Source organism: Rhipicephalus microplus, unplaced genomic scaffold, assembly GCF_043290135.1.
Source record: "Rhipicephalus microplus isolate Deutch F79 unplaced genomic scaffold, USDA_Rmic scaffold_198, whole genome shotgun sequence".
Taxonomy (NCBI): Eukaryota; Metazoa; Arthropoda; class Arachnida; order Ixodida; family Ixodidae; genus Rhipicephalus; species Rhipicephalus microplus.
Window position 1 is genome coordinate 1 of NW_027464769.1, and position 123200 is coordinate 123200.

Below are 123200 nucleotides of genomic sequence, written 5' to 3' on the forward strand. Positions count from 1 at the left end.
AATGTACATGGTCATCCAGTTAGAGCTGGCTGGTGTGCAACTGGTCAACCATTTGAAGTGAACTTCTAGCTTGGTCTAGCTTGAACCTAACATTCTTCCATTACAAATTGGTGTTTGGCTGAAATACATGGGCAAAGAGCACACCAAATTGTTAAAGCAAAAATGTTCATCCTGACCAAAATGATCCGGTATGCTTGGTCGTGAGTGATGTGTATTGCACATGCATAAAATAAAAACCATAAAATGAAGGTACTTGATTTACAATAATTTATTACTTGTACAAGTATTGCAAAAGTTGACTGGAAAATGACTAGACCAAATTTGCAGGCACGGCTTACTCTTGACCTTGGAATTTGCTGGCCTTATTCACAGCTTTCCTGTGGCTTAAGGTTGTCCTTCTCCCTGAAAGTGTTGAAAAATACACAAGTGCATGAAAGTTACAAGTTCACATCGCTAATGTTACATATACACATGATGCAACGACATTGTGGTGCTTGAACCACACTACGACTTCAAGGCATGAGAGCTGGCCCTTTGCAACATTTTCAATGGTAGCCTGCTGCAGAACTATCCTTAGAAATGGACCTGTCAGAATATTAGGGATAGGTAATGACATTGCTTATTGCTGTAGGCAGAGTGTGTATCATATTTACGCAAATCTAGGCCAATAGTCTTTCTCAAACTCAAATACTGTCGGGTTGGTTTATATTTGAGTACTTAAAAAATTGTTACAGTTGAGTGATAGCAGTAATTGTTTCCACCAGCATAATAACCATGGATTGATCATGCCATCAAGGCTCATAAGCTTGTTGATTCAAGGTGCACCCCGCAACTCTAGGTGTGGCCAGTAGCATGCTGTACTGTGCAAAATATTTCACATTTTCATTTGGACGCACCGGCTGGCCATCGATTAAGACTTAAGCACATGTGGCGATGGCTGCAAATGTGATAGCAGCCACTGACAAACATGAGAGTGCAACGGATTGCCGACAGCCCTATTGCACTAGGCATTTTCGACTACCTGTTTAGCAGCATGTAAGGCACAGCGCCATTTAAACTTACTGCATACTGCTAATATGCAACAACCCAAATGCGTTGGTGCCATGGTGGAATAGCTAAAACCGCCTTAACTGCACAAAAAAGCATAGCCGCCACATTGGCCCAAAATGATGCACGCAACACCCGCTTATTGTCAGAAGTGAACGCTTACGCACAAGAAAATGTTACTGCACAGACACTGACATAGTAAACAAGCACGGAAAGGGGTCCCAGTGCAGTAATATTGTGACCATACATAGCAGGCTACACATTGTAGCAGGCGCCGGGTTTCAAGAGAACAGCACTGTTCAGCAGAGAATCATTGTACACACAAACACACACAGGAGAAAGCTGGACGAGTTGTCTGCTTTGCTGCCATATCAAACTATTTTGCAATCTCCTTTATGGCTCTATATATATATCTGGGTTCTACTGTATGTGTTTTGAGTTTTTTGCATACTGTAAACGTTTTCCTGCTGGGTCTACATTTGAGGTAACATTTTCTTTTCTTTTTTCTGGCTTCAAACCTTAGGGGGTCAGCCTAGAATTTGGGCCTGCTCAGATGTGAGTAAAGTGCTAACTTGATGTGCTAGGAGCTCAAGACTAGTTTTTACCACATGATCTCACACATACTTCACAGGTGTGAGTAAATGCACTGGCATGGCATTTAATCAGTATGATGCTTTGAACACTTTTTTTTACAAGGCTGCATGTCATTTAAAACTACATACAAGAACCTTCCTGAAATTCATCAAAACACATTTACAACTGCATCTCACCGTTTTGCCATCCTCTCAAGGTCTGCCAGCTTCTCCACCACAAAATGGTTTAGCTGCTTGAGTGCAGCAGGCACAAGGTTTTCAGGAATACCTTGGCGCTGCAGTCGCCGTCTGTAACAATCTAAAACAAAAGGTTCACAGGGCATCACTAACTGGCAAGAAGAAACAGTTCTTAAACAAAAATGGAGTCTATAAGAATATGGTCTGAGGCAGAATGAACAAAGACAGTCTACACCAAAATATCTTAAAAAGCATGGACACTTACCCCGCATCACTTCCACTTTCCAAGGCGTCAGTGGAGTTTTTGCAGGCCGATCCGGAAATCGTGGACACCGCTTTCCTGCAAGACACAAATGAACAGTGGTTAACTATAATACTGCTACTTCTAGTTCACAGCGCTAAAAAAAATTATGGCAGCTTCGCATTAGTGGTGCCAAGCCTGAAGAAACAGCGGAGCGGGGCAGCCTTCCTTGTTGCTCCTTTTAATTTCTCGGTTTCTTTCTTGCTCTTTCTTCCCTTCCTTTCTCTCTCTACTGATTACTTCCTCTATCTATGTCTCTCACTCTCTTCCTGTTTCTCTTTGTCTTGCTCTCTGCTTTTCTATCTCTTTCTCCGAGTCTAGTCTTTCGATCATTTTATGCCTTTACTCCTCTTAGTTCTCTTTCTTCCTCTCCCATGTTTGACATGCTCCACTCCGTCAAGCAGTTTTCATTTAACACTTGCACCTGCTGAACTTGCATTGGGGATTGGCCAATTCCTGTGGCACATACCCACCTAGGAATTTCTTTGCCTTGAACAGAATAAGGCTAGCCTAAAGAGCTTTGTCGTTATAAAAAAAAAAATCTATAGAACAGCAACATACCTTGCAAAGAGCGGTTTTTCAGCTGCTCCTTTGGCCAAATTCCAAGAAGCAGGTCTTTCACAAAAAGAGAATCCTTTTGATGGCCCTGGATGTGACTCCACGCACAAGAATTTATTCGAAGGCCACTGCCAATGTCCACCTGCATCAGAGGAATGTATTGCAAAAAAAAAATCATAACAACCATCTGAAAAAGCAGCATTTACAGTTAAGCAAGCACAAAAAAAATTTCACCTACAACGACAACTGTATGCAAAACTAAAAATTCCTGAAGCTGCCCTTTAGATATGCACATTACCGTGGCATTCTCTTTTCTTGGGCAATCATCTGGTGGCGGTGTTGTCTCCCTTGGAATCACATCCATGTCAATATCTATGAGCTCCATCCTTGAGTGCTCCGGTTTGCTCTTAATTGAGCACGCAGCTCTACTGTTGCCTGCACCATCAACATGAAGCGAGGCTCACTACAAACAGCAGAACTCAAGTCACTTTAAGAAGACAGCATTGTCAGCAATCAACATTCAAAACATATGAGTTTCAATATCAAGGCTCTCACCCAAAATATAGCTACATCAAAGAAATTGTACCAAATGCAAGTATTGTATTAACTTGAGTTTTTTTCTTTTTTTTTTTTTTTTGTAACTAACAATTTGAGAATGCACCTCATATTAGATGTGAAACCAGGCTACACATAAAACAGCAATTTTATTATTTTGTTTCAAAGCACCTTCAAAGAGCATTCTAAGTGACAATGGACGTGTTGGATCTATGCAATGTTTTGCACATGCAACCACTGCCTGGTAAAACATGAAGAAAATGCAAAAGGATTTGCTTAACAATAAAACAATAAACTGTCCAAAGATATTCGAAAATCATAGGCAGTGGCATCAAGGCGTAAATGAGCATATAGTTGTTGGGTGATGAAGAAGTGCGACAAATTCTTTCATGCTCCGCTGACTTGAAAAGCCTTTTGTGGTCCTATGCAAGGTCGTCACCACTGGTCAGAAGAGAAGCTCTCCAACATAGGATGGCGAGCTCATGTTATAACTGCAATACCCTATATTTTTTTGTAATTTTCTTAAATAAGCAAACTCGCTCCTTATCGTAAGAATGTGTAAACATGGTAGTATGCACAAACATCACTTCGTTCGATTTTGTGGTTTGAAATTGTAAGGAATAGCTTTAAATTTAAGGAAGCCCATAATTCCCCCCCCCTGAAATTTCAGTTTGGCATGTGTATAAACGCGCATACAAATGCATGCATAAACATACATAAAGCATAGCTGAGTGCCCCCTCCCCCCCAAACCTGAAAAAAAAAAAAAAAAATGTGTGACCATGCTACTGGCATACAAATTACAAATAAGTCTACGTACATAGCAGCCACAGAAGCCACAAAACTACGAAAAGCCGAATTCCATACCTTTGCCTTCATCTAAGGCTGTCAGAATTTTTTCCTGCAGCCTCACATTAAGCCGCCTCAGCTCCATGGCCTCCTTTTCTAATGTGTTATTCTTGTTTTGGAGCTGCTCTATTTTTTTGCTCTTTCTATCCATCAGTTGTTCAAGCCTCTGTAGCTTGTTCTTGAGCTCACTGACTAGGCTGCCCCTATCGTCATAGGTCTCCCTCTTTTTTTGTTTCTTTGTAGCTGTTTCCTCCTTTCGGCAGATGTCATCCTTTTTTCTCTTCAGCATGTCCAAGAGCTCCTGTTTTGGGCCAGAGGGCTTTTTCACGGGACGCTGTACACAAACAAAAAAATGTCTTATGAGGCTGTTTAAGTTGTGCAATGCATAAAGAATGATATGGCACTGCATAAACAAGTACCTCTGGCTGGACATCATCTTCATCCTCACTTCCGCCGTCAGGTGAATAAGCCATTTTTTCAAACCTAGGCCTCTGCCGGCTTCCTCCCTCCCCCTCCAAGTCGTCTTCAGATTCTGGAAAATATTGAGGTCGTACACATTGAAAAATGTTACGAGGAAATAATTTCATTATAAGCCATGGATGTGCGACTAGGCTGCACTGCAAGTATAAAGAAAAACACAGAAGAGTGACAACAGATTAAGTGGGAAGGAATATTATGCTAAGTGTACACTTAAATAAGCCTTCTACTTATATGAAAGGATCCTTGAAATTTCCGGTAGTCTTTGTTTCAATATTAAAAAAGTTCATGCTCTATATGCATGTAAGCCTTAAACAGAAGCAGGGAGAATATATATGTGCGTAGTATCACAACCATAAAACATGTGCTCATTAACTGTCTTTGCATAAGACTACTGTATATACTGTATAACTGAGCTCTAGATGTTTGCGTATATGCATTTGTGTAAGGAGAGGTCAAATACGCAATATATACATATATATATACACGCAAATCCTGGTTCCTTTTTTTTTTTTATTTCGGGGAGGGGGGATCTGACTGCTATGGTGAAGATAATGAATTAATGATTATTGCATGAACACAGATGATCAAAAATAATTATTTTATTTGACCTACATAATAGTTGAATGCACTTATGGAAGGGCGCCGCTATGAAGACTACTACAAAGAACGCAGTTTTACAGACTGAGCGCAAGCATCAACTAGCCTTATTATTCACTACGCATGAAAATAAGACCACTTGACGGTTGCACTCGTTCTGTTAAACTCTGTCCTGTGTTCTTTGTAGTCTGTTCTTTGTAGTCTATGCTTGTTTCTGGTGTATCACTGACTGATCAATAAATTCTCTTGCTGTCACAGCCTGAATTTAATTTATGAAATTACCTGCCACAAACATGTAGTATCACCTAGTTTGCGGGAACGAGTCCAGAGGTGGCTTCTCTGGGTTCTCCACACAGTGTGGAACAATGTCTTCATTCTAGCGCCTGCGCAATTTTTCAACTCCACTTAATACGAACAATTTTATAGTCCCATTCGAGTTCGAATTAACGAGCTTTTACTGTATTCTGAAAACATAAAGGCAGCTGGGAAGGACTCAACAAGTTTGCCACGTGCCGTACGCTGGAAGCTTCGCAGACAATAGCGTCAAAAGTTGGAGGAGAGGGGTCTATGATCTGGATCAGTGCATACATTTTAAGGAATATTATCGAGTTGTGCTGTACCGCATGAAGAATAGAAAGAAAGGCGATCCCTTAGATATCCATCTCACTTAGCAACAAGTTTTAGGCATATTAATTGCATTTGCAAGAGCGCAAAAGACAGTTGAGTATATATAGTAATTTTTATACACTAGCTTCATTAGGCCTATTTATAAATAACGGAAGTTGCAAGACTATATTTGAACTACGCTCATTTCAAGACAAAATTATGTTTCATTAATCAAATTATACCTGCCGACCGACCGCACGCACCGGATAGCATCAACGATAGGCATATGCGCACCGCGGAACACAAAAATGCACTTAATGTTGAACTTGACAAGGCAAAATAAATGTGTGCCAGGGTCGCAAACGAAGAGCTTACCTCCCAAAGCTAGGATCCGAGCCCGGTAGTAATCAGAGGTCCCGTCCGGATCGGTCCACTTTACAGAATAGAAGAACTTGGACTTGAAGTCCTTCGCGTGCTCTGGTTTGAAGTTTTCGATGTCGCCAACATCCACAATCGCAAGTTTCCGATCGTCTTCGTAACGTACTTTAGCGTGCGTGATCATTCTGCAGTACACTGTGCCGTTAGTGCACGAAAAAAACACAAAGAGGATACGCAGCCGAATGATCACTTCGCAGGATCGCACGCAAATCTGCGGCCAGCGGTCAGACTGCCGTTGCACGTGCTGAATGTAAACGTACGCGCGAGCCGCGAGCTCGTACTTCAAGCCGACTGGCAGATACAGGTTTCCACGTAAACACATCGTGCTACATAGACGCATATGACTTCAATATTAATATGTCCATTTTATTTAGGTTTTATGAGTATATATTGGTTTACCAGATGTACAGATATTACAGTAATAAATGAAATATTGAAATACGAAACTGGACATCTTTTGTGACGCTGACCAGTCAGGATGTGCCATGGTTGCCGTTGTGCTGAAGTGGTGTTCGGTTGTGCGCTCAACAACAATCTGAGGAGCATCCACACGTGCACCAACAAATCGTCTAATGCGGTCATAATGTATCAACTTCCAAAGAGAAAGAAGAGAGGCCCATATAAACGATATATCAACCATGGATCGGACTTTGTGCTACCGAGAAGTACTGAGAGGGGTTGCCAACAGCGTGTAAGTTTACCTTTGTTTTTGTTCTAACGCCTTCAATTGGCGCTGGTGTTCAAGACTCACACGAGACTGCATGTCTTGGTTCGCATAACACGCCTAGCGTATTAACAACAGTTTGTGTGGGCGAACAACCTGCGTTTGTCCGCACATGTAGTTGCCGAGGGTGAACGTAAATATTGACGGCAGATATCGCTCGCTTGGCGGTACCGAACCACGCTGTAAATTACTGTTTAGTGAACAACTGGTAGTGAGCAAACTGGTATTGCTGCGACATTTGAGTACAAATAAAGCGGCTGTGAATGGCAGCCGCTATTTGAGCGGGTCATTGTAACCGATTTTAACATTGACTTAAAATTTTTTTTAACAAATCTCTAATAGGGCATTGAAAGCAGTTGTAGCAGTTCAGTACATTGCATCTGTTAGAACATTTAAAGCGGACTTTTCTGTCTGAATTCACGGCTTACGTAAAATGGTAACAATGTTCGCAGGAGTTTTGCGAATATCTTGCCTACAGGTTAGTTATATTTTACATTAATGCGTAATTAATCGATTTTGCGTGCCTTGGGTTTGTTATTAGCAAAATTGTGATGTCACTTGTCATTGCTGAGTCAGTCATTGAGTTAAGTTTTTGTCTAAGTAAACCCAATATTATTATTAGCATTGGGTTTAAATGCAACAAACCCAATGAGAACTGATGCTGTCATTCTCAAAAACAAACAAAAACCTTTCTCTATTACGATACATTAGATAGGAGCTTACACAGTAAAGCTTCGACTTAAGGCGTGCACATATGTCTAAGATACTTCTTCGCATTCAGGAGGTGCCTATGGACACATCCTCGTCTGATGATGAAGCAGCAGGACAAGCTTCAGTCTCGACAGATATAAATGGCATACTTCGAACTGATACGTTGAGTAGTGAGGATGAACAGGTGAGGTAGTATGTTCGAGACGTTAAGTGCATTTTTATTAATAAGCTGTTTTCTTGCAGGAAACTTCAAGCGATGCTTGTAGCACAGCAGCCTCCAGGGTGACATCTGCTCCGGTCAGTCCCACTACTCCAGAACTGCAAGCAACCAATGATAGGCCACAGCATGCCAACCCGATGGTTTCCCATGACACATTGCTAAATGATGAAGAGGTATGCACACATATCTATATTTATGTGGGTATTTTTTTGTATAACAGAAGTGGTTGTTCGGAGTATTTAGTAATATGCGGTGACATCGCAGAGGCATGACAGCACTTGTGCCTGTTGTGTCTCCATATGTGGTGTCATTGCAGATTTTGCACTAAAAATCGAACATGGCTTTGTCACACGTCGAGGTGGTGCCGATCTCTGACGAGTTCCCTTTTCTCTTGGTTTCATCGTTTTTGTGTTTTCTCTGCTCTATTTGTTTTGCAGCTGTCCATGTCTGATGAGGATGGTTCAGAGCAACATGATCCTGGAGAGCTGCCTTCAGAAGATGACATGGTAGGTCCATCGGAAGTTGCAAAAATTACACAAACATGGCTGATGTCATTAACTGCTGGGGGATCACTTAGCTTGTTTAGGCATTGGAAATGCAGAATTTATGAACGGTAAGAGCTCACTGAAAACGAAGACACAATGAAGGCTCACACACACACAGCGCTATGTTTGTGAAAGCAGTGCAGGGAGGGGGATGACAAGGGGGCAAGAACATGTGCCCCTTTATCATTGTGCATCATGACCTTGAGCACCTTCTTGTTTTTCTTCAAATGCGTGGCTTACTGTCAGTGTAATCACAAGTGCACGGAGGGAGGGGGGTACATGGCGGCATCCCGCGGCGGCCACGGTAACTATATGCAGCAAATCAGCCAACCGTCATGGACGTGGGTATGTGGCACAGAAATTGGGATATATGGCATCATTTGTCGAGAAAAGAGGGATCGATTTCTAGCTGACTTGGATAATTAATTGTGAAGTCTCAGTCGAGTGCTGCCATTTTGAACAATTATTTCTTTTCTCCTTTCAGCAGCAAATGCCTAACAGTCCCACGGGGCCGAGTCATGGTGGCAAGTCGCAGTTTGGAGAGTTATTTACTGATGTTATCACTGAAAGAGTGGTTTTGTCCAGAGGTGACATTCTCCTCATGGTGCTGAAGCACGCTGTGAAAAATAATTTGTCATTCACTGGGCTGACCAGCATGTTGGACCTTATTAACAGAATTTTCGAACATCCAATATTGCCTGATTCACGGTACCAGCTCTCCAAACTTTTGAGCAAAACTGGCACAACCATGACATATTATTGTTTTTGCCCCAAATGCTTCACACATATAGAAAATGCTGAAACAAATGCCTCTTTTCAGTGCATACAGTGTGGGCACAGAACGAGTGTTTCCAGTCTATCTGATATGCCTTTTTTTGTGACTCTTGATGTGGAATCACAGTTGCAAAGATTGTTGAAAGACTGTGCACTCCTTGACCTAACAAAGCCACTTCACCATGATGGCTCACTGGGTGATCTATGTGATGGTGAAATGTACCACAAATTCGCAGCTTCAACACAGCAGTGTGGGCCCAGAATCACCTTCACCCTAAATGCCGATGGCACACCGCTGTTCAAATCAAGTGGCACGTCCATTTGGCCTATTCAGTTAATTGTTAATGAGATCCCAGCTGAACAGAGAATGTCAAAACTCGTCCTTGCGGCATTGTGGTTTTGGAAGGAGAAACCAAATATGGAGCTTTTTCAGAACACATTTGTAAAGGAAATGAGCCACCTCAGTGAAAATGGCTTTGTGTTGGAGCGGAAGGGTCAACTGCAGACATACAAAGCTTATTGCATTTGTTGTGCAGTTGACTCTGTTGCCAGGGCACCTATGCAAGGTGTCACACAATTTAATGGTTATTTCGGATGTAACTGGTGTCTGCAGAAAGGTGAACGAGCTGGTGGTTCTACTAAGTACCCTGTTCAACCATTGAACCCCACTGAGCGCACTGAAAGCCAGATGGTCGAAGATATGATGACTGCAGTTAGGGAAGGTGTGACTGTTAATGGTGTTAAAACAGCATCTCCGTTGATCGGCCTGCCCTATTTTAATATCGTATCAGGCTTTGTCCCTGACTACATGCACTGTATTTTACTCGGTGTAGCACGGCAGTTTTTAGACTTGTGGTTTGAGTCATCAGGTTATGCCTACTCCCTCAGTCGCAAGCAAAACATGGTCGATGAGAGGCTTTTGGCTATCAGGCCACCGAGAGACGTGAAAAGATTGCCGCGAGCAACAAAAGAGCGGAGATGGTGGAAAGCTAAAGAGCTGGAGAATTGGATACTATATTACAGCATCCCAGTGCTCCATGGTATTCTGGAGAGAAGATACCTTGAGCATTGGGCATGCTTGGTGGAAGCTTTACATATTATGCTGCAGCGCAGTATCGAAACTGCTGAAGTTAACAGAGCAGAGAAACTCTTGTTAGAGTTTCATGTGCGCTCAGAAATGCTTTTTGGAAAAGCTTTCATGACATATAACATGCACCAGCTGACACATATTGTCAAGAGTATCCACGACTGGGGACCCCTGTGGGCACATTCCGCATTTCCATTTGAATCGGGAAATGGGAGCCTCAAAGAGGCCATCAAAGCTGCAAATGGAATTCCACACCAGCTGTGTAGAGTTCTGCAGATTGAAAACACTGTAATGGAGCTGCAGGATCTGACTGCCAGCCCTAGCGTGGTGCTGTATTGCAATTCTTTTGATGCCAAGGTCACTCACAAAAGCAAAAGCAGCAGTGATGGCACCCGTTTTTTTGGAAGTGGTTCTTGTATTCCACCAGCCTGTTCATCACCTGAGCAAGAAATTCTGCCACCCTCTGTAAAGTACAGAAGAATGATGGTAAACGGTTCAATCCTGACAGACTGCTTGTACGCGTCAAAGAAAAAGACTAATACTTCAGTTGTTCAACTCTTGGATGGATCATTTGCCATTATTGAAAAGATCATTTCAAGTGGTGATAACACATGCATATGTGTCTGGAAACTTCGGTGCCGACCAGTAAAGTATGACTTGGTGACCGTTAACCATGTGCACAAAGTGTTATTCAAACAGTCTCCTACAGTAATTATTCAGCCTCTAGAAATAAGAAGTGTTAGTGTATTAATCAATGTGGAAAATGTTTCATATGTATGTGCACCTCCCAGCACTCTTTCTCTGTAGTCTTCTTCGACAATTCTATGTTCCCTAATTCATCATCATCATCATCATCATTGATTGATATTTGGGGTTCAACGTCCCAAAACCACCATATGATTATGAGACGCCGTAGTGGAGGGCTCCGGAAATTTCGACCACCTGGGGTTCTTGAACGTGCACCCAAATCTGAGCACACGGGCCTACAGCATTTTCGCCTCCATCGAAAATGCAGCCGCCGCAGCCGGGATTTGATCCCGCGACCTGCGGGTCAGCAGCTGAGTACCTTAGTCACTAGACCACCGCGGCGGGGCATCATCATCATTCTCAGCCTGTGTTAGTCCACTGCAGGTTGAAGGCCTCTCCCAATGATCTCCAGTTTACCATATCCTGTGCGAGCTAATTCCATTTTATTCCTGGGAACCTCCGAATTATGTCGCTCTGTCTAACTCCCTGCCTTCCCCAACTGTGTTGACCATCGCTTGGTAACCATTCTGTTGCTCTTATTGTTCACCAGTTGTCTGGTGAACACTTTTCTCTTTAATGATAGTGGCAGATTTCCTGACATTATTTGAGAGTGCCTGACGAATGTGCTCCAGCCCATTACAAGACCAGCCCAGGTCCATTTTTTTCGCTTGATGTCAGCTAGGACATCTGCAACTCCTGTCTGTTCTCTTAGCCATGCTACCATCCTCCGGTCTCTCATTGTTATTCCTACCATTCTACGTTTCATTGCACGCTGCGTGGTCCTCAGCTTTCGCTCTAGCTGTTTCATTATTCTCCATGGTTTATCACCATACATCCGAATTGGCAGTATGCCATGGTTGTATACTTTTCTCTTTAATGATAGTGGCAGATTTCCTGACATTATTTGAGAGTGCCTGACGAATGTGCTCCAGCCCATTCTTATTCTTCAGTGAATTTCTTTTTTGTGGTTAGGTTCTCCCATGAGTAGTTGTCCTAGGTATACATATTCTTGTGTACTCTCGAATGTATCGTTTTCGATCGTAAATTCTTTCTGTTTTGCCAGGCCATTCAAAATTAAGCAAGCTATTTTAGGTGTTTTAGCCCTTTTTGAGTAAGCCATAGGTGTAATCACTAAGAGATTATGGGGCACTGCTTTCTCCATTTGCTCATTTTCCTTGGAAGAGTGCTAGTGATAGTGCAAAACAACTGGTGCATTTGTTTGCATAAGCAGGTACAGTGGCTGCTCATTGTACTCTTGATACATATATAATGAAAGCCATGCTTCTGTGGCATCATTATGTGAAATAATAGCACTACAAGCTGGGTTTGTGCACATGAGCAGCATTGCAGCTCTAGTGACACTGGTGTGAGTGACCGTACATTGAAACTTGGTGCGAACACGACATCTCGCAGGACGAGGACACAGTATGAGCGCCGCCTAACAATTGAACTTTATTGAAACTAAATTAAACGTAGGAAAAACTAAGATCATGCATGCTCAGAAACTGCAGGTCACGTAAAGGAAATTGCTAACCAGCAAATTTTACGGAAATCCATTGACCTCTTAAAATTGTCTGAGTTGCCTAAATGCAAGCACGTCATGGCCAGTGTGCAGTGGGTATTCGGCACTCAGTTTTGTCAGAGTGGCATATGTCATTCAAGTTGCTATACCTTGTGAAATTTTATGTGCACTGTTAATTTGTAATTTAATTTCAGATGCAACTATGTGCAAATTTTGTGCATTTGTGTATTATTTTTTACATATGTACATATATTTCATGCATATTATTATTTTTGTGTTTTGTTTGAGTGTTCTTATGCCTGGACTTGTTGTATTTTTGCCCATTTTAATAAACATATTGTGGTGGAATGCCACGAGCTTTTCTCGGAAATGCGTGGTTGTCTTCTGTTGTACAAACAGCACCAAGGTTATACTGCTGTGATTTCATTAATTTCAAAAGCACTACTGTGCAGAAAGAGGTTGCATAGTCTATCCATTAAGATATATCAAGACCTATAATTAGGCAAGAAATGCTGCCATTTTTGGGCATGAAGCACTTGGAACGATGAAGGACAACAGTATTATTATAGGACAATTTGTTGTCATTCGGCAGCATTCACTTACTGCGTTATGTGCTTGAGGATACAAGCTGACTTCATTAATTTGTTCTTCCTTTCAATTTTCAATAAAATGTTACGTATTCTATATTTTGGCCACTATTCGGCGTCATTAGAATCAAAGATGAAATTTCACTATTCACACACCACTAGCTGTGAGTGATTCACAGGCTATATCAGCCCAGACATTGGAAATCTTAACACAACAGTGTGAATGAGCTCATGTCGCGAAATATCCAGATGGCAGCAAAAAATAAAAATCGTGGGTGAAGCCAGAATCAAACCCTGGAATTCTGCATGGCAGCCTCCACTCAGTCACTGCTTCAAACTACTTTAGAAAGATACCTTGTACAATGAAAAATACCTTGTCAGGACAAAGTAGTTGCAGAGTTGGCTTTCCTGTTTTATATCAATGTGATAAGCTTTACATATGTGCACTTAGGACTGTGCGAGCAATATTCAAGGGTTGCACTTGTCTGTATATAAGCACATCATCACTCGATAGCATGCACTTCATGGTAATATAACTGAAGTGCAAGCTCCAATGGGAACACTGATGTTATGTTGTGCCATAAGCTACCTTTCACGCGTCAGTGTACTTGATGTGCCTGGAAAGTCTACAATATGCACAGAGCTAATCAATTGGGACAAAGATGTCTATCCACCTCGTAACGCTGAAGGCTCAAAATGAAATTTCCAGCATTGGCTGACGCATGCTGACTGCTTCGCATATGACTAATTCCCACAACATGTGTGCTGTGCTGGATTTTTACACTCCGTTTGCACTACAGCTTTCGTGCACCAACTTCAACCTTTAATTTTATACCCACATCAGTGACTATTACTTCGTCTACACAAAATATCCAAGAAAAAAAAATGACAAAAACAAGTGATGAAGCTTGCATGTAGCAATGGGCCTATTTTTGTCCAGGCAATCACCCAGCAGGAGACTGAAAGTACTGCTTCTATGAGCACAGCTATAGGTCACAAACCAGCAGAACTAGCTGCATTTTTAATTGTACCATATTCAAACTCATGTTAACTGTTAATGCTATAACTGTCCCACTGTTTTGAGTTAAAATGTACCTTATAGTAAACGCCACAGCTCTAGAAAAAAAAGTTGCTTATAAGGAACATAAATGACTGAAGAACATAACCTAATGCACACTACAATGAAGTTTTCAATTCAAAATATGTATACATGGCTCAATTGACTCCAATATATAAGAATCATGACAATTACTTGAGCCTGGAATTCTGCCCTGGCCTATAGCAAATTAAGTTGCCATGTAAATAACAAATATCAACTTTTATGTATATGAAACAAATTTTAATTGAAAGAACAATGTTCCAACACTCTCCCAAATTGTAGTTGTACAACCAATTGGACCAACAAGCACACCATTTGGGATGCCAATTGGGAGGCCAATTGGAATGCACTGTTCCAATGGTTTTCCAATTGGAATGTGGGCAGCCAATTGGACTAACAAGCATTCCAATTGGAGATCAAATGGTCAGCGGTGAACCAATTGGACTGGCCAATTGGAACTATAAGGTCCAATTGGTCTTTCCTATTGAAGTTCAGCATTCCAGTTGGCTTCCAATTAATGCCATTTGGGACCAATTCATGGGAACTGGTATGACCAGTTGGACCCATTCACTTTTTTTGACTGGGCGTGACAATACACATAAAGAAGTGATTAAAAAGTGAAATGTAAGTGCTTGGGTAAAAGGACATGGCTACTACACAGAAGAATATTGTTACACGACATCGGCAACGAAAGAGCATCATAGACGACGAAGACGATGAAAGCGACCGTGCTCGTGTTGTTGCTGCTGTTCTTCCATCTTGGCTGCAGCTGCCTCTGACTCTCCGTGTATATTTTGTAAATATATTTACTTCATTCATTCTCTCACCCCCGTGACAATATTAAAAATTTCTGGGAAAGGAGTGCAGTCAACCACCTGGTACTCCCCTCCAGACACTCATGTAAATAAATAAAATGCCAAACTAGCTGCCATGGAACCTTAGCAGTCAATATGTTGCACTGCAAAAGTTGATTCTCGGCCTTGGCGACCAAATCTTTTTAGAATGAAAAGCAAGAACACCTGTGCACTTAGCTTTAGGTGCATATTGCCGCCAGCACGTAGGTTGACAGCAAGAGCGGCTCTAAATCTGGAGGAAAAAAGAAGATCGCGTTCTTCTTTGCTCGAGAGCCAGCCACGACTGACGCATCGTCCTAGAGCTAGCTACCTGGTGCTCTATTAAATCCCCCCAGTACTTGTGACTCATCGTGACAACTGGTGGAAGTGCTGGGTAGTCTCACGGATGCTACAGACCCCCCCAGGAAGCCGCGATACGAGTCCAGTGCCAGTCAATACTCCCGTGCATCGGACCAGCCGCCGAATCAGGGGATTGCCTCCGGAAGCCGACGATACTGCTCCCACCACGTTGACAAACATGACCAGCGCTTCGGTGCAAACCTCGGCGACCGGCACGGGAAGCACGACGTCGAACCGCTACACGTTGGAAAGCCCACGCGCACCGGCGACGTTCCATGGCTCGGAGCACGAAGACGTTGAGGACTGGTTGGCGGATTTCGAGCGCGTAGCCGCCTTGAATCAGTGGGACGACGCGGCGAAACTGGGTCGTGTCTACTTCTATCTCGAAGACGGGGCACGTACGTGGTACGTATCAAAACCGAGAGGAACAGCTGACGACGTGGCCCGAATTCTCTCGTAGACTTCTGCAGACGTATGCCAGTGCTGATCGCCAAGAACGAGCTGAACGAGCTATTCTGGCCCGCGTCCAGCTGCCAAACGAAACTGTGACCACGTTCGTCGAAGACATGACGCGCCTCTTCCGACGGGCCGATTCAAGAATGACGGAGGACAAGAAGTTGCGTCACTTGATGCGCGGTGTCAAGGACCAGCTTTTTGCCGGCCTCGTGCGCAGCCCTCCGAAGACGGTCGCGGAGTTCTTGTCCGAGGCCGTGACAATGGAAAAAATGCTGCAGCAGCGATCCAACCAATACAACAGGCAAGTCAATGGCATGTCTACTGCCGACATTTTCACCGCCACTAGAACCAACAACGACTATCTACGTGAACTCATCCGTGGTATAATACGTGAAGAGTTACAAAAGGCTGGTGTAACACCTCATCCTACAGTAAACTCTATTACAACTGTGATCAAGGATGAGCTGCACCAGGCCCTCCGGGACACCTTGCCTCATGATACAGCTGTGCCAGCTCCTGCTGAATACCGCCCAGGCAGCACAGAAGCTTGGCCCAATATTGGGGATAGATCGGCATTGCCTGGCCCATGAACGGCCCAGTTTTCACAACGTACCACCAAGATTGGCTATGCCAGCCAAATAGAACGGCGACGTTGGACCAGCGTTGACAACGTACCCCCAATATTGGTTCTGCCAGCCGAATAGAACGGCTATGTTGGACCAGCATTAACAACATTCCGCCAATGATGGCTGTGCCAGTCTATTAGATTGGTTATATTGGGCCAGCTTTCAGAACTTTCCGCCCATATAGGCTGTGCCGGCCTATTAGAACGGACACATCGGGCCAGGTTGTACAAGTAGCAGCCAATATGGGCGGAGCCATCCAATAAGACCGGCATTATTGGCCCGCCGTTTGAACGTTATTGCCGGCGTCAGCTGAAAAGTCAACATCACGATGTCATAATATTAGAATATGAGCCAATTTCTGCGTGTGCTGCTTTTTGGCGCTGTTCTGGCCCCAATTCACGCGCCGATTTTTCAAGTTAGAGAGAGAGTAATATATGTGCCGGGCACAATATTAGAACTATCTTTTCGTCATTAAACCATGCCCCGCCGCGGCGGTCTAGTGGCTACGGTACTCGGCTGCTGACCTGCAGGTCGCGGGTTCGAATCCCGGCTGCGGCGGCTGCATTTCTTATGGAGGCGGAAATGTGTAGGCCCGTGTGCTCAGATTTGGGTGCACGTTAAAGAACCCCAGGTGGTCGAAATTTCCGGAGCCCTCCACTACGGCGTCTCTCATAATCATATGGTGGTTTTGGGACGTTAAACCCCACATATCAATCAATCAGTCATTAAACCATGCACAGCTCGTTGAAATGCATAATCGTTGGTTGAAGTTGTGCAAGGTAGACTTTTTAAGTGAGAAAAAATTACCGATCAAGTTGCTCTGTCAGACGTGACGTCCGATGCGGTGCTATCTGTACGTATGACGAAGCTGCTGCGGATACCGCTGTCTTACGCGTGCATGTAGACGTCGAATATCTGACGCAAATCTTATCGTATCATGTGTCGGGCTAGCTATCTACGCGACCTATTCGAATCTGTTTTGCGTTCACAGCACAGTACGGTTAACGGCGCTTGCTGCTGCTTGACGTGTGGGAAGAGCGGGGGTCGTCAGTTGCGTTATGGTGACTGAATCATACAACATATGCAGTTGCCGTGATCTAACACACAGACGCGCGTGCGCACGCACGCACGCGCTATATTCATGCAACGACCACACGAATTCCCAACAACATCGCAGCGAACGGTTGGTAAGGTGTTGCGGAGTGTGTGGGCGTCGTAGGGCACCCTGTCGGTGCCCAGCTCGTTGCGAACGCGAATTTCGGCGTGGAACGCATCTTTTTTATGTACTTTTTTTACGTGTGCCCAAAACGGTAGGCTGCGCGATACGAGAAGTACGACACACACAAAAAAAGAAGAAACGTGTCGTGAATGCATAGGGCAAATCGTTAATAACAAAAAAAGAAAACACGCACGCTCACGCCGCTGCAGTGGCGTGAGCGTGCGTGTTTTTTTGTTATTAACGAAGCACATGTGCTTCCATAAAACATGACAGCGAAGAATGATGAAGTATTCATTTACATACAAATTACTATGAGTTGCTGAAACTCACGCAAAAGAACATAATTTTCTTCCTTGGATATTGATCGAGTGCCTTGGAATTATGCTATGTGAATTTGACACATCAACAGTGCATTATGATTCCCACCTGAAGGGGCCACAATCTTGGCAAGTAATAGAAGTACTCTTCCCACCTGATGTGCACTTAACGTAAAGAGGCCTTGTTTCTCAAGTTAGCAATATATATTATATATATATATATATATAACCACTGGAAAAATATACCAGGTGTAACCAGAAAAAGGTGCACCTGCAGTTTTAAAGTTTAAAAGAAGCAATGACATGCCAACCATCCAAAATAGAACGCCCGAGAAAGGAGCATCAATCAGTATTACAGCAGCTAAAAGCCTGCTAACAGCTGAAGGTAGTCATGCTGCTCTTCCATTCAAGTATAGTGTACACTGAGAAAAGATACTGAAGATACACCATCAGCAAATGACAAAAGCAATACAGACAGAGCTTTCTCTTATAGTACAAAAAGTCTTTAGCTGAGGAGGCAAATAAGTCATTGGCACACAATAAGTGCACAAAAAAAAAAAGCTGTCCCACGAGGCTGTCAGCGCTTAGACAACACAGGCAAAAATACAGTAGACTGAAGAAGGGAAAACCCATAGCAAAAGTTACCATACTCCTGAGTTCTTGCTTTGCGTGCAAATGAAGCTAGCGTGAAGTTGAACACTAGATGAAAGCACCACAATCAAAATCTGGAAGTCAATGCTTTAGGAATAATACAAAGTACTGAAGAAGCATGCAAAGATCATTCCTGTGAAGGCAAATATAAAAAAAGACTGAAAGCTCTGTGGCCCTGAACAAGACAACACCACAACCAATCGAAGAGCCGTTCGGACACACCAGCAGTTCTGGCCAACACTAAAAAGTCACAAAAACATACCTTTAATGCCTCTCTTACAAGAGAACTTCAAAAGAAATGTGCATACACCAATGCCAAAAGTATCGATGGAAGCTATTACTCATATTCAGCTCTTCATTGAAACACTGACAGAAGATACTTGTACCTGGATGCTTAATTACTTTGGTACAACTCAAGAGCGTCGACGCCAAGTGGCAAAAAAATTATGATGGAAGACTACAATGTGATCAAATGCACACGTCAACCACCAACCAAGGTCCTATGCTAGAGTGAATATCGCAAAAAGTCTTGAACGCCTAATGTCACTGGCTCATACTCAGCGTTCTCAATCAAAATCTTGACCTCCCACACAGCATATTATTTCAACAACCTGCCACCTCTCACCATGTCATGAAACAAGCTCGAGTATACACAAACCCTCCTCACCGTTAGGTAGTTAGATAGCTCCACTAGTGCTTCACTCTCGGAACACATAGACCAGGGCCGTAACTAGACGGGTAGTGAGGAGGTTCTGAGCCCCTGAAGCATTTTCATGCTCTGACTTTTCGTCAACAATAGCTTAATCTGGGCAAGTTGGTTCATCGTGGTTGTGTTCTAGTAACAGTGAGAGAAGTTCAGGAATAGACAAAAAGGACAGGAAAGAGCGCTGACTGCCAACTAAATTTTATTGAAGGTACTACGCCCACTTTTTTACAGAGTACAAGAACAGTGCTCATGGACAACGACACATGTGAGACCATGATAATATAATCTTAACTGAGAAAAGAATACTCTCTCTCCAAATGGATGAGTGAAGGTATACTGATGCACTGATCCATGGCCTTCCTGACAAGAAAATGCTTTCACAGTCTCTCTTTCATTTCTTGTTATTGCTTTTTTCAAAAACAATGTTTTATGAAACATAGAACTGCACTTACATTCTTTACAGTGTATGGCCATGCGACTACCATAGCCATTCTTAACATTTTAAGCATGCTGTCTTGCTCGAACATTGGGACATTGCCCAGTTTCTCTTATGTTTACGTTTCCACATGTCAATAGTATCTCATACACAACATTATATTGGCATTCAGTATACCTATTCTCGTGACGAATGGTGAAATAATGGCTATTCCTGTTGCTTTTTAGTACACACACTTTTGAAAACTTGCAAGGGATGGCAAATAACGAGATAAAATCATGTCGGCTCGCTATTTTTTTTATATTGTGAAATACCTTATGTACGTACGGTATAGCATGCAAAGATCTTTGGTCATTCTGTTTTTATTTTGGTCCTGTTTTGTTTAACTTGACTTTCTGCAGGAGGGTTTAGCACACGGGTGTGATGGTGCTGTTGGGATATCCAGCATCCTTTAGTCTTTTAGTCTGGTTTTCAAGGCTTACCTCATCCTTGTGCTCACACGACTTCTGAAGGGTGGCCTCAATGCACGTGGTGGCAATTCCTCTGTGTAAATTGTGTAAATGTGTAATTATGTGTTATGATGTACTAAAAAAGATGTCCCAAGAATCAGAATAAGTGACAGTAGTCAAAGTTTTTGTCACTGCCTTTATACAAATACCAGTTTATTTGTTGCCTCCTGCAGTATTTTAGGGCCTCTTATATAGATAGGATGTTTTCTCACTTTTATTACATTTTTGTATTGATGATGCCATATGCTCAGGAGGTAGAATGTCGTTATGTTCTTTCTGATAACTTCTAGCTTCTGAGCAAAGATAATGTTTCAGAAAAATGAAAAAAGGCTAGCATAATATTAAGACATGGGAAGAAAGCAGAGTTTATCAAAAATGAATGCATTAGTTGGGAATGAGAAAAAAAGATGGATGACAGGTCAGTAATGTCAATTAATGTATATTAGGACACATGAAATGTAGCAGAGGGTGGCAGGTGATTAGTTCCAATGAGATCGAGAAATTATCAGCCATAATATGAAATTGGCTCATACAGGCCAGGGAACATTGATTGGGCTTCCACCCTGCAGTGGACATAATATAGGCTTAACGCTAACAATGAGCAAAGCCTGTGAAATTAATGCTCCATGAAATGAGCAGTACTGCACAGATTGCTGTGCTAGACTTCCCATTTTGCATGTTTTTACCAGCTTATCCGGCTCGCTGTTCAGACACAAAGCTTCACCAGAAAAACAATGTTATACTTGGTGAGGATAATGCCAGTGAATCCAGTGTTTTATCTACACCTTTCCTTGCTTAAGTCCTCCTCCAAACTATACGATTTTTCTTGGAAATGTTCTGCTTACAGCACACCAACCGATCAAGTGAAACAACTTTATTGGGGTCCTGCAGGATGCGCCCTAGTATGCAATCACCATTTCACTTCACGTTACAACATACTGGTGATAAAAATATTCTCTGGCAGGGTACAGAAGTGCATGCACTGAGCTAGCTTGTGCAGCGCGGTCTATTCCAGAAAGCTGAACCTATGTTTGGTACAGAATTTTGTAAGCACACGATGCTTGCACAGATTAAATGTGGCCACACATAGCAACTTCTGAGCTTTTTTATGAAATGATCTCGCAGTATCTGAAAACATTTGTTTTTTTGTTTACTTCATAGTTCCCAGTGAAATATTTTTCTTGTTCCTCTCATTGAATAATGGCATTTGGTGTGACTAAGGTGTTCCTAATGCCTCACTATGAGATCAGAAAAACGATTCTCCTTTAAATTGCTTCACAAGCATTTCCTAAGATATTGAATGACACTGCTTGCACATGTACAAACATTTGCTAGTTTTATTGAGGGTTGATGATAAAGGGAATCAGTTAGTGCATCCAAGCCGGACAGAAATTGACTGGCCCTGAAAAGGGCCGTTTAGTTATATATCTTGCAGCTTGTTCCAGGTAGACAGGGCTTCATTCTGTAGAAATGGTAACTCATCACACTGGTTCCCCAGCATGAAGAACATAACTTGATGCTAACACTGACTCAGATGTTCTGAAATGTCATAGAGGGTACATGAAGGCTGGGTACATGAAGGTTGCAGTTATACTAACTGTACAGTCAGCATGCTTGTGTGATATGTGCATAGCTGCATCAAAGCCACGTGTGAGAATTGCGTGAACAGCTGAAAATCTCAATGGCAGCATAGCTTAAGAAGTCTGTCATCCCTTTTTTGCCAGTTTCCAATATCATCCTTCCCTTTTCATGCATCTTCTTTCAATATATTTGGGGTTTTAATTCCCAAAACCACGATATATTAATGAGAAGCAAATTTTGAACATCTGGTGTTCTTTAACATCTTCACTTGTTTGCAGCGCAACACCAGAAACACAGGACAGGGAAGGAGCAAAAGAGAAAGAAAAGACGGCGCCGACTCTGAAAAAGACGGCACTGACATCATGACACGCACATGTCGTGATGTAAGCTGCCCAAAGAGTGGCCTCCCGTGAGAATAGTGAAGAATTGGGAATAGGATCTACCAGTAAGGGCTTTGTGTGCAATTCACAAACAGTGAAAAAGATCCACCAGGGGTGAACCACAGGTACATGGTGCACTCTGGTTGAGAGAGAGCAGAGTGAAACAGATGTGCCAGACAGGAGATTATAAATGGTTTTGTCTGGAGCTGGTGCCAGACCGAGCTCTGATTAAGCGTAAGGGAGTATTGAGCGCCAGGCCAATCTGATCCCATTCCTGTGATGGGGTGCAATGTGATGACAGGTGCGAATTTCATTTTCTTTTTTTTCAATGGGTTTAGGGAAATAATTTTTCAGGGATCAGATGAAAATACCTCTGACATACATAATAACATGCTTATTCTTGGGCGTAGTCATGCCTAGCCACCAGATTGGGAGAAAAAGGAATGTTTCCCGAAATGTGCGATAAAGTGTTTGGTGCTACGCCTTGACGGAAGTATTGATAGGTGTTTTGGAAATCAGTACGCCATTTCTGTAATCGTTAAATATGCAACTGCATGTGCCACTGCTAGGGATAGCGTGACACTCCCAGCCATTTCGGGGTAAGCCGTTTTAATCTACATGAAGATGTTGATGAGCCCGTTCTCCATCACAGCAGTAGCTGTGGCCATTCCTTCAAATAGGCCTACTGCAGCGCCAACTAAACGTCTGCATGAATTTAGTGCTAGTACCGTACATAATAATCAGCACGTGCCTTGGGTTCACTTCGATGTTGTTGTGAATTCATCTTGCGTGACAATGGTTTAAGTTGCATGCGTGCCTTAATCATTATTGCAATAGGAGACCATGATTTATCGTCACGCATGGTGTTGCTTAGCTCGGTCCTCAGTGTTCGAAGCAGGTTCCGCCCTGTGAGTGCATGAGAGAGGCACAAGAGTTGATTTCTGCTCTGTGTTTCTATAATTCCCTAGCCTGTATTATACAGGAAGCGGATAGTGCTGGTGTGCGTCGGCTGCCTCGGTGCGCTCTCAACCGCCTGCCTGGTAAGACTGATAGCTCATTCTATCAGCGCCTTGACGTACTCCCTCCTCACACTGCGACATGTCCTCCACTTGGAGGACCGGGTGACGGAACAAGATGATACGAAGCCTAAAACCGCAATGTTTGCAAGCCACAACATGAGCAAACAATTCAACGGTGAGGCCAGAAAATCTACCTGACTAGGCCTGGAGCAACAAGCCAGAGAGCATATTCTTGGCTGGATAGATGGATGGATGTGGCCGTACCCTTTAGATCGGGCGGCGGCTAACGTCACCTAGCCGTAATGCTTAGTGAACCAACCACTAGATTTTTTTTTTCCCCTTTAAATAGTAAAGTTGGACGGGTACTTTGAAGTGAAGGGTTTAATTTTCAATCGTGCGTTGACTTTAGCCACCAATCAGATAACCTCCTTCTAGTTAAGTCTACCCGCTTAAAGTCTATTTTGCCCTCCCTGTCCCTAAACACCAGTGCTTTGAAAAACTCTGCGCCATCATCTTGAACTATAAGGTGAAGCCCTTTACAGAGCATTGTCAAGTGTTCGGCAGTTTTTTCTTTCTCTTCGCACGCACTGCATATTGTGTCTACCTCTTCATATTTGGCCCGATATGTCTTGGTTCGCAATACTCCCGTCCTGGCCTCAAACAGTAGAGAACTACCCCGAGTATTATCATAGATCCTTTCCTTGGCAATTTCCTGCTTAAAAGTTCGATAGATCTCTAGTGCGGACTTCTTAATCATGCCAATTCTCCGCATGTCAGTCTCCATTTCCTGCAGTTCCTTTTTAACCGATAGTTCTTTCTGGTTAGGCCACCTGCTGTTTTCTAAGTATTTACCAGTCAATTTCCTGGTTCGCTTCCTCCATTTTGTATTGACATTCTTCATGTACAAGTAGCTGAAAACCTTCATAGCCCAACGCTCTTCCCCCATTTCTCTCAATCGCTTCTCAAATTTTATCTTGCTGCTAGCTTCCCTGCCATCAAATGATGTCCATCCCATATCACCTTGTACTCCCTGGTTTGGTGTATTCCCGTGAGCTCCTAAAGCAAGCCTACATATTTCACGTTGCCTAATTTCTAATCTTGCTTGAACTTCTGACCTCATGCACAAGACCGCGTTGCCGAACGTCAGCCCAGGAACCACGATCCCTTTCCATATTCCTCTCACAACATTATACCTATTGTAATTCCACAGTGCCCTATTTTTCATCACTGCTGCATTCCTGTTATCTTTAGTCGTCACGCATATTTCGTGTTCCCTCAGGTACTCGGTCCCATTGCTTATCCATACGCCCAGTTATTTGTATTTATCTGTTATCTCTAGCGTGACCTCCTGTATTCTAGGCTCACTACCTTTGTTATCATTAAAAATCATGACTACTGATTTTTCCTAACTGAATCTAAAATCTAACTTATCATTACCGCAGATGTCCATCAACCTCTGCAAATCTTCGTTGTTGTCGGCCATTAGCACTATATGATCTGCATAGATTAATGCTGGTAGTGCCTCATCAATGAGTTTTCCTTGTTTGACTAAAGAGAGGTTGAAGCCAAGTCCCCTTGCCTCTAATTTGGCCTCTAATCCTTGTAGGTACATCATGAATAAGAAGGGTGACAGTGGGCACGCCTGCCTAAGTCCACGTTTCACCACTGTGTGCTTGGATACCTGTTTTTCCCACTTTTTAACTACCTTCTTAGTTTTATAGATTTCCTTTAAACGATTAGTGACTCCATCTTTTACACCCAGTGTGTCTAGTATTCCCCACAAGTCCTCTTGAACCACGCTATTGTACGCTCCCTTAAACTTCTGCAGGCCGGTAGGAAGCTTCACAGCGCAGCGCCTGATCTTGTGAAACGGTGCAGCCATTGCAGGCAGGGCATTCAGTTCCCTCCCTATTTTTTGTATACTACTGTCCTTGTGTACATCGTAGAACACATAACAGTAATGATAGCAAACAGATCATTGATTCGGGTAGGCTTGGTGTTTTTATTTAAAATGGAACAACGAGGAAGCTGCTGAAGCTCGTGCCTGTATACAGCTGCTTTATATGGAGATGAAACTTTAAAGAAAAAAAAATGTAATGATAAACAGTAGGCTCATAACAAACAACATTTCTCTCAAGGTGCATGGAATAAATGTCCCATGCAAGGCTATGCATTGCAGTCCTTACTGCATTAATTATGTACACGTACTGCAGGGCATGCAAGTGTATGCAGACACACGCTGACGAAATGACATTTTTGCTACATACAAACGTGCACCGCACCAAATAAGACGCACGTGTTTGTATAGTCAGGGAACACTCGTGAATATTGATGAAATCACACAGCTCGCTTACAGTATAAAACAAACACAATTGCGAACAATAAAATGCGACGCTGTTTAAAGAGGCGGACCCAGGTTACGAGGAGAATTATCAGTATGGCATACACACCACGTGTCAAGCTTTTGCAACATCTAAAGAGACTAAATATGGAAAGTTGCCTTTGTAAGTTAACATGACAGTACCAAATGGAGAAGCCACACGAGAGAACAATTCATCGTGGGCTAAAGAATGTGTTTTAAATATTATACACAGCTTTGCAAGATAATATCGACGAGTTTTACTCGTCTAGGTGTGGGAGGTGTAGGCCTGATAAAATGCGATGTTGCTTCAGAGCCTTTCTTTCGTAATATCGCAATTTTATTCAACTCTTTCAAACGCGGCACCGTAAATTTCTACTGGGTGCTCGAACACGGCAAGCAGGTCGCGGGGCAAAATCTTTGTAACATTTTATTACCGAAACAGCGATACTAGCAATGCTTGAGCTGCACTTGCTGTTTTCTAAATTGTAACCTCCTCAATCTCATCACTGTGATCAGGAAACAGAGAGGAAAAGTACAGCAGTAGTACGTAGAGAAATATTCAATTTCGAGCCCTTTAGCAATATCATCTAAACAAATTGCCAGTTCACTGTTGAATTCTCGGTGGAAACAAACAGCTGATCAGGGACGCAAGCTTGGCTTGGCACTGGCTTGGCCGTTCATACAGAGCCAAAAGCCGCTGCAGGAAACTGAATTGCGGATCGTATTGAGACAAAATATTTTATACATTTTTTGTTTTCTTTGTTTCATTTATCTAATTGCTCTTGTGATAGCGTGGACCGCGCTTCGTGATCTCATGTACCGGTGCACTGTTTTTAAGTTTAGTATGGCGCACGATAATACATGATTGCGTGCTTTAATTTAAAAAGGTTAGCGAGTATGGCAGCAACACTGCAATGTCGGGAAGAGGCACGGGGAAGAGGATAGTAGTAGAACCAGTAGCAGCTGCATGCCCGGGTGGAGCGACGGATGCCCAGATGGAGGAATGTCAACCCGATGCCTTTTGTGTTGGCCGTTCTGGCAGTTCCGCCGACTTTATAGAAAGAGACGACCCCGTCGCTTGTCCTCTCCTCTTTTCCTCCGGGCATCAGCGACAACATTGACGGACGACGTGTTCGACTTCACCGTGCACGTGAGTATAGGTTGGTTTTTCATTCGAGTGAATTCTTGTTCAGATTTGCAACTTGTCGACTTCATCCTGATCACCTGTCACCGGCAATAAGTCACATACGTGTGATATTTAGGTGAAATAAATGATAATGCACATTTTCTGCTCCATTTGCGTGACTTAGCTACACCAGGACGTGAGGTAAAGCCTTTGTCGCCTAGCCACTAGCAGGCAAGATCGATCACTCGCATCCTTCAGTTCACGAATCAACGTGCCTGCCTTAAAATTAGTAAGCTGCTCGCAAAGAAATCTCACCGAGGCAATTTTGTTTTCTATGAACAATGCACCGTAGATTTGCCTTGAATAACAAAAAAAAACTTGAAAAATAAATGTCGCGACCTTTTAGAAAACGCCGTGTCTAAGAGCTAGACGCGGCATTTTGTAAAAGGCCATTAAATTCAGTATGTTTTCGTAGTTTCTGCTTGAAATTATTATTGTCTATGAATTTAATGGCCCAATCTTTTGCTTTGGCTGAAAATCTCGGCGGCAAAAACTTTGTTCAGTGTCCCTTTAAGGGCAGGTGTAGATGCCATCATTTCAGTCGCAAATCTTTTTGCTAGTCGGTCGGCTGGTTAACAATAAGGGTACTAACTAGAGTTCCAGATTTCATCAGCAACACATCGTCATGGCTTCATCAGATTCTGCATTATATACATTCTATCCTCGTTTTTAAATAGGTGTACCGTATGGTCCACTGTTACAGGAAACAAGCGAGCTCATGGACAGTGAGCCATGTGGTGCTAACTGGCAGCGAGGCTTGTGAATGGGACGCATGCGCATAGAATCGGGGTGCGCCTAGTTTTGTCTGCCATTTCTCCGCCTGTACGCATGACAGCATTGGAAAGCGCATCCGTATTTTAGCTGCGCAATTTATCTAGCACAGTACCTCCTGCTTCAGGGATTTCCTGTGAGCACAAAAAATGCATGATTTTAATCGTTGCTGCAGTGTTTTGCAAGTTGTCACCGTAAAGCACATCATATTTTTCGCATAATGCTCGCTGCAACTAGCAAGTTTCGATGACTCAAAATGCTGTTCAGGTCTGATGTAGCAAACATTTTAAGCTCGTCCTCGTGACCGTGAAATATTGGTTTATTAAATAATGGAAGGCAGAGTTGGTATCAGTTGATTTACAGTGTGAAAATGAAAAGTGCGAAGGACCGTGCCTCGCAAGTAAGCCCCGAGAGCATGAGCAGAGAAGTAGCAGATGAGGATGCTCATGCGCTGCATTTCCAAATCTCACCAGCACTAATGCTTGACTGACTGCTGGCCACGCACTAGCGTGTTCTTTCTGAAACAGGACTTTGGCCCTGTAAGCAAGTTCTTGAAGGGCATAAGTAAAACGTAGAATGGGCCCCCTAAATGCACCCATCCTTGAACCATTGGGCTTATGAATTAGTGCCCTTTTCAAAATACAACTATTCTGAGCTATAAATTGTGACAGAACAGTGCACGAAGTTTATAAATGGGAAAAAAGTCTTTAAATGTCCCCTTTATACATAGTGTTCTTATGATGTCACTTCTGCCGTTGTTGCCCTCTCCCGCCATGCCCGGGTAACTCCCTGGGTATTTACGGCAGTTCACGTGCTGCAGTGCGGTTTGTTGGGGGCTCGTCATCTGTTGCTGTGAACGGTGTGGAAGCATTGTGGTTTTTTGTTGTCTTACTTTAACGAGCTCATTGGATTAGGAAGGCCTCGCTCGTTCACTCGATACAAGACCAGATAATCAAGATGTGCGACACATATACCAGCCACGGCGTACACCGGTTGCCCGCCACAACCTATGAGGGCCTATTATCTTGCTTTCACTACAAATTGCCTGACCCAAAAACAAGTGAAAGCTCAAAATCTCTCGAGCCGCAATTTTAAGAGTGGATGTGCGAAGCGCAGCTGCTCCCATCGAAAACTAGTCGTGCAGAGCTAGGCAAGTTTACAAGAGATATAATATTATGAATATATTGTCACGGCCTACGCCACCAAAGTAGCAAAAAGTAGCAATGCCCCCCCCCCCCCCCCCAAGTGTTTTAAACAGTGCTGATGTTGAGCTTGAGCCTCTTTGATTGCAATTTGTGGAAATAGTCGAGGAAAATATTATACAAGGCAGATAGCGACTTTGCATGGTGTGTGCCGCGGTAATGCCAGTCATCACTTTATTTTTCGCGTATGCTTTAACACACTTTTCACTTTGTATTTTGCTTTTGTTGTACGCTAATGTACAGTGGAGTCACTGAACATGATAGAGACCGTGTATAGAATTAATTGACTAATTAAAAAAAATCCTGACGCCCAACTTGAACCGATCGGCTATACTTCAAAGTGAACTAATATTGTTTCCCATTCTTAATAGTTTGTTTCAATGCAATACCAAATCTCCGCGATCGCCATCACGATTTTAACCGCCTTCCTCGCCATCATGATTTTAACTGTGAACTAGTTTGTATGTACAGTATCTTGGTAAGCTATATCTGTTTGCAGGTAAATACTTGGCTATGGCACTTACCCGTAATGAAGTTGCACCTGAAGATGCAAATATTGCAAAGTTTCTTCAAGTAGCTTTTGTTAATCTGCACCAGCCAAATACGCTGGTACCTTTAGGAAAATCGGAATGTGCGTTCTCAATTTCAGGTTATAACTTTCAGCCAAGAAACACCCTAAGCTCTGCTCCCTCTGCGTGGACTACTAAATCAACTTGCCTCACTAGCAGCTCATAATTTCTCAAACTTGCATCGTGAGGCAAAACTAAACGGGTGCAAGCACGAGGAGACAACATGGCAGTTGTAGGCGATAGATTCGGTTGGTGCCCGGGCATGTTGGTGGCGCATTTCGGAAGTGACGAAAAGGCGCTGCGAGATGCACGTACACACTTTGTATAGTTGCTGTATTGGACAGCAAACTTTTTTTCTTATTTGAGCAGTTTTACCAAAGGAAGCTTCATCATATGGCGTGATAAATGAAGCGAATCCACAGGTTGAACCACATCATAGCCTCGCTGTGCTATTGTACTTTTTTTAGCTCGCAAAATTTATTTGTACATATAAGTGACAACTTGCCAGTAATAAGTCAGCACTTGTTTCTTTACCATATGATCATATCCGGTGTGCTGCTGCCTCAATATTTCAAATTCTAAGCATTTACACCATTGTATGCTAACTTTTCCTTCAAAGTGAGACAAGCCACATGTGTATCGTAGATCAAGAAGCATGCCAGTTTTACGTACTTGCAAGGTAAACATCAGAAATGCACAGTTGATCAAAAATACTAGTTTAATGGTGCATCTACATAGCAAAGCACCTGTGGCACCTTGGGAACAAGATAATGCCACATATGTTACAAGAGATAATTAAAAAAGACAGGGGACATTCCGTGAACAAATAGAAACAAAAATAAAATGGCACGTGGCAGCGAGCGAAGGCGGCAAGGGGGGGGGAGCCCGTGGGACTTCAGCGGATGAACGTAAGGTGTGTGTTTAATATGTGGAAGAAAAAAAAATTCAAAATTTTGCCGACTGAAATGAGGGTGACTTAGTGAGTGCGCTCATGACGAGAGTAAACACGGTTATTATTATTTTTTTTTTTTCAAATCTCTTTTGAAAGCCACAAAAAATATGTATGTGGTGCAGCCTAACAGAAGGTCCGTGAAGGCAAATTATGAATTCGTCGTTGTACAAAGGCCTTTTTTTTTTTTTTTTTTTTCATGTGCACCATCCCCGCCGCGGTGGTCTAGTGGCTAAGGTACTCGGCTGCTGACCCGCAGGGCGCGAGTTCGAATCCCGGCTGCGGCGGCTGCATTTCCGATGGAGGCGGGAATGTTGTAGGCCTGTGTGCTCAGATTTAGGTGCACGTTAAAGAACCCCAGGTGGTCTAAATTTCCGGAGCCCTCCACTACGGCGTCTATCATAATCATATAGTGGTTTTGGGACGTTAAACCCCACATATCAATCAATCAATCATGCGCACCATAAATAGTGCTCAAAATTTAATTGCATATGTTGTTTTCATCCTCGCTGTATTCCGTGCTGTTTATGATGGAAAAAAAAAAAGTAGCACGCTGAAGTGGTGCTGCTTTTGGGCAACAGTTGAAAATGGCGGGGTGCATGAATGCGGAATACTGCCGCTTACACTCAAATCACTCTTGTGGTCACCTCCCACTGTTTGCAGCATGTGTTGTGTATACACAGCTGCATATTTCCTAGCTAGAAAAATTTGATTTTAGGTGTTTCACGCCATTTTTCATGTAACTATTCCACAATTGCACACACTGATCAGCAGGCTTTCAATTGCGCTGAAGGACACAGGTGCCATAAAATTCATAGTCGATTCTTTCAAGAAACCGTATGTAAAGGCTGAAGCTTCATGCGTACATACACACACACATACCATATTGTTTTTTGTACTTTATGAAAGCTGCGAAGGTCTCATGTGCCTCCAAGCGTAACCTGTCTTATTTATTCTCCATCACCGCAAAAGTTTTGTGAGTTTCAAATAAAACTACTTTGCGCATGGCCACTTTTGGGTAATTTTTTTGTGTAGGTGTTATTTGAGCAGCCTACAGTGTTTACTTTATAAGCCTGTATGTATATGTTGCATTATAAGGATGCAGAATGTGTGTAGCTGTACAATATAGATGAAGTGTAAAAATTAAGTGTGTCTATTGTAGTGTTCTTGCAACCAATCTTACCCCCGTATTCTAGAACGTCCCTCCACTCAACGCTTCACCTTCACTTGAGATGGCTGATGGGAGCGCCGTCTCTCAGCAGAGAAAATTGCTGCATGTCAGCAATAATCTGCTGTGATTCTCGAGTAGCGCAGCGTCGCTTTCAAACGAGCAGCAACACAGTGCTCAACTCTGTCAAGTGAAGGGTGAAAGTCGAGTCGGGGAGCGTTTATGAATATGGGGGTTAGTTTTGTTGTCTTGTTAACCTGCCATTAACACTGGATTGATGCTACTTTGCTCTAGCTGTACAGTGCTCTCCAAGGCTCAAGGAGGCACCGCACGGGGAAGGCTCGGAGCAAACCATGCGTGAGTTTCCTTTCATTGTTACACTATGCACGTATTAAGTGATAGACTTTAATGTATGCTATTTGTATTGTGCAAGTTTTTGGGGACATACAACTTCCACCACTTATATGTTCTGACGAAAATCACGCAAGAATGAGAGAAGCTTGTGCAAAAATTATGCAAGAGTGTAAGAAGCTTTTGCAGAAGTCTGTGAAATGAAGTTTTGAAATTTTGTGGCAATGTGTCATTGTACAGTGGTCAACAGTCTTGCTCAGCATGCTTGACTGCAGGGCTCCCGGCTGCACAGGCGCATCTACGGAGTGCCTGATGCATGATGGGCCAAATGTCAGCCTGCACACTGGTGCCTCTTATCCCCATTTGTCTGTTACATCAGTGTCTCTTGTAAAGGGGATCAACTGTGCTACCTTTTTTTTTTTCGAATGTAATGAGTTCTTTTTCCAGATTATTGTTGTTTTAAGGTAGAGCCTCACATTTCTATCAAATACTGAAGATTCTATTTTTCCTTCTAGATGCTATGAAGTCACTCCTTGTGTTACAATAGAGTGAACACTGTTATGAGAAAAGCTACTTTATGGAGTTAACTCACTCCATATTGACTTAACACACAGAATTGGTGAAAACTACACTCCATTCCAGCTGAATTAGGAATAATATTCATTTGCATACTTCTGTTTCTTTTGTTTGTTTGTTGGCTGGAAGTTTGGAGTATAGGGTGGCCAGAGGGCACTGTGTAGTCTTTCTTCATCTTCCCAATTTTGTGAACATCAATTGATAGCCGTATGGGAAGCAGCCAGCATGCTGAAACAGCGGTGCAAGCATGCAAGATGTTCACCATTACATGCAGTCAGTTGCTGTGAGCAACCTACTTCATACAATTAACTGCGAGTGGTGAACTAACGCTGCACTATGTGTGCCTCCTGGAAAGCTGCAATGGTAAAGTGCCACAATCGTATAGTAACATGGATAACATCGCAATTTGTTTGTTGAATAATTTTGCAACAGAATCAATGGAGTTTTGGATAAATTTGTGTATCTGCCTGGTTCATCAAAGCTACAGAGTCAAATGCGGTATATACTCGCGTATTATGTGTACTTTTTTTGTCAATCCGGTCATGTGCGAAGCTAGTAGGAATTGCTGGCCTAAAAGCTCAACTGGGAATATATGTTGCAGGCGCTGTCACAGCTGTCTCAAAGCGGATTGTCATTTGTTTGCTAAGCCTGTTCAAATGCCCCCATTTTCTTGAAGTTCTTCCGAACAGTGCTCACAAAAACCAGTTCCCACGACAGGGTTATACCAGAGAACATAAGTACTCTCCAATAATTGTCGGGAACCCAACGTAAAGTAAGATGCAGACAAGGAAGCGCGATGCCAACACAGTGCTGTGTGTGTCGCCCTTCATGTGCGTGTGTGTCCATTCCTTGTCCCAGTCTTCTATTGCGTTGTGTTCCCTCCGATATCTAACCAACACACCCAAGCTTCTATGCTAAGTCTTATTCAACGCACTCTTCTGCTGGCTCCCATACTGAATATTGCATGTCGAAGAACTCCACGCTGTGCTTAGCACATGTGCTTAGCGGTAGCACGGTTTCAGTTTTCTTCGGTAAGCTTTATAACAGCAATCTGCCTCATATATAATTATTGTAGCCTATCACAAGGAACGGTAAAAACGCAATGGCCAGATGGCGAAACCGAAAAAAAAAATGAGTGCGAAAACCTGCCTGATCTAGTTGATGTGACAGGTCCTTGCACGCGTTCAACATCTGTGCTGTGTCTCGGGAATACATTTTTGCCGTGGAAGAGGTGGGAAGATAGGAGGCAAACCTTTAGGCATTTCGGACTACACATAAACAGGTTTCCGTTTTCAAGTTCGATATTCTAGGGAAAGCATAAAAGTTCATGGAAGAAGAGACCTTGCACTCAGTCCATTTTGTGTAAGACTGCACTCGCCTGCTCGACAAGAGATGTGCCTGACCAGAGCATCATGAAGTCAAATGTGTCTGTGTGTGTGCTGGCAAGGTGGCTCGGGCTGGTTGGGGAGGGCAAAGTATGCGAGCAAAAAGTTTCTTGTAGTAAAGCAGGCTGGCTAATTATACTGGTGAGCAAATTATGTGAGGATGCAAATTGTGCGAGTAAATATGGTATGTACTCTTGTATGTTTCAGCTCTATTGCTACGGATCCTGCGGATCCAACTTGGCATCCGGCAGCAACAAAGACAGGTTCTGCAGGAGGTGCGACAGCTGAAGCACAAGGTACGGCTCTTGTCCGTGCCTCAGCACGCCCAGCCAGCACAGCGCCCCTCTGACCTTCCCCGGCTGCCTGCTGGTACAATTGGAGAAGTGGAGGCAGCAGAGGCAGCTGTGCAGAGTAAAGCTGTGGCTGCGGCTTTGGTGTATATTTCTTGATTTTTAATATGCCTATGTAACATGCAGAAATTTAGTACTGCTTTAAGATACTGTGTTTTGGGAAACAAACTAGTCAGGTTATCTCATGAGCCACTGTACTACAGTCGAATATGAAAATATTCGTACTCAAAGAGGCCAGAAAATTTGTTCAAATTAAAAGAAGTTCAAAATAATGAGAGTTACCGTAATTACTTGAATCTAACACGCACCTTTTTTACGGTTAAGAGAGTTCATAAATCGCATGTGCGTTAGAATCGAGTACGAAAAAAAATATGAATATGGTCATTCTATTGCCATCGCCACTTACAAAATGGCCGCCCCCTACGTGCGTCGGCATGGCGCGTCGGTCATTTCTGCCTATGTGTTTCCCATGCGCGGCACTTCATACGTGGGCTGAGGAGTTCGTCATCTTGTAGTACATTAGCATCGACGGCATGGTAGGGCCGACTCCAAAAACTCGACGAGTGCACCACAATGCTGCTTCTAAAAGAAAAGTCGTCGCGTGTGCCGGAACGGGCAGAAATCGGGCCGCATCGCGGTCATTCGGAGTTCCCGAAATGTGCGTGCGGGACTGGCGGAAACAAAAGCAGAATATTGTCGACAGCAAAGATTCACGCAAAGGCTTCAGTGGACCACAGCAGGGTCGGTTTCCACAAATTGAAGAGCTGCTCGGCGAGTATGTGATTAAGCAGTGAGCGGCACAGCGGCCCGTGACGACAGAACTGCTCCAAGTGCAGGCTATGCAGTTAGCCTTAGAAAAAGGGCTAATGCAGAGCCATTTTAAAGCGAGCAGGTGCTGGCTAACGAACTTTATGAAGAGAAAAGGCTTTTCCCTCCGAAGGCGAACGGGCATATGCCGGAAGTTGCCGGAGGAGTACGAAGAAAAGTTTCAGAGTCTTCAGAGGTTCCTCCTAAACTTGCGGCACAACAACGGCTACCTGCTTGGGCAAATCGGGAATGCCGATCACACGCCTCTTTACTTCGACATGCCTGGCACCACAACCGTCTAGGAGAAGGGGGCGAAGCAAGTTTGTGTACTGACATCGGGCCACGGTAAAACTAGAGTGACAGCAATGCTCTGTTGCACGTCAGATAGGCATAAGCTTCCCCCGTACTTCATATTTAAACGGAAGACGCTCTCAAAAAGAGTCGTTTTCGCGAGTGGTGTGATCAAGCGGGCCAATGAGAAAAAAGGGGGCGCGTTGCAACCGATGTCTTGGTGTTTTTTTTTTTTTTTTTTTTGTCGTGGAAACCGGGCGCGCGTTACAATCGAGGGCGCGGTAGAATAGAGTAAATACGGTAAACGAGCGGAGGGCTCACCATGCAGTGATGCATGTGCATGGAGAAGTTTTATTCACAAGAGTGTTGAAGATTGGGCGAGTTGGTTCATCGTACTTGAACTGTCCTCTTGTGTCGGTCTGCTCGGCCGTTTCTTCTTCCCCGTAATGCGCTATACCAGTTCAAATTTTATTCACAAATTACCGGACATCCGTCATTAATTAAAGTAGTCAATCCATGTCTGTACACGTTGGCCTTGCAACGAGTCAACAAGTTTTGCGTGCAGTTTGCAAAGCATTTGTACTTCGGCTTCAGTATTCTCCTGGAAAAAGAAGTTGCGCGCGTCAATGTCCAGTGCTGACACTCTTCGAAGACAACTGTGTTTCCACTGTTACCATCTGCGCTGCAGCCGGAGCGTGGCCAGCACATGATGAGAATGGAGGAGCGTCTCCACCTGGAGAAAAGCAGATCGGCATTCGAGAGAGAAACACTCCGCGGCAGCTTTTTTTTTTTTCTCTCTCTTCATGCGCGGTGTTGAAAGGAGAAGAGTCTCTACATAGCAGGAACGAAAAACAGGGAAGCGTGACACCGGCGCGTTGCAGATCGGCATGAGAGAGCCCAACTCTCTGCGACAGCTTTTTTTCCCCTCTTTCTCTTCATGCGCAGTGTTAAGAGGAGAAGGGTCTCTACGTGGCAGGGACAGAAAAAGCCGAAGCGGGGCACAGGAATGTCGCAGATTGGCATTTGGCAAACATTCCACCGCAGTCTTTTCTTTCCTTTTCTTCATTTTCTTCTTCAAGCACAGCGATGAGGTGTCTGAAGTGCCACCGCAGGATTGGGCGGGGTGCTGAGAGCATTTTCGGAGCGCGGTATAGCTTTGATAGGACCACAGCGTCAGTTTCAATTAAGTGTGTTGGAATTAATGAGATTCGACTGTATTTACTATAGTCTGTGAAGTCCGAGTGAACTGTCCTAAGCTAGCAGACGATGTAGGCGGCATCGTGTGTTTGATGGGCAGTGACTAGCAATAGCCTGCTTAAAACAGACATTCACTAATTTTGTTCATTTATCACCCTATTTCGTGTCCCCTGCGGCTCTCTCTGCTTTGAGCTACAGTTCACCCTGCCTTGTGTTAGCCGATTTCTTACTTTTTTAAAAATCTAACATGCACCCAATTTCGCAGTGTGAAGAAAAATGCACCTTTGTTTATTGTGATGAGATTTCTATAGCGACATGCCTCTTTGTTGGCTATCACAGAAAAATATAAACAGCAAATGGTGCGACCATCTAGTGCGACCTTTATTTTTCTACCAGTTTCATCTATGACCAAGATTTGGTCGCTCTAAGGTTGCCTCTTAGTACGCCTTGATCATGTTCATTTATCTCGTTGTGCTCTGCTTACAATGCATTGATTAAAAACATGTCCAAGCTTCTTTTTGAATTCTACATATTTTATCGTTTTTCACCTGTAGAAGCTACTCCTGGTCAGCATTCAGGCAAAGACATTGTAACCTCGAAGAAACGTGTATTGGAATTTGAGCACTGTACAAAGTAATTATACTATTTCATAGCTAGAATCAACATTTATTAAGGGGTATAACAGTGTTGTATTTGATTTCATAACAGCGAAACTGCATTCAGAGAAGGACTCTGAAAGGTTCTCACACTGAGTGTGAGAGGGCTGATGTGGAAACCATTTTAGGTCAAGTGAGTTGAAGTTAGCGTAAAAAAACAATGAAATGTTGTGATGCCCAAAAATTCAAGTTGTTGTTTTCAGTGTCCTCTTCTTGCAGATTTTTATCATGAAAACATTTCGATGTGCTGTTGCGTTCACCCCATCTATGCTTTTTGCATTTTTTTACAGTGCAAGCACCTCCTGCAGATTGGGGGACGTGGCCTCCGAGAAATTGGTGTGAATGCCATGAAGGCTGTATTGGCACATGACGTGGAAGTGCTGTACAGCCTTCATGGCAGAAAAGGGCCTTTGTGAACCTGAGGCTCTGTAGATTAGTGACAGGTTAGACTTGTTCATTGTTTTATGTGTGTGTACCTTTGTGTATTCTCTGTACTGCAGTGCTTCATGTGTACTATGGTATTTCTGTTCTTGTATGCAGATGTCATCTGCCAAAAAGCAGGGTGCGACCAGGCGGAGGCCCTCAACTTTATTAAGAGGTGGCTGCCAGTGTCTGGTGATCGCTGTGGGGGCAGGAAGCGGCGCTTCAGAGAAGCATTTGTTGTGGAGCAGCCCGATGATCCCCACTCTCAGAGTGCAGATTATCGGCTGCTCGCGGCAGCTGGCTTCCTGCCCAGCCACAGCAGCCAGGGCCTTGACAGCACCACTGTCACTGTGCCCCCAACGCAACCTGACCTGCAGTAGAGCGGGCCTTTTTTAGTTGTGTATATATATTTTTCAATGTATACATTTTTTGTTGTACCAAATAAATAAAAAAAACAAAGAATAAATAGTCTGCAGACTGTCGGTGGTGCACTGTTCAGCTAGCTTACGCTGATTCGGAAGCACCATCACCATGTTTTAGTTACAAAAAAATGCTCTAAACTATGAATATTCTCGATTACCAAGTGGGGGACATACGCTTTCAACATTTACTTCCTAATGACTTTTTTCGATCTGCTGTACCAAATACCAGTACCAAATAAAGCACTCGCTATTGCAAAAGATAAATTGGTAAAAAATAAACTACGCTTCTAGTGTTAGCAAAGGGAATGAGCTATAAAAGATGAAATAGATCGAGTAACTGCTTTCAGTTCTCAGCATTCAATTTTCTGTTGCCCCAAGTATACAGGGCTGCAAAGCTACAAGAGCGGGTCATCGAGGCATATTGTTTAAATCTTCCGGTAAGAAAAATTTCCTACTAATAATGGTTTCATAATTGCAAGCCAATCAGTAGAAAATATTCGTCGTGCAGGAAACATCGGTGTAATAACGGCATTTGATTGGCTGCAATGTGGCCCTGGATTGGTCCAATGTCGGTCGTACATCCGTAGCCAATATTCGTCGTGCAGCAAACATCGGCGTAAAAATGGCATGTGATTGGCTGAAATATGGCCCAATGTTGGCCGAACATTGGCAGCTTTGTCGGCAATACGATGGGCCTTCGTCGGCCCAATGTTGGTTGCATACTGGCTAAAACATCGGCAAAACGTCGGCCCATCATTGGCTTGAACGTCGGCCCGACATTGGAAGAAGTTGCACTTCCGACGTCGGCCCGACGTCGGTGCCGATGTTAGCCGATGTTGGTCCAAGATCGGTCCAACGGCGGCGTGCTGCCTGGGCGCCGTGAGACAACCTACGCAGAAGCTTTGAAACGCCCTGCTGCATCGCCGCCATTATTCGTCCATCCTGTTCCTGCTGTTTCACTACAGTCAGTGCAGCACATGCCGTACTACGAAGGCACGTACACGCCACCACCGTTGGCCTTTGTCCCTGGTGCTTCTGTCGCCCATCGTTCAGTGCAACCAATTCAGTACATCGACGATCGGCGCATGTCTCCTCGAAAGTCTGATGTTTGGCGCACACCTGATCGCCGGCCTCTGTGCTTTCACTGTGGAGAAGCTGATCACTTGTACCGCCAGTGCCCATATCGCCGTCTTGGGCTTCGCGGCTTCTCTGCGTACTCACCGCCACCCCGTTACGGCCAGAGACCGCGCGACATCGAAAACTACCTCTCCCAGCAGCATGCACCACCATCTGCCGGGCGCCAGTCGCGCTCGCCATCACCGAGGCGATTTTCATCAACGCCCCAGCGGTATTCTACCACACGGTCTCCCAGCCCCCGTCGGGAAAACTAGACAAAGCGACCTCTGGGGGCGGGGTCGCTGAACGTCGAAGCGCTGAAGACCTCCCATTGACGCAGAACTGTACAGAAACCGGTCCGACATCACATACTGCTGCAAAGGATGGCCGACTTTCACTCGACATAGCAGTGACAATTGATGGTTCTGCAGTTAATGCGTTATTGGACACCGGCGCAGACTATTCCATACTGAGCGGGAAACTGACAACGCAGCTGAAGAAAGTCATCACGCCGTGGCATAACTCGCAGATTCGGACAGCTGGTGGTCACGTCGTTACTCCACTGGGTGCCTGCACAACTAGAGTACAGATTCAAGGGTACACATTCGTAGCAAGCTGCCTTGTTCTACGCGAATGTTCCCGTGAGGTCATTCTGGGAATTGACTTTCTACAAGAAAATGGAGCTATCATTGATCTGCAAGAGTGCCGCGTCACGTTCTCAGCCCAGCGAGCAATCAACGTGCAAGATGGTGGAAGGCGTGTCGACGTAGTCCGTATTTCTGAACAGAGTGTGACGCTTCCTCCACGAACAAGTGTTCTAGTCGACGTAACATGCTGTGGTTTGGGCGATGGCGATGTGGTGGCTGAGACAAATTTAGAACACCTCCTGCAGCAAGGCATTTGTGTAGCAAGAAGTGTAGTACACCTTCGTGATGGTCGATCTGAATTGCTCGTAACCAACTTTAGCAACGAGCATCGACATCTTTTCCGTGGCACTTCGATAGCGTTTGCCCACGAAGTAGCAAACGTCACCAACTGTTTCACGTCCGAAATAGTGGATACCGCCGACACGTCAATGAGTAATATTGACATCAATCCTGATCTGCCCACCGTTAACCAGACTGCACTACGAGCGCTTTTGTTCGAGTTCAGGTCTTGCTTCGCAACTTGCTCAAAGATCCGCCAGACGTCCATCACTCAACACAGGATCATCACGTACGAAGACGCACGTCCGATACACCAGAACCCCTACCGCGTGTCGGCCAAAGAACGTGAAGCAATACGTACGCAAGTCACCGAGATGCTTGACGATGGCGTTATTGAACCATCGAACAGCCCGTGGTCATCTCCAGTCGTACTTGTCAAAAAGAAGGACGGGTCGCTACGCTTCTGCGTTGACTACCGAAAGCTTAACAACGTGACGAAAAAGGATGTGTATCCGCTGCCACGTATCGACGATTCGCTGGATAGACTTCGTCGTGCCCATTATTTCACTTCTCTCGATCTCAAAAGCGGGTATTGGCAAATCGAAGTAGATCAGCGAGACCGTGAGAAAACAGCCTTTGTGACTCCAGACGGCCTATACCAATTTCGAGTGCTCCCTTTTGGCTTGTGTTCAGCACCGGCAACTTTCCAGCGAATGATGGACACTGTCCTCACAGGGCTCAAGTGGCAGACTTGCCTTGTCTACCTTGATGATGTGGTGGTCTTCTCTACCACGTTTGAGCAGCACCTTCACCGCCTGCGCAGCGTGCTGGAGGCTATCCGATCGGCGGACCTCACACTAAAGCCACAGAAGTGCCACTTCGGCTATAAAGAACTAAAATTTCTTGGACATGTAGTTAGCGCCGAAGGAATCCGCCCCGATCCGGACAAGCTTGCCGCTGTTGCCGAATTACCAGCTCCTGTCGATAAGAAAGCCGTCCGGCGCTTCCTTGGTTTGTGCGCCTACTATCGCCTATTCATTCATGGCTTTTCACAGATAGCAGAACCTCTGACTCGTCTCACAAGGGACGACACGCCGTTTGTCTGGGAAAACGAGCAACAAGCAGCTTTTGATGAGCTGCGACAGCGCATGCAATCAGCGCCCGTTCTCGCTCATTTCGACGATGATGCTGACACGGAGATCCATACCGACGCTAGTAACATTGGGCTCGGTGCAGTGCTCGTTCAGCGTCAAGAGGACATCGAAAGAGTGATAGCCTACGCCAGCCGCTCTCTATCCCGTGCCGAGGCGAATTATTCCACTACGGAGAAAGAGTGCCTCGCAGTCGTGTGGGCAATCACCAAGTTCCGCCCGTACCTTTATGGTCGTCCCTTCAAGATAGTGACGGACCATCACGCGCTCTGTTGGTTGGCAAGCCTGCGTGACCCTTCAGGTCGGCTAGCACGGTGGAGTTTGCGGCTGCAGGAATTTGATGTCACCATCGTCCATAAGTCCGGCCGTAAGCATGAGGACGCTGACACACTGTCACGCGCACCCCTTCATGTCGTCAGTCAGGAAGCAGAGGAAGACGAAGGCTTTCTGGGCGCTGTTAGTGCATCAGACTTGAGCAAACGACAGCGAGATGATGCAGAGATTCGTCCAATCATTGATCATTTAGAGGGCCAGGGCGCAATTATACCACGTCATTTATCCCGCTCGTTGACGTCGTTCTGCCTACGAGACGGTGTGCTGTACAAGAACGCTCGTTCGAACAATCGTGCTTACCTCCTGGTGGTTCCTCGAGACATGCGAGACGACGTCCTCTTCGCTTGCCATGACGAACCCACATCCGGTCATCTGGGCTACTCAAGGACACTTGCCAGAGTGAGCGAGAGGTACTATTGGCCAGGACTTTCAGCAAGCGTAAAGAAGTACGTAAAGAGCTGTCGGGAATGTCAGCGCCGAAAGCAACCATCTGTTAAGCCAGCTGGTTTGCTTCAGCCCATTGAAGCACCCTGCACGCCGTTCGACCAAGTCGGCATGGACATTCTCGGGCCATTTCCTATGTCTGCGGACAGCAACAAATGGGTGATCGTCGCGACCGACTATTTGACACGCTACGCTGAAACCCAGGCGATCCCACGAGCCACGGCTTCTGAGGTAGCACAATTTTTCATGCGCCACATCGTGTTACGACACGGTGCTCCTTCCAGTGTAATAACGGACAGAGGGACGGCATTCACGGCGCAGCTTACGGACGAAGTTTTCAAACTGAGCAACACCAGACACCGAAGGACAACTGCGTACCACCCGCAAACCAACGGACTTACTGAACGACTGAACAAGACCCTCGCAGACATGATCTCAATGTACATCGACGTACAGCACAAAACATGGGACCGGATCTTGCCTTACGTGACCTTCGCGTATAATACCGCCGTGCAAGAGACCACGCGATTCACGCCATTTCGGCTTCTCTACGGCCGCGAAGTGCAGACCATGCTAGACTCAATGCTACCGTGTCAGGACGAAGACGAGTTGGCAACAGACGCCGAAGAATTCGCAGAGCGTGCCGAGGAAGCCCGGCAGCTCGCGCGACTGCACATCGGCCAGCAACAGCAGGCAGACGCACGACGCTATAATACCCGCCACAGAGAAGTGTTTTACAACCCCGGAGATCAAGTTTGGGTGTGGACGCCCGTCCGCCGCCGTGGCCTTAGTGAAAAGTTGCTGAGCCGGTACTTTGGCCCATATAAAGTGTTACGCCGCGTCAGTGACGTGAACTACGAAGTGGTTCCGGACTCAACACCCCATGCACGGAGCAGGACACGGCTGAGGCCGGACGTCGTTCATGTGTTGCGCATGAAGCCATTTATTGCGCGTTGTTCGGAACTTTTCCTTTACCGTACAGCGTTCTTTGTGTTTTTTGTTTATTTTGTGAACTTAATTTCTCGTTCATTGACGTTTCCTATGTTGGCACGCTCTTCAATTTTTACTTTCACTTCATCCGAATTTCCATTTTTTTCACGTGCCTATGTAGTAGCATCGCGGTGCTCCTATGTACTTCCCTTTCCTCTTTTTGGTACTTGTTTTTTTTTTCTTTTCGGAAGGGGGGGATAATGCCGCCAGCACGTAGTGGGTTGACAGCAAGAGCGGCTCTAAATCTGGAGGAAAAAAGAAGATCGCGTTCTTCTTTGCTCGAGAGCCAGCCACGACTGACGCATCGTCCTAGTGCTAGCTACCTGGTGCTCTATTAAATCCCCCCAGTACTTGTGACTCATCGTGACAATATTACAGAATTTCAGGCAGTCAAAATGAATGTGGTTTCATTACCAGAGACCGCATTTTTAGGCACTAAATGGTGTGTTTTAGGCTCCAAAGACAGGCAGGTAAAACACGGTGTTAGGCCCTCGAAATCAAAATTATAGGCACAGTAAAGTTCTACAAAAATAGGAATATCTGTTTAAGATAGCAGAAAGGTACCAACAAACTGACATAAGCATGCATTTCCCACGCGATTCGCAGTATGTAGTCTTTCATTTTGTTGTCTAACATTGTGCATCAAGTGTCCACCATTCAATTAACACTCTTCTGGGTCTATTTTGTTTCGTTGTGGCTGGGAAGGGCAGCGCAGGAGCAAATAACCAGACCACGGATTCCCCAGAAGAGAGGGATGCTAGGTCTAATCGCGTAGGACCAATTTCTCTCCCATCGGTGAACACCTTAAAGGGCCCCTACTAGGTTTGGGCATTTCGAGCTGACAAGCGTAATAGTGCGCTGGGCACTCCGGATCATTCCTGTAAAGATTTGCAAAATTACATGTTGCGGAAAAGCGCTCAATTTCTAATGAATGCTACTTTCCCTTCTCGCAGGCGTGCGTCCCAATATCTAGGGAGTGACGTACAGAAAGGAACGCCGCTCTTTTACATTGAAATTGGTGGGCTGACGTCGCATACCGTACGCTCTTCACCGGACCTTCGTTAAATGTTAGCTATATCTAGAAAAACAGACCCAAAATGTCCCATCTCCTGATTACATCCTGCATTTTAAATGGTACCTCATTGAAAGCGTTGCACATAACATGACTCTACTTGGCGCAATCGGTATGTTCTGTTGTGTAGCATGAATGAGGAGTACTTTGGTTTGGGCTAGCTGCTTCATATTATTTTGATAGAAAAGCGCTAAGACAAAGAAAAAAAACACGCTCTTTGTCTCTATGCCTTTCTTTTCCCTGTGTCTTAGCGCTACCCTTTCGAAATCGGTATAGTGAACAAAAGCTGAGAAAAATAATAAAACTTGCAAACGGAATCTCAGCTTTTTATTTTTGTTTTGAATAGCCTCGAGGTGCTATTCACTAATCAGCCGTTGTTTCGCGTTCGCCTCGGTGGACCAGTCGCTATAGGGTGCTCCGGTGCTGACCCGAATGCCACGGATTCGATTGTGGTCGCGGCGGTCACATCTAGATGGAGGCGTAAAAGTAGATGCCCGTGTGCACGTTAAATAACACCAGATGGTCAAAATTTGTGAAGACCTCCACTACGGCACCCCTCATATTCATCTCGTGGTTTTGTTACGTAAAACCACACATACTGCCACTGCTACTACTACTACTACTGCCCCATTTGGCTTGCGTTCGTCTTCTCATTGTTCTTGCATCGTGCCTTCGCCAACCCTGACAACCCTTAGCTTGTGTTTGGTGCGTCGCCTCCGACCCCATTCTCAGTGGAGGGACGTGGTGTATCGCAGTCACAATACATGATCCTTGCCAGACTTTCCTAAAATACACGCACTGACTGATCCATGCCACAGGAACGGGTAATACACAACAGAGAACGTTGAAACGACACATCGATGGCGTACGTGCACAAGTAGGCTAGGACACGTCATTCGCACGTAACCTTGCTTACGCATGTTGTTCTTGGTGCGTATGCGTCATGTGATTCTCCAGCCACCATACCGAAGAGAACAGGGAAGGAATGAGGCTCGCGATGGCTACACGGGACGAGAGGCAAGAGATTAAAGCTTGCTTCTTCGCATCATGCTTTGGTGGCTCATAGGGAACCAATTTGAAAACTCACTGTGATAGAACGCTTTCCATTGGGCAGGCAAGAACTTCTAGTGTCTAACTGCAACTTATTATGTTGCCTAGAGAGGGATGCTTAAAAAGTAAATTACAAACAAAACAAAGCTGCATGCACATCACATTTTTTATCCTAAAGCGCTGCAGCAGATGGGTTACAATGTCAAAGAAAACACGCCTTCATTGACACAACACACTTTGTTCTCTTTTTATGGCATTTCATTCTGCCATGAAGCTCACACAAAATGAATTAATAGAAAAATTATAATTTATACGACACATTGAATTCTTAATTACCATTGTGCGAAGAGGACTCTATAGGTACATTAATTTTCGAATGCGAGTTTTACCATGAGAAGCTTGACATAGGAGATTTGACCCAGTTTAATTCGACGTGATAATAGTAATTTCCATCCTATTTCATTTTTCATACTGTTACAGCTGTCATTTTTGAGTAATGGCTTAGGACAAACCTTAAAGCCCTGTTCTGTATTTTTTCATGTTTGTCACCTAAAGACATATGACAAGGATCTCCTACGGAACAAGCGTATTCAAGTACGCGGTGAAAGTAAGCTAAATACACCGTTTATTGTAAACATGCCGGCGTCTGTCTCAGGCTTCGCTGTGTAAAGTATAACGTTTGGCAACCTTCGCCACCACTGAATCAACAAGAGCATCTCATGAGTGGCCCTCCATGGTTTTTTATTCATTCTCCAGCTACCCGCGGCTGCCGAGAAAAACCTGCTCTTCCTTTCCCATCATCTCAACACTCAGGTTTGTTGGGGCGGTTCTTCAGTTCCTTCAGCGCACTGGGCAGCCGTCTGTATAGAAGGCGGTCGGCGCGTCCTAGGCCATAAACGTCACTTTTATTTTCTTTCCCCATTCTTAATTCTCTCTCCTCCTTCCCCTGCAGACGCTGAGACGTTGTTTTACTTAGGGCTGCAGAAATAGAGTCTTCGGCACTCCTCTTCCAATTTTCCAATAACAATGTACACTACGCAGAGAATCTAAATATAATTGAACGAAGTACAAGTACACCTATATTTGTTAAACAAACAAGCTACATAGCTTTAATATATTGTGTAATTCACCACCAAATTTGAGAACAAAAACGGCAGAGCAAGTAAGCATGGCATTCCAACTCTTCATCATTATTGATTTACTAACCTTCAAAAAAAATTTACAGCAAAACCAATTGCGGACCTCTTCTTTTCATTCATAAAGCAACGGTATAGAAAATTTTGAAAAAAATTTAAGAGGTTGACCAGCCATGCTTTGTTCGATCTTACGTGGAATCACCCTTTAGCCACGTAAACCCCTGAAGTTACTATGCTAAATATGAATTAAATATAAAAGCATTCCTCCAAAATTAAAAAAAGATGTAAATGGTGACACAAATGCTAAGTCTCTTAAATCAAAATATTTAGGTTGCATACCAATTATGTCACATATATACAGGCTTCAGAGCAACAGGTTATAAAGTAGATACATATTTATATTACACCTCATTAGCCAATGCAGACTTGGCAGCAAAGTTGTACTTTTTCTTCCTCTCCGGGCCAACTTGTTCGCTCTTCACAATAGCTTCCACGGCCTTAAGAGCATCCCGGTACTTGCTTTGCAATTCTTCAAGCTCATCAGTTTTTCCAAGATCGAGGGGTTGAATGTCGGTCTTTCCAGCTGACGAAAGCATCTCCTTGAAGGCCCGCAACTGACCCTGCCGCAGAAATGTCACGGCTGTGCCTGGAACACCAGCACGTGCAGTCCTACCCACCCTGTGCACATATGTCTTGATAAACTTTGGAGGGTCGTAGCATATGACATGGCGCACATTTGCCACGTCAAGACCTCTGGCCAGAACATTAGAGCAGACTAAGATGTCTAGTTTGCCAGACGCAAACTTCCTCAGCACTCGTGCACGATCTGCTATGCTCAGTTTAGCAGAAAATTCTTCAGCACGAACATTACCCATTTCTTTGAGCACCAAGCTAAGCCTGTGGGCATCCTCCTTGGAAGCAGTGAAACAAAGGGTGTCCCGGAAACCGTGGTTTGCCACAAGATCCCATACGGCCAATGGCTTTTTGTTATCGTGAGTGAGGTAGTAGAATTCGCTAAGCCCCTGTGGTGTAGTATACTTTCCAACAAAAGTTTTCTGCCGTTGTTCATCGCCTGGCATGCCGACTGTTGCAGTGGCTGTGAAAAGCTTTGGCTGAAAAAGCATAAGGCTTTGCAGTTTATCAGGATCTTGAGTCAGTGTAGCCGAGTAGAGCAGCTTTTGCACAGGCTCTCGGCAATGCTGAAGACAGCAAACAGTCAATGGATGTGTGCACAGCCGGTTGTGAACAGTGCTTTCACAAGTGCAGTTCTTCTTGGCTGTACCGAAAACGGCCTGTTCTACCTCGGGGATCAATGTTGTCTGCACATCCTCAATAACACGGTCAGCTTCGTCCAGCACGAAGTATTTGAGCAGATGCAGGTTAAAGCCGGGAGTCTTGCGTATATGGTCAAGGAGGCGTCCCGGTGTAGCCACTACAATATCAACTAAACTCGCATAGCCCTTGGTACCTTTGCGAACAAGCAGCCCTTGTTCTTCAGCGAACGTTCTCGTCCCGGTAACCAATTGCACATTCAGCGATGTTGTACCAACATACTGCAAAAATACAGCATGCACTTGTGCTGCAAGCTCCTTCACAGGAAGAACTACAACAGCACGAACAGCACGCACGACACGAGCTTTAAGGTCTTCTATAATGGGTATAACGTATGCAAGAGTCTTCCCACTGCCTGTTGGTGCAGAAACACAAATGTCGCGCGGGGGCAGGTGCGAACGCCGCTGCTCTGATGAAAGAAGCCATGGAACTACCTTCTCCTGCACAGGGAACAGCTTTCGTATGTGGTTTGCAGTCAACATAGACATCATCTCGGCACTTAGGCTGCTGCTGAAGTGTTCTATCTTCATGCTACCAGGCCTCTTGCCTTTCTTCACCGTCGATGGAACCATTTCTGGATTAGATAGCCATTCCGGTAGAACTCGATGCACTGCATCTGGCTTTTTCACTTGCACATCACCTAGAATTGGATAATATTCTCCAAGACTGGTGTCAACAGGCTCCCTCACAGATTTGTCCTCACCATCTGCTGTGCCTTCAACCTTGCTATCATGCAGCTCATCATCTAAGGCAGGCTCATGCTCGTCACTTGCTGTGTGTTTTACTCTGCCGGGTGAATCACCACCTCCTGTGCTTTCAACTTTACTGCTGTGTAACTCGTCATCTAATCCAGGCTCATGATTGCGGCTTTCCGTGCCTTTCGCTCTATGGAGTGGATTATTGCCGACTCCTTCGTCACCAACAGCACTTGAGTTCCCATTGCCTCTGTTACGCCGCACGCGAGGCTGTTGGCTTCTCTTCCTCCGGCTTTTCTTTTTAACTGCTGGCGTTTCTAACTTTGAAACATCCGACAAAAGCTCTGCCGAGGCTGCATTGTCATCCAAGTCCTTCAGCTTGACCTTCTTAGAAGGCGGCACCGTAGTCTCGTCCTGTGCGAGTTTCTTGTAATCAATTTCCCTCTTCTTGTCATCATTCTGCTTATGTTTATGTCTAACGTCCACTGAATCTGTGGGCTGACATTCATCTTGTGCTGAACTGTGTGCTGCTTCTTGTTTTCGCTTGGCTTTCTTTAAGATTTTGCGCAGGCGCTTGTCCGGGTCAATCTTTTGCCCTGGTGCCTCGTTGTCATCGGTGAATCTACAAAACAAAATACACAACTACTTAATGACCACAAAGATGAAAAGTAGACATGCATGCCAAATGGCATTGTGTTACATAAATAACAATAATGAATTGTAAGGGCTTGAGCTTCGAGAGCCTTGAACCTGGAACTAGAACTTCATATCTTACCATAATGAACAAATGATGCAATTTTTTTATCCCCATTTGAAAATTTTTTTCATGTGTTCCTATAGAAAACCTGTTATAGTAGGACATGTACCTTTCAAGTAATCTGTGATAGCTGATTCGTCAACGCAAAACTAAACTAGGATGGTAAGAGTGACCAGTTAATGTTCCCTTACTGGAAACTTAGCCACAGAAATGATGAGACAGCACTGGTGTTATTTTTACTAGATACTATTGCTTTAGCTTGCCAGCTGTGTTTATGCATATTAGACTGTGACACTTGCTAAGGCGTAGTAAATGTTTAATGTGATAGTCATAGTATACCTCTAGACGTTCATTGCGACCATTCCTGTCTGTTAACAGTGGATGAAAGGGACAACGCCACAGCGAGCATGACATAGAAACATGCTGGCATTGCAAGAGCGCACCTGTATCATCCAATTTCATGCATGGTAAATTTACAGGTCACTGTAACTGTAAAAACTTGAGCATTTTCACCCCCCTTTTTTTCTGTTCCTGCTCTTTCTCTGCCCCCCCCCCCCTTGTATGTACAAACTGTGCTCGTATATGCCATGAAATGCTGTATAGGTTTTTCATATATCAGTAACCTATTCTTTAATTTATAACTTAACTTCCTTCTACCGTAAATACAGCATTTTCTTTCTCCTCTCCATGTCAGAGAATGCAATATCACTTTTAGGAGACAAATTCAAGGCCACTTTCCTTTTGTGATATTTTGACAAGTTCATAGAACAAATAATGAGAAAATCTAAAGACCAATGATTTGTTTACCCTGTATAACAACAGGTATTAAATTGCTGGGGTTTTATGAGCAAAAAGCACAATGATCATGGGGTGTGCTACAGCCAGGGGTTCTGGAATAATTCTGCCCAGCTAGAGTTGTTTAACATCCATCTATACCTAAGTACACGAGTGTTTGTGCATTTCACCCCCATCAGAATGTGGCTGCTGTAGCCACGAATTAAACCTGTGTTACTGAGCTTAACAGCCTGACAGCTTACCAGCCAAGCTACCACGGTGGGTGTGCTACACCAATCATTACACATGAAAGAGCATGTGTCGTCACACACTTCGGGTGAGGCCCCGCCGATCCAACGTCGACGTGCGGCAGACTCGCAGGCTTCCACTTTACGCTTTGGCCTGCGACGCCTGAAAGGCCTCGAAGTGGCACATTTCGAATTTATTTGCGGGTTGGTCGACCCGTGCGGGGTTGCACGTGTGGTGATGTGTGGGCCTGACCGACGCACTCATAGAGCAGACACGGAGTTTGATTACACATAGACAAACATTTAATTAAAACAGGGGCAAAGGCAGGAGATTACAAAAATAACAAAGAAGGAAGAACTGATACGCGCGATGGAAAGAACAGCTATGTAACAAAATATGCTAAAAAAAGCACGACAAAAGATACAAACTAAAGACAAATATGCGGAACATTAATAAAATAACAACAAGATGGAAATCAAAGGAGAGAGACACTAGAAATTAATTACAGAATGATCATGGTGGCGCTTTAGAATTTAAACGTGCGACGCAGCGCACACTACAAATATTTAAAAAAAAAAAAGGCTGGTTAAAACAAGTTTACGGTTTAACAAAAAAGTCACAATAAAAAGTTCTATACGGACCAAACCAGCCCTTGGTGCACGTAGGGGAGTTGACGGGTGCCGCTGAAGGTCTCGCCGGCTTGGTAGACGACGAGGGTGCCCGGAATTGCAGCCGTCTCAATACGTTGCGCGGGTCACTCCGTGCTCGCCGCCTACGCGAGACTCGCGACACCGACGACCGCACTTGTTGCTGTCTGTACGTCAACTGCTCTTCCGATGCAGTTCAAACCTCTTCAGGGGCGTCCACGTGCTCCCATCTCATCTGGGAGTAATTTTCCTAGTTGAGACCGCCGGTTCCCCTTCCGGTCAGGGGCAGGGAAGACGAGCCGGCGCCACGCTGGGTCATTATAGTCGCCGGATGTCGCCTCCCAACACAAAAACGCCCTTCCTTGGAAGATGGGGCCCGCGGATGCTCCGAAAATTGGAGTCGTTTGTGACATAGCCCCCTTCTTAAGAATATTACTGCGTAATATTCAAGAAAATCGCAAACGCACAATGTTCGGAAGCTTTCAGTGTTCCGGTCGTCCACCAACGCGTTTCTTTTTTTCGCGCACCATTTCGCTGACGTGGACGACACCGCAGAGAACACCCGACACACCACACTTTCACGGTCACTATACAATGAAAGTCAGAACTCGCGCACGTCATGGCACCACACATGAAAAGACAATGACAAAAATACTCCACACTTCAGGAGTAAGACAGGTAAGCATTCCTTGATGCCACATATAAAAAAAAACTACACGCTTTAAGCGGTATTGAGAAATCACTTACACGCAGCTTCCGACAAGGATGGATGAAAAATTATTCGGCATGATCGCCTGCGCACAGTTTCTGAACTTACTGTCCACTAAAGCGCTCTATTTTAAAATAATAATAAAAAGGAAATCCTTGAATAACACAACGCCATGTTTGTGCACTCCTGCGTACCGTGATTTACTTCAATTGTACGACCAAGCAGTACCTTAAATTAAAAGCCGAACTAATAAAATAACAAAATCCCTAAAACAAGGCTTCCCTAACAGAACGGGTAATAGGTTGAAACAACAGAACACCGTCTACAAACACACAGTCGACAAAAACAAACCAAAAGATTAACTAAGCTTTTAGTCCTCCCATTCATGGAATGCTCCTAAATCTAAAAACATAGATGAACATTGTTTCAAACAACAAGTCATTTGCCTTTAAGGTTACCTTTGAGTTCCTATGTGCGTAACCTTTATCCGTGCTCGAGGTGGTCGCACTCTTGGGGGAGCCGTTCGAAACAACCCGGGCAGACAAAAGAGCGTATGGCCGCTACACGGACGCCTGTTTCCCGTTAGTCTGCACCCCGGAGGCAGGCCTTCATCGACGCCTCGTTCTACGAAAACGGATCCCCGAGCCACGTCGTGTCGCTTGGCCGAAAGGCACTGGTTCGCCATGCACCCCGCGCTTCGAGCAGGACAATGGAGCGAAGCAGGTCGGCTCTTCCGAGCTCTACGAACAAATGCCTGCCTCGCCCCTCTATCTGTCGGGCGGTTTGAAGCATAGGGACCCACTCGACTGGCGAATGCCACAACACGCAAACGAAGCTTTCGTTGCGTTGATTGCCGTTTGGCAATTCGTGATTTTCCCGGTTGCTTTGCAGCCTTCGTTTTCCTTCTGTTTGTGCGGCGTCTTTTTCTTTTTGCACGTTGCCCAGTGCTCACTTTTGAAAAGTCCGCTTGCAACATTTGCAGAGCAGAACTTCTTTCGCTTGTCTCTTCGGCTATGATGCCTATACAGTCGGGATTTTCCGTTAACTTGTGAACACCCTGACTTGCGGGAAGCTTGACTGACGGCTGAGCAATGCAAGCATCTTCCTCGGGGCTGCGCCGCTCGCACCTGGAAGAACTACTTGCCCCAACATTGCCCAGCTCGCAGTGCGCGTCAGCACCCAACTGTGCCCCGCTCTCTGTACAGGGGTCCTCACCTACCGGGCCGGAGGTACTGCGAACTTCACAATTAGCTGCTATGGCGACGCACAAACAGGGTGGCTGTGCCAAGTCCATTACAGATGGCATTTCTGCATTAACAAGACTCTCCAGGCACAGCGCCTCGTCGCCATCACTGAGGCCTTCAGTGGCCTTTGTGGCCACAACGGGACTTTCAGCAGCTAACATTTTAGGTTCACTCGTGAACCCGATGTTCTCCCCAACAATACTATTACCTTGGCCGGCTCTCAGTGGTCTGGCACCTACGGGCTCTTTGCCCCTTTTGTGCCTTGCATCCCAGGTCTCAAACATGCGCCGTCTATCTTCCATTTTCTGGCGCAGTAGCTGAACATGATCCTGGTAAGACTGCTTGTTCGGGACGCAGTCGGTCACGCTACTGGGCGTTCTAGCGGCTAAGCTCAGACCCGACTGCGTGGCACACAGTCCCAAGCGCTCTTTTTCTCTCTGAATTCTAAGCCTTGAATTTTCTCGCTCCTGTTCCATCAAAAATTCCAGATGTTGCCTGTACCTAATGCGTTCGGCATAGCGCTCCTCTTTAAGTCTATTTCGTTCTTTTTCGACGAAATTATATAACTCCTTGCCTAGAAAGCCAAAGGCTTTGCCCTGTTCAATTAGCTTATCAAACTCCGTGTTGTCCATTGCTATAAACAGTTGACAACCACCAAAGCAATAACAGAACGGCTACATACTGAACGCTCAGAGTTACGTCAGTCTCCCAGACATCACCACGCGGTCGGCCAGTCCTGTCGCGGACGCCAGATAATGTCACACACTTCGGGTGAGGCCCCGCCGATTTAACGTCGACGTGCGGCAGACTCGCAGGCTTCCACTTTACGCTTTGGCCTGCGACGCCTGAAAGGCCTCGAAGTGGCACATTTCGAATTTATTTGCGGGTTGGTCGACCCGTGCGGGGTTGCACGTGTGGTGATGTGTGGGCCTGACCGACGCACTCATAGAGCAGACACGGAGTTTGATTACACATAGACAAACATTTAATTAAAACAGGGGCAAAGGCAGGAGATTACAAAAATAACAAAGAAGGAAGAACTGATACGCGCGATGGAAAGAACAGCTATGTAACAAAATATGCTAAAAAAAGCACGACAAAAGATACAAACTAAAGACAAATATGCGGAACATTAATAAAATAACAACAAGATGGAAATCAAAGGAGAGAGACACTAGAAATTAATTACAGAATGATCATGGTGGCGCTTTAGAATTTAAACGTGCGACGCAGCGCACACTACAAATATTTAAAAAAAAAAAAGGCTGGTTAAAACAAGTTTACGGTTTAACAAAAAAGTCACAATAAAAAGTTCTATACGGACCAAACCAGCCCTTGGTGCACGTAGGGGAGTTGACGGGTGCCGCTGAAGGTCTCGCCGGCTTGGTAGACGACGAGGGTGCCCGGAATTGCAGCCGTCTCAATACGTTGCGCGGGTCACTCCGTGCTCGCCGCCTACGCGAGACTCGCGACACCGACGACCGCACTTGTTGCTGTCTGTACGTCAACTGCTCTTCCGATGCAGTTCAAACCTCTTCAGGGGCGTCCACGTGCTCCCATCTCATCTGGGAGTAATTTTCCTAGTTGAGACCGCCGGTTCCCCTTCCGGTCAGGGGCAGGGAAGACGAGCCGGCGCCACGCTGGGTCATTATAGTCGCCGGATGTCGCCTCCCAACACAAAAACGCCCTTCCTTGGAAGATGGGGCCCGCGGATGCTCCGAAAATTGGAGTCGTTTGTGACAGTCGTACACCATGTTAGAATGGAAGCTTGGACCATACTTGAGCTTTAACAACCTGTATTTTTATGGGTGCCTTTCCATAAAAGTGTTCCCACAATGCCTGCCAGCAACCTCTTCCCACAAGGTCCATCCATCCTTGCTTTCACATGCAGTTTGTCATGCCTCTAAGAGCAAAGGGCAGATAGTATTTTGAAGAAAAAGAATTTTTTTTTTGTTTCCTGTGATTTCAAACACTCTGTTTCGCTGAACAAAACTCAGCTATTCTCTTTTAGGTCCGTAAGATCATGCGACTAAAAAATATTTTCGACAATTAAATGCAGGCTGGTACATTTCTGTGTGCCAGCCCGTAACATCACCACCCTACATTTATGCAGCATTTTGCCAGGGTATCTAATAGTGCTTAGAAAAAAGGCTGTATCAAATATTTATATCTTTAGCAAGACTGAATGAAAATAACAGGCATAACAATAAGAGGTTCGAAGACTCTAGACTGGATTAGAGGACATACAGGAGTAGCCAATATTCTAGTAGACATTTAATCAGAAAATAAGACTTGGGTGCATCACGTAATACTTAGGACAGACAACTCACTGGTGGTCAATTTAGAGCAATGCAGATAATACGAAGGGATGGCAAATACAACTGAGGATGGCAGGGAGCTAGATGGAATGATGAAATCCAGAAGTATGTAGGAAGAATGAGGAGTCAGCTTGTGTAAGACAGGGTGAATTGGAGATCATTGGGAGGGGCTTTTATCTTGCAGTGGATGCTAACACCAAAAGGACCTTATCAGGACAAAGTAAACCAATGACACTGAACGGGCACGCATGCAGACCTGGGGCAGGTCTGCATCAGTGCCTTGTGTTCAGTGCCTACAATCTGAAATCTGGTTAGACAACCAAATCAACGGTTTTTTAGAAGCGATTTTTCTGAAGCAGTGTTGACTTAGGTAACTAATACTGGTGTAACACGAGTATTTTTAATTGCAATCAGTGCCAATCCAAATTAACCACGATCCGGATTAAATGCAGCTATGCGGTCACCTTTAATTTGGATCAGGCCCAATCGGGATCAAGACTATCGCGATTCATGGGTCGCAATTTGGCTGAGAGATCGCGATTTCATGTCGTCTGCACCCCCTGGCCGAGCATGTTGAAAGCAAAAGAAATAAGAAAATCAAGCATAGTTAGGTAAAAACAAATTTTAAAAGCTACATATTTATTTATAAAAGAAACATTAAACTGTTTGAATTGGAAAAATAATTGTGAATATGCATATTATAGGATTCGTATTGACAGCATGTAGTTATGGGAGAAGCGGACAATAAGCAGACGACAAGTTCAGCTCTCGCACCGTCGCAGCAGTTGGAGCACCTCGAAGCAAATTGAAAATGCGTGTCGCCAGCTTTTCGAATACATCACAGCGTACGCGCACTTCGTGGTCAAATGAAGAGACCTTTACAGTAATTGACCGCTGGCAGGACCAACTGGGAGACTTGAGGCGCCAAAAGTGAAACTGTAGCGCGTACAATGAGGTCGCCGTTTCGCTGCGACTGGACAACTATGAGCAGGTGCCATCAAAAATAAAAGTGAAGATTAAGATTCTCGCACAGCAATACAGGTAAGCGCAAAGAAAACTCTGCCGAACGACGGACTTAGGAAATTACTTTTGTAGTGGCACGCAAAGTTCTTGACATTCGAGACGTTCTTGCTTGAATCAAATATTGCTAATAAATTGCTTTGTTGATATATCATATGCAGAGTTTTGTCAACGACATGTATGGATGAACTGATGGATGGATGTGGCTGTACCCTTTAGATCGGGCGGCGGCTAACGGCACCTAGCCGTTTTCCTTAGTGAACTAACTACTAGTTTTATCTTTTTTTTCCCCTTTAAATAGTGAAGTTGAGGACTGGTACTTTGCAGTGAAGGGTTTAATTTTCACTCATGCCTTGACTTTAGCCACCAATCAGATAACCTTCTTCTAGTTAATTCTACCCTTTGCCCTCTCAGTCCCTAAACACCAGTGCTTTGAAAAACTCTGTGCCATCATCCTGAACTATAGGGTGAAGCCCTTAACAGAACATTATCAAGTGTTTGGCAGTTTCCTCATCCTCTCCACATGCACTGCATACTGTGTGTACCCCTTCGTATTTGGCCCGATATGTCTTGGTTCGCAATACCCCTGTCCTGTCCTCAAACAGTAGAGAACTACCCCGAGTATTATCATAGACCCTTTCCTTGGCAATTTCCTGCTTAAAAGTTCGATAGATCTCTAGTGCAGACTTCTTAATCATGCCGATTCTCCACATTTCGGTTTCAGCTTCCTTCACCTTCTTCTTAACCGATAATTCTTTTTGGTTTGGCCCCCTGCTGTTTTCCAAGTATTTACCAGTCAATTTTCTGGTTCGCTTCCGCCATTTTGTATCGACATTCTTTATGTACAAGTAGCTGAATACCTTCCTATCCCAACGCTCCTCCCCCATTTCTCTCAATTGCTTCTCAAATTTTATCTGGCTGCTAGCTTCCCTGCCCTCAAATTATGTCCTTCCCATATCACCTTGTACTTCCCAATTTGGTGTATTCCCGTGAGCTCCTAAAGCAAGCCTACCAATTCCAAGTTGCTTAATTTCTAATCTTACTTGAACTTCTGATCTCATGCAGAAGACCGCATTGCCGAACGTCAGACCAGGAACCATGACCCCTTTCCATATTCCTCTCTCAACATCGTACCTATTGTAATTCCAAAGTGCCCTGTTTTTGATTACCGCTGAATTCATGTTACTTTTAGTCGACACGTATATTTTGTGTTCCCTTAGGTACTCGGTTCCATTGCTTATCCATACGCCCAGATATTTGTATTTATATGTTATCTCCAACGTGACATCCTGTATCCTAAGCTCACAACCTTCATTATCATTAAAAATTGTGACTGCTGATTTTTCCTTACTGAATCTGAAATCTAACCAATCTCCCACATTATTGCAGATGTCCATCAATTTCTGCAAATTATCCTTGTTGTCGGCCATTAGCACTATATCATCTGCGTACATCAATGCTGGTAGTGCCTGATCAATGAGTTTTTCTTGTTTGACGAAAGAAAGGTTGAAGCAAAGTCCACTTCCCTCTAATTTGGCCTCTAAACCTAGTGGGGTCTCGGCGAGGCGAACAAGCGCCTCGCCACGCCACGCCCTTGGAGTGAACGGACACAGCCGACGCGGTCGGTACGCCGCACACAACATACATACATTTATTAACTAATTTATTCGGCGGACGATATCGTCCGCCGAATGATACACCGATATTAATTAACACGCTACCATACAAACAACATAACGCAGTGACACACTAAACACACAATAACATGATAAACACACACTAACACACCCGACACACTAACACATACCCAAGGCGGAATCGCCAACGCCTGACCTTCCACGTGGGACCCCGGCGCGAAGCCCGCGGTGCCGAGCACCGGGGACCCACGCCACAGACAACCGTCTGCGGCAGCCGCCACGCGCAAAAGAGGCTCGCTCAACGCTCGCCCACCGCCAAGGCCTGCTTTCCGCCAGGGGCCACCGCCGGCGCTACCACTCTACCAACAGTGGTACTCAAAGCGAACACAACGCCATCTATCACCCGGCGGTGGTCACCACCGAAACAAAGCCTTGGGGCGAGACACGTGCGCCACGCGGCGCAGACAACTTTACAGGGGGGGTGTCAGCACCCCCACAACTTTGTAGTTACCTCGTCAATTACAAGGACGACAGTGGACACCCCTGCTTAAACCCCCGTTTCACCTCAGTGGGCTTGGATACCTGTTTTTTTTTTTTCACTTTATAACTACCTTGTTACTTTTATAGATTTCCTTTAAAAGATTAGTGACTCCATCTTCCACACCTAGTGTGTCCAGTATTCCCCACAATTCCTCTTGAACCACGCTATCGTACGCTCCCTTGATATCCAAGAATGCTAGCCACAGGGGCCTGTGTTCTTTTTCTGCTATTTCGATGCACTGCGTCAGTGAGAACAGATTGTCTTCCAACCTCCTACGTTTCCGAAGCCCATTCTGCAGTTTCCCCAGCACCCCCTCATCCTCTATCCATGCCTGCAGTCTTTCCTTTATAATCTGCATCGCCAGCTTGTAGACCACTGATGTCACTGTTATAGGACGGCAGTTGTTTACGTCAGCTTTGTCCCCCTTTCCTTTATAGATCAGGCTCATCCTGCTAAGTTTCCATCCATCAGGGACTTCACCATCGATTATTGTTCTGCTCATTGCCTCTCTCAGTCTGTTTAGACTTCGGACCCAATGTCTTTATCAGCATAATTGGAATGCCATCTGGGCCTGTCGATGTACTACTTGGAACCCTCTTCTCAGCCCTTTCCCACTCTCGTTGTGAAATTGGAGACATTGCACCACTTGATTCATTCTTGTCTATTGTGGTGCATCAAGCACTTCTTTGTTGAAATTTTTCTGTCACCCTATTTCTGGTATATTCAATAGCTCCGTCCCCTTCTAGCCTAGCACCTTGAGCTGTAGTTATAAACCTCTGTTGCAGGCTTGTTTCATTTCTTAGGGAGTTTAGATGGTTCCAAAATTTCATGGCTGCCTTTCTGTCCTTTTTATGTACTTCTGCCAGCCACTGAGCACCCTTTCTTCTGATCTTTTCATTAATCAGAAGGGATGCATCCCTTCTACAGCTTAGAAAGATTTCTCTTTTTTTTTTAACATCATCTGTCGGCTCACCCCGCTGCTTAGCATGTCTGTGTTCCCTAGAGGCTTCCCGACGTTTTGCTATGGCTCTCTTAACTTCCTCATCCCACCAACTCTTGGGCTTGTGTCTTTTTTTCCAGGGTGACTTGTCACCTGCCTTGGCAAGCTCTAGCCCAAACAGTCGAATTAGATTTGTTGGATATCAAGAGAGCGTACGATAGCGTGGTTCAAGAGGATTTGTGAGGAATACTGGACACACTAGGTGTGGAAGATGGAGTCGCTAATTTTTTAAGGGAAATCTATAAAAGTAACAAGGTAGTTATAAAGATGTTTTACGGCACAAAAGTGACACCTGGTGCATTTCATCTGATCCAAGCTTGAACCGGATTAGCTTGTGCAGTGTAGCAGCGGCCATAAAGTTAATCGCGGTCAAGAAAACCGATCTGGATCACCCTGATCGCGAACAAAAGTGCCCGTGTGACACCGATATAAGCCCAGCAGTGCAACACATCTACGACAAACACACTATTTAACACTCCCAAAATTAGAAGCATGCCTGGTTACAGAAATGGTAACAGTTACTGTCAATGGATACAGATGACTTAACACTAATTTTTAATGTGCTTCGGTTGAAAGCCTTAGAAAACACTACAATAAGTTCGGATGCTTGAGACAGTCAAAGTTTGCCTGCATAATATTAAGGGTGGCAGCATAGTCCTATGCAATGCCACAGAAGAATTTTAAATCGCACCATGACGCTAGTTATTACAGGTGTTGCACATTGACCAGCATTGAAACTGAACATTACGGTACCCAGCAAGCAGTCATAAATGAGGTCCGAAGGGCATGACGACCCCGTAAGAAGGTGAGCAGTGCTGTTTACTTTCACGCTTGTGCTTAATGGTCGAGTTCATATATTTGGTTTCTTTGAATGTAGCCGTGTAATAAAGCAGTTTGTCCCTTTCAAAGCAACTTCCTTCAAACCTTTTCTTTTTTTTTTCATTTATCTTTGTATCCAAGTGACCACCAAAGCTGCTACTGTTTAGAAAGGGAAATCGTATTCAACGAGCAGTTCGGGAAACGCTTGCAGCCTAAAGACTGCATACAAGCCAATAATAGTTTGCAAGGTATAACAGGACCATATTAGTTAAATATACCACAGTAAAAAAAAAAGTTCCGAATACATCATTAGAACTTTGCTAACGCCTGGAGATATAAGGGTCCACATGTGGCCTGATATACTAGGAAAAGTTCAATTAAACATTTCTAAGCTTGTTATTAACATCTGTAATGCTACTGCTTCAGTACGGACAAGTTTGTTGTCCTATGCGACAGAGCTTTCAAACAAAAAATCGCACGTGCTCGGTCAAGACAATTCGTTTTCGATGAAAAGCCAACACCATTACCAGCCAGGACAACTCACCTGCTTACAACGTATAGTTCCTCCATGTTGCAAGTAGGAAGGTTGACTTGTTTACCAGCAGAAAGTTTTGTAGACACTCGCGCTACATAACGCGCACCGACTGCACACAGATTGCGCAAGTTGTGCTTCAACGCATGCACATGCGGCGAAGATGGTGGGAACGGCTGTTTAATCCGGCTCTCAAGCCAGTCCTATCCACAAGTCCAAAATTGAACAGTGATGATGATAACAAATAAATTGCCTAGCCTCCGTGATTGCAATTGAGTATCAGAGGCCACAATGTTAAATGAAACGTTACGACCGGTTTCTGAAAAAAATTAAATAGGAAAGATCTTGAGTTTTGTCGCGTTTAGATTTCTACGTGAACGCATTCGGTAGGAGTTAATTGTGCTTGTAAACAACGTTGTAAACTAACATGCAAGCTGAGCCCAGTCCGCAACAAAAACATTTGAAGTCCTTAAAAGCAAACTTGTAAATGTCAAATAAGTGCGCTTTATTTAATTGAAAATTTAGTATTTAAGGTTTGGAATGTGATATCACTAATTTACAACTAAAGTAAGCGTTGTTTAGAACATCGTACACCCAATCGCAACCTAGCCAAGACGAGCTGGCACGTTAAAATAATGCGTTTGTTATTACGACGTCTGTTGTGCAACGTGCGGATGGGTGTTTTAATACCGGCACGTTCGCTGTGTTCTTTTGAATACAACGTAAGTAGCGTTCATCGGCGTTCCAATCTAACGTGAGCCGTCAGTTTATTTTCGTCGCGATGACGCTCTTCAGGCCAGCATGGCGACTTTCACTGCAACGTCTCGGCCGCAGCGCCTCAAATCGAAACGTCGGTGAACCGAAAACCGTACCTGCCGCACCACGAACCAGGATACCGGCAAGACCATTGAGCAGCGATTCCGACGCTTCGCCTGCGTTCACGAGCAACCCGTTCTACAACAAGTACGCCGACAAGATTCGAGAACTGGAGCGTCGAGATCCCGACGCGCTCAAAAGACGTCATCGCCAGCCGGAGGAGACGGCGTCGACGACGCCTCGAAAGACTGCGACGACGAACGAGTCGGGGTCCGAGCACAGCGGTGTGGTGAACGCAACTAGCAGGGACGTGAAGTCGTTGCATCCAGAACCGAGCTACGTGAGGCCTTCGAAGTTCGACGCAGAGGCGATACGGGAGCTTCGCTTCCGTTGCAACTCCGTCTCTGAGATCACCGAGGCCTGGAAACAACTGCATTCCGGCCGAGACGCGGTCTGCGCGGTGATCCCTAGTTCCACCTACGAGACGATACGGGAACGGGTTAGGGACTATCCCGTGTTCCTCTACCCTCTTCCCAGGAAAGCCGGAGGCTACGAGTTCGTACTGTCCCAGTTTTTAGGCGATCAGTGTCACATGACTCCTTTGGCTAGTTACCAAAGGCATGGCAGCGAAGCACCGGCTTGCCTTGCCTTCCACTACTGGACTCAGCTCGCCTCGAAGGATGACTTGTCGGTTGTTCTGATGAGCGGAGAGTACGACGCCAAGGTTATCGGTCCCACGGAAGCGCAGTGTTTGGTCAATCAGCTCCAGCTCTACTACGGTGGGAACGAGCTGAAGAAGAAGCTTCTCCTGTGGAACTTCAACCGCGAGTCGCGCTCTTTCAACCATGAGGCCCTTATCAGAGAGTTCGAGTCGTCGTTGACGCAGGAACAGGAAGGTTCTTCGGTGAGGCAGCGTTGAAAGGACTTCTGCAGAACTTTCGTAGAGACAATTGAACGTGTAGATTTCGTGATTATAGTGTGCGCCTTCGTGAAGTCTGCGCACATTTCTGTGGCGAGCGAACCACCGCAACAACATTTGCAAACGCAAGCGTGTGCAGGGTTCCCCGTAGGAGGGGGGGGGGGGGGGCTTATTGCAATTGCAGCGCGCCCATCCCTATTGTGTCAATGTAGAGGGCCGTCCCCCCCCCCCTCCCCACCCATGCATCCTTCGCGGGCACGTCTTTGATTCAAGATTGCATCAACGCGTGACCGAAAGACAGTGCCACATTCATATTTGTGTGCCATAAGTGTTACACTTATGGGCCACCATAACCGTCTTTGGCATCCATCGAATTGTGAGTAAAAGTTGAATGAAATGACTAATTCACACAAACCGCATGATTTATTTCTTGTGAGGCATGTATGTGAGCTTGCCTCTGCTGCTGTAGTAGCAGTGGAATGTGCAGGAAGCGTAGTCAGGCACTTGCCTAAACCCGGTGGTATCTATTACATTTGTATGCACAGGGCGTCACCAAAACAAACAATGTGCGTGTTTGTCACTTGAGGTACAGTTTGCGCTATTTTTTTGTAAAGCTCTGGTCACCCCCGTAGTTCACAAGTGTGATGAGAGATAGCCACAGCCTGCAACGTACAATGTTCAAACAGCTAGCAATAATGGCATGGTTCTGAAAGCGAATTCAGGCTAGGAAGTTTTTGCAATGTGTCGTAGTTTTCATGAAACCGTCACAAAATGTTGTCTTGAATCGGTGGCAAGCAAAGCCCAAGCGTAGATTCGGTATATTTGGCAGCTCTCTGTTGTCATTTTAACCGATGGATATGAGCTTGCAGGTGCTGCTTGTGAGCTGAAAAAATTACAAGCAATGTTGCAACTCTCCAATCGAGAATTCTTAAAGGAGGAACATAGGCGGCCATGAATCGCACACTCGCTCTGGCAGTGCCCAATGTTAAGGTGGGGCAAAGTTCAGCATAGGACTGGGAGAGAGTTCTTGAAAGCTGCGAGCTCTCAGTCCAGTTGTCGGCAGTCGAGGAGGCCTGCAAACGGGCGGAGGGCCACGGTCTTCTAGTACCGTTGGCGCGGCCAAAAACTGCGGCAGACCCACGGGTGTCGGCAGGGGAGTGCAAAAGGGGCACTTGCCCCCTTCAAGCTTCTCCAGCACTTTCCCTCACCCAAGCCACACTAGTGCTCTCCTGCTCACCCAGCCGTGGTGCAACACCGGCTTGCACCCCCCCGAGAGGAAATCCTGCTGCCGAGCATGGCAGACACCCCTTCTGGAGTGTCTGATTGGGCTTCTCCTAGACAAATAGTTAGTTTCACCTCATGCGTAATTGCATACATTTATGTGTGCATTTTAAATCATCAGAGTAATCCTAAGTAAGCGACTCAAGCTGTTAAAATTCTTGTGCTCCTTAAGTCTGGCGAGGGTGAAGCAACCCTGGCTTTCAAAAAAAAAATTCTACATTTTTAATGTTATGTACACATGTGAACACTTGCACAGACATACACAAAGGGGATTTGGGAAGCTGTCTGTGGCCCTGGATTTCTCTTCTGTCCTATGCGGTGAGCGCCCTTCAAAAGTTTTTCAGCGTTTGTATCGCAGTTAGTAATACGGCCGATAGGTACGAGGGTTTCTTATAAGACCCGTATTCACAAACCAACCTTGGCCTCACCTCACGTCTTCCTCAAGTTTTTGTACTCTCTACATGCGTTACAAGGGGACAAAAATGGTGCCAGGGTAAACGGTGACAAGATCATTTCGAGAACACCGGCCTACTTTTTTCATCAAGTGCAATAAAGGTTTAAAACCGAGAAGGAAAACGCATAATAAGCATGGGGTTAGTTTGTGAATACGGGCCTTAGTGGCACACTCGTGTCTCTTGGTAGTATTGCAGTTAATTTTTTTCAGAGCTATGCAACAGTTATCTTGTTTCAGGAAATACCATACCACACTTGTGTGAAAGACGGTAAGGTAAGCAATGGCACATATCAAAAGCAGTCACTTAAACGGTCTATTGTTTTCAAAAAGAAGAAAGGTAATACTCAACTGCAATTGTGGACTGCAGGGTACTTGCTGATCTTGGCCCTGCTCAAATGCCCCAAGAAAAAATAAAGCGCATCTTCCTTTTACTTCCCGAAAAACCTTCTCCAGTCTTCCCGAAGGACATTGAAGCATTCAAAGCAAAGGAACGCAAGGATGCTCTTGAGGAAACATTCTCAAGCATTCTGGACCATTAAGACTAGGCATAGCTCAGGCGCCTGTTCCTGCGTTGAGCAACGTCGCCGTCGGTGTAACCAATAGACACGAAAAAATGAAAATGAGGAAAGAATACTCAAGATTGAATGGTATTTGAACCTGGTCCCTTCGTGTGGCATTCCATCACAGAGCCACACTGGTTCTTGAAGCGCGATCATTTGCAAAAAGACTGTATAGGGGCGCTATTTCGAGCAAGAAAGCGCATTGACCTATGTATGGTAACCTATAGCATGGCAGAATAAAATAACAACCAGTCGCCACACAATGCTGAATGCACGAGTGGGTGGTTTTATGTTTTCCACCCACTGCAAAGTGCTCTGCCATAATTCTTCGTGGTCGTCGGCCACATGCGTCATCAAGGAAGCGCACATAATACCTTACAGATGTGTAGCGAGTACCCAACTTATATGCAGAAAAATGAATAATGGCGTAGTGTAACTTCCGAGTACACCTGATCTTGACCTAACACGAAGCTGTGCTCAGAATTTGCATTAGTGTAATTGTCAGTGAGCGTTTTTTTGTAACCAACCTCTTTTCCCACCTGAATTCGTACATAGAGAGAAGAAATTGCCTGCCCATTAGCAGCATGAAGGTGTAAAGGAAATCTGTACAGATAGTATGTCGCAAAGAAAGCTTTCACTGCAATTGTGAATAAAGACTGTCACAGAACCACATTGATCTCAGAGGAAATTCATTGCGAGCCCACTAAGCGGCCCTGGCTTTTTCCTCAACCGAGTTGTCAATTATTACTGACTGTCAGTATATATAGGCATGCCATAGTGGCCGAATACTTAAGAACATGCTTGGAACCAACCAAATGCTGCCAATGATATCAAAGAAGCCTTCCGAGCTAAGGACACCTCTGCTCGGCTATCTTCTCAAATAAAAACATTTATTTTTTCTCTCTCAACTTGTTGAAAAGCTTGTCCTGGTTAAACATTTGAACTCTGCACCAAGGCATGCCTCTTTCATGCATAAATAGTCGTGCACTGTCTACAGAAAGAAAAAATTCACATAGCATAATTTCGAGGTACTCAATAATATGTAGCAATGGGTTGTTTTGACCGAGTTTCAGTCATTAATTGTAAACAGCACATAAATAAATATTGAAAAGAGTACCGACACAAAAACTTTGGCTTCGAGTTTTTTACCTGCAATGTGTTGCTAGAGGCCTGTTAGTCGTGACACAGCTAATCGTTAGCTGGAACAAGCAACAGATAATGAATTACGAGCCCCTGATTATCGGCCAGTTACTGTTTGAGAACCCTGAGACTACTAGCCGCCGGTGGTGGTATTTTTATTTCTCCCAGAAAAAAAAATGAAAAAAAATGGAGGAGACCAGTACAGACTGGTTGCGCTACTTCAGGGGAGTACCGCAGCCTCCACCGTGCACTGGATGAGCCGGCGTTGGTCTTCTGGCTCGGAGGCACGCAAGAGGGACTGCCACGACTCTGGGGTGTTTGTGTTGTAATGCGTGCACGTCCACACCATCTGTATGAGTGTTGCCGGATATGAGCAATGCTTGCACCTTAGCGCTATCTGTTCCAGGAAAATTGTACCGTATAGGATGGGGTGTGGGAAGCTGCCGGTCTGTAGTTTGCACCATCAGACGGCCTCGTGTCTTGTTAAAATCGTGGTGTGCAGCAGGGTATACGCATCTTCCGAACTGGTAGTAGTGTAGGATGTCTGTATATGTGGGCAGTAGTGTGTCGCGCGACGTATTTGTGTCAGGGGAAGCGGCACAGTGAACCCTACACTGGGCTCGGCAGCTAAGATCTAGGGCGAGTGTGTGCACCTGTGCGTTTCCGCTCAGCGACTCATGGGCCGTAGCCTAAAGGAATAAGCGGGATGTAGAAGAAGGGGGAGCAGAGAGTAGAATGTGCAATGCCTGGTGGCAGATGCGGCCGGCATCATAGTTGCGGATTGCTTATTGGGTGCAATCGCCGCCACCTAGCGTGTGCAGTTCTCAACCACATCAGCACACAGAACTTTTAACACTTCTATAAAATTTTAACACTTCTATAAAAAATTTTTATCTAAGCTTGAATGATGCGAGCTAAGTTTGCGATTTTTTGTTTCCTGGCATGTCGCGTTGCCGTCACAGAAACATCATACGAGCTGGATGGTTATTTGGTGTATGCAATTTTCAAAATGCGTGCCGCTGTTCTGGATTGTTAATCTTGTCGTGGCCTAGCAATGAATGTTGTATCTGCATTGCATTTGGGAGTACGCATACTGGTATTGTTGACTACTTTATGTCTCTGAGTTGTCTTGTTTATGTTATTATGTACACTTTAGTGGTTTGATCGCGCTGGTTCACCTTTTGACACCATTGCGATTACAGATTTTATTGTCGTCTGGCACGAAGATCGCATGCTAAAAAATGCTTGTAGTAGTACTGTACAACACCGTGTGTTTGTGAGTGTTAGTTTCTTTTTTATGTAACAGTAAGCCTGCATCACTGTATACATTTTTTTTTTTGGACCCAGGACTAGCCTTGGGCTACGGGTCCAAGCAGTATGATGATCTTTTGTGTTGTTGATTCAACAACAACAACAAAAAAACTGTGACGCACTTCCGCACAGTCTGCATCAACCATTTCTTTTCAATAGGAAACGCGACAGCATTGTGGCCAAACACAAAACTTTCAACGTGTGCACCACAGCCACGCACTCGTGACCAGCCGCCGAGAAGTATGAACTGCTGGAACAAACGCGGCAAAAAAAGAATAGTGCCTAAGTAATCACAACTTGTTTTACTGATTGCAGCGTAGTGACGTGAGGAAAGTAAGCGGGTCCCTCTTTAGGTGGTGTCAATACTTTGAACATTCAAATGTCGAAGTTGCTGTAAAATACCTTCCAAGCTAAGTATTGCTGTTAATATTTTGCAGATGATATATGCATGTTGAGGAAAATTGATCCCGCCGGCTATCTCCCCCGCAAGATCAAACTGCACAGGATTATGCAGTTTTTTTCAGCCGATTTCAAATATTTGACTAGTTTTCCTGTAACTTACTTTGTTCCCGAGACAAGTTTACCTCATATTGTTTAAGGCAGTCATATAAAAAAAGTATTCAATTAAGTGATATTTAAGATATGCCAACATAGACTGACAACAATAGATTGAAATTATGTGTTTTTTGTTTTTAGGCCTTCCTTGGTTACATTACAGCAAAATAGACTTTCCATTTTCAGAAGCAGATGGAATTGTGTTACAATTTTGATGAGTAATTAAAAAGGCTTGTGCTCTAAATTCTGCCCCATACTTGCACTCTACACACATACAGGTCTCCATTGCAAAAAGATTGTTATACCTGCCCTAGCTACAGATATTGAGGCCTCACAATTGAAGTCGTAAACTTACTTTTTTGAGAAAATGGAAAAAACTGAAAACACACAGCTTCTTCAAAAAGCAACAATAATGGTGTACATGTTTTGCAATCCTCATAAAGGTGCTCATACATTCGTAGCAGAGCTTTCAACACAGGCGCTGGCAAGTTCTAAAGAAGCCACGATCTCAACTCCCGATGTAGCCTGCAAGATGACGACAACATACCGAGTGAGTCGTGAATTCTCAACTATTCATACATCATGTTCAAAAGCCGGTTCCCCATTTTTTTGCAGGTTTTGCATGTTAACAGCACCAAAAATATGGGCACTTAAAATAACATTACATAAATATTACCACTCACTGGTGTGTGAAAAATTGCAGAAAGAAATATACTCGCAGAAACCAAATAAGTCAATTTTAAAAAATGAATTATTTTGTCACTTTTTGGCCCCAAAGACTAGTCTGGCCCCTTAAGAATGCTTTTAATAAATGCTCAACAGACGCATGTTTCAGAGACTACAAAGAGCAAAAGACACCCAGACGCACGTGGTGGAGCAATGTGCCAATGTGTTTTATTCCTTAGAAGAAGAAGCCCAAAATTTTGCCTCCCAGATGTTTTCTCCTGGCTTCTTCGTGGTCCATGATTCCACCGGACGTGGTCAGCACAATGTAGCTGCACAGGAGAACAGAACACGGTGAGGAACCGAGAACGCAACTCGCATTTACATTTCGTGTCACTCACAAGAAGCAACGAAACGGTTCCTTTCTTGAATTGACAGCAGAATGATCCTGCTACTAGACAAGGGTTCACGCTGCTGCGCGACCTTTCTTTCGTGTTTTGTCACAAATAAAGAGGTGAAAACGTGGCAACGACAGATGCAAGGTCCCCGACAAAAGATGCACATTGCCACGCATTATTGTCTCAGCAGGAAGGGTGCAGCAGTCGAAATGGGATTTAAAGCAGGCTAGGAAGAGGAGTTTGCTTTTGTACTAAGCACGAATTACGAAACTCGCTTAACATAAAGGCTCACTGTTACACAAAAAATGCAAACCGTAACTCGTGCATAGTGCCCATAAACACTGTTATTTCAATAAGTGCAAGAGTGTTGAACTGCCCCTCAGTGCAAACAATGACAAAGTCTCAATAGCATTTGCAATTTGCAGAGCTTGCCAAACCATTCGACGGATGCGGCATATGCTATTGTTAACATAAGAGTTTCGTAAAATTAACTAGAGTGGACACAGGTGCTACGATCATTCAGCAACTATGGGAATTATGGGTATGACATGAATTCGCCTAGTTTTTGTGCTTGCTGGCGGCAAATGCACTTGTGGTTTCGTTTATTGCTGTGTTTTGGTTTTGTTTCAAAGAAAAGAACAAATCGTTTTTCACTTTGTGACCCGATTTGAAGTGGTAGGCCTAAAGTAATCGTAAGGCAGTGAAGCGTAACTGATAAACATTTGCCGATTGTGGTTTCGTGACAAAGCCACACAAAGGCAGAATGAACGTAAAGTACGAAGACTAGGCAAATCCATGTCATACCCATAATTCCCATGCTCGCTGAAGCGCTATGCGTTGCAGCCTTGATAGACACTAGCGGCAGAGTTCCCTTTAGGAAACTCAATGATTGCGAATCTGCCAGCCTGGCAACCTCGAAATTCGGGGAGATTCGTAAAGCAGGAGCGAGCATAGGTGGTTAAAAAAGGAAAACTTGCGTACTTCTTTGTTTGTCAGGGCTGCACAAACCCCACACATCGCTCCAAATGAGTGCGACCTTTTAGATGTCTGTGATCATTTACACTGAGCACACGTGCATGAATAATTAAACTTGTGTATAGCAAAGAAAATTTAGCCCTTAAAGTTTCCCTCCTTTCGCTCGTTCACAGCAAAGGTCTTGTTGGTCTCAAAGGTTGGATGCCTTCAGGTAGTACGCGAGAGAGTATTGGTCAGCTGCCAGCTCTTAAAAAGATCACGTGCTTCGCAACTTCAGCAGGAAAGAGAGACGGTTCACGCTCGCCGTCAGGGCAGTAGTGGTGCCAACACCGCCAGGTTTAAATGCACGTATGTAAGCCAGAGAGCGGACAAGAGGCGATGACCACAGTTGCGGCTCGGTGTAGAAAATCGGAAGTGTTATGGTCGCTGCCCCCAGCAAGTCATCTTTTAATCCACTCCACTTTCTTCGCATTTAGTAATTTACAATTGCTAAAAATAAACCGCCCATGCATTTCTAGGCTTTGTCTGCTGGTTCTGCATGGTGCGGTAGTTGACGAAAAGCGGGCCCATCTAATTGCCCTGCTTTTGCTTGGAAGAAGTCCTCCATCTACTTGCAATTCGTTATGAGCCCCCTGCCAACAAGACAACAGAGCTGCAATGATCAGTTTTCAGGTGCTGCTGGAGAAGCTATATAGTGATTGATTCACACGCGCGTTTTTCTGCAGCGATACCTGGGATCTCTTCAAAGACTAAGCACACCTGTTTTACTAGACTGTTTTCATGTCTTTATTTTACGGTCGGATTGGAACGAACGAAAACTGGGTAAAAGTTTCACACTGCAAACAAAGAATTCAGCATGGCGTTTCAAGCAGTTCCCCACACCAAAATGCACGACTCAGTTTTAACCATACAGCAAAATGTTCACAAATCCAACTCGCACATAACACACTGTGTATATCAAAGGCTTGATAATTCCTCTGGGGACATTTCAGATAGATAAACTATTTTACATAATGAATAACAAACATTTGGAATTGCTGTAAAATTCCAATCAGATTAACACACATTTAGGTGCAAATGTATCGCGAGGCTTGCTAGAACTATGCGAGTATACTAGCACAATAACTGTAACTATGCTGCTGATGCTAAGTTTTAAACCCAACCTCGCTTACCGTATTTACTCGATTCTACCGTATTTACTCGAATTGGGAAACGCACACCCGATCTCCACCGCGAAAAAAAAAAAAAGAAAGTAAGACATCGATTGCAACGCGCACCCATTTTTCTCGCTGGCCCACACGATCACACCACTCGAAAAAACGACTCCTTCCGGGAGCGTCTTCCATTTAAATATGAAGTACGTGCGAAGCTTGTGCCCATCTGACGTGTAACAGAGCATTGCCGTCACTGTAGTTTTACCGTGGACCGATGTCAGCACGCGAACTTGCTTCGCCCCCTTCTTCTAGACGGTTGTGGTGCCAAGCATGTCGAAGTAAAGAGGCGTCTGATCGGCATTCCCGATTTGCCCAAGCAGGTAGCCGTTGTTGCGCCGCAAGTTTAGAACGAACCTCTGAAAACTGTGAAGCTTTTCATCGTACTCCTCCGCAAAACTTTTCGCATATGCATGTTCCCCTTTGGAGGGAAAAGCCTTTCCTCTCCATAAATTTAGTTAGCCAGCACCTGCTCGCTTTAAACTGGCTCCGCATTAGACCTTTTTCTAAGGCTAATTGCATAGCCCTCACTTGGAGCAGTTATGTCGTCACGGGCCGCTGTGCCGCTCGCTGCTCAAGCACATACTCGCCGAGGAGCTCTTTAATTTGCGGAAACCGACCCTGCTGTGGTCCACTGAAGCCTTTGCGTGAAGCTTTGCTGTCGACAATCTTCTGCTTTTGTTTCCGCCGGTTCCGCACGCACGTTTCGGGAACTCCGAACGACCGCGATGCGGCCCGATTTCCGTCCGTTTCTGCACACGCGATGACTTTTCTTTTAAAAGCGGCATCGTGATGCACTCGAGTTTTTGGAGTTGGCCCTTCCACGCCGTCGATGCTAATGCACTACTAGATGACGAACTCCTCAGCACACGTACGAAGTGCCGCACATAGGAAACACATAGGCAGAAATGGCCGACGTGCCATGCCGACGCACGTAGGGGGCGGCCATTTTGGATTTGCAGATGGCAATAAATTGACCGTAATTTTTTGTTCGTACTCTATTCTAACGCGCATGCGATTTATGAACTGGCTTAATTGGAAAAAAGGTGCGCGTTAGATTCGAGTAATTACGGTACTAACGCATTGTGTCAATGATGCAAAGTGTCTATCAAACAGATTGGCACACCTGAGGCCTACTTAATGCCCTGTAGCAGCAACTGCGTAATGTCACCCGTTCCCTTCACAATCCCTTAAATGGATTTTCCTTTTTGAAGTTAAAAGCGAGAAAATTTAGTGAAAGCACCAAATGCTGCAGCTCCTGACCAACAAACTTGTGTTTTCTGTTTCACCAGCTTTGGGTTGGGATAGGCTTATGGCCAGAGTGTGAACGAATACCGAACAAAATTTTTGATGCCAAGATTTTCAGCCAAGCCGAAAGGATGGATGCTGGAATCAATGGATGAAACTTTCATTTTTGGCAGGAACTGGTTGAAAATACTGTATTGCGCTTTTTACAAACAGCCGTGTCTACTGGTTGTGCCGCGAACGGCAGCAGGCGACGGTAAAAAACGTCGGAAACGGGCATGCCAACATTGCGGGCTGTCTCCGGCGTCTCTTGGCCAATCGAGCTCTCACTACGGTTCCCATAAACCACCATAAATGGCAGTGAAGAATGCCTCCTGCTGGAGTGAAGCACCAGCGCTCTTGTGGAAGAGAGAGAGAGTAGGATAAGAGAAGGTAGAAAAGAGGAGGGTAGGAAGCACGCTGCATGCCCTCGTGCCATGCTGTTGCGCATTGACAATGCATCCAACTGTTCAAAAATATGTGAAATAAACTGTGCTCATCAGAACAGTCTTCCGAGCAGATTTTCGATGCTTACATAAGTTTTTCTTCCAATTTTTAACACGGAAGTGTTTGATGCCGGGGTCCACGAAGGCTTTGTTCTAACACGTTTAGCGTTACCTTGATTCTTATGACTGAGGAATTAACCATGTTTTTGGTCAGTATCCCAAGGTTACTAGGGCTATAAGGTACATTGTATACAAGGACTCGAAATGGAACTGCGGCAGCAGAGATTGAAGCTGTGTCTTCGTGCACACCGCACGCACTGAACCACCGCGGTGGCGTTTCCGCAGTTCAATTTAAGCACACGGGAATGAGGCTTACTGTGTATTCAGAAACACTACACCAGAAAGCTGTGAGAGCCAAGCACCAAGTCCTCACCCGAACTGTCGGGACGGCAGGAGGTTGCGCATCCACGTCTCGGTGTCTTTCAGTTGGACGTCGAAGCGGGGGCTGATGACACCGCACTTGTTGAGCCGGCCGTTGAGGAAGACCACAATCTTGCCCGCGCGGTGATCGTCCACGATCTCAAACTCCCCGATGTAGCCTGCAAGATGACGACAACATACCGAGTGAGTCATGAATTCTCAACTATTAATACATCATGTTCAAAAGCGCACGGGCACCTTCAAAGAGTGCCACATACGTTTTTTGTTCACTGTTGACGAAATTCTAAGCTGAAGAGACCAGTCAGCAGACAACATCTCACACATGTCTGGCAGTGTAGAAGCGAGAATTGTGACGATAGGGACACACATTGATTACTGGAGTTACTCAACTCGTTATGGGATCTAATTAAAAGTGAGAGCTCTGGTGACAGCCGTGGCAGGTGTTGCCCTGCAGCGGCGACTGACTGATCACCTGACACCATGCAAAATATGCATCACAACTCTGATGTCAGAACCCATGAATTGCCCGTACCTAGTCTATGTGAGAGCTTGAACCATGCGACCACAGAACACCACCTTGTAATTGAACCATCACATTTCGCGCAACCGTCACAATTGTGAGTGTCCAAATAAGTTCGGTGTGTTTACAGGAGGTATGATTACGCCAAATATGACCCTGTCCCACAGTTACTGTTTCTTGAGGACAGAAGTATCTCCAAGTACCCCCAATGCACTTCCCTAGGCACCCGAAAGATTACATTTACTAGCTCCATGTGAATTGGTCGCACCTGCCAAGATCGCAGGACAACGAAGCATTGAGGCCTTCACGTGGTTACAATTAAACAAGCGTCGCACGTCGCAATACCGCCACAAAATTCCGAACTTAGCACGCTGTCGTTCGCGAACAACGTGCACTACAGCGGATACCATAGGTGGGCATGTGTACCGACAGTCTGCGATTGTCATTTAACCGCGAAACGACAGTCGATTAACACGAGGTGGGGCTCGTTAACGGATCACCCGAAATGACCCTCGCTCACATAAGACACAAAGCACCACGAAAGATCGAGATTACTCAAACACTATTCCGAGGAATCGGGTCATAAGAGGCGCGAAATGTATGGCAATGCGTTAGAACCACAGAACACACTGCCAAGCGAAGCGCTGCTACGTCCGCCAAGCATGCACTCCACGCACGAAGTTTGAAACGAGTTCTTACCGTGCTTCATCATGACTGTGAGGAATTTGATGATGACTTTTGAGCAGGGCCGGATGAGCACCTGGCGCTTGCCCCGCTTTTCTGCATTGTTGATCGACTTGAGAGCGTCGGCCAAGACGTTCATGCGCACCATTTTGTCTGCAATGCGAAACAAGGCGAACCAAGAGGTGAACCAAGCTGCCGGCAAAGACCGACAGCACGTCGCGACGTGAAACACACACACTACGCTCGCGGCGAATATGGGTCCTCTTTAACGGCACTACGCACGGTACGTGCCGTATATAGTGGTGCGAAAAGAAAGCGCAACCTTTGATTTATTCGAGGACGGTGGCTTGAACGCGGCAGAAAGCGAGAATTCGCACAGATGAAACGGATTGAAAAATGTTCGGGCGAATGATTACCTCCAGAGACGGTGGCGGCCGGGAAAAAGAGAGAGGAGCATTGTGATGGAAAACAAACAGAAGCCTGACTAGACGGCGCTGCTTACCACTTTATTTCAAAGATTTCTTGAAACATGGCAGTCATGACGTAAAATGTGCTCGCGCTTTTATATACCTTTATTACAGCTACTTGTTTGTTGCTAATTTGTAGGTTTTCGTTACTTTTGCGCTTGAATAATGCATTCATTTTTGTTACTGAACTGCAAGAGTACTACGGAAATGTCCTAAATTTTAGTTCTGAAGAGTACAGTTCTCGGAGGACCCCAAGATGCATGTGTGGCCTCCGAGACTAACAAATCTCAGCGCATTGTGCAGCAGGTGAGCAAGGGATAGATCCTATAAAAAGCCTCTTCAAAGACATAAAAAAAGGCAGCGCAAAGTTCTGTGCAGCGGCTTCTCGAACGCGTCAAACAAAGCTGCAGCCCTGCCTACGCGATGCCGTTTCTCTTCCGCGCTTATTAGTCGGCAGGTTGCCGTGTCATCTTTCTTTTTTTGTCGTGGCAACAGCCGGACGTCGTAGCGCCGCCCCATTTGTTTCCGGAGTTTTGATCCGCGCCGTTCGATCAAACCGATGCCGTGATCCGCCCCACTTCTTTCCGTCTCTCCACTGCCGTGGCAGTCGTACGGATTGAAGAAGACTTGCTATAAGAACCTCAGACCACTCGAAGACTTCTTGTAGAAGGCGTGACGGAAGGCTAGCCGTCGTCTACAAACTGAAACCCCGTCTCGTTCGGGACTGCGCCCACCGCCTGAGCGCACTCCGTTCGGCCAATCGCTCCGCAAACACATGAAATCAAAACAAAAGGAAGCGACCTGCGCGGGGCCGTTTCCCCTCCGCGGGATAATTAGCGGTGGTGCCCGCTCGGTCGGGGGGTTCTGACTCACCGCTGCGCCGTGCGTTTTTCTCTTGAACGCCCGCCGCTCTCTCGCCGAATGCACGCGAATGGCAGTGTCGCGGGTGGTCACCAGTCAACGCTGGTGCCGAAGGCATGTGCCGTACTTCGCCATCGGCGTGGCCATCCTGAGCGTGCAGATCGTGCTCGGGTACCTGTTCTACCTAGCGCCGGCATCGGAGTCGCACGCCGGACATCTTCCGAACGCACGGACGGCTGGATCGAGAGCGTCCGACTCACAGGTGACCGCGGTCAAGCTTTCGTGTCGCGCGCGTGCATGTGAAGTGTTCCTCCACGCGCGCTGTAGTGCCGTTATTTTTGTCGCGGCTGCAGGTGTTTCTTTAAAGCGCATGTTGCGAGCGCGTGCTGCGAGAGCGTGACTTTCTCCGGAGTATTGTTATCATTGTTTCGTTACTCCTGGATTTCTTCGGATGTTGTGGAGCGCGCGTTGCTTGGAAGCTTGTTTTTTTTCCGGTAGTGCATTTATCGCGAACAATCGCAGCTCGTCTACATTGATTGTTTGTACGTCATGCGCGCACTCCACGTAACGGCGTGAGAGAAGACCCATAGGAAGCTTGCCCGGAAGGCAAATTGATAACATCCACAATTAATTGTTGTCTAAATTTGTACAATCCCTTGGATCTATAGTTCGTTGCCTGAGTGATTCAGAGTACAAAAAAAAAAAAAAAAACGAACAGCTAGCGTATCACGCTCGTTGCCGGCGTACTAAACGCGGCATTGCTGCGGCTTGTAGAATCTAGCAGTGGAGGCCGACACACAAAAACAGAGAACTGATGAGTCGGCCCTCTGAGCCCCATCTTGCCATGTTACTCTGCTGGAAGAGAGCACCAGGTCAACAAAAGAATAATGTGGTCGATGAGTCGTGTGACTGATTGCCTGTCATTAGCACAAACACGACAGCTGATTATTCAAAGGAGCAACCTAGCTCGACAAAGTGCGGACCTACGTAGTTGTGAAATTGCGCCACAACCCACAATGTTTGCGTAGCACGTCTCACCCAGGTGCGAAGAGCCAGACTGAAGTGTTTTGCGGTAGAATAAGAGAGAGATGAACTAGTTGGCAAGTGTTCATTCTCAAAGACGGGGCGTGCTAACACGAGGCACAAATTATTTGGCCGGCATTCGCGGCGTCCTGACGTCCTTCTAGTGTCCAAGTTTGCACAATCTTTCTGTGAGACTGGTTTGGCTGTGATGGTTTCAGAAAAACAGCGTAAAGTTTGCTGCAAAGAGGTGCACGCTGCGCAAAAGCAGAATATGCGAGATGGTATCTGGCTTGTGTGGCAGTGATGTAGGCTCCCTTAGCTGAAGCTTTCCTCAGTTGACAGCATAGCGCTGGAACACATGAACACTGTTGTTCTTTATGAAAGGGAACACGTTTACCCGTGGTCTGCACTCTGCGGCGGCTGCCTGCAGCAGCACCATCAACCAACAAGTGAAGAAAGCATGTTCACTTTTGGCGTCATCTATGGCCAAGCAAGATAACGAGTCATGGCCAGTGTACAAGCTGCTAGATTACATTCCCTCAGCGCTCACGTGGCCAGCGATATCGGGCAATTACTGCTGCTTGCAACCCACCCAAGTATCCGTTTTAGGGAAGAGTTTGCACTGCCTGAAGCTAGGCAAGACGAGCTTACGGTTTGAACAAGAAGTGTGAAATATTGAGCTCGACATGCGATGTTTAGATGAATGGTGAAGCATAGGTTGCTTGCACTCAGAACCTTGGACTGTTTTCTTTGTGTCACTAATGGGCGGAGCCAACGAGGCTGGCAAGGTACAAGCGTCATAGTATCATCTGGCCTATGCAAGTTGCTGGTACCAATTTGCTGTACATATATTAGGTGCATGTTAAAGAATCCCAAGGGCTTCAATAAAGGAGGAATCACTTTAGCGTCGTGGCTTGTCGGTGTGGCGTGTCGTCGTAGTCTCGGCTTGTCATGTTGTCACGATGGCGTCACTAAGTCTATGCATCGCGAAAATTAGGTAAATCCCACTACTGTGTGTATTGCAAGTTAGAGGTGTGTTGTTACTACCTAAAACTTTGTTTCGCTTAGCAGTGCCGTCAGAATCTCTGATGAAAGTTTACCAAGGTGTTCCAAGTTCCTTACCTAAAACCGCAGACACAAAATGTGCATCTCTACAGTAATGTTATCTATTTAAAACACTACTTATTGAAACATATCTGCAAAGTTATTGCGTGTTTGTGGCCCGGTGGTGAGTAAAGCAGTTAAGAGAATAATGATTTTTGCTGGGAGAAACATCGGCCGACACTGCATTCTTCACCCCTCACCAGGTTTCACGTTACTGGAGCTCAAACACCCTTCTCTACATGCTTGCCTTATTTTCTGAAGCACTCCGCTATAGTGTGCTTCAAAATCGTGTTGTGGTTTTGGGACATAATGCCCCCCAAATCATTAATTAGCGATTTGGGCTGCTCTAATGAACTGCATGGTGCACACAGCGCCGTGGGACACCATGTCGCATTGAATGCACCAAACTTGTGCCTTGGTGTTTAAGAAACTTGAAGAAATTCTGTGGTTTGTTGTTGTTTATAAGGTTTACATATTGTTCCTTCTGCCTGAGTTATGTGGCCAGCACTATTTCTGTGAATTAATAACTAAGTAAACAATTTGACGTTGATTTTCTTTCTCGTTCCACCAGGCCAGCAATGGACGGGAACAGAGTGCCCAGTCAGATGACGAATACAACGACGAGGAAGGCGGGCAGCACCCGCGCTCGGAATCCCGGCGAAGTCCATTGGCGTCGAACTACGTCAACGGGTCGGAGGCCATCAACTGGGATCAATTGGGGTTCCGGCCTGAATGCGACATCGTCGAGAAAGACGCCCTCTCCGCGATACGGCGTGCCACCACGACCCGGTGCAAACAGGAGTTGGCGAACGTGACCTGCCTCGTTCGGCGCGGCTTGCTGTACCCGAGCGAGCTGCCGCGGTTTTGCGAGACTTCGCCGGGTAAGATTGTCGAGGCTGGAATGGTTGTGCTCTCGAAGCTTCTGGCACGTGTTTGCAAAAACGTTGTACAGTATCTTTCGAAATGGAAGGCCAGGTACAGTTTAACCCTTTCAGGTGCCACCTGTGAAGAACTGCCTGTAAATGCGTCAAATTGTTACAGCATGATTTCAACACACTCTATCTTCCATTGCAACAACGATGATTTTATAATAGATTGATTTATGCATTTTATAGCAGTTAATTGAAATTAAGCTTTCATTAAATATCTACCTATCGTAAAGACATTCATGTTTGGTTCTCGCATATATAGAATCAAATCTCAGACTAGAAATATACTGCAAATTGGTTTCTGGTTTTGTTGATATTTAGAAAAGAAAAAAACATTTCGACGCGGCTCCAGGGAAGCACCACGTCTGACTTGTCGACTATGGTGGTGCCTTCAGAAAAGTGATTATATGCAACAGTACGGTCAAAACTGAAGTCAAATAAAAACAAGTTTATTAGGAGGAGGTTCATTTCCTCTAGACCTCATTGTATCTTGCAATTTTTTAGCTCCTAGTTGACACAACTATAAAAGCAAGTGATGTACACAATTGTGTACAAAACATCTGAAAGGTTTAAAGGGAGAGTCCTCCCGCTGGCGCTTCCAGCGAGAGGACTCTTGGTAAATGACTAATAAAAAAAAAAGAAGTAGGTGTTAGCATTACTTAGTGATTCCTGCCCCAATTGGCGTGACTTCAGATTCTGACGGGATCTACAGGTCCTATATAGCTTCTAATAGGTAAACATGATCGACCTCAGTGGGCGCCAAAGAATTAACATACTAAGGTTCAGGAAATTTCGTTGAGCTGATGCGGCCAGAACATAAAAAATGCACTTTAGAAATTTTCATGACACCCTGCCCTAGGATATCAGTGCGAAATTTAAATAAAAAATTTTGACCGCTGTATTGCCCTCTATTAAAAACCCAAGACAGTGAAATCAACAATACTCAAGTATTCACACCATAATTTATGAATCTTATCAAGTTCATTGCTTCGTTTTGGTGTCTCTTTAACTCTGTTAGGTGAACATTATAAATAGGTAGCTTATGTCCCAGGAAACCAGGTTGTCATGGCTGCTAATTGGCTTAATTACTTTTTGGCAGCCCTTAAGCCTTTGTCTACTGCGATGAGTGCTGTTGTCACTGGAATTAGTACTGCTAATGTAATAGTTTGTGGTGAGGGTATAAATGTTTTGGAGAAAAGTACATCACTGCATACAACGTTGCCTAGAATGTACGTTCTTCTAGGTCTATCTTTCAGCACTACCGTATTTACATGATTGTAAGTCAACTCAAATGTAGGTCAGCCCCCCTTTAAATATACACAGTGAAAAAAAAAAAGAAACTATAAAGAACTGATTTACAATGTCTCAAAAAACAACAACAAAAAAACTAAATCGTATTTTGGTTTGTCAAGGTGGCTTCACGGCAGTGCTTAAGAGCTGTGCATGAAAGCTAGTTTCTCGGAAATACGCACGGATCATTTTTGGTGACTTTGCAACTGATACTAGTTTTCAGTTCGAGTTCGACGCTGATCTGGCAAATACAGTAGATGGATGAAATTATCAATATTAGGTATTAAAGGAGCTTGTACAGTTAGTAATTAGTTACTCTAGAGTACAGTAACTCTGATGAGTTACTGTACTGTAGCGTAACTCAACACCTGTGCAGTAACTCCTTAGAGTTGCTGCACAGGTATTGCGTGTGGTACCTGTTTTCATATCGCTTGCGCGAATGCTTTCGTTGGAAACGCAACATTTGAAATATTTTGAACTGCGACTTTTGCTTGAAACCCTGCTGAAAGAGTTCTCATATTTTGGGAGTTCGAGGGAGGAAATGTGTGCTTTCACACATCAGTTTTTTCTTTAATGTCATAAAGATGGATGTTGCAGTCATTGATGTCATCAGTATAGTCATTACTGGTGTCATACTTAAAGACAATAAAACTTCGATTCATGTACAAAAGAGTGAATTTCAGGATCGAAAAAAGCTGAAGCCGTGGTAGTGGCACCCACTTATGGTTAGTGTCAAGTTAACTGGGGTTTGGAAAGGGAAGTCTTCTGGCTAGTTGTACTTATCGTAGGGATTATTAAAATTGAGGAAGTTTGTGTAGTAAGTAAATTAGTACCAATGCTATTCCAAGTTTATTTGTGCTTGTTTGGTGCAAACCAAGAAAGGAAGGTAAAGCGGTTTATGCAAGCCGAGCCTTGACTTCCAGAACAAAGTCAATAAAAAGTGACAACTGCATTATAGAAACGTAATGGAAACACCTACCTGTTCCAATTTCAGAATTGCAAATGATGGAGTGCCAGTAAGGTGCAAGTAACTTACTTGCTAAGAAAGGGGAATTACTGCATTCATTGTTTCCAGGTTCTTGTCTCACATTTAGTGATGTTTCTGATGAATGGTACTTGTTTTGTGAAATTCATCTGTAGGTATCACATTTTTGCATGAGCAGAATGGCACCTTTTAGGAGGTCGCTCACAGGACTTTCACTTTTCAGTTTGTGAGACTTTATTGATTAAAGCATCGAAGTTCGCTTATCTAAACTTGTGCATATATTGAAGCGGTAAAGACACCGATTTTCCGAAGTCGAGTTTACTCCATTGCACAAATCTCCTGTGTACAGAGAAGGCTATGAGCAAGTTTGAAGCATGGTAAATGCTAATACACTCAAACCTCATTATAACAAGGTTGCATCTTACAAGAAAATAATTTCGTTATATCCAAAAATGTATTATAAAGGCTATCCCTGACACTGTATCTATTGCAAGACTAATTTTCAGTTACTTTGTTATAACCAACATTTCATTATATTCGTGTTCAATATATTGAGGTTCAAGTGTATCTCGTTTTGATATTAAAGTCAATTTTCGCGCGGCACACCCACTAACATTGACAATAGTGCGACGTCAGGCTACTGTACCAATTGTGGTGACTTCACATGCCTGTTTAGCTAGTTGTGATAACGTTGTGCACCAAAAAACACATACAAAGTGGGCACTTGTGTCTCACCGAAAACATTGAAAATGACCCCTTGTAGGTCTCTAAAAGCAGCTATGGAAATGTCGTGGTATTTTATGCGAACATGTGGTGAGAAGCTCATACAGTGTCGAGATGTCAGAGCTCAGTAGGAACCAAAACTAGGTTTTAAAAATATGTTGTGAATAATTTTTTAGGGCAGACTCACGTTAGCCAATATGTTTTCTAAGCCCCGAAAGAATTGGTCCTTGATTTGGCACAAAGAAAGAACTGAAAATTTTCGTGTCAGTACTCTTTTTCTAAAACTCTGGTTGAAATACAACATAGAGTCCTTTCGCTCCCAGTGACTTGCTGTTCAGCTTCAGGGAATTAAGTTGCACAATTTATATTTCAGAAATCTTTTAGCGGCTATTCCTGCAGGCAAATTGTAGTTTGCAGCGCTATTGTTGGTGCTCATACAAGTTTTAGGGCGTGCATGTCTATTCGTGTGGTGTGTGCAATCTGATTATGAGCATCGATAATATTCCAGAATCTTCTATACATAAAGGTGCATCTCTCATTGTGAAACAACATTGTAGCATTTGTTAAGGTACAGAAAACAGTTGCCGCCAAAACACAGCCACTTATGTCTGCCCATGTTCTGTGATAAACCTTGCAAAAAAAGAGACAAATTTCAAAAGATTACCCAAAGAATTCACTGTACAAACGTTCCTCGGTCAGGACGGGTAATCGGCGCACACCTGGGCTGCTTCCGCGACGACCGCAAGTCGCGCATCTTCGAACGGCTGGCCTCGCGGACGCGCTCCAACTCTCGGCGTCACTGCGTCGGCCTCTGCCTGCGTCTCGGATTTGCCTGGGCTGGCCTTCAGTATGGCACGGAGTGCTTTTGCAGCAAGGAGGGGCCTGCGGCAAACCTCACACTGCCGTCTCGCTACTGCGACATGGTCTGCCCTGCCGACGACGGCGAGTTGTGCGGGGGCTATCTTGCCATGGACGTCTTCTCGACCGGGTTGCCCTGTGAGCGTTGGTGACATCGAAGCGATGCATGTGCAGAAAGCTGCTTTCTTCTCGGGGATGGCCTAACCCACTCTTCTGAAAACCCGTCGTCGTTGCCTCAGACGCACTGCTGTCGGTCTCCCTCGGCCGTTTTCTCCGAGGCCTCCTGTTGCCTTGCTTGACGAGGTAGACGATGCTTGCGACTTCCTAATCTGTCTGCGGTTTAGTGCTTGTTGCCTCACACTCGTATTTTCTTGTTAACTCCGTCATCTCCCTGTTCTTCCTTCTTGTATTCCTGTGGTTCTTCAGTCTCTCTTGTTGTGCTTGTTGCGGTGGACGAAAACTGCAGCTTCTAATTTGCTAATAAGTACTTACAGCTAGTGCAAGCAGACAAAACACACTGGAGGCACGATAAGATGACACTGGTGCCAAACTTCTAACTGGTGATTTAATCGTATAGCTACATTATCAGTGGCCATTGCAATCTTTTTCGTAACCTCATGTCCAGCCCAAGTTTTGTTCTAGCATCTTGTAAAGGGGGGACTCAGTTCTTTGCTGTATCAGTTGCCTTAATTGAAAAATAGGCCTTTTATAAATTATGCACCTGTTGTGAAGTTTCATTTGGTTAAGCAGGTCAGCCACACTGCTGGTAGTCGAAATATTTTTAATCAAACTGTATTAAATTGGAAGTTCAGCACAAGCCCCATCTTTCTGTGGCCTTCTGTGCATCACTTACTTGTATGGCTCAACGCTGTTCATGCCGAACTGCTTTGTTCATTGAAACACACTTATAGTCAATGCTACCAGTAGCTTCTTTTCTTCGCGGCTGTGCTCGTCTTTGATCTCAACTTCACTTGACTCTCTCCATGGTGGCTTTGGCTTTCTGTCTGCGGCTTTGTTTCTGGGTGCTGTCTCTTGCCACTAGCAGTGGCTTTCTCACCCTGATTTTGTAGGCTCGCGCATGCACTGTCCAGTAGCAGCTTCAGCGTAGTGGGCCTACTGTCTCTCCGTCTTCTGCGACTTGACCGATCACTTCCGTGACATTAGTCAACTCAGACTTGGCGCACTTTTCCTTGGCCAAGACCTACCACCCTCTGGTGATGTTGTGCGAGAACTTTTAACACTTATAAGACCCGAGTGTGGGGCCTGTTGCTCGTTGGGCTCGTCACCTTAGTACGCCTCTCATGCGAATGCACCCTCCCACCGCTCTTTACTTCTTGAGGTGTGTTTATCCGTCAGAACTTCCTTCTGCTGCTTTTGCTACTGTTTGATTGATGTACTTTTTCGTTCCCGCAAACTTACGTTTACCTATGACTACTTCACAGAAGTCACCGAGGAAAAGCCATTGCCAAACCATTTACAACATCTCTGAGAATTCTAACAACGTACGTATGTGCTGAAATCTCATTAACTATCATGTCAGTAAGTATGCAATTTAGTGTAGTGGCTTGACAGTAATTTTTAATATTAGAGCTCTGTAATCTGGCAGAAAAAAAACATGGTATAACGCATAAATGCCTTGTCTGATGCACCTAGCGTGTGAATTGCAATAATTCTCCCAGTGTGCACTCTCTTCATCTTGGTGAATGATGATTAAGACAGTGCAAAGGACAGAACGATTGAGAAGGGAATACAAACACTTTGCTAGAGGATGAGACGATTGAAAAGGAAACACAAACATGCTGGTGGGGATGGAACAATAGACAATAAAACAAACGCGTCGCTGGGGACGGGACAATCGAGAAGGAAACACAAACATGGCGCTGGCAACGCGACGATTGAAAAGGAAACAAAAATGCGGTGCTGAAGACGGGACGATGGAAGACGAAACACAATCACGGTGCTGAAGATGAGACGATTGAGGAGGGAACACAAACACGGTTCTGAGGACGGGACGGTCAAGAAGGAAACACAAACACGATGTTGGAGACAGGACGATCGAGGTGGGAACACAAGCGCAGTGCTGGGGACGGGACAATAGAGAAGGGAACACAAACATGCTGCTGGAGGACGGAACGATCGAGAAGGGAACACAAATACTGTGTTGGGGACGGCATGATCGAGAAGGAAACACAGATGTGGTGCTGGGGACGAGATGATTGAGATGGGAACACGAACACGGTGTAGGAGAATTGGACTATTGAGAAGGAAACACAAACACTGCACTGGATGATCAAGAAGGGAACACAAACATGGCACTGGAGTTCGGGACAATGAAGAATAGAACACAAATGCGGCCTTCCCAATTGTCTCGTTCTTCGTGCTGTTTTAGTCTTTGTCTACCATGCAGCATCAAGTATCCCAACCAAGCACACTGTTAAACTCTTCCTCGTTTTCAGTGTAGTATTGTAAGGTGTTGGGAAAAGGAAGCGAGATCGAGGCAGAGTGGCGTCTAGGTGAAGAGAGAAAGGAAAAAGAGAGAGGATGAAGAAAATAAAAAAATAAAGAGAAGCAAGTAAAGCCACCAAGGGAGTGGGATAGGGAAGTGATGAGGAGAAGAGAAGGTTAAGCATAATATAGCCGTGTATAGTGAGGGGTAGAAAATATCAAGTGAGGGTAGAAAAGAATGATGTAAGGGTGGTAAAGGGAAAACGGATAGAGTGTAACTTTGCCACATGTAGTATAATATATCTAGGGTGGAAAATGCCACTGAGGGTTAAGAGGAGGGAAAGGAAAAAAAAGGAGAGGGTGATGCATATTCTAGGTGTGTATAGCATAATATAGCCAGAGGTGGGAAAGAGAACAGATTGATTAGGAGGGAACACAACGAGCTTCGCTGTTTTCACAGCACTCGTGCATAGCTACATCAATATTTTTTACACTCAAACATTTGCTAAGCTTTACTGACAAAAGTTTGTGAAAAATAAAAAAATGAAGAAACTATTCACAGACATACTAAATTGTGTATAATAACATTTCAGCGCATGAAATCGGGTTATCTAAAAACACTAATTTCGTAATTTTTGTCTCATGTGTTCTCGAGAGCCTCGGCTAGCAATCAACAGTGTTTTCTGACCGTGCTGAAAAAGTGTGGCACGGTTCCTTTGAAGCAAGAGCAATGGTTCTACACAGGCAGGAACTGGCACAGTCCTTTATTAGAAAGCACTGGCTGACCTATCGTCTTTTGAGCTGAGTTGAAGGCTCTGAAGATAACTTGAGAAAGAGAGAAGTCAGGTTTCGGTGGTCAACGGGGGGGGGTGTGAGCATTGTGCAAGTGAATGTAGTGTCAGATGGAACTGTGTGTTGCCTCTTTTCTTAGCTTGTTCTCCACCTATATACGTTAAAGGTGTTCACTGCGATCTAAAACCACGAAGGCCCACCCCACCAACAAGTCGCACTGAATGTCTACCATGGTAAACCAACATCAATTTGGAAAAAGTCATCTGCAGCTTTAGTCAAGGGGAAACGTGTTATAATTTCTTAACTTTGGGGGCGCTAAAATACAAATAGTGTTGGGAAGGCTCAGTTATGAGCCTCATATACTGTATTTCCTTGCATACGACTCGCACAGAACATTTATTGCAATTCAGAGGAAAAGTCTGGTTGCGGTGTAATACAAGAATTGCAGTGCGCAAGGTTGACTCATGGCACTGATGCACGGCATTGCAAAGATGGTGGCTTTACAGCTATACGTGAAAATCATTATTTTTATTAATTTTTTTACAGCAAAGTTGTTAAGGCTGGCAGTTAGACGTTCGTTTATAGAGAAGCCCCGCTGTGCCGTTGCTATGGCAATTGTCACAGCTGCATGCCATGTTCGCTAAAATAGCCAAGCTGCCGCCGAGCAAGAGCCATCGCCGAGTCGTTACCATAGCAGCCACTACAGTTTCCTACACCGTGGTCCAGAGACAGCAATTTCAGCCCATTCGGAGTGGCAAGCTCTGCACATGTTCTGGAGTCATCCATCACAGTCTCTTCGCTGCCGTTTGTGCAGCCAAGCATGTTGGATCGAATCGCTGCGGGCAATCGGATCACTCATCGATTAGATTACAGTGCTGCAGCACGACAAGCCGAGGATCGACCACCTTTGCTGTGCCAAGCTTTGCATTCCTTAACGCAAAAATCTCGGATTGTTTTTCTTTCCTTGAAAAGTTTTTTTCGAGATTCGTGGTTGGGGTGTAGTGTACATATGCAGGAATAGGTTATACACGAAAGAATGCTTTGTACCGTTGCAATACGAAAACGTCTCGCTGCATACACGTGCAAGTGTGATGCAATAAATCGACTCGCTCGGGAACGCTTTGTGTCAGGATAGATTGACGCTGTCGTGAAGTAATCGACATTACCTTCTGCTGCTATTGCCTTGAATCTGCCCTGGCGCCTACAAAGTGTGTTTCTCACATTACGCTCAGCGTGAAGTGATCACATTGCATGCCTGACGTCTGTGTATCAGCAACTTACATGCCGACGCAGCTGTCAACTTCTCCTCCCTTCACTTCAGCTGCTGCTTTACTTCAGCGATGCAAGCGTCTAATACTGCTTCGTTTCGGGACCTATTCTAACACTACTGCTTGCTGCTTTGTACGATTCCTGTACTAATAGCGTAGCTTGCATTTTGTGGTGGTCTCAATATGCACCATTATGCGTTATGTGATTGTCTTAGATTGGAGTGCTGTGTGTCCCATATGAGCAAGACAACAGGCCCATGTTAGCGCTTTCTTTTTAAAGTAGTGCCACGGCAGTTTTGCTCTCACCTAGAGCATTTATTTATTTATTGAATACAGTGTGTTGGCTATTATCTTCTACGCACATTATGTAATTCACTGTGAAGGGTACTTCTGACAGAAGTAAAGAAAACTGGGCATAAGAAGCAAACAAACAAATAAGAAAGAAAGCCCAAATAAAAGAGCTAAGAAATCACACAAAATTTAAGAAAATCTTGAACAAATGCATGACTGTCTTCATTCAATCTCGATCCACCGTTGAGTCGTTGACCAAGTGTTTTAGTATTTACATACGCTCTGGACCAATTTGTATTAAAGTGGGTGGTGGTGAGTTTTTGTACCAAATGACGAAAAAGAAAAAGAAGCAGTTTGTTTAGTTAAGTGAGGCAGATAAAGCTTGTAAGTTAATACGATAAAACCTAGCGCAGTATTAAACCAGCTGTTTAGTAATGTTTGCTGTCAGGGGAGGGTATGTGGGAGGGGAGAATGTTGGGTGCTGGCAAGAACTTTAGAGGAGTATTGCCCCCCCCCCCCCCATGACCCTCTGCACCGACCGTGCCTGCAGATATCATTGATTTTCACCAATTACTGAAAACCTTGCCTTGCTCACTCTGAGCTTTAGAGAACTGTTTTGGGAACAGAATCGCAAGGCTGACGCAGTCTCATTATTGTGTCTCGCCACATACCTCCCAGCTGTCGGCGAAGTCACGAAACGCGAGATCCTCTGGCCGCTGGCGCCGACGACCGCCAAGACGCTGAAGCCGGCGCGCGTCGCCTTCCTGCTCTGCGTCAACGGCCGTGCGGTGCGTCAGGTGCTGCGCCTGTTGCAGTTCCTATACCACGAGCGACACGTTTTCTACATTCACGTCGACGCCGTAAGTGCTTGTTTTCCTCTCACTAGCGTGCTTCGCTTCTGTCGCGGGATAGCCCGGTGTTGCGCTCTCCGTGGGGCTGGCCCTTGCAGCCTTTTCTTTTTTTTTTCTACGCACTGGAAGGAAGAAGACATGAAACCCTTGCTATGTCCCCCTCAGGAACGAATCATGGACTGTCTGTAACAGCGTAAAATTTAAAAAACATTGCTCCAAGGCACTCCATATTCCAGTCCAAGAAAGACAGTAGGGTGATGACGATAGTTATAGCGCGAGAACAAAACGACGACACAGAGACAAGAAGAACTTGTCTCTGTCTCTGTGTCGTCGTTTTGTTCTTGCGCTATAACTATCGTCATGCCATACCAACTAGCCCAAGCTGCCACACTTCTAAGTAGGGTGATATATTGATTTGTGAATTTTTTACAATTGGTTGTAACTTGGATGTTATTGAAGAGCTGTGTGTTCTGGATTCCTTGACATTTTAAAATTTCAAGGAAATCAGATCACAAGTTCGAAATGCCTGAACAGGTTTTTATCAGTTATATACATTCTGAGCAAACGAATATCATAGCTTCATAGTTCTAGCTTAGCTGCCAAAATGTGGCACATCAAGCAGCTCAGCAACCAAGGTAGTGTCCTCAGAAAAGGGAATACTGTGCAGCATAATACAGTGCACTAAAGCTTGAATGAGCATCTAATGTCTATTCAGGAAAAGTGTTGCCATGTTCGCTCCGTGTTTCAAGCCGATTGAAGCAACATACAGTGCAAGGCGTGTTTGTACACTTGTGTATGTTAACTACAGAGTTGACGTGCACAATTGTACACGTCAACTATCGAACACTTTTACGAATACAACCTTGTTTTGAAAATATAGAAGTATTTCCGGTGTAACAATGCGATATTTTTAAACTTGTGTAACCTAGTCGTATCACAGGAACCATTGTATGAATTCAGAAAACGAAATCATTGGTTTATGCCATTTTCAAAAACAAATTACGGCCCATGTCGATTGCAGTACCAAGTGCCTTGGGTATTAAATGTGTTGTACTCCTCAAAAACCGAGTTGAGCACTCTTACAACAAAGGCGTTAAGATCAAACATATTAAATAAGGGTACAATTATATGACTATTATTTGTGGATTTCAAATTCATGTTTTTTTATAGCTGAATCACATGTATGTATGAAAACTGTTGTACGTGAATAGATGTAGATATTTTGTGTTAATGTATAAATGGGAAAGTATTCACATGTTGTATATACATGAATATTGTCGACATGGAAGCATGCGAATATTTATTTTATTCTCTGTCTCTCTCTATATCTATATATATATGCTGTATGCTTTGTCGCCAAGCCAAGAGGGCAGGAATCTCGTCAAGCTGCTGTTTTGCAGCTTTTTGTTCTTTGCCCTTGCGTTTTCTTTTTTTTTCTTATAAACAAGAAATGCGAAATAAACTTGAAACTCTGTAGTTGACGTGTACCGAAGTGTACGAGGAGCTTTGCTGTGCAAATCAACTGGCCCAATGTCGTTCACAGCGGCAAGACCACCTGTACCGGTCCCTGTTGCCGCTGGAGTCGCGGTACAGCAATGTGTACCTGGCACGTGATCGCCTGGCCACAATCTGGGGCGGTTCGAGTCTGCTGGAGATGCTCCTGCGAGGCATGGCCTACCTGCTGCGCCGGCACCCCGGTTGGGACTACTTTGTGAACCTGAGTGAGACGGACTACCCCGTCAAGTGAGTCACTTTCTGCATCGCCATTGTTCTTAGACCTGAGAGCCATTTCGGGACATGATTGCTCGTTTGTTTCTCTTTTTATATCAGTTATCATGACAGAATTTATGTTAACAGTGTGATAAACCTATATTTTTTACATGGCAGTCAGATGTTAAAAATGTGCTAATATTCCAAATTTTGAAAATGCTTTTAATAGGGTTTGCTATTAAATTCGATTCACACTGGAATTTTCACTATTTGAACTATTCGAACTTCTAAATGACTAGTACAGTCAATGTCTGATCAACAGTGGCCCCTTATGATTTTCAATATGCTTCTCCCTATCACACATTGGAGCAAAGCTGCCTTTCAGGCTCTGCTTCAGTCACATTTGTATTGACTCGAGAAAACACTGGATTTAACATGGGAAATGATAGATGTGTCACAGGTGAGACTCAATCAAAGCTGCAGCACCAAACATTTTTAGCATCCGAGATTTCAGATGTTCTTATATATTAATGTCTCCGAGGCAGATTTGCAACTCCGCACTCAAAGCGAGCACAGCCTTGTCCGCTACGTAAGTTGGGCTTCCACAGAAGTTGAAAGAGGATGAGAGGCTGAGAAAATGGCATCTTCAGTATAGACTGCTTATAACGTAAATCGTGGGAGTCGCGAATATTAGCGCTATAAGTGATATCGCACTATAATCAAAACAACCATTTCAAGGGCCGCATTTCTGCAAAAGGTGTTGAGCATGCAGCTTCGCGTGTCCGAGAATCGAAACATGCGATGCGTGCTTGCTAGAATTTAAGTTTCTGAATTAAAAAAAAATTTAACGTCCAATGACATGCGTTGCCAGTAAAATGAATGCGAAAGGTGGTTGTTTAACAAATGAAAACACCATCACGGAAATTCCTCGACTACCAGACCGCCTCGATTATGTGCATTACAGAGAAACTATGTCGAATCATGTCCAGAATTGGACGCGTTGAAAGACGCCAACCATTCGATTTCACGGGTGCGCACCCAATTTAAAATATCGCAATCGAATCGCGATCCACTACTATTTGAGTGCTACATGTGCTGCTCTCGTTGTACGCATCACTTCCTGTCAAGTGCGGCCACCGCAAAAAGTTTCGTTGATTCGGTACAAAATCACAACTTAGATTCACGCAACCGCTATCGATCGAAGCGCAACCAACGCCGATTAGGCCTGGCTTACCGTTTGGTATGTTGTCGTGGAAAGCTTGTCCACGACCTGGATTCGGCATCAAAAAGATTGCACTAGCAGGGAACCAAAAACCGCGTGTGTGATACGAAGTTCGCGTTCGCAGCCGGGAGATCAGCAACGACGGTCGACAACTCGCCAAGCTTATGTACGACAACGCACTGGAGGCAAAAGTGAAAGCTGCGTCATAAAACAGTAAAAGGTTTTCAATTTACGGACGACAAAGCAAACGAGATATTTGTTGCAAACGGCGACGTCTTTTCCCACAGGAAACTGTCAAGCGCATGCAGTTGATGATGACGAGATAGCACGTGCCACATTGAGTGGCATGCGGCCGAAGCCACGCTAGCGACGTAGTACGCTGTAGCCGCATCAGCGCCCGTGCAAAGGCTTATCGGTCACCAAGGTAACCGTCCTCCTCCCTTACTCGACGAGCCCGCGCTACTGTACCCGCGCTGTGTCCCGCGGTCTTTTTTTTTCATTTTCTTTTCCTTCTCTTCGCCCTTTGTTTAATCACTCAGTGTCCCCTCCTCCGTAACTACCTCGTCGTTTGCATTCCAGCGACACACCTAGCATGCCTGCTTTAAAAAACGCACTTGCTACCACGTTTGTCGCAAACAATTTCCGGCTACCGCATTATAACCGGCCTTTCATCTTGGGAGACTGCACAATAAGTGGTTTGCGTATACATGGAATTTTATGAGAGGGTAAACAGAAGTAGAAAAAAAAAACGCATTGTAAGCGGTTCTACACTATAAACGGTTACGTTATAAGTGGTCTACACTGTATATGCTTTTCATGTGTCATATGTTGTCGGCAACACTTTAGTAGCACTCAATCAGGTACAGTAAAACCTCGTTAATTTGAAGTAACTTGGGCCATGAAAAAATCGTCGAATTCAGTGGGTTTTCGAACCAACGGAACATACAAAAAGTGAGATGCAAGGGACTTTAAATTATTCGAAGAAGTAATCGGGGCTGGTTATTTGCTGCGCTGGCTAGATTGTGGCATCAAGGGTTGTGTTTTCCAGCAATACCTAGTCCCAATTTCGTCGCAAGCACGGGGGTATGGCGGGCCTCACTGCTGCCACCAAAAACCAAACAAACAAAAAGACATGTTGTCTAGAATGTTCGCTTGCAGAAAACGAGACATCTCCACTGCAGCGCAGTCGTGACACGCAGGCAGCATATCGCCTGCTCCTCGCTGCGTCAGCACGTCGTGATGCTACCATTCGCCCATTTTCTTTTTGTCAAAATAAAGAATTTAATAATGGCCAGTGTCACGAGATCCACGATCTGTTTTCGTTTGAAAACTTGATCATTTAAGCTTTCGAACATAGTTTTAGAAATAGAAGTTGCAAGCAAGAACTCTTTCGGCAGTACAAGTGCGCAAATCGCTCTAGCAACTGGCAATTGGAGGTTCGCTTACATCATGAATTCTGCCAATTTGTCCTTTTTTATGTTCTCAGAAAAAATTCGTAAATCATGACGAGCTGACATTGCAAAAAGCATGCAATATGCTGCCCGCGCGTCACCGCTGTGCTGTAGTGAAGCATGCCTTTTTTTTGGCAGGCGCACATTTCAGTTGACCACGAGACCGTTTTAAGGGGCAAAGCTCCTAAACGCGTGGGTTTGTTCCTCCTAGCTCGTGCGTGACCGCCTAGTTCGATGACTCACTCAGCAGGTACGGAGAGACAGACAGACTGATGAACGAACCGACGGATTAACTGATTGACGGACGGACGATTCACAGTTTACCTATAAAACCCCCCGAAGCTTCACCCCACTCATCATCATTCACTCTGTGGATATGTTGTGAATTTCTTTTACCTTTTTTTTTCCGCTCGAAGTAGCGAGGCTGAGGGGCTTCAGCTGCAAGGGGCCCGTTATACGCTGCAGCACCCTCTTTGCATGCAAGATTTTGCTTCTAATACTTCTGAAAGCATTTTCAATTTAACGTGTGATCATAATGTTATGAGTAACTTATTTATTAAACTATATGCGATGCACAGAGCTTGGTGAACAAGATGGCGCCAGTGCATCAACAACCAGCAAGCGTCGTTGTCTTTCGCTTTCATGCAGCGAGCCTGCGGCGGCTGTTCTGTATCATAACACCCCGGTGGTACAAGCACAATCTCGGTGCTTGAGCTACTAGCATGAGGTGGAAGGAGGGTGATAAGGCTTAAGTCGAGCTATGTGCACGATGTCCCTCGAAGCTGACGATGCTGACGTTAGATCGGCTGGAATGATCTTATATATAACGTCAGTCACCATCAGCTGGGTATGACGGGGAGTAAGTCATGGTCATTGTATAAACTATAATTTATTTACACCGAAACAAGAAATAATGTTTTGGCTTTCATAGCAGATGCATACACCTGCAAGCAAGTTGGCAGTAATGTTGACAAAAATGCTGGCAACACTGTACGTTTGTTTTGGTACAAGTTTTCTCTACGTACGCCAATTCTTAGTTGTGCTACCACGTAGATCACAATGTTCTTTACAATATCATATGGGCACAAGTCTCACTTTCAGAACACGAAGCCCTTGCTGTGGATGGATCACACAACAGTTCACTTATACAGTCAATCCCGGATATATCGAACTCCAAGGGGATCGTAAAATATTTCGATATATCGATAATTTGAAATATAAAATATGCCTACCTGAAGCTTACCTGAATACTCCGCACATCACTGAGAGCTTTCAGAGATCGTGGCAAGCGGTTTGTAACCGACTTATTCTCCAAAGCACGGAAAATACGAAACACAGCGCAACGACCACAACCCTTTATTTGGCATGAAAAAAAGTCCGTGAGCTTGGACTGCTTCTTCTTTTGCGCGCTGAAGTTCATTAAACTGTCTTCAAGTTTTCTGACGCTGTCCAAATGTGAAAGTCCGGTGCCTTCCATTGCGCCGCAACAGCGGCGAATCACGCTGAACGCCGACGCAAGCTCAGCTGCAGTAGGCGGGTGGATATCTTCATCGAAGTCGCTTGTTGCCGCTTCTTCGGCAGCGGCAATTGCGATGTCCACCACGATCTTCGTATTGTTGAGATTCGCCACAGCCTGCGCGTCATTGTCAGCACTTGAAAAATCGCGCGCTGTTGCGCCATCTTGGATGGCACCTGGGAATGCCGCCAGCGCCTGAAATTCACCGTCGAAGCACTCAACGCCGTCGTCTTCGGTGTCCGAACACGCCTCGTCAGGAGTCACCACACAGCCCGCTTTGCGCAAGCAGTTCACGACTGTGGTTTGTTTCACGTCGTTCCAAGCACCTGTCAGCATCTGTGTAGCTTCAAGAAGGTCAACTTTGAGTTCGATTCCCAAATGAAGGTTCGTCAGGAGCTTCTGCACCAGTCGTCGCCTGTACCTAACCTTGAAGGCTTTGATAATGCCTTGGTTGAGAGGCTGCAGCTTCGTCGTAGTGTAGGCCGGCAAAAATTTTACGGTGATGTTTTTCAGTGGTGTGGTGACGTGGTGGGCCGAACAATTGTCGAGAAGGAGACAGACTTTTCGCCGTAGTGTAGGCCGGCAAAAATTTTACGGTGATGTTTTTCAGTGGTGTGGTGACGTGGTGGGCCGAACAATTGTCGAGAAGGAGACAGACTTGGCGGCTGGACTTCTTCATCTCGGTATCCCATGCCCGGAGCCACTCCGTGAACAGATTGCGTGTCATCCACGCTTCTTTGTTGGACGCGTAGAGCACCGAGAGACCTCTTGCGTTCTTGAAGCAGCGTGGCAATCTGCTCTTGCCGATAACGAATGGCTGAAGTTTGCACGAGCCGTCCATATTTGCAGCGAGCAGAATGGAGATTCAGGCCTTGCTCATTTTTCTGCCATGGCATTTGCTGCCCATGAAGTCCAACCTCTTGCTTAGCAGAATCTGCCAAAACAGGGCAGTTTCGTTGGCATTAAATATTTGCGACAGCGAAAAGCTCTTGCAAATGTCTGGCCATTCGTCGGACAGCCACTTCTCAATGCTGTTGTTGCTGCTGGTTGCCCCGCTTTCACCCGAGAGGGTCTTCCCAACGATGCCGTAGTGATTTTTAAAGCGTTGCTGCCATCCTGTGCAACCTGTGAAGTTGTCTTCACCTAGCGTGGTTACAAACCACTTTGCCTTTTCCATGAGCATTGGGCCGTCAACAGGAATGTTTTTTGCCCGGGTCTCCAAGAACCAGGCGTACAGGGCTTTCTCAACCTTATCGTATTCCGGTGCACGCACGCGACATGCTCCAGAACGGCCGCACTGCGCTGCCTTCGCCTTCACATCAGCTTTGTGGTGCAGTATTGTGCTTAAGGTGCTCCGAGGAATTCTGAATTCCTTCGCAACCGACGACTTCTTTTCGCCGGCATCCACCCATCGAATGATATCTCCCTTCATTGAGAAATCCAACTTCTTACGTTTCTTTGCGTCCATGGCTCCGAAACACGTGACCCGGCGCCGCAAAAACAAAACAAACACGCACCACACTTCACGAGTTTCCCGACGGAGCAACCACTGCCACTGGCCAAGCGGCGAGAGCGGACCACTCCGCCGCTCAAGCAAACAGGCTCAAGCGCGCAGAAACTGGATTTTCCTTCCTCCTCAACTGTTTCTCACCCGCAATCTCTCGCCCGCGTTTTTCACCACGCGGCTGAGGCGTCCAAGGTCACTCTAGCGACGCAGCGGAGCCTCTCTCTCACCGAGCGTAAGAGCGCGCACGAGAACTCGTCGCCGAAACCTTTCCAGATGGAGCGGCGAAGCGCACATGCAGGGGCATTTGAGGCGCGGGAGTGTTCGAAATATCGCATGTGGCGGTGACCGAGAGTTTGATACACGCGTACAACAGCGCTATACTTTTGCATGGGATTTCCAAGGGGATGTTTAAACCGTTCGATATATACAATGATTCGATATACCCGGGTTCTGTATATCCAGGATCGACTGTATAGTGCCGGCACGACTAGTACTGGTGTCAACGAAGAAAGAAGAAAACCTGCGTCAACCACTGCTATGAATTTTGGCAGTGTTGAAGTAGAATAAGAAGCAGAACAATAAGAAGCGAACGAGTTGCGGAGATGTGAACACCACAGTGTGCACGGATAGGTTAGCTGGGACGCTGGCATGCACTCTGAGAAGATTTTTCAAAAATGTGACACGGTGGCCTTTGGCCAACCATGGTGTAAAGAGTGCATACAGTTAAACGTGTATTTCATTTTCGTTAAAGGCACGTTATGAACGGATTATGCAGTGAAATAACTTCTAATAGAGATTGTTCATTGATATGTGGGGTTTAACGTCCCAAAACCACCATATGATTATGAGAGACGCCAAGAGATTGTTCATTAGTGTATTGGCTAAGGCTCTTTTGTGTTCGCAGTTTTTTTCTACTACTACTACTACTACTACTACTACTACTACTACTACTACAACTACTACTACTCCTACTACTACTACTACTACTACTACTACTACTACTACTACTACTGATAATAATAATATTGCTAGTATCACTACTACCTTTACTGGAGTGACAATGTTGATGACATCGCAGGCTAGACCAATACAGCTACAGTGTAAAGTAAGATATCGCACGAAGAAAATTGTACAAGCCAGGCACTAGGTCATCAGGCCACATCTTTGAGACTTCTGCTCTAGATGCTCTATAGCGGAAGCTTGTTCTACGCACCTTTCTCTTTGACACAGGTCTCGGGAGGAGCTGGAAATGTTCCTGGCAGCCAACATGGGCTCTAATTTTGTCAAGTCTCATGGCCAAGACACGCAAAGGTGGGTGCTGTAGCATCTTTTAAGGAATACACATGCTTCAGTATAACAGTCGCATCGGACACAAAATGAACTTCTTTATATGAGAAAATTCGTTATAAACGTAGATTCGTAGCGCTTCACTTTGCTTAAAAGTATTGAGTCATTTTGGGCTGCAATTTACAAGAATCTGCAATGCTTTGCTTATAACCGGCAATTTGTTACATCAGGCGTTGTTTTATTTTTGAGAGAAGTTTTTTCTTCTGTGTTCTCTGCTGTCTCCTGTACCACATGGTAATAAGTCAATTGTTCTTGTGCTGTCGCCCTTCTGATGACAATGCAGGTTCATAGGGAAGCAGGCGTTGGAGCGCACGTTCCACGAGTGCGGTGGGCGTATGTGGCGCCTGGGGCCGCGCACGCTACCATGGGGACTACGGCTCGACGGGGGCAGCGACTGGGTCGCCCTGCATCGCGACTTTTGCTCCTACGTTGCGCTGCCTGAACACGAGGACCCCCTGTTGCAGGGACTCAAGGCACTGTTCCGGCACACTCTCTTGCCGGCCGAGGTGAGGACAACTGTTTACTCTTGTCATGGAGGCAGAAGGAATGCTTTGGAAAGGGCTCGGTCAAGCATGGTTATGTTGGGAAGGATGGGGTAGAAGCTGCAGATTCTCATCATGGGGGAGCACTTGGAGTGGTGGTCTGATTATCCTCGGTACCATTAAGAAGACAGATGAAAGCTTTGAGAGATGAAAAATTTGTGAACATGGTGCTGCTGGAGCCAACGTTTTGAGAAGCAGACTTGTCTTTTCTAAATGCAGTCGATCCCGGATATATCGAACTCGTATATATAGAATTACTGGCTATATCGAACAGTTGAGAAGTCCCCTTGAATTTGCCATGCAAAAATATGGGACCGGGGCACACGTATATCTAACTCCCGCACAGCGGGAACTCCTTCATATCGAACGCTGCACCATGCCGAAGCCCAGAAAGTGCATTTTTTCTAGCAAATATTGATCAATTTTTGGCCGCATTCTAACATGTTTTGATCGCTTTTCGCGTGCAGGTGACGGAAAAGCAATGTTATTCCATCGCGCTGATCGGGTTCATTGCGTGGCGCTTGCGAGGGCACCGTTATGTCCGATGCACAATGCCTGAAATGCTTTAATTGCACGAGGCCTGAAATGCTTTAATTTAGGCCTTAAACACGCATATTTTGTACTTCAAATTATTGCTATATCAAACTATTTTGCGATCCCCTTCAATTTCGGTATATTCGCGATCGACTGTAGTAACTAGTAGTCGGGCTTATTCTGGAACTGACTCGAGCACCAGCGATAACACTAGAATGTTCAGTTATCACGAATTTAAGCGCAACATTTTGTTCTATTGCGGTACCAGTTATATAGACATTCTCGGCTGATTTTTGCCTTTGCCCTTGCCGTCATGTCCCGGATATGTATAAGTATGTATATATATAAAAAAAAGGCACAAAGAAAAATAAATCAGACAAGAAAACCATCAGGCCTACGCAGAATGCGCAGTATAGTTGCAGCGAAAGCTGAAAGAGTGGCCTTTTTTAGTTTTCTTGTGGATACTCTTTGGGTAACTGCTACAACGACACTTGCAGGGTATTCACGGTGCCTCGTAATTTTTGTCCACTAAGAAGGCATCTACTATGCCATCCTTTGTCATTCTTCGGAGAAGCGTGGTACGCTTTGCACACGCCAGGGAGTATGGGCATTTTGGTCATGTTGTGACTGACAATGATGAAGAATTATGCTCTAGGATCCGTAATGGGTTGTTGCATTCAACAACCCACTCGTTATGCAGTTCACATTGTGCAAGCCTGGTTGTTACTTTGCTGTCTTAGAACACATTATTACTAGGCTAACCTAATTAACATGCACCTGATATTTTAACAATTGAAACAAAATCTGTGCAAATGTCATTTTTTTTTTTTTTTCTGTTCAAAAGATGTGGACGCAACTTTGAATAGTAGCTGGATTTGACTTTCGGTAGAATGCAGGTGATAACCTGCAAAATTTGTTACCTTTTAAAGTTTATTGTACTTATATGCTGGTATAATAAACTCTTAAAGTTAAAAAAAAAAACGATGAATCAATGTGTGGGTAATATGTTCATTTAACCTTAAATTGAGGCTTTGCAGTAATGCAGATTTTCCCTGCAAAGGTGTGTTCACGGTGCAGCATCTCTCCACTGCAGTGAAACCACTCTTACAGAGCATTCCTTGCAGACTAATATGCATCTATTCATTCATTTTTAATACTTCGATATTTTGAATACTTTAAATTCGAATCGAAGTGAGTTCAAATACAGTCAAATTCGAGACATTTGAGTATTCACTCAAGCCTAGTTATCACACATAACGTGATGTATTACCTGACGTGACTCCATTGGCTGATTTGAGCATGGTGCGCTTGGTCGTTACTGAGGTCGCCGCGGGAGGCCGCGTATTCGAAGAAAAAGAAAAAAAATGGTCAAGGTCGAGAGGCGCGCGCGACGTATTTTCTTTGCTTGTGCTGTCCCTCTCTGCTCCCCTTCCTGTGCTTTCGTCGATATGCGAAGAGAAAATGCAGTTGTAGTGTGCGACAGATATTTGCGACTCCACTCTTACTGGATGGATTCTAAAAATTTTTTCAGTGGCGAATTCATGGGGCAATGAGCTTCTTTAGGGAGGCCATTCCATGGTTTCTTGAAAAAGTGTTGCAGGGTCCTTTTAAATAACATATTATCCTGAAATCGATTCATCATTTTTTAAGCTTAAAAGCCCGTTATGCTGGCTTATATGCTTGAAGTATAATAAATTTTAAATTGTTACATATTTTACAAGTTATCACTTGCATCCTACCGCAAATCAAGTCCTGCTACTGCTCAAAGTTGGTTCGACTTTCTTTGAACGAAAAAAAAAAGGGCATTTGCATAGAGGCCTTAGTTCAATATTTAAAAAATATTGTGCTGGTTAGTTAGGTCATTATAAATCAGTGCACTCTCAGTAAATGGAAATCTGTTAAATGGAACTTCTGCTTAAATGAAACAGCTGCCTTTAGCACAATTTTGTACCTGAATTCTGCACCCCTGCTCATCTCTCAGTAAACTAAACTCCTGCTCGCGGGTTCAAATCCCGGCTGCGGCGGCTGCGTTTCCGATGGAGGCGGAAATGTCGTAGGCCCGTGTGCTCAGATTTGGGTGCACGTTAAAGAACCCCAGGTGGTCAAAATTTCCGGAGCCCTCCACTACGGCGTCTCTCATAATCATGTGGTGGTTTTGGGACGTTAAACCCCGCAAATCAGTCAATCAACCTGTTAAACGAAACACATTTTCCTGGTTCCCTTCTGGTTTCGTTTAACGAAAGTCTACTGTATGCCCATTTTTCTTTATATGTCATATATGCTATTTGAATTCGATTCAAGAATATTTGACCGAAATCACTATTTGCTTTGAATTTGTTTTGAACCTAAAATTCACTGTTCGCACAAGCCTAGTAACCATGTGTGTGTATACAGTCGAACACGGATATATCGAACTTGAAGGGGATTGCGAATTAGTTCGATATATGAAAAATTTGATGTAAAGAAATAGAGGCCTCGAGAGCTTATGTGTAAGGGATCATCACCTGCAATAGGTGCATTCAAAAATGACAACTAATTCTGCACACACGTCGCAACCGAATGATTTATGTACGGGAAAAAAAATTCCTGATTTTAGCCTGCTTCTTAGTTTTTGAAGTGTTTCTTTGTTTATTTAAGTGTTTTTTCGTTTCATTTTTTGAAGTGTTTCTTCGTTTTTGAAGTGCTTCTTTGTTTTATCAAGGCTGTTCAGGTGCGACAGCCCGGTTTCGTCCATGTGGCCTATACAACGGCGAATGGTGCCAAATGCTGCCGCCACTTCAGCGGCAGAGTACGCCCGTGTAGCCAGCGCCTCGTCCGGACGATCCTCCTTGTGACATGAGCTGTCGGTCTGGAAATTTCTGTCCACTTCCACGAAGCTGTCCGCAGACACTTCGTGCGGGACGACAGCTTTCGAAACGCGTCATCTATGCGCTCATTGTCGTTGTCTTCTCGGGTTCCCGCTAGTTCTGCTGTGTTGAAGTCTACCTTGTGGAAGCAGCTGACCACTGTGTCTGTATTCACGCCTCGCCAGGCATTGAAGCTGTCCGCGAGAGAAAACTATGCGGAGATTTTTGGCCACTCTTTGTCATCAACTGCTGGATGTTCCGGCGGCTGACAACTTCGCTTTCGCCAGGATTGGTTTTGCCAACGATGTTGTAGCGCTGCTTAAATCGGTGAAGCCACTCGCTGTTGTCAACGAAGTTGTTTCACTGAGTGTAGAAGCGAACCATTTGGCCTTGGTGATCAGCATCGGGCCAGCCATCGGATTGTTCTTAGCACGCACTTCTAAAAACCAGGCATAGAGTGCCTTTTCTACATTCCCATGGGCAGAAGCACGCACATGACAGGCTCCCGATGACCGCTGCCTTTGCCTTGATATCTGCCTTGTTTTTCAACAAGGTACTCGGAGTGCTCCGGGGTATCCCGAAGTCGTCCCCGACGGTCGAACACGCTGAATGGCCTTCAACTTTGTCGCAAAGTCAAGGGCCTCTCGCTTCTTGATGCTGGCCATAGCTACACCTGAAGTCGACAATTCAAGGAGTCCACAGCGACTTTGCACACCACGCAAGCAACAAAGCGCTTGCGAGGCGATGGCCACCTGTGAGGGCAACAGCAAAAAGCGTGAGCTGTGGTTGGCTAATCAAAACTAGCAAAATGGCAACAAAAAATAAAAGGCGACAGGAGGAGGACGTCGGCTCCTTCGTTCCTGCTCTTTGAGCCGACTGGTACGGGGAGAAAGCATAAAAGAAAGAGAAACGAAAAAAAAAAAAGCTGCTTCGTAAGTTAGAGATTGTGCAGTCCGAGCCCTTTTGCCTTTATCTTTTTTCAAGTGTTTCGGGTTTTGGTGGAGGCGTGGTGACGCACGGAGGTCGCCAGGCGCTACGAGGGCCAAAATGCGCCTTCCAATTTGTGCATGGAGCCGCGCTGCCACAGCCATCGTGGCGGGGGGGGGGGGGGGGGGGGGGAAGAGGCGAGAGTGCCGAAGCGCACCTTTCGATTCGCGCGGCGTTGGATATATCCAAAGGTGGCTAAAAATACCGTTCGATATAAATGTGCAAATTTTCATACTTTTACAAAATAGTTTCAAGGGGATAACTTGCGAGTTCGATATACCCAAAAATTCAATACAAGTGGGTTCGATATAACCGTGTTCGACTGTATATCTGGTCTGGGCTACTGAATAAAGTATAGTTGCGGAATGGCGCTCGTGTTCGCGTGATCATTTGTTTTTCATCTGCTTTGTTGAGCCGCTCTAGATCCACGGCTCTGAAGACGAATCTGGTTGCTTGTAGGTTGTTCCTAGGCTCTGGCTAGGTGATGCAGTTTGTTTCTAGGCTGCTTCAAGCATAGAGTTTCCTAAAATTAACTGGTGCTGCGATCATTCAGCGGCCATGGGAATGATGGATAGTACACGAATTTGCCTAGTATTCGTGCTTGCGGGCTTCGAATCGCACTTGTGGCTTCATTTATTCCTGTGTTTTCATTTCCTTTCGAAGCAAAGAACGAACACTTATAAACTTCGGGAGCCGATTTTAAATGGTGAGCCTAAAAAGTTAAAGTAGTGAAGTACAACTGCTCAACATTAGCCGATTGTCATTTCGTAACAAAGCAACTTCCAAGCCATGCGAAGCCAACCAGCGTCGAAAGTACAGAACTTTGACAAATTCATTTACTAACATATTTGCACAGCGCAAGACTACGAGTAGTTACGACGTAACTACAGAAGAAGAGACAAGGACAGAAAGAGCGAAAAAAAAAAAAAAAACAGCGCTCTTTCAGTCTTCGTATCTTCTTCAGTAGTTACGTCGTAACTACTCGTAGTCTTGCGCTGTGCAAATATGTTGATTCCCAATTGCCAACTAGCCCAGCATCTGTCTTTTCATGTACTACCCATCATTCCCATGCTCCCTGAAGCTCAGTGTGCTGCATCTCCATAGACACTAGTGCCAGAGTTTCCTCTAGTGTACTTATAGGAAACTGTGTCTTCAAGGTCATTGCTAGGCTTTAGATAGGGGTTGCTAGGTTGCTTCTAAATCGATTCTCAGCGCAGACAAGTTCGAGTCAAACCACGGACAGTCACAGACACTACGTATAAGCCCAATCTCTAGAGAGAGAAAGTTTCAGGCATAACTCTCATGGAGACTCCTTCTCGGTCGCTCCACTCGTAGATTTACAGGCATGTCGTCATTGGTGAAGGCGTGCCATCACTTCAGGGTGTTTTCCCAACCACTGCCGCCTTTCCCATTACCTTGTATTCCCATTGCCATTGTTCTGCAGCCATTTGTAGGGCTAACCTTTGCCTTCTTCATTTTTAATGGACCAGAGGTCAGTAGTGGTGTCCACCTATATTCTGTGGCATACACTCGCTCATGATGATGATTGTTTTCTCGTAGGCTGCGCAGATTACTGCTAGTAAAAGCTTTTCTGTTAAAGTGAAACCATTTATCCTGTGAACTGCGCGCCAAGCTCAGCCACCGGTTGGCTTGCTTTTCCAGTCATTCTTCCACACGGCGCTGCAAAACAGCATCTTTTGTGGCACGGTGGCCGACCAGAATCTGCGGCTGGTCAACTGGAAGCGCCGCCAGGGCTGCCAGTGCCAGCACCGCCACGTCGTTGACTGGTGTGGGTGCTCACCGAACGTCTTCCGTACGGATGACTGGCCTCGCATTCAGGTGGGCTGCCGCCTGTGTTACATATCGGAGAATGTGCACTAAAACCTCGGTAGTTCAGATTTCACGGGAACGAAACATCGTTTAGAGACGTACTGTTGCACTCGTGGCTAATTTTTTTTTCTGTTTTTGTGGTAATCTTGTTTTCATAGTTATCCATCTTTAAGTAAGAATACTATGTTACTTTGTGTATTCCCCCCTGCAATAATTCCTTCGGGCGGTGCAGATAATTTGAGTAAATAAACAAAGTGCTTACTTATCGCAAGTGCTAGAAAACAATAGACAAATGTCTGTTCGTCAATACACTTTCTTTATTTTTGGTGAATCTGTAAATCCTGTACTTTGGTTGCATGAGAACAATGCAAAAACCGTAATTTTCATCATCCTGCGACTTCGTTCTCTGCGCCACAACTATAGAGTTTCTTATAACTACACTACAGCGAATTCTGGCGCTAGATTTTACAATAGCTGCAACTTACGGCGCTTCATCTAGTATAGTAATGATGGGTAGTGTACAAATTTGTCTGGTCTTCGTTCTTTCGGCTTCGTTAGGTTCCGTGTGGCCTGAATCCGCTTTGCGGCTAGACAAATTTCAGCAAAGGTTTAGCGGTTGCAGGTCGCCACCTTAACCATTTAGGCTCACCGATTCTAATCGGATTGCGAAGTTTCGACCGATTCGTTCTTTTCTTCAGAAGGAAACCAAAAGACGGCAAAAACAAAGCCGCAAGCACGTTCAAAGCCACAAGCACGAAGACTAGTCAATGGCAGTTGAACTATTTCAGCGCCATAGTCCGCTCTAGTTAATTTTAGGAAACTCGATGGTGACTACGACGCCTGGCTCTCATGTTTAATTAGCGCGAAACGTGCACTGCACCCCTCGGCTATTACATACCGCCCTAACCAACATCACCATGCGCACGTGATGACAAGTTTTTTGCCAAAAAATGGCCGGGAACTGATAGCGTTCATTGCGATTCAGCAAACGAGTTTTGTGCCAGCCTGCTGGCCACAGCTGAAACCTCACCTTCAACAGCTTTTGCCGTGTCTGAGTTGTTTTGTGACGTTGCGCACACACTGTGGCAAGTTAAAATAAAGCGGCTGAGTGCTGAATGCGCACGTGGACCAAACCATGGTCCCCAAGTAATGAAAGTGACGATGCGGACAGTGCTGCCTCCTTTCATTTGTCCGGGACATTTGCGACCCTTTGCACTCAGTGTGCTCAGAGGAATGTCCGAATTAACCAGGTTGCAGAGAATGTGACCAAATTAACGAGAGTTTCATACCATTACTCAGTGCTTATACTGGCTATGACCAGGGAGTACATCCGAATAATCGAATTTTTAAGTTAACGAGAGTTGAATGAACGAGATTTTGCTGTACGATCGAACCTCTTAAGAAGAGACCCTGATATAAGAGACAAATGAAAACGTTGCATCATATCGGTATTTAGGTGTCAATATTTGTGATAATCTAACCTGGTCTTTGCATGTTGAGAATTTAATTAACAGCGCTAATTGCATGTTTGGCTACTTATGCCTCAACTTTCGTTTTGCACCAGTCTTATTGAAAACACTGTTATACAAAACATCAGTGAGGTCAGAACTGGAATACGCAGCTTCAATTTAGGACCCCAGCTCTGAAACTCTCATTAAATCATTAAAACTAGTCCAGAATAACGCCACTCGTTTCATTGTTCACAATTACAGCAGAACAGATAGTGTTACATTCATGAAAAATTCCTTGCAATTACCTCATCTGGCTACCCGTCGCAAACACAGTAGGCTTCCCTTCTTCCTTAAAATTTATTACCACAACTGTATTTTACGCACAGCTCTTATTTCGTCCCCTTCGTATGTTTCGTCGTGCACTGACCACCCTCGCAAAGTAGGCATTATGACGTGCCTCACTAATACTTGTTTTCAGTCATTCATTCCTTGTACATCGAACCAATGGAACCATCTTCCCGGACCAATTGCTGACATTCAAGATGATGAACGCTTCTGCACTGCATTATTAACAATGTAACACATGTTAAGTGTATATGTTTAGTTGTTGTTGCTGCTGTACTTTATTTCTTTGTTGTATTGCTCACACTACATGAACTGCCACTCCCCTCTGTAATGCCCTTGGCCTTGATGGTAAAATAAATAAATAAATAAATAAATAAGAGACACCAGTGTGCTTACAGTAAAATACAAGTTAATTAAAAAATGCCTAGGTGGTGCCCACCTACGAAGGGCACATCATATAAAAGACAAGAATTGCTCCCCACTGCATGTGTATTATAAAGGGGTTAATTTGTATTTTCTTCAGGTCCTGAACCTTATTTGCAGCTGCTGGTTAAGCTTGCCTCATAGCCTTTGTTCTTCTGACGTCGGTTCTTTCGGTGCTCTATTCAATGGTGGCGTCAGTCAGGTCTTTGTTCACTAAAAGGGCATCATTGGAGACTCTTTTGAAGACAAAAGCTGCCTACTCAGCGCACACGCAGAGACCCGTTGTTGGGGTAACTTTCGTGCTAAGATGCACAGAAGGTGCCTTAACGACAAGTCTTATTGTGCTTGAGTGTTTCAGGCACATACAAAAACAGCTTGGAATTTTCAGTGAGGGCTCAGAAATTGAAAGTGTTGTTTTAGTTGGTTAGTTAAACTTTTTGTTTCGCAAATCTTGAGCATCCATTACCGTAACGCATTCTATAAGGAATGTGGCAGTATAAGTTTGCCTGGCATACTTGCAAGGCAAAGATAATATGTATGGAGAGCTTAGGGACATCAAAGTTCACAAACAAGTGAACAGAAGTAATGAAGTGCTAATGCCCACATCATTTCTGCATGAAGTTTGAAACAGCTCCTCTCTATTGTGTCTTGCTTTCTTGTTGTTCTTTTTCAATCAGGCCACTCGCGATCGTCCAGTCTTCTTTGCCCGGAAGTTTGAGTCATCGGTCAGCCGTAAAGTGCTAGACCAGGTGGACGTGTGGATCGCGCAGTCGCGACCACACCTCTCATCAGCTGGCCCCGTCGTGCCGCCCACTGGCTACTGGCAGAACGAGTTCGACAGCGGTGATGGCGTTGCTGCGGACGGCGTCAAGCTGACGGTCTATGAGAGTCTGGCGAGGCTCGCCGACCGTCACCTCGGTTCGTTCTGCGTCATCGGCCGCAACCGTAGCCTTTCTATTGATGCCGTTCATCTATACTTCTTCGGAGACCAATTTCAGGCGAGTACCGAGTACTACTTGGTAACAGCATAGCATTGACTTAGTGCCACGTGGTTGGCTTTCGTGCCCTGAAAAGCGTAACAGCCACACTTTCACTAAGCGCAGTCATGTGCGGGAGAGTTGCATGACCTGAGCAGAAGGGTCACGTGGTATGTTGCTGCCAGACTAGCATGTCACTGTAGACACTGCGTCTGGCAGTAGTGGTGGTGGCGGTAGTGGTAGCTGCAAAGGGGTGCGGCATACCGTATTTACTCGATTCTACCGCGCCCTCGATTGTAACGCGCACCCGGTTTCCACGACGAAAAAAAAAGTAAGACACGAATTGCAATGCGCACCTATTTTTCTCGTTGGTCGGCACGATCACACCACTCGGGAAAACGACTCCTTTCGAGAGCGTCTTCTGTTTAAATATGAGTTACGGGGGAAGCTTGTGCCTATCTGACGAGCAACGGAGCATTGCCGTCACTCTAGTTTTACCGTGGCCCGATGTCAGCACGGGAACTTGCTTCGCCCCCTTCTTCTCGACGATTGCGGTGACAGGCATGTCGAAGTAAAGAGGCATCCGATCGGCATTCCTGATTTGCCCAAGCAGGTAGCTGTTGTTGTGCCGCAAGTTTAGGACGAATATCTGAAAACTGTGAAGCTTTTCTTTGTACACCACCGGCAACTTTTCGCATATGCCCGTTTGCCTTCGGAGGGAAAAGCCTTTCCTTTTCATAAAGTTAGTTAGTCAGCACCTGCTCGCTTTAAACTGGCTCCGCATTAGCCCTTTTTCTAAGGCTAACTGCATAGCCTGCACTTGGAGCAGTTTTGTCGTCACGGGCCGCCGTGCCGCTCACTGCTCAATCGCATACTCGCCGAGCAGCTCTTCAATTTGCGAAAACCGACCCTGCTGTGGTCCACTGAAGTCTTTGCATGAATCTTTGCTGTGGACAATCTTCTGCTTTTGTTTCCGGCAGTACCGCATGCACGTTTCGGGAACTCCGAACGACCGCGATGCGGCCCGATCTCCACCCGTTTCGGCACACGCGATGACTTTTCTTTTAAAAGCGGCATCGTGGTGCACTCGTCGAGTTTTTAAAGTCGGCCCTTCCAAGCCATCGATGCTAATGCACTACAAGATGACGAACTCCTCAGCACACATATGAAGTGCCACTCATGGGAAACACATGAGCAGAAATGGCCGACGCGCCATGCCGACGCACGTAGGGGGCAGCCATTTTGAAAATGCCGATCGCAATAGAATGGCCGTATTCATTTTTTTTTTCTACACGATTCTAACGCGCATGCAATTTATGAACTTGATTAACTGGAAAAAAAGGTGCGCGTTAGATTTGAGTAATTATGGTACTTCATTGGTGCCCCACCAGGCACACGGGACAGCCGCGGACACAGGAAAAATAGCTATGCTTGCGCAGTGTCAGGCCAAAGCTGCCCTTTTATTCAAACTTTGTGTCGGTGATATGATTTCGTATGTGTACATCTCGCATATGACCGCAACAGAAAATTTCTCAACTGCAGTAACAAAAGAATGTTCTAGAGATGGGTAAATAGTAAGTTTGAGATTTGAAACGAATAATAATTTGGTCAAATAATTTCAAATTGACTAGTAGTTCAATTGAATACTATATGACATATTAAGAAAAGTTGGAATTTTTGTCTTTACCCAACTAACTTGCCCAATGTTTTTAAGAATTTGAACAAGCAATGCATGAATGCAACTTTTTGGTCCGTAGTGAAGTGGAAGCAACTTTGAATAGTATCAAGATTGGTATGGCAGTAGGGTCACAGTTATAACTAATACAATACAGTACTGTCCACTTATAGTGATGCCACATATAACGACAGCTTGACTTAACCGTCTGATTTTGTGCGTTGGGTCTATGGGGAAAAAAAAACTCACATATAACGATACGTTATCTACTGTATGTCGGTTACAATGATGAAAAGTTTGCCGTCTGGAAGGCATGTTCCATGCAGAGTAATCTTAACATTTACATTCATAAGTTATGAAACGAAATATGCCGAGATAAGACAATAAGTTCACATAGATGAGTTCGAATCTATCGCCATTGCAGCACTGTGCCGACAGCGTGTGCCGACCGTTTCAAAAAGCCAAGGAGAGCATCGAGAGTTGGCGCAGTGGTCTACTAGATGGGGCCAGCAGTACCGCATTTTGCGCCTCGCCGAGCCTCGACTGAGGGATAAAAAAACAATGGAAAAAGCAGAACAGTGCGCTTCGCGGCTGATTGCCCCCTGCTTATCACTTGCCGAACGAAAGCGCAAACGGAGAGAGACAACAAAAACATGAAAAGCAAAGCGACGCAATGGCATCTGGCTGTACTCGCTCACCCCCACCCACTCGCTGGTCGGTCTCTCCTCCTCAGGGATCACCGAGCTACTGCAAGAATGGAGCAGAGAGAAACCTCGAAAAGCATGGCGCCGTTGAAGCAAAAGGCTGTGACGCTTGACACGAAGTGCAAAAATTTTGCGGGATTTGCGACGTGATTTGTTAGTGAGCGCCCTCGTAAAAAATATGAGCTTGCACCGTGAACAGTATCAATGATCTTCAAAGTCGGGAGCATCACAATTTTGAATTCCGGAAGCAGTGGCCTTGCTGACGAGCGGATTTCTTGTATGTGGATGTAGAGGAGGCGCTCTACCAGTGGTTCCTGTCGATCTATGCCAATAATGTGCTGATTAGTGAGCCAATGCCTGTCACAAACACGAAAAACGTTGCTTTTCTCATTCGTCAGCCAAATTTTAAACCCGGAGGCGGCTTGATACAAAGACACAAAGACGCATTAACCAGCGCGGCATTGTATACAAAAATGTGGTGGGAGAAGCATCTTCTCTCGATGCACAGGCTAAGCAGCAGTGACTCCACACCAACATATGTGCACTGATGAAGCGCTTCTCTGACATAGATATTTACAACTGCAATGAGACTGCCCTTTTCCTTTAAATGACACCGTTGAAGATGCATGCCTTGAAAGGCGATCCGGGCCTGGGCGGAAAGCACTCCAAGGTTAGGGTAACCGTATTACTTCGTGGGAATATGGACGGCAGCCATCGGCTGAAGCACTTTGTGATCGGCGATCCAAGAAGCCTGTATGCTCCACGAATCAGCACATTTTGGTTTGCTATATTGACAACAAGTAGGTGTGGATGACTTGTGTCTTGTTTGAAGAGTTGCTGTCTTTGAAAGTCGGGGGCGGAAGATTGCTACTAAATAACTGTAGTGCACACAACCCGACGCTACCGTCAATTGAATTGATGTTCTTGCCACATAATACGATGGCAGGTTTGCAGCCACTGGACGCCGGCGCGATAGTAAAGTTCAAGGCGTTATACTGGTGGCGCATACTCGAGTGGCTTGTGTTGAAGATTGATCGGTCAGCTCCCAGCACGTCTAACAGTGCAGAAGTGCCTCCTGATTTGAAGATCGGCCTTCTAAAGGCTGTACACTTCGTTTACAATGTGTGGTATGAAGTGAGGCAAACCACCATTCAAAACTGCTTCAGAAAGACAGGTTTTGTGCGGCAAGACCAGCCTCCCTCGTCTAGTGACTGTGAAACCAGCACGGAAACTGTAGATATGACAGAGCTTTGGGAGCACGTCGCTCGCAACTGGTGACGCAGGTAGTGGGCGTGACGCATCAGTTGAGGACTTCCTGATAACAGACAGTGCTGCATCGATTTGAGATAAACTGACGGACGTGGCAATCGTCGTGGATGTGTTGTCATTACACACAGCAGTGCTGCATCGATTTGAGATAAACTGACGGACGTGGCAATCGTCGTGGATGTGCTGTCATTACACACAGCAGCATTGTGCAACGGCAGTAGCAACAGCAATGAGGAGGTTGACAGTGCCCCTAGGACCCGTCGATATGCCCCGCCGCGGTGGTCTAGTGGCTAAGGTACTCGGCTGCTGACCCACAGGGCGCGGGTTCGAATCCCGGCTGCGGCGGCTGCATTTCCGATGGAGGCGGAAATGTTGTAGGCCCGTGTGCTCAGATTTGGGTGCACCTTAAAGAACCCCAGGTGGTCTAAATTTCCGGAGCCCTCCACTACGGCGTCTCTCATAATCATATAGTGGTTTTGGGACGTTAAACCCCACATATCAATCAATTAGGACCCGTCGATAGCCAAGCAAAGTGAACTAACATAAACGGAATCGCTAATAAACTTCATGCACTCAGGTCTATGGCACCCACAGATGATAATATACTTTATCTTTACCGATTATGAACTATGACGGACCCAGCACCTGTCTTCAAAGTCTATGACGTCGCGGTGTTTAATGCAGGAATCCCAAGGTGGCATCTCCAATTGCATTTTCGCACGTTTTATTGCCTACCAAGCATCGTGTCGCAGCGAGAGCGGTGTTTGCGAGATTGTGAAACTGTACTTTACTGATAATCGAGAAATCGTTTTGCTCTTTAGTGTCTCTTTAAAGAAAACTAACGGACAATGAAGCCAAGGAAGGGATAGGGGATGTTACTTGTGGTCTTTTAACAGCATTGCAGCAATGGTCTTATAAACCTGAACAATCTAAACTGAATGAAAAGACTGCTAGCAACTGGCAGGGACCAAAGCTGAAGCCTTCGGATAACATGCTGAATGCTCTGGCAATTCAGTTACCGTGGCGGTCGTCCTCTCGTCAACTTTATTGATTACTTCTGTGCATCAAGTAACTTCCGTATCAGTTGCAACTTTGATATAATGAGGCTTGCATCTAGTCATCAGCTGTAACTTATCAGCGCGGGATAAACTGGCTGATTATTTTATTTATGCTTGGCACATAACAAGCTGAAGTCAGTGCAAGTGGGACTCCTGTCAATGGGCACATACCGTACTTACTCGAACTTAACGCCGTATTTTTCTCATTTTTCGCCACCTGAAGTCGATGCTCACGTTACAATCAAATACCAAAATTGCCAAATTCAAGTTTTCTGAGCAGCACACGGTTCTTTCATTTTATTTCTTTCTTCCCGGGTGCACTGAATAGTCGCCCCTAGCGTTACAATAGGGGTTAGTTAGAAACGAGTAAATACAGTATTCTGGTCGCTCGAGCTTTTGTATAGCAGGGTGTCTTCAAGACGCGACCCGTGCCAGTCTTCGCCCCATATTTCTTTAAAATAATTTTGTGACTTAACTTTCGTTACTGATAAGTTCCACTAGCATTATTTTCACACCTGTTGCGATTAGTACTGCATTGTTTGGGTATGCTACCGTACCTACACAATTGTAAAGCGCGAGACAGACGTGCGATTTTCTCTGCGATTTGGCGTGCGGTGCGACGATGCGACTGCCGCAGTGGTGACGTTTCGTGACGTACCATCGCGTCGCACCACCGCATAGCCGGTGCGGCGAGCATCAAACCAGCCAGATATTTTCGTCTCAGCATCGCACCGCCGCATGGCAGCAGCTAATCACAGCGCGAGCATACGAGTGGCGTCGCGATGCTAGTGGCGCCATCTCCCTGTCGCCGCTCCCATGACCCGTGGTCCAAGGCTCCAGGCGAGTCGATGGAGTGGTGCGAGCGTGGATTGCTGACATCGCCGACTGCGGCGGCGTGACAAACATAGAGTACATTTCCCTGGTGTCGCGATATTATTCCGGATTGAATAAAGTGATGCTTGAAGTGTGCCTTTTCTGCACGGCAATGCCTGTTTTGAAACCGCTAGTGAGATCGGAGATCGTGAGCAGCGATGCAAGGTCATTTCGCAGGTAAACGCAGCTACAGGCGTCTCTCCACTGGCTCGCTTCGATTCCACCTTTGCTCTTCACATCGATGGTATCGATAAAGTAATAATGTATGCTAACGCATTACATACGAGCGCAATGCTTGATAGTGTTGTCAAAAACAAGCGCTCGATGACGAGCTTGCTTGTGAACGGCATAGGCGACGGCTGGTGCCCGCGATGCTAGGCCTACCTGTCAGAGTCGTGAATAATCAGCTGTTGCCGTGGTTACGACGTTCTTGTCGTTCACGAATGCGATTTATTAATTATTTTTATAGAACGAAGCGTGGCTGTGCAATGTTGTTTGTTTTGAGCCTCATTACGAGGATACCAAGTCGTTCGACCCTGCATGCCGAGGCGCCGCATGGGGGCGGAGCCTGCCGCTGAGAGCTTCTTCGCCCCCGTGTGTCTTAAAACGTCGCATGCGGCACGCCGTACCATGCGACGCCGCACGCCGCATCGCACGGAAAATTGCACGTCTGTCTCGCACTTGAGTCGACTTGAATGTAGCTTGACCCCCCTGAAATTGCACAGAAAAAAACAACAACAAAAAAAAAAAAACCAAAGCTCTAGTTTCAGTTGCGATTCTAAGTCGACCCCCTACTTCAGGTTTTGAATTTAGATAAAATTGGTTGACCTACAATTATGTAAATATGGTACGCAGCCATGACTGGCCTCAAGCGTTCTTTTTCCTTAGGGCACCCTGTCTAGATTATAACGTTTTGCAGATTGGTATCGGTATGCAGTTCGAATCTTTTGACACCAAATCCACTTTAGAAATGACCCACATATGAGATATGGGAAAAGTCTGAGCTCTTTCAAATTTTTTGCTTCATCCCCACCCTCCTCCGCCCTCTTCTTCAACCTTTTTTTCTTCACTGTCCTGGTCCCTGCAGGATTAAATTTCTCGACTTTGGCCCACTAACAAATCTGACTTGAAAATACCTGGTGTAGCGAGAATTTGCTGTAAATAAACAAAGAAGTAATATATTAATTTTCACGGCACGTGAACAGGGCCTGCTGATGTCGTACACGACCGGCGGCGACTCGTACGAGGCACACCTGGCATTGCTGGAGCGGTGGCAGCCGGGCAACCAGGACACGGCCGCGGCTCCAGCCCTGGCTCGGCTTCGGTTCATCTCCGTGGGGACAGAGTACGACCCAAAAGAGCAGTCGATCCGCGACCTCGCTCGAATTCTGGGACCGGAGTCATCGCCGGGCATCCTCCACTCGTGGGGCAGCGGCCCAGCCATTGCGGTCACCATCGTCTGGGTGGATCCAGCCAAGGTGCGTTGGAATTGCTCGCGTATATTTACTGGGGATGTGTTAGCTTCATGGTGAACTCAAACCAAGCAGTGATTAAGTGAATAATTTTGAATCGAATTCGAATAATATATATAACATATGAAAAAAAAAGAGAGAATATTTGTTAGGGCCCAACTAACCTGACCCAACATGGCCCAACTACTAAACCAACTGACCTAATACATTTTAAAATTTGCTATATTTAGAGCATATAATTCAGTATAACAAGCTTTTAAAGGGCCAGTAAACAACTACAAGGTCCGAAAATTGGTGTAAAGAGAAATATGTGCACTTTTACTTCGCGAACATGCTGCCGCAAGAATTTTGCGAATACGTGCTATAATAAAGAAGTTACAAAGGCTAAGAACATCGCGTTCCGCTGCTTTCAAATTTTCGCGCCGTCTCGCCATCCTTTTCCTTCAGAGGAAGGGGAAGGCGTGGCTCGTCGTCGTGACTCCGCCCACTTCGGCAATGTGACAAGTCGTCAGCGATTGACGACATCGGTGAACTCGATCAGTCGCAACGCACTTCCGCTCGCTGCGATGCCTGGTTATTTATCGTTTACCTGGTGCCGATGCTTCTCCACAGCCCAGTCGCTTGATTTGCAGCCGACGACGATTTGCAGCAAAACTGCGTTCCAAAACCCGAACATGAAGTTGGCCCAATTTTTCTGCATTTCGATTTTTGGGAGCAGACTGTCGCTTCATCTGGGAGCAGCAACACAAAACACAAATAATTTGCTTAATAATGGGTGTGCTAATCAACAGGTTGCACGACAATCTGCTCACTCCCAAAGACAGGGTCAGTGAAGTATCCCAATTTCGATGCATAGAGCCTATGGGGAGTTTCGCAACTCGTATGATTGAATAGCTCTGTCGTAGCTGTGGGTGGGAACCGGAAGTGTCGTTGACTTCACTACTGTTTGTTCAAACCTGGTTTAGAGCAATCAACGAGCTGCGTCATGTCGCCGAGTTGTCGTCACTGCGCGTGCAAAGATATTGGTCAGGTGTAAGTAAAGAGCGCGGGAATTGTTTTTCGAAATGGAGGCTCTGCACGGCGCGCAGCTCCTAAATATTCAGAAGACGTGATCGCTGCGGTGTGCTCTACGAATTACCGAGCTTAGTTGGGGGGTGTAAAAAAAAAGTCGGAGCCTGTTGACTAGCCCTTTAAACTTAGTTTTAATACTTCACATATTTTACGAATTATTCTGGTGCGGGCAAAATGGTAGAGACTCGTGGACTGTGCAATGCCAGTGTGCGTAGATGGTCGAAATTTTCGAAGCCTCCCACGACAGTATCTGGCATAATTGTGTCGTGGTTTTGGTACGTGGAACCCCAGATATTATTATTGAAAACGAGCCTTCAGGTTTTGGCAAACAACTCTGTATGGACCAAGCTTGTCAAGGTGGCAGCTTATGAATCGGTGGGTATCCAGAGGTGATCTTAAAGCTAGCAAAGCTGGATCACAGACGAAAAGGAAACATTATGGGGATGAAATTCATGTTTTACGACGCTCAACTTTGCTTGTCTTCTTTTTTTTTTCTGACCGTCAACGTAGCTTTCATTTTTAATATCTTGTAATACTACATTCAGCTGCATCGTAATTTTCGTCTTGCAAAAATTGAGTACACATTATATTTGAGTGTGCATAAGATTAGAGTGAATATGGTATCTGGAAAACTGAACTGCTGGCTATGTGCAGTACGAATGGAAACTTAGTGACCTGTCCATCACTGTAATGTGTGATTGTTTTTGTTTTGTCTCTTGTTATACACTAAAACCTCGTTGTTTCAAAGTCACTGTGACTGGTACAACATTTCTGCTCGCATGCAATTCTTTTTTTAACGGACAGTATATCATTTGATCATTCACTTGCTTTCATCACACTTAACTCAGGTGGTTGCTGGATCGTACGAGGTCCAGGTCGAGGCGGGGCCGCAGACGCTGTTCCATCGCCCCGAGTTCCGCAAGCCCCTTCGCCCTGGCACCTGGACTGTCATGCTGTTCCATCACTGGTCTCTAGTGGCTCAGATGCGCTTCCTGGTCTCTCCTGTTGCCTACCACGACAAGATTAAGCTAACCTCGGCAACGACCGCGTCGCGGGTCAACGGCGGGCCTCACGGTCCCTACATCGGCCACGACCTGTCCCGCGTGGAGGAGCACCTGGGCTACTCGGCCGAGACGCGCCGCACGCTCCAGGCGCAGGCGGACGACGACGCGTTTCTCATCGGCGCGGACCTTGATAGATGGGTCGACGCGCTGACGACGCAGTTCTGGACGTTCCGCGTGGCATGTGTCGCGCGCCATGCATCGTCAAGCAGTGCGTGCGAGTCGTTGACGCCGTGCCGCGAGTGCGCCTGGAGTTCGCATTGGCCGGATCCGACCATGCAGGTCGTGACTGGCACATAAGGCTGCACAGTTTTCTAGATGCTTTTTTTTTACAAGAACTGAAATTTTGGTCAGTATGCAGGAATTCACGTTGAACAAGTAGCGCGAAAGGTCAGGATACAATAGGGAATGAGCATCTCAGACGAGTGCTTTTTTTCGCTTTGCGGAGGAACTCAGTCAAAGCTCGCACGGCTCATTCTCAATCTCTCGCCCATGACAGTGGAGATTGCTGGCACAAGTCGGCGTGCTTACTGCTTTTGTAGTTGTTGGTCTATAGTGCGCGAGTGTCCTTGTGCTTGATCACTGGGTAGGAGCAAACGCCTCGTGACAGTTCGCCGTCCCCTGCCGAGCTTGCCTTGGCCGTTAGGCCTAAAGATAGAAAAATGTGCCATTTGGTACTTGATCGAAGGTGGATGACCACCTAAAAGCAAAACATACATGAACAGTGTGTTGACGCGCTTTCTGAAAGAGCAAGGAAGGAATAGGGAGATGTCTTTCGTAATACGTCATTGGATGTTGCGGCATAACTGTGAAATGGGTCTTCATTACATTAGCAGTTCAAATGTAGTCATACAATAGATGTAAAGTTCTACATTAGATATGACTATAGCATTAGCTCTCGAGACCTTCACTGTGAAGACAAAATAATTTGAAGCCGCAATGGGGCTTGCAGCAGCTTGGATCCCACTGAGCGTCTCACAATTGGTACGGAAGAATATGTCGTCGATACATTAACCAAAGACAGAGCCACGATTTCGTGTCCAGCTCAAGAAATGTGTAGTAAATTTATGACTGTCTGTTTGACTGAAGCCTTTTTCCAAACAGGCTGTCAAATCTCAAGTGATGCTCTCAACCATTCTATGAATGCACTATGGTGTAACACATTATAGCTGCCACTCAGTTATGTTACTTGGTAACCTGACCTGTGTTTGAAAACCTTGGGTTAAAGCTGGTACAGAACAGTGCATACATTTTTTTCTTATCGATATGAATATTTGAGCATGAGTGCGTTTGAAAAAGAATTCACGAGGCAAAGTGAAAAACGGGTGGGCTGCTGGAGCATCTAACAAGGATGGCACTGACGTGCTGCTTTTGTTCGCGTTGCTCTTTTTGTTTTTTTTATGTTTGCTTGCATTACTTCTATTGAATCCAGGTGGTTAGTGGAAACCATGTTTTTGCTTTAAAAGGCCAGTAAACAGGCATCGACATTTCTTTTCACCTCTCAAGCAAGCTTACGGACTTGTGCAGAAGGCCACGATGATCACATTTTGCGAATACCACAGCCCTGCGCGCCACGCAGATGCTCCATTTTGGAAAACAACTCCCATGCCACTCTCCTGCACCTGACCAATCCTTTTCATCTTCACAGTGACGCAGTTTTGCCCATGGACATTACATAGAACCGACTCTGTCTTTCGATCCTTTGCACTACAATACGGCACATTGGCCGTGCGGGGATGCAGTTTCGGTCGTGCGTGGTGCAGTTTCATTGTCCTGTGCTGCCATCTACCATTTTGCTACAGCTGAAATGACTAAAACAAGTGGTATTGGCAGAACAAAAGCCTCAAAGATAAATAGACGTCTCAAGACTTTAGCAGTGGTGGCTGGAGGTCGTACACGCCACACCATACTTCTTTACCTTGCCGGTGCCTCGTGCCCCTCGTACTGTGCTTCCTCAATGCAGTGTTGTGACGCGAGCGACATGCAGAGGAAGTCTCGCTCTGTTAACTGTGTGCCGATAATGTCATCGTCGACGTCTTACGTCGCCCAAGTAGTCATATTCTCAACAATCCCTCTTCTCTGATAAGAAGGTTCGGAGGGCTGGTCAAAAAACCGAAACCAGCTGAAGCGAGTGGTTGCACACCCTGTAACTTCCTTATTGCAACACTTATTGCAAAACTTTAGTGGCTGCTAGTTCACATTATGCAGCTGCACCGTTCTCTCTCCATCAAAAATTTTCTACCACGAGGTTGTTTACTTATTTTTTAAGACAATACTGAAGGAAATTCAACGTAGGTAAGCCCTGTTCTGAGCTTTATTTTGAGAAAGGGAAAATACTGAATTCTCGGCGCACTTGTCTCGCAAACTTGTGCAAACAAAACTGAGGGGATCTGCCAATATCGATTCGTTGATTTTTTTACTTCTTTAGAAACAGCCAAATTTGTTTTTAAAGAAGTAAAGCAACAGAGTATTCGCTTGACAAGAATGCTTTGTTGGTCAGTAGAGGTGTGTAGTAGTGGTTTAATGAACATCCCGGTTGTGTCACGTTGCTTATTTTGTGTAAAATGATAAAATGCATTCCAAGTTGGCTTGTGCAAGTACATGGCATACGCTGTGCATAGAGAGATAATGAACCTTTTTAGCAACTCATTTGGATTATCTCACTTAAACTGTGACATCAAGCTGATATATATATATATATATACGGTATATATATATATATATATATATATATATATATATATATATATATATATATATATATATATATATATATATATATATAAATTTAGTCCACAAAAGATGATTTTAGATGTGTTCTGGGCTACATTACTCATAGATATTTTGTCGATGTGTGTGTTGACAAATTTATCTCAAGTTGTCTCACCTTCAAAGTTTTCTGTCAGTGCTCCTTGGAAGTTTCAGTATAGGTAAAAATGCAGAGTTTTAAAATTCACTCATCTTGACGTCTTCCTTTGAAGTGGGATCTAGCTAAGTTGCCGTTAGCATGTCCAGCTCTTTTTCATGAGGTGCCTTCAAATGCTGCTATACATGACACGCGAGAATGTCGGTCTAATTTCTCGCAGATCTAATGAGTTGGGGCAAATAAAAAAAAAAGAAGAAACAAACAAATACTTGCTTCAATGTCTCGGAGGGAAAGCTAGTCGGAACATTTAAAGGCTGTGTTTCTGTTGAATACTTTTGTGTTATGTTTTTAGTTTGTTTGGGAGTGTGATTGTAAACTCTGTCTAGTCTACCATTGCAATTCTTGAGATAAGTTCTTGCTGTTCGTGGCATATCATACCAGTGGTTTCTTGACAAGGTAACGCGGTTTTGTCAAGCCATGTTTCCATGAGAATGTGTGCGATACTCACGGCTTTGCAGAAGTTGTGCCTTTGTGTTGTGTTTCGTGTCGACATTTGTTGCACCTTTCGTCACCTTGTAGCATTTGCTACAAATCCTCTAGTACATTTGTGTTATTTGTTGCTGTGGTTCTCTTTGTGGTCATGTTTGTCACCGCACTAATCACATGCAAATAACTTTTCGGGAGTTTGTCAACCTCCCAATAACCGTGCTTTGTATGTCATGCATTTCATTCGTATTAGAAATTTCAATGCTTTTATGGTAATACAGTAATGCCTCGCTAACTCGAATTCCCATGTCTTGAAAAATTGGCTATGTCAGCATTTCCCACGACATCGAACATTTTCCTATACGTTCTATATATATTTTTCCCTTTATCTAGGAAGTATTATTAGGGTGAATTGTGGATAACTCTAAATCTCGACTGGTAGCGGAACGAAAATTCCACCGCTGGACCATTTCACCAGATTTGGGCAATGCTGCCACGCCTGAACTCTGTCGATTGTTTTTCTTATTTAGCTGCGCCTGCCACTACGTCGACGCTTTCTGCAAATGCGAATAGGGCGGAGTCTGAGCCCAGCAACATATCAACTTTGTCAAGCAACCCTGTGGCACATCATATGACACATGCGCTGAGAAAGGAGGCCCTCTGCTTATGCTCGGTGTAGTTTCTCTCGTTCACTTTGGGCAGTGCACATGATTTTCCCTGAGGTTTGGTTTTCATTGATCTGCGCAAACCACGCGGTACGGATTTTTCGTTCACTGCGAGTGCAGTGCTGGTGATTTTTCCCGAGGTGTGATTTTCATTCATCGGGCCTGCAACTTAGCGTGAGTGCGGCAAGCATGGCGTCAATGCAGTGCAAGTCGCTATTGCTAGAAAAAAAGGTTGCCCTAACTATAGAGGCGGAGAAAGGAGGCTGAACGAAATCGAGCATCGAGCAGGAAATCGGCATCCTTTCTTCTACGCTTTTGACAGTGCTGAAGAACAAGCAGTAGGTGCTCGATGTATTTCAGCAGAGCTTCTCCAGCCAGCACGAAGCGAGTTCGAGGGCCGAAGTTTCGAGACGTTGACGCGGTCTTGATGGTATGGCTTCAAAAGAAGGTCGAGTGCAGCGGCGGGGAAGATGACTGGTGCAGTGCATCAAGCAGCTGGAGGACGCCTTCCTAGGTCCGAGTATGACCGCAAAGCAGACGAGCATTAGGCAGTTTTTTTCTGCAAAATATTGTCATGGAGTCGTGACGTGGCCGAAGGGAGTACACTACAAATCAAAGATCAAACTGGTCATTCGGGCTGAACTTGTGGCCAACAAATAAAAAGTAAGATTACAGCGAGGCACTGGCACCGATTGCAGTGGGCAGATCATCGGCCGTCAATCAACTGACAAGCAGCGAAGCGTGTCGGCATTTATACCCTTGCCATCGAATACTCTAGCGTCATCGCTGGCGGCGACGTAGATTCCAGAATGATCTGTAATGTTCACGAAGTGGGCGTAATTTTAACAAAATGATCTACAGTCTCGAAGCTTCTTAAACATCGCAGGCATGGTTAGCGCTGAACGTAGTGCAACGAGGCAATAACAAAACTTGAACAAAGGAATGTGGCAATATATTGGATCCAAATAGGATCAGTATCAGATATTAAGCTGCATGCCAGCATATATAGACGCCAGCATGCTAGCGATATATAAATGCCAGCGAAAATATCTGTTTCCGTAATAAAGAGTCTCTCTCTCTGCTAAATAAAATGGCAGTGCGGCAACACCAAGCTGGTAAAGTCTCTTGTATGTTATTTTTTCTTCTTTTAAACCTGCATGAGAAGAAAGAATAAATATTGCCACTGAAGAGCTGGTAAGTAGCAGTGGTTCTTATGAAAAGTGCTCATTTTTCCCGGCCATTAGCACAACTTTGCTTGTGTCAAAAATCTGTATGTCTCAAAATGTTTCCTTATTCTTACGACTTTGAGTTGACGAGGTATTGCTGTGCTTCTGTTGTTGCATTTGTTAGAACTTAATTTGACCTTTGTGTTACATTAGATTACCTCGTTTACCTGCAGGTGTTCTTGATGTTCGTTGTGGGTTTGTGCTGTAACAAACATCATGGTATCGAAACACTTTAAACTCGTAATAACATCGACTCTGCAACCATGCACTCTTCAGAACTCAAATAATGTGCCTTTCACGAAGTCTAAGCACAGAGGTTGCTTTATCATCGGAAACTGGTTGCCTGTTGGCACAGCTAACAGAAGAAAAGACCATCCAATAATTTTTTTTTATGTGCTTGTAACTAAGTAATGTGGCACTACGCTGCAATGAATGTGCGAAGCAATCAAACGCACTTCTTCTGGACAATAAGCACGCTCTTCCTAAACCATATCATATCGCGCAAAACTTTGCTGAAAGCAGGCTCATAATGTGCATCGAACTTCAATAGATTCATGTACATAAGTATCGCATGAACATAACATTGATGTGCGTATCGTAGTCGTGCCATAGTGTTCTCGTGTTTTGTAAAGTTAGCCACTCACATTCTTTCCAGTGTACGTACTTAGTTTAGTAAGTTTGTTGGCTTGTTTTGAGGACTAAGTTGCTCTTGATTAATTTTTTGTTATGTGAAGGTGCCATGCTTTACACGTGTTACTTTGTTTTTTTGTGTATAGCCAAGCTGTGATGACGCTTCACCTTTATAATCGTTCATCACTTCGAACTCTGGCTCCCGAGCATCTGAGATGCGGCTTCAAGCAATACGTATTTCCTTCTTTAAGGACAAAAATGTAGGGCTGCCTTCTCGGTCGTTTGTCACTCAAGTCTGCAAAGTTGTAAAGATGTGTGTAGACGGCGCCATCTGTGTAGTCTGATCGCACGATGGGGATTGCTGTAGTCTTCGACTCGGGGAAGATCTACAGTCTTCACCAGATATATTGTCTTCACTATACTCTTTGAATACGTCTTCATTGCAGAGGCTGGCATAAAATGTGTGCAAGATTTGTCCAAGCATCTTTTATAGCTTAATGCGTCGATTTCAATCATTCTCTGAGGCCATAATGTTCACTCTTACATACCAGAAAGGCAGTATAATGCAGAGATGTCAACAAGCGAACAGCAAGTCCGCGAGCCGCTGCTAGAAACTCTGGCTGCCCTTAGCGCTTGTGTTGGTGCAGAAGTAACTCTGTCACGAAGCTACCGGAGTTGTAATAAGTCGTTTACCTGAAAGCAAAAGTAGCCCTTAGCTTTTTCACATTTTGTCAAATTCTGGATAAGGTAAAGGGTTCACAAGAAGAAGAAGATATTGATGTGATTAGCATGTATTCGTACGACGGTTTCCTTGGTTCGGATATGGCGTTTCGACGACTGATCTTGCCTCGGTTCCCACAATAGAAGGTTCACTTTACTGGAAGAAATCGCTTGCAGTGACGAAGATAAGATTCCTTGAAGAAGGCAAGTCCTTTATTCTGGCAAAGATGTGCCCTCTTGTGCGAAAATTAGCTAATGGTTCCTTATGTGTTGGTGCACTTTCCTTATCTGTTTGTTCATATTCTGTAATGTTAGGGACACAGCCTGATGGCCTTGAGTCTAGCTTAGATCAAATTGACTGCTTTGTTGTACAGTCAACAACTGAAGGAGCGCAACGTCACACGGCTGTTGCAGCGGATGTGTTGACCTGGTTCTGTGCTCATCTTTGTGTATGTGCAGTGCTTCGCAATGTTTTTAAATGAAGGGCTTCGAAGACGGGGGATCTCATGGGTAACAACATACCAAAGCGTGGCACATAAACAAATATTAATACCTACCAACTCACTGTTTTCTATCTATCCTAATTTTTTGTACTCTTGCCACCTTTTTTACCGTGGCAGCAAAAAAACTTGTTTCAGGTTTGGTTTCCTTGTCAAGTGCTGGCAGTGATTGAGAACATGTTTTACGCGAAAGCGGCACTGAACAAATTTTGGGTCTCCCTTCTTG

General features: G+C 45.0%; 7 protein-coding genes across 16 annotated transcripts; 4 read left to right on the forward strand and 3 right to left on the reverse strand.

Annotated features, from left to right (window-relative positions):
• Positions 1–244: 244 nt before the first annotated feature.
• Positions 245–6539, reverse strand: LOC119187485 (uncharacterized). Its single transcript, XM_037435604.2, has 8 exons — positions 6137–6539; positions 4498–4610; positions 4097–4412; positions 2975–3111; positions 2680–2818; positions 2083–2157; positions 1818–1938; positions 245–402 (listed from the first exon to the last, which is right to left on the reverse strand). The coding sequence occupies exons 1-8, from the start codon at positions 6537–6539 to the stop codon at positions 363–365; spliced, it is 1344 nt and encodes a 447-aa protein (XP_037291501.1). The 3' UTR covers positions 245–362.
• A 138-nt stretch (positions 6540–6677) lies between these two features.
• On the forward strand, positions 6678–11517 carry LOC119187484 (uncharacterized). Of its 3 annotated transcripts, none has more exons than XM_037435601.2 (5): positions 6678–6890; positions 7705–7818; positions 7878–8027; positions 8292–8360; positions 8884–11517. In XM_037435601.2, exons 1-5 carry the CDS (start codon positions 6678–6680, stop codon positions 11065–11067), a joined length of 2730 nt encoding a protein of 909 aa, XP_037291498.1. In that variant the 3' UTR covers positions 11068–11517. The 3 variants fall into 3 exon arrangements, with proteins under 3 accessions (XP_037291498.1, XP_037291499.1, XP_075741697.1); XM_037435602.2 differs by having other exon boundaries at positions 8887–11517; XM_075885582.1 differs by lacking the exon at positions 8884–11517 and having other exon boundaries at positions 8292–8608.
• A 14916-nt stretch (positions 11518–26433) lies between these two features.
• Positions 26434–38017, forward strand: LOC142791901 (uncharacterized). Of its 5 annotated transcripts, none has more exons than XM_075885578.1 (5): positions 26441–26820; positions 31818–31872; positions 34035–34261; positions 37419–37571; positions 37669–37805. In XM_075885578.1, the coding sequence occupies exons 1-4, from the start codon at positions 26638–26640 to the stop codon at positions 37542–37544; spliced, it is 591 nt and encodes a 196-aa protein (XP_075741693.1). In that variant the 5' UTR covers positions 26441–26637; the 3' UTR covers positions 37545–37571; positions 37669–37805. The 5 variants fall into 5 exon arrangements, with proteins under 5 accessions (XP_075741694.1, XP_075741692.1, XP_075741693.1 ...); XM_075885580.1 differs by having other exon boundaries at positions 26446–26820; positions 34035–34123; XM_075885579.1 differs by lacking the exon at positions 37669–37805 and having other exon boundaries at positions 26434–26820; positions 34035–34263; positions 37419–37557.
• An 8376-nt stretch (positions 38018–46393) lies between these two features.
• LOC119179578 (putative ATP-dependent RNA helicase Dbp73D) lies at positions 46394–60636 on the reverse strand. The gene is made up of 2 exons (XM_037430689.2): positions 60478–60636; positions 46394–48840 (listed from the first exon to the last, which is right to left on the reverse strand). Exons 1-2 carry the CDS (start codon positions 60501–60503, stop codon positions 46593–46595), a joined length of 2274 nt encoding a protein of 757 aa, XP_037286586.2. The 5' UTR covers positions 60504–60636; the 3' UTR covers positions 46394–46592.
• A 461-nt stretch (positions 60637–61097) lies between these two features.
• Positions 61098–62616, forward strand: LOC142791896 (ATP synthase mitochondrial F1 complex assembly factor 1-like). Its single transcript, XM_075885568.1, has one exon. The coding sequence runs from the start codon at positions 61247–61249 to the stop codon at positions 62198–62200; it is 954 nt and encodes a 317-aa protein (XP_075741683.1). The 5' UTR covers positions 61098–61246; the 3' UTR covers positions 62201–62616.
• Positions 62617–68373: 5757 nt separating this feature from the next.
• On the reverse strand, positions 68374–75584 carry LOC142791898 (small ribosomal subunit protein uS8). 3 transcript variants are annotated; one of them, XM_075885571.1, is made up of 4 exons: positions 75464–75584; positions 74139–74276; positions 72912–73077; positions 68374–68496 (listed from the first exon to the last, which is right to left on the reverse strand). In XM_075885571.1, exons 1-4 carry the CDS (start codon positions 75567–75569, stop codon positions 68403–68405), a joined length of 504 nt encoding a protein of 167 aa, XP_075741686.1. In that variant the 5' UTR covers positions 75570–75584; the 3' UTR covers positions 68374–68402. The 3 variants fall into 3 exon arrangements, with proteins under 3 accessions (XP_075741686.1, XP_075741687.1, XP_075741688.1); XM_075885572.1 differs by lacking the exon at positions 75464–75584 and adding an exon at positions 74540–74667; XM_075885573.1 differs by lacking the exon at positions 75464–75584 and adding an exon at positions 74446–74571.
• On the forward strand, positions 75522–118386 carry LOC142791897 (xylosyltransferase oxt-like). Of its 2 annotated transcripts, XM_075885569.1 has the most exons (11): positions 75522–75713; positions 78150–78459; positions 82205–82501; positions 87838–88019; positions 89554–89753; positions 96647–96727; positions 97047–97269; positions 103335–103511; positions 106399–106719; positions 113483–113755; positions 115669–118386. In XM_075885569.1, exons 1-11 carry the CDS (start codon positions 75522–75524, stop codon positions 116179–116181), a joined length of 2769 nt encoding a protein of 922 aa, XP_075741684.1. In that variant the 3' UTR covers positions 116182–118386. The 2 variants fall into 2 exon arrangements, with proteins under 2 accessions (XP_075741684.1, XP_075741685.1); XM_075885570.1 differs by lacking the exon at positions 82205–82501.
• The last annotated feature ends 4814 nt before the right edge of the window (positions 118387–123200 follow it).

Excerpts from the sequence above, each read along its gene's own strand:
- LOC142791901 (XM_075885577.1), top strand. The coding sequence starts at position 26,638 with ATGCCCGGGTGGAGCGACGGATGCCCAGATGGAGGAATGTCAACCCGA. Across the intron at positions 26,821-31,817 it reads TGTTCGACTTCACCGTGCAC|TGCTCTCCAAGGCTCAAGGA; the intron begins GTGAGTATAGGT and ends CTAGCTGTACAG. Across the intron at positions 34,124-37,668 it reads TGCGACAGCTGAAGCACAAG|ATGTCATCTGCCAAAAAGCA; the intron begins GTACGGCTCTTG and ends TCTTGTATGCAG.
- LOC119187484 (XM_037435601.2), top strand. The coding sequence starts at position 6,678 with ATGTGCCATGGTTGCCGTTGTGCTGAAGTGGTGTTCGGTTGTGCGCTC. Across the intron at positions 7,819-7,877 it reads TGAGTAGTGAGGATGAACAG|GAAACTTCAAGCGATGCTTG; the intron begins GTGAGGTAGTAT and ends GTTTTCTTGCAG. Across the intron at positions 8,028-8,291 it reads CATTGCTAAATGATGAAGAG|CTGTCCATGTCTGATGAGGA; the intron begins GTATGCACACAT and ends TTTGTTTTGCAG.
- LOC142791896 (XM_075885568.1), top strand. The coding sequence starts at position 61,247 with ATGACGCTCTTCAGGCCAGCATGGCGACTTTCACTGCAACGTCTCGGC.
- LOC142791898 (XM_075885571.1), bottom strand. The coding sequence starts at position 75,569 with ATGCCTTCGGCACCAGCGTTGACTGGTGACCACCCGCGACACTGCCAT. Across the intron at positions 73,078-74,138 it reads CACAGTCATGATGAAGCACG|GCTACATCGGGGAGTTTGAG; the intron begins GTAAGAACTCGT and ends GTCATCTTGCAG. Across the intron at positions 68,497-72,911 it reads CTGCCGTCCCGACAGTTCGG|CTACATTGTGCTGACCACGT; the intron begins GTGAGGACTTGG and ends TCTCCTGTGCAG.
- LOC142791897 (XM_075885569.1), top strand. The coding sequence starts at position 75,522 with ATGGCAGTGTCGCGGGTGGTCACCAGTCAACGCTGGTGCCGAAGGCAT. Across the intron at positions 78,460-82,204 it reads GTTTTGCGAGACTTCGCCGG|GACGGGTAATCGGCGCACAC; the intron begins GTAAGATTGTCG and ends TTCCTCGGTCAG. Across the intron at positions 89,754-96,646 it reads GAGACGGACTACCCCGTCAA|GTCTCGGGAGGAGCTGGAAA; the intron begins GTGAGTCACTTT and ends TCTTTGACACAG.
- LOC119179578 (XM_037430689.2), bottom strand. The coding sequence starts at position 60,503 with ATGGAGGAACTATACGTTGTAAGCAG. Across the intron at positions 48,841-60,477 it reads GAACTATACGTTGTAAGCAG|ATTCACCGATGACAACGAGG; the intron begins GTGAGTTGTCCT and ends TTTGTTTTGTAG.
- LOC119187485 (XM_037435604.2), bottom strand. The coding sequence starts at position 6,539 with ATGCGTCTATGTAGCACGATGTGTTTACGTGGAAACCTGTATCTGCCA. Across the intron at positions 2,819-2,974 it reads CAAGAAAAGAGAATGCCACG|GTGGACATTGGCAGTGGCCT; the intron begins GTAATGTGCATA and ends CCTCTGATGCAG. Across the intron at positions 1,939-2,082 it reads GAAAGTGGAAGTGATGCGGG|ATTGTTACAGACGGCGACTG; the intron begins GTAAGTGTCCAT and ends CTTTTGTTTTAG.